General features: G+C 42.4%; 1 protein-coding gene across 1 annotated transcript; it reads right to left on the bottom strand.

Annotated features, from left to right (window-relative positions):
- Positions 1–3,124: 3,124 nt before the first annotated feature.
- Positions 3,125–83,677, bottom strand: BACE2 (beta-secretase 2). The gene is made up of 9 exons (XM_019476326.2): positions 82,671–83,677; positions 46,444–46,532; positions 30,039–30,255; positions 27,382–27,510; positions 25,957–26,091; positions 21,291–21,392; positions 17,555–17,704; positions 15,550–15,718; positions 3,125–10,001 (listed from the first exon to the last, which is right to left on the bottom strand). Exons 1-9 carry the CDS (start codon positions 82,932–82,934, stop codon positions 9,748–9,750), a joined length of 1,509 nt encoding a protein of 502 aa, XP_019331871.1. The 5' UTR covers positions 82,935–83,677; the 3' UTR covers positions 3,125–9,747.
- Positions 83,678–106,491: the final 22,814 nt, after the last annotated feature.

Genomic DNA, 106,491 nt, shown 5'->3' with positions numbered 1-106,491 from the left:
ATCTGGGCAGCATGTCTAAGGAAGAAGAAAATGATCATCAGACAGTAATAAAACATATGTCATGAATGAGAAGAAAGTACAGCAGCAGGAAAATGTACATGGGAGTGAAAGTGGCAGAATAAGCATGATTTAATATGAAAGAGAGGGAGAACAAAAGTGATGATGAGAGCAGGAAGATGACCTGAAAGAACAAGAGTTAGCAACAGCTAAAATGCTCTTTCCTGTTTTATTTTGCTATATTAGATGCACAGTTGTTTGCTTAGAAACAATTTGTTGCATGACAGCAAACATGAGAGGATGCGCCCAGACGATCTTTTAAACCATGGTTCAAGCATATTAAAAACATATTAGCTTTCAAGGAGAGCTAGAATGACTGAATCCAAAACAGTGTAATGTTGACAGCTAAGTGAAAACTTCTTTTTTCCTGTCTATTTAGGTGACAAAGACACTGAATTCACACTTGGGAGAAACTAAACTCTGTAACAAATTTCCTGTGTCACCTCAGGTCAGCCACAATCTCTATGGATAACATTTCAAGCACCTAAGCCTGAGATGGCAAATGGGATTTAAGCTGCTAAACGACCTGTGTGCTATTGAAAATTTTACTCTGTCCTGCATTCATTAAATTAGACAATACTTCTTTATTTCCAATTACTGTTGTACATATAAACTTAATAATCATAGAAACTGGATGTTCAGCACTTTTGAAGTATGATGTGATTTATCTACAAGATGAATTTTCAGATTTCAGCACTCATTTTTTAAAATCTTGATTATGAATGTGTATGAAGTGCTTTGGTGATCATCAACACAAATATCCCATAAATAAAATAAAATTAGTTCTGGCAGGCCATCTGCAGTTATGATACAGCACAGCTGTGCTTACACAGTTCTCAGCACCAGCCTTGTTATGGACTATCAAAAGCACTAGGGCATATATTTTCTTTTTAAATTCAAACAAAAGGGTTTAAATTTAAACAAGGTCTTTTCTCTAGGAACCCTTTAAATTCTTCATGAAACCTGGAAGCAAAATGTTTGCATCTTTAGATGCGTGAAGTCAGCCTTTCATTGATAAGCAAAAAGATTAAAAATACAGGAGTACAGGAATCAAATTAATTGATTTTCCAAATTAATATTAGGAAAGGGAACAGTTTGCAATGAAGTAATCACATTCAGCCTATGAATGCTAAAATGACCTTGCTTTAAAAGTGGCAGAAGTCTGAGTGCTAAACTAAACCAATCCAACTATGGATATGTTTGTATTAGACTGTTTATAGAGTTTTAGGGTTAGCACACCTATGGAAAACAGATGAGCATTTCATGGTCCATACAAAATACAATGCATGGATGTCTAGAAGACAAACAAGAACAGGAAAGAATTCAAAATGTTTCTATTGCTCACTATCAAAAAGTTGGAAAAATGGATGCATTAGACTTCATCAAACAGGAAAAAGCAATAATCAACTGAAATGGATATTCTTATGCATGCAGAAGTGCTGACTAAGTACACAACGTTGTTCAATTTTCATTTAATATCACTTGCTTAATCCACGATCTTTAGCAATACATTTCTGGAAACTGACTTCAAAAATAGAATACTGATTCTTCAAGATAAACCAGACTATCCTTATGGTAAGCATGCACACGCACGCAAACACACAGAGATTAGATAATAATATAATATATTAATATGTAATAGAATATATAATGTAGGTAAAAAGAAAAAAACCTACTTCACCTAACTGTTAATAGAGCTCACTAAAAATAAAATACAAAGAAGAAACAAGAATATAAAGGTGTCTCACAGTGGAAAGTTTATGCAAGAGTGCCACCTCTTGGGAGACAACAAGCAGGACATGTTAAAGATTTCTTGATCTCTTAGGTTAAAAAGGGAAATATCAAAACAAGATGCATCAAAAAACAAGAATATAAGCCAAGTTTGTGTTTCCTTTCATGTTTAGCTAGATCATGATACATTTTTAAAAATAACCAAATGTTTGTATTGTAACCATGGATTCCATCCTTCCAAATGAAAAGTTTTGCCTGTTTGGTTGAAGTTTGCCCTGACGTTTTCTCTGCTAGCAACTTATTTTGTTTGAGAGCTGAATCAAAAAGGGGTCAATTTTATTGAATGAGTGAAAAATACTTTTCACTAAAAGGATTCATAATTACATTTTGGTAGAGTTATGATTTCAGGAAAAGGGAATGTTGAGGGTGCTCTCATTCCATGGGCAGATCATGCTGTGGCATCATCTGCCAGTGACATTTTTGAGTCCCTGAAGCAGGTCTGACACCGTTACTTCTCCACCCTCCTATCATTCCCTGAACCAGCCCACCACTACCACTGTCCTCAGCTGACCAGAGGCAGGTGAGCCCTGGAGCTGCTCCTGCCCTACTCCAGCTGGGGGCTGTGGCAAGTGGCTGCTTGGGGTGCTGGGCTCAGTCAGGGATAGCAGCAGGTAGAGCCCCCAGTTGCAGTGCCTGCTTCCTGTCTAGACCTTTGGGTGGTCCCCACTGGCCAGAAGCAGGTGCTGGGAGGGGGAATGTCCACTAATGCCATGGTCCCCAGTGCAGCCTAATACCTAATGCCGTCATTCCCTGCAGTTGGAACTCCAGGCTCATGGGAGAACCCTGAAGAAGGAAACAGGGATTAGGGACTTGCTCTTTGCCACTGAATCCAGCATCCTGTGCAGCTGATCCTAATGGCCTCCTGCTGGAGCAGCATGAACAGCCCGGAGTTTCCCCCACCCCCATCAGCCAGGGAGTAGCGGCCAGTCTCCCTCTTACCTGCTCTGTTTTGGTCCTCCTGCATATCCCCTACCAGCCTGGAGATCCAGTTATGCTTTAGGCACCGCAGGGCACCCAGGCACCTGCAGCTCTGGGAAACTGGGGCTGACAGCAGGTAAGCCACACTACTGAAGAAGGGTGCAACCATACTACTGCAGCCCCCTGGATCTGCCCCTGTTGATACATCTACAAATTTTAAACTTCAAACCAGTTAGAGATTCGTTCTCCACTCACTTCTGAGTTTAAAGCCTCATTGTATTAAGAAGCAGTCAGGTGAACAACAGAGCAATAGTACTTACAAAATGAAACTCCATAGGACTGAACAAGACACACTAAACAGGCTAGAGGAATTATTTATTTTGAAGCAGAAACTTTAATTTTTACAAAGTGCACATTTGAAAACAGTGGGACATTAAGTACAAAAATACCAACCTTTAGAAAATCCAGTAATGATGCTTAGCAGTAATTTGGACAAATATTCTACAGCAGCTGAAGACTAGTTTTTAAAAAGCAACTAACCCCCTCCCTACCTATCTCAATATTTTGACCCCATTTTCCTTTAATTTGGATCGGTGACCCATTAAAATAAAATCAGGCTTGCATGTGGAGAAATTTCTCCAGTGAATTGAATTGTTTCCTTAAGTGAAGTTTCCATCAGGTGTATCATGTGGCACTGAATAGAATATTAACAGATTTTGAGAAGTCCACGCATTACAGGTTTTTAGACAGCAAGGGAATTTAAAACACGATTTGCTCATTTAGGTTTTCTTCTCTAGAGAAATCCTGTTTCAGAACTCAAATTTTAGGGTTATAAAATGCACATTTTACTGGCTAGTAACACTCTTCAGAGGATGCATTAAAATAATACATACCTTGCTGACAAGAAATTGAAATAAAGTCAAACACAAGCGTGACAATTTGACTAACTCACTTCCCATAATTTTTTGGCAAGGGGCAAAGGATTATACCATCCATCATTGCAGGATCAGTCATTTTAAGCTTCCCTAAAAGAATTACTTAATCCCCTGCTGACTGCATAGACATCAACCTACCTTTCATAGGTTCTATAAATTAAACCAAGAAGTGATATTCAGGGCCTCCTCTAGGTATCAAAATAGACCAACTGGCACACCCTGCCTGCCTTGGCTTTTTTAGGACTGATTCAACTCAAAAGACTCCCATGGATTTTAGTAATTATCCTTAATGAAAGATGACTTAGGCACTCTGCCAAGCTGCATTGACTCCCCTCTTTCCTTCCATCCTTCCTGCCCACTCCTGTGGAATCCAAGTGGGTCAAGTCATTCAATCTGGAAAGCTAGGGACTTCAGAGTTGGAAAGAAGGGACCATGAGTGGTGGGATGCCCAGTTTTGTCGGTGTGGCAGCAGTATGGCCAAATACATAAGGTCTTTTACACTAGAATGCCAGAAGCAATCAGATGCTTGAAGGCTGGTTCTACCATTACTGACCAACTCTCCTGGCAGCTTCCTGAAGTCTGGGCTCTTTTTAGAATTATCTCCTATTCTCCTCCCTCTCCTGTACATTTCCTAGATGGCATGAAAAGTATATATGTAGATATTTTGACATTAACCTTAAACAGTTTAAGTTACCCTGATTGATTAGGCATAAATTGATGGTTTTGTCAGTTTCTTATGGTTTTATTCCAAAGGTAAGGAGTCAGTTGTGTCAGTGTTCTCTATTTTTCCCCCCTAACAGGTAAGTTGAAGTCAGTTTTTGTAAGAAAGCAATCACTGCCTCATACCAGATTGAACATTTACTTGAAGGTTATATTCCTTTAGAAATCAAGATTTTTTTTTATATTTTGACCTTTGGTTGGCTGAAAAATTCCTACCCATAGCAGGGTTTTGCTTAGGTCAGAATAGAAAGAGTTTCTTTGAAACTATTTACAACCCAAGATCCAGCCAAGCTAAACTGACTGCAAGTATTTAGTGAAAAGAAAAAAAAATATTAACACAAAATATTTTTGTGGAACTAACGGAGACAATTGTTTTAAAAAATGTTAAATAACTTAAGTTTTGTATACCTGCAAACAAAGCACTGGTAATGTAACAATATATATGATTCGGGAAAAAATATTCAGTGGTTAACTGTAAAATCCATTTAGAAATTATTTGGCCAGTTATTCATACCATAATGGATACAAAATTCTTGCTAAGCTTAATTGATACCTTAGGGTAGTCTTGTTTTAAAAAATATACCAACAAATGAATTCTCATGCAAAGCGAGAGACTGGAATAAGGTATTATGTATCCACAGGTGAGTTTTGTTGCCCCTCAGTCTTGATTTGGATCTTTGTTAGGGAAGATTACAGTTCAATTTTCATGTTAATTTGCATAACTAATTAGTTCCAAATAAGCCTCAACTTTCTTCTCAGTTGGTGCAATTTGTGAAAGTGGCTTCTGTAATACAAACAACTCTCATCCAGAAACTTGACTAAAACCATCGTTAATTTTAGAGGGTTTAAATGAAGGGTCATTAAAGAAGAATAAGACTTTGGAACTTTAAAAACCTGGCCTAAGTTTGAACTAGGTACCTAAAAATAAGAGATTCCAAATGGCTTAACTGCATTTTCAGTGTTTCCTACCCAGTGCAATTCTTAGTTCTGGTCAAGGGTGTGGAGGCAAGTCATTTCCAATTTCCAATGTTTTCATCAATCAGGGAGTCAAGCCTAGCATAACCTGGATCTACAGGAACATTAGTCAACAATAAATGCATTTTTTTGGTAATTTGTATCATTTTAAAAAAGGACACTTTCACAAGTTATATTCTTGGAAGAGTTTATAAAATACAGCAATAGGTAACATCTTACTTGAAAATTTTTTATTTATTTGCACTCAGTGCCACAAATTACCTTGCTAGGTTTCTTCATGCTGAAGGCAGAACTGAAAAACTAATCTTAGAATCTTTAGAAATGTCAAGAATCACTTTAATGATTTCTCTCACTTCTCTAAAATAAAAAATGTCCGTCTCCCTGGATTACTAGGGAAAAATAGATCCCATTCAACAAAGCTACTATTACCCTATTTGGATGATTGCTTCCTGACACTTCCATACATAAAAGTAACTGTCAACAACCAAATTAGATAAATCTTTTAATCATCAGTCCCAAGGAAGACTTCATTTGACATGAGAAACAGCCCTTGTTGTTCTTCCCAGTGACTGGCTTTCAGTTAATAAAGATTAAGCTATTGTTAAAAGGTTAGCATTTCCTCAATTAAAAAAGAGTCAGAAGTAAGAACATCTCTATGTAGTTTGTGATTTACTATTAACTGCTAGTACAAAACCAAAGCCAAAAATATTATATTCCTTTGACACAATATTCATTGAGTATTTTCAATATAAATGTGATAGGTGCGATATAGGCTGCTTTATGTTAAAGCTGAACTAAACTTTATTTACAGCATGTGAAACAAATGCTTACAAAGTCATTTAATCTATTTTTCTCAAAGCCTGAGTTGTACAAGGTATTTGAGGTAACATTTCTGAAACTGAACTCTGACAGCAGATGGACCAGTGGGACAGAACTGTTGTATCCCTTGCTTTAGCTCAAATTCAAGCATAATTTGAATTCAGTCACACATAGCATTCATTATGAATCAGCTATTATTAAAGAAGCTCCATGCAACTAAAGATAATTTCCCCACACTTGTCTGGTAAATAGCATGGTATACAAAGGCACTGCTCCCAAAATTAAGAGCATATGAGCACTGGGATGTATTGTCTAGTAACCCATCACTTGGGATATATTATATTACAAGTAACAAATTATCTTGGAAGTCAAAGCCTACCATCTTTATCCTGAACTTCGTATGTGAAGGCATGATTTAATTAAAGAATATCCCTGAAGTTAGTTAACACAAGTAGAGAATCCCTTAGAGCACTTCATTTTTAAAAATCAGAAAAAAAAATTATCTACTAAGCCACAGTTGGTAAAATTGCAGTCTACCATTGAGCTTCATCTTTCATAGAAAAATGCTCAAGTGCATTATTTTTCTTAATGTGCTGCAGGCTAAAAATGAACCCTCAAGGGTTAGCATTGCTCTCCTTGTTGCCAGAGCAACAAAGCAATACTCACCTGAATATCTGCCACTGCAAGTATCAATTTACAATCTGATATGAAGTTTGTGCTGCTAGCAGATGTCACTAACAACATTTTTACTATAAGCCAAATTTTAGTGGCAAAATTTCAAGGGATGCCATGAAAATCTCACACTGCAGGACTATTTCATTTCTGTTACCAGATTATTGCTCATATAATTCACGCATTTCTATTAAAATGTCTTGACCAATGACATTCAAAAATGAAAGGGTGAACTCAAGGACTTTTATATGAAACAGAGCATTAAAAAGCTTCACTGAACTACTCTGGAGAGATCTAGCTTGTCATTACAAAGCATACCTGGAACACTATCCAATAATCTGACTGCTAAATTCCTTCCTTAATAAGAAAAAAGCTAAAGTAAAAGTATTTTAATAGTACACAATTTTTGCTCCTCAAAAGTAATAAAGATGGTGCTTTCTCCCCTGTGCTGTTGATCCAGGCTGTGCAACAATGGGTAAAAAAATTATTCAGACTTCAAGGAAAATGTGACAAGATTATTCAATATATTTCCTAAAGAAAAAGGAACATGATTTTGATATTACTGGCTATGAGCTGAGGCAAACCCAAGGAGTACTATATGGAGCTGGATTACAGAATTAACAGCACCGTTCTTTCCAAAATAAAATCTATTGCTTTGATTCAAACTCAGTGGAACCTTCTTTTACATTTTAGCACATTGCTCATCCATTTCAGTGGTATGAGCTGTCACTTAAATTGTGGACCTGATTTTCAAGGACAAACAAACGCTCTTAATGCTGGCTGATATTAATGGCAGCTGGTACCTGGCATCTCTAAGAATCAGATCTCATTGGCTCTTTGTACAAAGAAAAAGTTTTAAAAAGTTCAACTGAAATTAGATTATAGGACAGAAATACCATGATATATATGAAGGAAACTTAATCACTTGGTTCACCTGAGGAAACACAAGAGTTACAGCTTTCTTAGCATGATTTTAGTTATATGAATCTTAGGACTGACAAAGGAAAAAAAGAATCTTTTTTAGTCTACAAGAATTAAAAAGGAAAGTTACATTGTTTTCTAAATGATAAAAAACTGCATCTATTAGTAGAAGCCTAATTATAAGAAGTTTTTATAATTCAAGCTGCACAGATTCTTGCATTCCTTAAATTCAATTTTTGATAAAGGTCAGTGAAAAATAAAAAGCAGAAAACAACTCAGAAATCCCTTCCTCCTCAAATTTCTAACTCCCAGTATCAAGAAAATCACTTCCAGATGTCAGAACAAACTCCAACCCTTTTACTTAAATCCAACAAAAATGTAAAAAGAAAAAAAAAAGAAACAAGAGGCCCTTTTAAACTTTGTAATTTTTAAAAAAGTAAATAAAATTGAATTTCTGAGCCTACTTCCTGCACCACCTTTCTTAGCTATAAGAAAAGCCTTTTTAGGCTTTAAAGAAAGTACCAACATTTCTTATCTCTGTTAAATTTAAGTTTTATACCTGTTCAACTGAGATATGTATCTGGTCTATTATGCCTCCCCCCCCACCCAAAAAAATCCAAATCCACACACAAACATTTATTTAGGGCTACTAAACCAATATACTTTCAGTTTGTTATACAGGTTTCCCACTACTGTGTTAATGTTTTTTCACCAAGATGGACATATCACAAAAACTAAAAACTAAAAAATCCTCAATTGCTATTCAAGTTAAACAGCCAGTCAGCGTCACCAAAACTTCCAGAGTTTATTCAAAAGAGAAACACTTTTTATATTTATTGAACTTTCAGACTGCTGGGCTCAGCAAACATGGTTTCGTTTTCTCTTTAGAGATTTGCTTTACATTTTATTGTTTTTCCTTGCAATCACTAGAGATGCCAAGAGAGATGTAAAAAGCAACATCTGCCCTTAACAATTATCTGCTCTGTGCCATTCACGTATAGTGAACCCTCTTCTACTCTAAACAGCAATGTGCCCGAATTGAGAGGGAGATAACATGGGTGGAAAACTAAGAGGATTTTTTTAAAAGTGATTATGTGAAAAGTTATTTTATAAACCTCTCAGAAGGATTAAGCAAAATGCTATTTTGGAAACAAGGGATTGCATTTTGTGGTACAGGATTTTCATCTGTTCTAAAACAGCTAAAAAGTAGCTCTTAGTGCCACCCACTTAACGATAGTAAGTGCCCTTTTAATTTTATCGAGGTAGTCTTGTTTTACACTAAGGCAGAACAACAGTTTGGCGTCCCTGTTTTTCCCCCCCTCAAACTATTCTGGAAGGGCAGCTAATGAACAAAGACATACTCAAATGACACCAGTAACCTCACTGTGAAAAAAGTCAGTTTCCTAGTCACGTAAATTGCTTTTGTTAGCTGCACAACACTGACCTTTCCACCTTCCCTATGCTGTAAGCACGGTTTTAAAATGAACTGATGTAAACCAGACATTATTTCTTTAATGTGACTAACGAGAAAACTCATTAAAACTTGTCCTCCCCCCCCCGACATTCAAGTCTTGATTAACATTAGAAATATTTGATGGTTCCTTTTCTTTTGGGAATGAGGAATGAGCTATTTTGTCTGGATAATGGAAGAACACCATGTCAACATTTAAAAAGGGTATGACTGGGAGCTGAAAGGCTCAGTTGTGGTATGATAGAACCAATCCAGCAACACAGCACTTGAAAGGTGGGTTTAGCGTTTTGGTTTGGAATCGGGTGTTAGAAATTAAAGCTTAAAAAATTATGACGCAGTATATATAGAAAACTGTGATTTGTGACCAACAAAAAGGAACAAGGTATTCATTTCCTCTCCTAGGCTGGACACTTCATTCTTTGTTGTGCTGACAGAGTCTAAGGCTTCCCAACCCATGATCAAAGGTCCTCATTTCCAGCGATGATGCACCAAGGATGATTCATCATTGACTACATCGTTGTTAGTGTAGCGATGCTTACACCGAGACGGGAGCAGCAGCAAGATGATCAGAACAAGGAGGGTGATGCCACATATGCTCATGAGAACATAGGAGGCAATCCACAACAGTGGTTCATGGAAGGTTCCTGTGGAAATACAGTTGCTTGCTATATCTGCTGTTGAGAAAGGACCTTCTATCTCAGATACCGGAGAGCCACCTATTTCTGAGAAATTACAAGAAAAGAAATGTTAGAGATACCATCAACACTTAAGAAAATCTTTCCTCATTATCCTTAAGTGGTCTCTACCTCCACCATATCTGAGCATATCAGTCTGCAGTATGTTCAGCTGCACAACAGTCTGGGGAGGAAATGAAGCACTTGCAGCCCTGTTTTACAAACAGAAAACTAAGGCACAGAAAGATGAAGAACCAGACCCATAAAGAGACAGACTAGGGTGACGCGCAGAATGGCCACCTTTAACTTTATTTACCTGCCTCCGGAGGTGGAATTCATGAACTCGTATTAGGGGTTTAGGTTGTAGCCGTGTTGGTCTAAGGACATAGGCAGACAAGGTTCCTTGGATGAATTTGATATCTTTTATTAGACCAACCCAAATGGTTGGAGAATAGTTATTAAGCAAGCTTTCGGGTTCAAAAACCCTTCGTCAGGCTAAGGAAGCTTCAGCAGTTGGTGCGTGCTCTTCTTGGATGGAATGAAAAGTAAAGAAGCCAGGGGCTGGGCTGGGCTGGGCTGGGGAGTCAGTTGCCAGGCAGACTGTAATGTATCAAAAATCCAATGTCTATGTTTAGTCCCTGATCTCTAGTATCCAGCAGGTTGATGAAATGGAGCTCATAGGCTCGTCTCTGGGAAGTGTTGTGTAAGTTTCCCTTGAGGATCAGGACTGAGAGATTGGAGAGAGAGTGGCCCTCCTGTGAGAAATGTGCTCCCACCGGTAATTGAGTGTTTCTGTCTTTGATGGATTTCCGGTGTGCATTCATTCTGGTGCGCAGTTGTTGTCTGGTCTCTCCTACAGATCTTCCATCAGGGCATTTGGTGCAGTGGATGAGGTATATTACATTTCTGGAGGTGCAGCTGTAAGATCCTGGGATGCTGATGGCTCTGTTGTGGGGGTGTAGTAATAGTGGGGGTGGTAGAACTCGTATTAGGCTCCTGATTTCCCTACACAGTGATTGGGGACAGCTGGATACTTAAGAATGGGATTCATAACAGCCATCATCCTGAGGAGGGAGATAACCAAGCCAACTAGCAGAAAATGCTGAAGAGACATGGCATTCTAGCTAAATGGACGAGCTAGGGGATAGTGACACGAGACATGAGGATAGTGTGGAAGAGAAAGTTAGCTATGAAGGACCAGAATTACAAAGAAGAGTTTTAATCCAGTGTGGTAGGGAGTCCTTCTCCACCCCCAGTGATTTGAAAAACAGGAATAATGGGGTTTGCATTACAAACAAGGAAGCCTGCCTCGACTGCTTCCTTCTGACACCCACACATTATGTAATCTGTGATGTATTGCCATTTCATTACATACAAACTCATTTGTTTAAAAAAATATGTGCCTGTCAAACATTCTCATCCATAGAAAGCAGCAGAGAATTTCTCCGATTTGTGGCTAGGGCTATTCATTTCAGAGGCAGAATAGGCAGGTTCAACACAGCAAATTATACAATACATTTCATATCTGTAGCACTGTAGCTTAGGAAGGCTGAATATTTTCTAGTTTGCTTAGGGCAACTGAGAGCATGGATTTAGTACTGTCCCTGCATTTTAAAGACTCATCCTTAAGTAGTCCACCTCTGTAGTCAAATACAGCCCCCCATGGCATCTATACATAGGGTTTTTATGCAGGGCTTCTGCTTTTGATCACCATTTCTCTTTAAAATTTTACACACCCTTGCCAAATCAAAAAGACGGTGCCTGAGACAAAAGTATTCTTATATTTAGATAATTCAAGGTAGAAAACTGCAGGCATGATTAAGGAGAGGACCTATACAAAAGGGTGTTTCTGTCGGTTTCTCTATAGAAGTACAAAGACTGCCTGATAGTGCTGTGTACATGTGTGTACAAGAGATACAGGGTCTGAGGGTTATTTGTTCTTTTTGAAGTTTCCTCCCATTGCCTGCTTTGCGCCCTGGAAATGAAATTTTATCTGCTTTTAACTTACTAAGCACAGTTACAAGACAAGCAGATGCATGTTCAAGCAGTTTAGTATGCACTAAATTCCCTTGTGGCATTGCAAAGTTGGTCCCTTTCAGGCTAGGGTTATCTAGCTTTCATAAGTCACTTGCCACTATTGTCCAGAAATGCAATATTTTGAAGCATACAAAAAACGGGGCACCTTTTTTTCCTCCTTGCTGACAGCCATTTGACTTGTGTATAAACTACTCTAATATTAAGGAAGCAACTAAAAAAAGGTTGGCTGACATTTTAGATCACATTTTCAGACTATTCAACAGTAATGCAGTCCCCAGTGTACCTGTTCCCTGAAGAGAAGTTAACAACTGAATAAAAAATGGAAGATTAAGAGTTTGTATAAACGCTTAATGTGACTGTAGATTGTTCCACTGGACTTGTGTATGCGTGTGTGCATGCGCGCGTGTGCTAATTTTGCTGGAATTTCTAGTCATCAGCATTTAGAATAAAATCCAAGTCCTAATCCTTAATTCATGGAGTTTCACCGTGGACTTCAGTAGGGAAAGAATTTCATCTCTGGGGAAATGCCATTTTTATATTGCATGTGTATAAAACTTAAGTATGTGTTGAATTTATGTTTGGTTTCTAAAACTATATATTCTTATCTCCCAGATGTATTTTTAAATTTAGTGTTGCCTGACAAATACATAAAATAAACAGTTTAACAGATATAGCCACTTACGGAGAATATCTCTTTAAAATATATATAATTTATGAAGTGATCAATCAATTTGGTTCCACTTATTTGGATTTAAAAATAGAAAGTTTTGGGGGAAAAAAAATCTTACCATTAACACCCCATAAATCATATACAAAGCTTAATCTTATATTCTTATCATTCAATACAAAAAATGTTTTTTTTTAAGGCAGGATTTAACAACATGCAGAAATACTGTATAATGAGAGGTGCACTGTTAATATTGCATTATGTGAACATCTATTCCTGATCTAAAACTGTACAGGAGCAGCTGCAGTTATGGATTTAGTCACCATCCTCAGCACCACCCCCAAAAAGGCTTGTCATCAGTATTCCAGACAACATGATTTTTAAAAAATTGAATTAGATATTTAGAATCTGGAACACCTTGCTTGCCTTTCTCATCACCTTCAAACTTTCCAATTTCATACAGTGTGCTTCAGTACGCTCCTTTATGTCATATTGATTTGATTTGAAATTAGCAATATGTGAAACAAGCCTTAAACAGTCCTTTGAACTTTTGAAGGACTTATCTGAATTAACAAGAAGTATGGATTTGTTCACTTGCAATAATCAGCTTCCTGAAGCCCTTCAGACTCTTCTCAAACCTTAGTTTTTTCCCAACAAGGCAAGACATGAACTAGTAATATAAGTAAGCCATTTTTTATTTAATACTGAGCCAAACCTCAAAATCTGTGGTCTAATTTAGTCAATGGTTTTCATTCAGTTTTTATCTTTTTAACCAAAACCAGATTGATAAAGTACCTAATTAAAGTCTAATAATAAAGCTAGGGAATTCATATTTGGGATAAACATTGCATCAAATTATCAACCCTGCGTCACCATACAAAGTAGACATACATGTACATTTGTTCTATATTTCCCCAATTGTAAAGGCTTATGCCATCAGTAGTCCCAATTAAATTTAATGTCTCTGAACAGACTAAAAAGCCTCAACTAAAGTACATTTGTACAGTTGCTATGGAAGTCCTGGTTGGTTTCTGTGTAAAAGGCAGTTATGACACTTAATCCCTCCAAGCAACTGACTAATTTCCATGCAGAGTCATATTTTTTTCCCCTGATGAAATGGGGTCTCAGATGGAAACCATAAACTGTGCAGAAATGAAATCAGAGAGACTGATGTACACATTTGTTCACATTAGTATATGCACATGTGTACATACAGATTGTCATACCAGCACAATATCTTACCTCCGATAGTGCTTTAGATTATATCACATGATTTCAGAAGTCAAAAAATAATAATAGATATGAACAGTTGCATAAAACTAAACAATGGGACTGGGAAGAGGTGTGGGAGGTGGGAAGGGGAAGTTTTTTACTGAAACCAGTTAATGATCAGCTTGTATCCTCTTAAAAAGATTTTATTTTTATTTGATAAATACAGTTCTCCCTCTCTCTCTCTTTCTCACTGTGGAGGAAGGGTTTTAGAACTGAACAATGTAGCCAAGTACCATGTATTTATGTACAAAGATATGGGGTACAGCAGAGTGCAAGATTTTAGCTCCTGGATTCTGATGCAAACCATGAAATACTTCAGAAGAGCTCAAAGGCTACTCTAAACTATGCCAGCTGGCCTGGGTCCCCTTGAGACCATCAGTCCAGCAGGGAAGGGCCAAGGTATCACTCTACCTATGCACCCACCCAGAGTTGCAGCTCAAGAGATGTAGGCGTAGAAGTCAGTTATATCAACTCTATGCCTGTTGAGGACTAAAGGGATAAGAACAGGTTATAGAACTTGGTCTGCAGTAACGTTATTGTTATTTTCCATCTCCTAAATGCAGCCAAAATGCGTCAGTCTCTTTCCCATGCAGAGCTCTTAATTGAGCTGCCCACACAGGTGCCTAGATTTTTGCTACTAGGCTTAAATTGTTTACATCAATGGCTTCAGAAATGTGTAATGAATTTAGACAAATCCTTAAAAGGTCCAGAATCTAGGGCGTGTAAAGCCAGCACTGATCTTCTATTGCTCAGTTACACCGTTCCATAAAGACTGAGTGCCTCACTATCCCTTCCTAATTTTGGCTAATCTATATATCTGTGTACCTAGGAACCATTGCCACTGCACATGGATCACAGATATTCAAGGTGTTACAGCCTAGGTAGAGATTGGGGTTTGGGACCAGTTCCCTTCACATTCTTTGCCCCTTCCATTTTGATTCTATATTCTTATGGCACCTTTTTAATGGCTAATATGTAAAAAAATAGAAAGATATCTATTAGCCACATTTAATTTGTGGATCATTTAGAAACAGGTTATTAAGCCAGTTCCATGGAATCAGCCCTTTGGTGAGGGACAACCAGCAATAGCTCTGTGGGCCTGTCGCAACCCATGGATTAGAGATTGTTCATCTGAAGAAGTGATTCACAAAACATCCCTCATAGATTTTGTTCGTTGTTTTGCATCTGCTTCTAAGAGTGGGGAAAAGTGCAATTCTCATTATACAGTACCTCCTTATTAAATACCTTTCAGAAAAAGTTGGCTTTCCTACACTTCCCCTGAAGCCTTTATTTCTCATTCCTTAGCAGCAACATTTCCATAGAACTATCAATGGCCAGTAAAAGTTGTATTTACAGCAGCTTGGTCATCTTAAAACTACCTTTAACTTTTTCAAAAATATTGCTGAAAGGTCAGAAAGGCAGATTTTTTTTTAAATACAGAAACTGCGTTGGTTTTTCCTCCCCATAAAAATATCTTTATTGCATAATGCAGAAAGTTTGCTTTAGAATCTATTTATCTGCAAATTGTGGAGCTTGCAATGTTTCTTGCTGACAGATTAACCGATGCAGCTCCTATCTTGAAACACGACAGATATTTCTCACAAGGAGTCCCTCTCTTACCTGCACATGGACTCACAGCAAAGCCTACTCTCTTTTGAACTCTATCAAAGATGACATAGAAACCCTCCATAACTGTGGCACCAATAACCAGAGCGTTCGTGGAGGACGAGATGCCAAATCGGTAACATTCCAGGTTCTGTCCAATCCCAAGGATGGGTTGAATATAAAGCTGTTCATTAAACAAACAAGACACACAAACAAGAGACATAAAATAAGTAGCAGGAATGTACAGTATTTAGAAGATAACTACAGTTCAAAAACATGGATGCTGACAAATAGGGTGCTTTAACTCAAAGTATTTCCCAAGATTTCAATTTTAAGTCACTCAAATTTAATTAAAAACAAAGAATAAACTGGAGTAAGCAAATTGTTGTATGATATGTAAGAGGGCAGAGGTTCAGTGAAGTCAATAGCTGGTACTTAGGAAGTCTAAATTTAAAATTTGGGCTTTTGATTAGTTGCCACTTTAAGGTTATCTTCATGAAGAAAAAATAGGGGGTTTTCTTTATTTTATTTTGTATTCTATGAAGACAGTCAGGAACATGCATTCAACTTACAGAAACATTTAAATGATTAGGGTGCAATGGATCCAGAGAGCATTTCTGTCAGTTTCAGTCTTCTGAGTAAATAAACTTAAGTCAAATTTCACACACTTTTTACCAAGGGGATGGAAGACTGATAAGAGTTTCTCTCACATCCCCTACATTGATCCTTTGGCTTACTGTAAGCCTTGGCTATATTTCAAGTTAAGTATACATCTGAGCTTTGTTCCCCTCCCCCTGTGCTAAGTAGAGATGCTACTTAGGTCAGTTGATGTTCACTCTGCTTTTTCAGCATCAACTGCAATACAATCAGGAACCACACTTATGATGAAAACAGAAGTGAGTAGCACATTATTTTTTAAAAGCCAGACAGTACATAATCTATATAGGTTTATAATATTAATAAATATAAATTGACCAAGTTATGGAATTTGGCACAGAGATCATACAGGCCCTTTGCCAAAAGCATAATTTTCAGGAAAAGTGCGTCTCATCATGGTGCCATGAGAAACAAATCAATTTGTTTTCCAAAGTAAGTAGGTCAGGGGTCAGCAATGTTTTTGGGCAGAGTGACAAAAACACCCACAACCTTGAATTGCTAAGTTGTTGGCATGCCTGGGGCAGATGGCAGGAGAGCTGTAAGGGGCCTGATCCTTGTTGTGGCAGCATAGCCCTAGCCCCTTCCCTGAAGAGGGGCAGAGGGTGGGAAGGTGAAGCAAAATGACTTCACATGCAATGCTCTGGCACGTGTGCTGGGGGCTACCTACCCCTCAAGTAGATTAAAAACATCAGAACCATACTATATTGGTGCCTCACGTAATTTGAGCTGCTTTATGAAGCAGGCAAGTCCCCTATGGTTCAGTGGTAGACTCCTTGTCTGCCACACAAGAGACCCAGGTTCAGTTCCCAGATGCTTATCCAAATCAGTGATGGAGGCACCAAACATCTGGACCCAGTCTGGCCTTTGGATTCTGTCTCAGTGGCCTAAAGGGGGGTTGGAAGTTCTGGGCAGCCTCCACTCCTCCAAAAACTCCTGCCTAGGCATATGCATAGAAGGTCTGTGTGACCTCTCAAGCATACACCATGATCAACAGTTGCCATGATGATGAAGTGGGCAAAAATATTTTTGAGAATTGTTCAAATAGCCAGGAAAAAAACGCATTGTTAATCAACAAAGTAAGGAGACCATTTTCAAAAAATTAAATGTGCTATTTCCCCTTTACATTTTTTAACTTCATCAACAAATTGTTTGTCAGACAGAGTCCAGTTTTTCACTAATATTGTTAAAAACATTTTTCCCAAAGTATGAACCCCAATTATAATTAGTTACAATGAATTATTAGATTCAGGCCTCACTACATTCATCAAAATAGTTTAAATAAGAAGAGGAAAGCTTTACAACAGTGATAAAAACTAGGGTGTCAAACTTCTGATTTTATCCAAATAATAAAACAAGTTCATGCCTGTGGTAGGATAGTGATCCGAAATGATCTGCTTGAGTTTTCGTCTCTCAGGTAGATGGAGATTTTAGGAAATAAGGACCAGGGCTTTTCAGTTTTGTCCCAACATGCAAGCTGGGAGCCTGTCCAGAATCCAGAAGAGAATTCTTGGATCTGTGGTGAGAGAGATGGGGGGGAAAAAAGGGATATATACAAACTACATTCTCTTTTAGATGCTTATAATGATCTAGAACTTTAATCCTTAGTATTCCATGAGTGCTTTCTCCCCCTTAAATTATGAATGCTGTAAGCATCCTAATCTAATAATAAGTCATTCTGAAACATGGGACTGATTAATGAAAAGACCGTTTACTCAAAAATCTTACTACTGCATAACATAAGGCCTAATATATCTAGTGGCAGTCCTCTGGAGGGACTGTGGGACATGTCTATTTCTATTAGATGTACAGATAAAAAATAAGCTTAGCCATACTAGTGGAAAGAGAATAAACTATTTAACCAGCTGCAGTGAATACAGAGGCCGGAAGGTCAAACTTATAAGCTCTCTTGAGTGATTACTACAAAAAACAGGAAAAGTACTAACTGGCCTTTGCTACTTTCTCCACCCCCTCTACAAACTTTCATATACAGCTGGGACTGAACAGAGTTTTTTGGTTTTTTTTCTTTTAAATGACAGTATCTTTTAAACATGAGGTCATTGGTAAATTGTTCCCTTCCCTGTACACAAACTGTTGCCTTGATGCCACTTTTAAGGCATGAAGTAAGGGCCTGATCTCAACTCTCTTGCTGTCATACCAATTCTTAGCAACATAACTCGAAAAACTTTTAAAATCAAAGTTGATTAATAGTTTCCCAACATATCCAAGGCACCAACAAAACAAACTAAACCTCCTTGTAGAGTTTTTCCACCTAAAAACAAACATCCTGTCTAACATTCATGCTCCTTGAAGCACAATGTTGATCAGATGCCAGGCAAGACAAAAAAAACCAAAACATTTCCTTAATCAAAAGGTAGTACTATGTGCGTGTTCCTGTTTCCTTAGGAAGCAGCACACAGACCCCACAATACTTTGCTGCAAGAGACATTGAAACCATTCTGTTTGGGTTAACAAAAATACTATCCCCAGTTATTTCTTGTGCAGTTTATTTTTGCATATTCATTGTATAAGCATTTCAAACTAAAACCATGTACTTTGAAATTAGGTAAAGGAAGTTTCAAAGGTGACATGCTTGCAAAGATGACATGAATATGTTAATAAAAACCCTAGAGTTTGGTAGTTAGCATACAGGGGTCCACTCTTTTAGGACTTCAACCTTTCCTAATGCAGTCAGTTATAGGACCATGGTTACATTAATAGTTTAGCACTTTGCTAGACCTTTGTAAGGTAGAAAAATGCTGATTTCTTGAGTTTTTTGGGGTGAAGGTGGGGGAAGGGTTGTTTTGTTTTTTGAAGGCATGGGGACAGAACGTTACAGGTTAAGGATACAAAATACAGGTTAGGGATAGAAGACTGGGGTTCCTCAAAACTAGGTTAGTACCCTAACCAAGGTAGCAGCTTTTGCATTCTCATGGCAAGACGAGCTGCTCAGATGATAATAAATGCTTTTTCATCAGGTGCCTAGATTTCAGCTATCCTGCATTGCTACATGTGGGAAAAAAGTAGATGCCCTTGATTCTGAGGGAAGCCTTCTGCCGGCTCATCTGCCTTCTGTGCTGCTACAGAGCCATGCCCCTGGGAGTTGGGACTTTCAGGGTTTCTAGGCTGCTGTGAAGAGTGGAAACTTTCAGGCAGGAAGTAGGAGTTACAGACAGCTTGGGTGCTGGGACCACTGAGTTCTGAAAAGTTTTAAAGGAACATGGGGCTTTATATGAAGCACCATAGGGATGGCTACTGGGAACTCAGGGCAAAGTGGAAGCAGTGATTTCTGGTTGCTATTGTGATGGTGAATGCTGGTAGAAGCTGGGTTTTTTTTTCCCACTGCCCCTCTTTCCTCCCTTCTCAAAGTTGATGCCTGGAGTGACTGCCCCTTTTGCCCCATCCCCCAAATTACATCAGTGGTCAAATGCTTTGAAGTCAAAACTTACAGTCTCCTGTTCCATGGGAAATTTCAGAAGAGCAAGTTCCAATGCTTAACAAAAATATTAGTGTAGTTTCAGAATTTCCCCAAGGAATGGGAATTCCCTAGTGGTAAAAAATCCCTCAAATGATGCCAGTGTCCCTCCCACATGACATACAGGAACAAGTTATTTTAGACAGATGTCTGAGGACAAGGACATTATACAAATCAGCATTTGGAGAAATGCTCTCAGATGCTGACCTGCTCATTTCCACATACAACTCTGAAACAGCTGAAATGCCCATGGGATATGCTCTGCTATGCCCACTGCTGTGCAACAGGGCTGCATATTGCATGGTGCTGAGCACTTTGATCCTGGGCCAGCAAAGCATTTAAGTGCATGCACATGTGAGAGGATGGGGCCCCCAGTCTGTCTTACTGGAAAAATACCAAGATAGAAAATATTCTCTCTCTCTCTACCTTCCCTGGAGTAGAAAACAAATGCTGGTCTGAATAAAATGCAGACAGAGTATATGAAGCCTGCAAAAGTGCTCTCTTTTGAATGCATGCTTTGATTTCCCAGAATGATTGCTTAGTACATTACATTTACCTGTCTTGCTTTTATATGCTAAACAAATGTATCTTGGGATGCAGACACATGGCTTTATGCTACATAAACAGACCAAGCATATAACTGCAATAAATTATTTTAGTGGTATTTAAGAGTTCCTCTCCCTACTTATTCACAAAATGTTAATCTAAGCAAGTTGATAGTTTCAACATGCTGTATTTCTGGAAGGCATTGTTTCAAAGTACTACAATGGCACAATGGTGCTATTATTGCATTATATAAATAATTCACTAAATACCATCTCTGATACTAACTCTTACTAAGGAGTACCTTACTACACAAATGGTCCATCTGCTTAGAGCTGTGCACATAATTCAAGTTTTTGGTTTGGTGGCTGCAACAAAATACTGTTTTTCAGTAAACCCCAAACCATTCCACCCCCCATCCCCCAACTAAATGATTGCTGATTCAGCAAACTGAAGCAATTAGTTTCATTCTGGGGCATTTTAATAAGAAACAACAAAGCAATATGGGTAAAATGCAGAAGGCAATAGTGCCCTTTCCCCTTAAAACCTTTAATTCAGTCTTCAGGACATTTACTTGAGCTGTAGGAGATGTTGGCTCAAATCACCAATGTGCCCAATTTTGGGTAGAGATTTGTATGATGGCATAATGAGACCTGTAAGGAGTTAACCAGATATTGAATGAAGTCTGTGCAACTCTGATAAGAGGCAGAGTTGTAAATGTTTGCAGAATCAGGCCTGTATACTTTATGGATGCTTTTTTTTTTTTTTTTTTGAAGGAGCAAACTAAATGTTCAAGCTCAGTGCTCTGAATTTGAAAAGGAGGGATTATGTTAATGTTTCTGAAATGCACGAGAGCAAACATTCTACCTCTATATTAGTTTGAAATCTTCTTCTTCTTGATTTGGGAACGTACCTTTAGTGGCATTGGCAGGAAGCTGATATGTTTCCAACACCTGTTTGTGACCCGCAATTTGAGAGCCCAAACGCTCTTAGGCTAACCAGCACCTTAAAAGATTTCTCCGTACATTTTTTCCAAGAATCAAACAATGGAACAAGACCAGTTTTTATAATAACATCAGCTTACCGAAGATGTACGAATAATAGCTTCCACAACAGCAGTGAAGACTTTCTGGGGTAGGCGGAGGAGGGTGGTGCCGCTGTCTACTATCGCCTTATCTGCATTATACTAAGAAAAAGATAAGCAACACAGTTAACACACTGCATGCAAATTAAGGCATGTAGTCAGTAATTTTCTAATAATTACTAGGTTGCTCCTTTTCAGTATCGGTCTTCATAAGCATCTGCTACACGTAATCTGGCAGAACTCTACGGCAGACCAAGTTAAAAGAAGGAAAAAGGACGAAAGCACAAGACATTAAAATAAGGCTTCTGCCACGGTGGTAATGGCTCACCACAACTTGAGTGCAGAACAGTGGCCTACTATATCAGGACCTATAGGATAATGTACCTCATTTAAGAAACAGTGGGAAGCAATCCTCACTCCTGCTTGCAATACAGTACTAAGTCAGTATCAAGGGTGCAAAAAATAATGTACCTTCCTATCTGTCTTGGGGGTTTAAAATTCTCCAGAAGAGTCAAAAGTGTAAAAGCAACTAAAAACAAACTGGTAAGTACAAGTCTTGCTACACTATAATCCAGGGGTGAACAATTATTTTGACTGGAGGGCTGCTTAATCAATTTTGGTGAGCTGTTGAGGGCCCCAAGGGTGGTTCTGCCCCTTGGCAAGAGCCCGGCCCCTCTCGTTGCCATCTAGGGACTGGAAGTCCCACCCCTAAACTCTGACCTTTGCTATCAGAAGTCCTCCACTTGGCCCCAGAAGTACTCCTTCTGGGAAGGGGGTTTGCCATCTTGGAACCGGAAAACCTCCCAAATTATACACTAAAAGTCAAACATTTGTAATAACGTATTTTAATTTTATTAAAAAAATATATTTTGTCCTGATTTGCTTGTGTTTGCACTGTATATATAGAAGTGATTCCATAACAGCTCAAAATGAAGTCTTACGTTTGTATATGGGGGTGTGTGGAGGGGCATGGGGGGGTACGAGTAGGTGGGTAGCTGTGGGTGGGTGAGTGGGTATAGGGTTTGTGGGGAGCTGTGGATGTGTGTGTACGTAGGGTGTGGGGGTATATGTGGATGTGGGTGGCTGTGGGGTGTGCGGATGCATGTGTGTGCCTGTAGGGTGGGATAAATGCTTGTGTGTGCACGCAGCCACACTGTGGCACTCAGGCAGCGAGGACCACAGCTGGCAGTGTGCAGAACTGTGTGCAGCTGGTAAGTTCATTGTGGTGGAAGGGGAGAGGGAAGAGAAGGGATGTGGGGCGGGGGGGGGGGGGGGGGGGGAGATCAATGGCCCCTGTGGTAAAGGAGGGGACAGGGGCAGGTGTGGTCCAGCCAGGGTGAAGTGGGGCGTGGGACGGAGTCATGACTCGTCGGGCAGTGGGGGGGGCAGATCTTGCTGTTGCTTGCACCCCAGGAGGGCATTGGGGGGGGTGGGTGTGCCCCTGGATCTGCACAGGGTGGGGTGGGGCAGGGCAGGGCAGGGCAGGGCAGGGCAGGCTGCAGCTGCGCCAGGCTTTTCTCAGTGGGGGCTGGGCTTGGGGCAGGGGCTACAGAAGGGGATGCAGCTGCCCGAAATTTCACCATAGTCCTGCTCCCAGTGCTGCTGCATGCCTAGTGCAGCCCCAGCTCTTCCCGGTGAATGGACGGACATGGAGCATGGAGCACTGAGCTGGGGCTGTGCCACTCACGTGGTGGCACTGGAAGCAGGGCTACAGCGAAGTGTGGGGTGGCTGCAGCCCCCTCCATAGCCCCTGCCCCTAGCCCAGCCCCTGCTGAGAAAAGCCCAGCGTAGCCCTGGCTTCAGCCCGCAGCTGCAGCCTGCCCCACCCTATGCGGTTCCAGAGGCACACCCACCCCCTCCCGGGGTGCAAGCGGCAGGATTCGCGCCCCCCACACTCGACAAGCCATGGCTCCATCTTGTGCCCCGCCTCACTCCGGCTTTGATCTGCCCCCATCATGGCCCTTCCCTTCCCACTCCCCGTCTACCACAACAGACTTACCAGCTGCACGCAGCTGTAACAGAAATTGGATTGGTACAGAGCAATATGCCTTCTGAAAAATTGGCTAGCAGTATCAGCTCCCAAATCTCTATCGGTGCACCCCTAGTAAGTGGTGCTACCCCCATAGGCACACAGGTGTGAGTGTGGGGGTATGGGTGGGTTCAGTGTTTGTGAGGTGTCTGATTGTGTGGGGGAGGGTGTGGTTGTGGAGTTTGTGGGGGAGGGTTTGTGGGTATGGTGGGGTGCGTGCATAATCCTGAATTGGTCAGCATCTGCTCCCACCCTGCAACAGGGTACGTTTCTCTTTACTATAAAAAAAATCTTCAAACAGTAGATGAACAAACTTTAAAAGACATGTCTTTTCACAATACGTTTTGATGACCACAGCCACTCATAAAACAATCACCTATCACTGCCATGTTTTAAATTACCTTTTCTATAATGTCAGCCAACAAGAGTAGAATGAACTTGACAGTTATGTGTTTAAGGCACAATAAAAATAAAGGAAACTATAGAAGCTTGTTAGGGAAGGAAGCGAGGGACCAAGCTGCACCAGACCAGTGGCAGCAACACAACTGGAAAGCTTTAGCTTTAAATTATTATCAGTTGCAAGGAATGCAGTAGCATAACTGGAGGGTGTGGGGAGACTGAGGCAGAAGCTCAGGTGCTGCTGTATGTGCATATGTGCCTGCATGTCCAGAAAAATAGCTGCCACTGAAGCTGGGGGCTGGCCAAACCACCACAGCCAGCAGTGCTGCAGCTGCTACTGCCCTGTGCACTGTTGCTGCCCAGGGTGCAAATCTGCTCCATTTCACCTCTGATGGAACATAAGCTTGTTAGAACAAGAGTGACTGAGGGTTAAGCTAAGTTTCTTTTGGTAGGCCTGGATCTTGCAAGTTGCTGAGCACCACTAAAAGAAAGGCAGAGAGCCTATCACCCACCCAATCCATTCACCATGCTCAGCTTATGCCATCTCTGGCCTGAGCCAGGGGGCACTGCAGGAATGTATGGCATGTTTGCTCTATACACACTCAATTCTGAAACAGATGTATCAGGGCATGCTGTCTCAGTTGTGCTTAATGATGTGTGCCCAATGCCATGCTTCAGGCATTTTGGGGTGCAATACACAGGGAGCAGGCCGGCTATCCTGTTCTTCACTATGGTACTCCCTAGGATTAAGGTGACCATATGGGACAATGCAAAATCCAGGACACTTACCTCTTAAGTTAGCAGTGCTACTGCACAAAGAGGTGGTGGGGGCAGGGTGGCAAAGTACAGCTCTGGTATTACTAGTCAGGCAGCCAAAGGAATCAATAGCCCATTAATGACCCACTGTTCTTCACAAGTGTTAACAATTGTTTTCCCTTTTAATGGTCATGCCACTAGTCAAGCTAACCTATTTTAGGGCAACTTTGCTGTCTGCTAGGGTTTCCTATTCCATAGCTCATGCTGCTTCGCTTCCCTGCTCCACGCCCCTGCTCATTTTAATTTTCACCAGCTGGCTGGGACCAGCCTCTGAAATCCGAGACTGTCTCAGCCAAACTGGGATGTATAGTTACCCTACCTAGGATGTCCCACAGATGCTGCAGACGGTAAAAAAAAATACTTCTGCAGAGCGGAGGAAAAATGATCAGAGGTTAAGGCCACAGCACACATTACACATCAGCAAACACAGCAGCCATTTAAAAAAAAAAAAGAACTATTTTAAATTGCTCTTTCTTGCCAGTACTGGGTGGTGGGCTCTCTCAAGAAATATGTTTGGAAATAACACAGCATACATGTTATCCACTGACAAAAACGCATGTGAATGTGAAAACTGAGACACCATGACCATGCAGAACCTTAATCGCTCAATGCTTTGTACTCCGTGTACAGTATACTTTTAGTGTTTCATAATTACCCTTCTATTCTTATTTTTACTGATTAATACTTAACAGTTTCCCCATGCGCAACAGCTGTACAGACAGCTCAGTGTTTCTCTTTTTCCCAACCCACAGCTAGCAGGTTCAAGAACATAACTGCACTATGATCTAGACAATTTCCCAGTATTTAAAGAAAGGAGAGAATTATTTCCAGAGAGGAAAGAAATAATCTTTTGTGAATAACTTTTCCAAAACAAAAGCTCCCGTTCTAACAACCAAGTGAGCACTAATCACATAATTCATCCCCTGAAAATAATAATTATGTATCTGCAAATTAAAAAAAGATAATCTAGCTAGCTAACCATATAATTACCTTTCCCTTCCCCTGTAGGTCTTAGGCTCATCTTTAACTAGCAGTCTCTATCACAGTAGGAAAGATGTCTTCTGCAGGGTGATTAACACACCAGGGCCATTATACAATGGACAGGGAGAAAAAAAAACAAGCCAGTAGTGACAAAAATTACAGAAGTGATAAGCTTTGCTGATAAAACTAGAATGGTTATTTTTTTTATTTGGAGAAAAGCATGCAGCAAAACTCTAACACAACTAGCCATTTTCAGAGTAGTATTTTAAACTATTTCCTTTTTAGCACGGTTTTCAATGTATTGTTTAATTTGTTTTCAAACTCAGTTAAACAAGTTTCTTGTAAAGAGGACTAGCATACATCTAAACTCCAGCATTTTGATTGACTAATGCAATGTCTCCTCCTCCCCTGTAGACACACAATTATTTTAACTGCAAATACCTCTCTGCAGTCCAGGTCAAGGTTCTGGCCTTCAACCTCCAGTTTGAGAATTTCAACCTGGTAATACCATTCTTCCTTAATAGGCGTGTACCAAATATCACCCTTGTACAGACTTGGTTCAATTCCACCCATCACCTAGAAAAAGGGAGGGAGAGAGAGAAAAAGGGAGAGTTACAAACTTTAAATCTCTTAAAACATAGGTTTGTTTTTTTCCCTAAAAATACAGAAAGCAAAACATTTACAAACAGTTTATACAGGTAATGCATTTTTAATTTAGCTCCATCTGTACAGATTCTGCTGATAACAGAAATGTTGCATTAATCTACAAAGGCCATATTTTGTTAATATTTAAAAGATCGAGATGCCAAAGCACGCTTGCTTCAGTAATAGTAACATTCCTGTTTCAGGTTTGATTCAAGGATGTCCTAAGCACCCATGCCACCTGTGACTTTAAATCAATTTTGTTATTGGCATTCCCTTCCCCAATTAAAATTAGAATGGTCTGGTAGAACCAACACTGAACCCAAGCAATGCACATAAATGGGAAAGAGAAGCAAGCCTTCATATTAAAGATTCACTTAGCAAGTTCACCCAAGATTAATATAGCCTAAAAACAATTCCATTTTGGGTGCATAAGAAATATGATAACATCAGTGCTGTCAATTTTAGCTCCCGGTAGCATTTATATTCATTGCAACTATATTAGACCTTCCCACCTCTAAATTTATTTTTGTTGTATCCATTCTCAATTAGAATTTTTTTCCTTAGGAAATTAAGATTTAAAAAGGTAAGATGAATGAATCTGGAATACTTAGACCAGAATAATTCCAGTGTAAACAAAACTTTAGGTCCAGTTCTTGGTCCTGCTGAAACTGGAGGCAAGACTCCTTCAGATTACAATGGGATCAGAATTTGGTATTTATCATAGGTTAAATAAGTGGCTATTGCCTTCTCCTTAGCCAATATTAACCATGGAAAAATTCTGAAAGCAGCAAAGTTGGCAGAATCTGGAACTTACATCCAGTATTATCTGATCACAAATGTTCCTATTAATTTGACCCAGATCTGCATTGAATGGAACCTTATGTCATGAACACCAGAGAGGCAGCATAATCAAACTGTAACACATTATGTAAAAAGCAGCACCACCACATACTTGATTGTGTGTTTTTTTTAAATAAAAATAAAAAAAATCTTTAAAATAAAGAATATTGTTAAAAAAATTGCTTAAGTATATTTCAGTACAAATGAAAAATGGCTGGAAAGAATAAAGAGGCACTTTAAAAATATTTAAAATTAGTTAGATGGGCAGAATTAAAATAGACTTCACATGTTTAATAGTTAATTTTGGAAAGACTAGGGCAGTAATGGAAAGGGAGTGAGAGATTAAGGAGTATTTTCCCTTTCAGACTGACAGATACCCACAAGACTACCTCCGTTGGTACCACTTCCAGAAACAGGCAATCCAGCTCCACACATCTGCAGGGAGAAAATGTTGGGGATCTCTGCCACCCTCACAAGGGAATCAAAGAACGTCTCCACAGACTTTGAAGGCTAGAGTATGTTGGGGAAAGAAAAAAAAAAAGTGAGGAGGTATTCACATACAAGGATCAGTTTTACAGAAACAAGGATGGCTAAAATGAATTTGCTAGCTAGTGGGTGCGTCTACATGAAACACTACTGTGCAGTTGTTACTGTGCAGTAACACTGGTGGATTACCACATAGATCCAGAAAAAAAAAAAAGATCCACCCCTCTCACCCCAAACAATAAAGCCTGCAAGCTTCACTGCTACAAGCCTGGTTTCTGTGGAAGTTTTAGGCATGGATTTCTTTGTGGGATACTGAAAGATTCAAGATGGCATTTTCCCTGCCATCTGTCCAATACTAAATGGCAGCATTTTAGACCTGAACGATCAGGCATTTTGGATTATAAATGTAATTTATATGTAACAATTTTGTAGTGCATATCTCACCCTTCTTTTTGTGCCGGGATGGGATATCAAAATGCACTTAAATCTGATTCATTATTGGCAAACAACCGGTTTGCCAATAGAGGCTAGATGCATTTGCCCCCACACTAGCCTTTGTTCTGGTTGTAAAAGCATCACAATTTTGTGATATAGGCTGAACAGGCTTTTTATCGAGATGTTTCAACTTTGCATTTCATGACATGTCGATATTTGCTTGGCACACAGAATAAAAGGGCTTTACCTTGGGAGGTGCTCAGCGTCCGGAGAATCTTACAGAAGTGAGACATTGATAAGGAGAGGCAATGAATTGCCTTGAACATGCTATTTGCCTAATCCAAAATTTGAAAAATAGCTCTTTCCCTCCTTCTCCTAAACTGACAGTACATGACAGCAGACAGGCTGAAGCTGACACAGCCTTTGTACAATTTGGATTAAAGCATTCTAGTTCTAGACAAAGAATAAAATTGTTCATTGTAGGTTGATAAGTTTGAGTCCTTGGATTTGTCAGGGAATCATTATGACAGGAGAATTAAGGTAAATGTGAGAGTTCTAACTGAATTTTCACACCAGGATTATTGTTGTATATTCACTTTACCTGTAAATTTCTTGGCTCTGTAACAGTAGGGATGAGGACAGGTTATAAACATTTGACAGTGACAGCATTTTTGTAAAGGATGTTACCTAGTATGAGCTCTCAGTTTCAACTTCACTTGATGAACACAAGCCTCATCTACACGCGCTATTAATCTAATATAGGCTTAATGCACAGTAAAATACTGTGCCGTAAGCCTTCCTTGGAAGTCCGCCTATATGTGTACCCTGTTGGGAGCAAATGTGCTCCCAACGGGAACAGCCCAGTACAGGGCTGCTCCTGCCCTGCTCTGTCCTTTGTAGCAGACAGGGGGAGCTCCAGGCTCCCCTGGGGTGCTAGCTCAGGGGCCAGCAGGGGGTACAGGGGCCAGTCCCAATGTGATTGGGGCCAGGAGAGCTCTGCCGGCTGCAGTGGCAGCTGTCTCCTGTCCCTGTGCACGCTGGGATGGGGCCTGATGTACACAGGGCTGGGAGACAGCTGCTGCTGCAGTTGGCAGAGATCTCTTGGCACCATGCATGTGGGGATACATAGCTGCAAGTGAGCTCCATGACCAGCAGGGCTTCCCTGCCCAACAAGGGGCTCACTGGGAGCCACCCCATGAATATGACAGGTCCCGGCTAGTCCCCTGCTGGGTGGGGACTGGCTCACCGGCAGGTGCCCCACAAGCAGGACAGGTGCTAGCAAGCCCCCCAGCTAAGCTAGGAAGCAGAGAGTTCTCTAGTCCCAGTGCTGCTCAGCTTCTGGCTCCTGTGGGGAGCCAGAAGTCCGGCAGTGCTGGGATGGGGGCAGGGCTGAGGGGGAGCAGGCAGAGAGCAACCCCATCCTAACACTGATTGGCTTCCAGCTCCTTGGGGGGAGCCAGCTGCTGAGCAGCACCAGGACCAGGGACAGAGAGTTCCCCTGTCCCTTGTGGCCGACCAGGAGCAAATTTGTTCCTAGTCAGCATTTACGTGAGTGGTACTCCACAGTAACTACTGTGCAGTTAACCTAGTACCTGTATTTTTTACAGACACTGGCTAACTGCGCAGTAGACTAATCTACTGTGCAGTAAATGGCACACACATGTAGATGGCAACATTTTACTGTGCAGTAGATTAGTCTACTGCGCAGTAAAGCATCTTGTGTAGACACGCCCACAGGGCTTTACTTAATAAGCGTATCAACTACTAGCAAGTCTCATGATCTTACATGTATTAGGAGGCTTGAACACAGCCAGGTGCTGCTGCAGGATCATTCAAAACCAACTTCCTCCATTACTCACAAGCTCTGGAGGAAGCTAGTTCATTCTAGAGGAGCTATAATTGGATCATCCACCATCAGAAAAATTTAAATTTTCACATGGAGCTTTGAAGGGAGCAACCAACTTAGCCCTGTTGAGCTCTGTTGGACCTATTTGAAAAGCCTATTAGGGAGGTATACAGAATTGATAAAGGTTGACAGGCTGTGACTGAAGCCATTAGAAAGCATTTGCCTTTTTCATCTAATATTTAGATTTGTTCCAAGTCATAAGAAGACTTACCTTAGCTAAGACATCATAGGCAAGTCCAAGAATTCCATGCCATTTCACTCCTGGTAGAAAGAAATTTTCTGATTCAAGAATGGTAGCAATGTTGATAAGATAAGAGCCATTGATTCCCTTTGGAATAGTAACAAAATCTTTGCCAAGCACTCCTGTCCAGCTTCCTTGAGTATACTTAACAGTGACATCGATGCCTTGAGATGTGTATGTACTTGACCTATAAAAGGAAAGATTGTATTAATGCCCGGCTCATTAAAATGTGGCTTTTGCCAAGGAAGTCACATGTACTTTAAAATAAGAGGGACAGGACAGACAGACAGACAGACAGACAGACAGTGCATGCACATCTGAGACAGCACATAAGGAAGAAAACCCCTGTGACCCCATAGCTTGGTTCTGAAAACTATTCAATAACTAAACTCACCAGGGCATGAGACTTTTTAAAATCTGTGATTATATGATCATTCAGCATAGCAGGAGCCCAGTTCTGATCAGCTTGCTATTACAATAAAAATAAAAACTTTCACTGTAAATTGAGTGTATTAAGCTATTAAAAAGTAACCAAAAAAGCTCTGTAGTGAGATGTAAAAACTGAAGTGCCTAGCTACCTGAGGAGGTCTAGACACACTTCATTAACATGATTAAAATTCCATTTTGGGTTAACTGGAATGTTGTTCCTAGTTGCATAGAAATGAAACACACATTACATGCATTACAAACAATCAGAACTGCATAATAAAAGGAAGCAGGCAGATTTAACAGCAAGGTATCAGTAATGGGTGGAGGGAAGAGAAAGAAGAAAAACATTTTGTAGATTGGGGACAATAGTACAGGAATGAAGAGCTGTGATAAGCCAAGGGGGTAAAGAGAAAAAGCAGAGTAAAACAATTTATGAAAGAAGAGGCAAACCCATGCCTGGCTTTGTTGACAAGGACATGGGGGCAGGGGTGGTGAGGTGGGAAAATATTTTTAATTGAATTTCAGTGAGAGTTTGGAGATTAATAGGTATGCCAAAGCAAGATTTGTATGGTCTGACTTTCTTCAGAAAGACTGGGTGCAGCTTTCTGAACATTAAGGGCTTAGCAACCAATAGTTCTCAACCATTTTTAGAATCAAGGCACCCCTCCAAAAATATCAGCTCCTGGCTTTCACTTATTTTTCTGTAGTCAGGAAACAATAGAACAATTCTTCTATTGCAAAGAACTCAGAAAGACTGCAACAGGTCAGAATGTTTCTGACAGTAGATTCCTATTTGAAATCTCTAGTTTTATTTTGTGAATCATATGTAGTTGTTTGCATACCTAACAGTTGGTCAGCAGCTGGTGGCACCCTGAAAAAGATCTCATGGCACCCCAGGGTGCCATGGCACTCTGGTTAAGAATCAAAGGCTTTAAAGGCTACACCATTAGCCTATGGACAGAAATTACACATAAACTGGTATAAGTGATTGGAAACCAGCTCAGATCTGTAACACAATGGAAGTTCAGTGTGCACAAACTACTTTCAAAATGGCTGAAACCAGTATTGGGCTTCAGTTTATTGAACTTCTGTCTCAGTTCTCCAGATTCAAGTTAACTCACAGTCCTCCAATATCCTAGGATGCTTTGCACCTCCTCTGCAATTCCTCCAATCTCAGGGAGATGTACTCTAGTACCCACTAGCTTCTGGCTTGAGCCACTGTGGGCACGTAGCTGTATTTCAAGAATCAAAAGCGAGTGTCTGTTCACTTGTTTATTGGTTCAATCTATGCAGCTTAGACTTCAACCAGTGAAGATTGAATTGGTTCAGCCTCGGGCTTTCTGACTGTCTGCACTTAGTCTTAAAGTCTATGGGAGTTCTGCCATTGACTTCAGTGAGAGCAAAATCAGAGCCAAGGATGTTGAGTAGATGAACAAGGACAGAAAAAAGGTGTCAGAAGATCACATTTGCAGTATCTGTCTCGCTTTCAGCCAACGCATGCCAACATCTATTCTTTAAAAGCTAAACATTTAAATCATATTTAGAAGATGGGTCAGGGGAAAGGAGGGAGAAGAAAAAGGATTAGAAAAAACACGAGGGGTATTTTTTGTTCTTGTTTTTTACTTTGAAGGTCCTTTTTTAATACTGGTCACAACCATCACTTAAGCTCTAAAACAATTATTTTTTTTCAGTAGATGAGGTCAATGAAACTTGACTTTTTTTTAACCAGTCATCTTTGGTCCTATTATTTGGCATTTTAATTTTTAAGTGACAAATGACAGAGCTAAGTTTATTTCAAAACATCTTTAAAAAGGCTGCTAATTCTATAGTAAAAATCAACAAAGAAAATTTAAAATCTGTGATTTTAAGATTATTTCACAGTACTGACTTTTACACATACGATGTATACGTGTAGTTTAAATACAATGATGTACGCACATTAAAGCCAAGTCTGAGTTCTGTTGAACTCCTGCCTTTAGGCCTGCAGGCATATTTAAATTTAGGTATGGTATAGCACAGACCACTTATATACACACAGTGGATAAATGCAGAATCTGCTTAGCCATATAACAATGCCAAGCTCAATCTATTGCCTACTGCTCCTATTTAAGCAACTCTTACTTCTAGGCTTTGATCTAAAATCCTGTAAGTTAAAAATCCCAAACCAGGCAGACCTTCCCTGGAGTTGATAAAAATGCAATGCTTTCTGAGATTTGCAGGGATGTTGGTGAAGAATAAGGCCAAGCCCTGACCACAGTTTCCTCCCTCAAGATGAGTGATACTGCAAGGTCAAAGTGAAGTTGGACAGTTTACCTCACATTCCTTTAAAAAGCTGTCCAACATGCAAGGACAGATACTTCTAGCTTCATAACCCAATACCATTTTTTTGAAAAAATTGGAGGGGGGAGGGGAACAAAAATGATTAATCTGATGACACTGTAAAAGCAACATGGCTGTTAATATTTTCAACATGTAGAGTCCAGACCCCATCACCCTTTCTTCCAAAAGGTAAGAGAAGACTGGTCACCTCCCATGCCTCCTTTCTTGTTACATTACTTTTTTGTTTACAGGACTCTCTGTTGCCCAAAACAGCAAGTCAAAGAACCAAACATATCAGCTCAGAAGCAGTAAATGTGCTATATGGAAAACAGCATAAATCTCCCAGATAGCATAGATGGCTCCCAGTTCTTCTCTGCATAACCATAGCAGCACCCACAATGGGAACAAAGAGAAAGGAAATGCAAGATAGTGTGTCACAGCGTGGAGGGAGAAAACATATGAATCTGTGTCAGAAAGACAAGAAAAGAAACAAAAGGAGAACAAAACTTCATCATCACTTCCCAAATTCTGGAGGTGTGACTGGGTTCCACTTCAAGTAGGCAGTGAGATGGATCTTGCATATACATGAATTTAAATGTGAATTACAAGCTTGAAATGATCGCACAGGATTGGGGAGAAGAGCCTCCCAATATAAAGGTTTAGGGAGAAAGAAAAACCCTGAGAACCAATCTAAGACCTGCAGCTCTACAAGGCACAGAAGCAAGCTATTTTTAATTAAAAGATCATGATTTTAAAGCCATTCTCACTTCTTGTCTGGGGAGAGGAGTAAATTGAAATTACAGATATGATTTCATAAGCATGTGGTCTTTATTTTATATGTTATTTTACAAATGAAGCACTGGACTCGGATTCAGGAGGTCATAGGTCCATTCCTGGCTGATGTCAGTCTGCAGTGAGGAACCTGAAGTGAGTCACTTAGAATCACAGAAAATGAGTGTTGGAAGGGGCCTCAGGAGGTCATCAAGTCCAATCCCCTGCTCAAAACAGGACCATCCCCAACTAGATCGTTTCAACAAGGGCTTTGTCAAGCTGGGCCCTAAAAACCTCTAAGGATGGAGAGTCCCTCACCTCTCTAGGTAAACCATTCCAGTGCTTCACCACCCTCTTAGTGAGAAAGTTTTTCCTAATTTCTAATCTAAACCCCGCTTGCTGCAACTTGAGACAATTGCCCCTTGTTCTGTCATCTGCCACCACTGAGAACAATCTAGCTCCATCCTCTTTGGAACCCCCTTCAGGTAGTTTATGGTTGTTATCAAATCCCCTCAGTCTTCTGTACCTCATTTTCCCTATATGTCAAGTGGAGATAAATATCCAGGCTTCCTTTGTAAAGTGTTGGAAAGGTGAAGAGTGCTGTTTAAAAGTAAGGTATTGTTCTTCACCCAAAAAGTGCTAATCTGTGTCACTTCCAAAATATGAAAACTCTTAATACAAGACCCTGGTGGCAGCGACATTATGCTACAGAACACATATCAATTTCTGATGCTTGTTCTAGGCTGCGTGACCTGAATCAAAGTAGTTTCCATTTGACTTCTCCAAGAGAGCAAAAAGCTCTTTAAAAGCCAAATCAGCTAACACATGGCTCTAATGCATGGCATGAGTGTTTAAACAAGAATCCCAAACAGATCACAGAGCAATATGGAAAAAGGTTCCATCTCCCCGAGAGATAGGAAGCAGCACATGAGAACTACAGGGGTAAGGAAAGGACCCTACAAGTACAGACTATGGAAGGCTGCATGGCCATTATTAGTTTACCCCTCCTCCAAGGAGGAAAATGAGGCAAGTGACCCAATTATTTCACAAAAACATAAGAAGTCACCTATTGGGTTGCTGTAGCCCAGTAACCTGTCTCCAACAGTGACAGAAGCGGATGCTTAGAGGGAGAACATTCCTAGAATGATCTATCCCCTAACCCAGGCATGGGGAACCTCCGGGCTGCCACTTGGCTGTGGACTCCATTTCCCAGCTGCCCCTGCCCACATGGCTTGTGCCAATCTCTATGAAGACCTCAGCTGTGCCAGCAGCACAGTGCAGGGGGCTGCTCCAGAGCTGCCAGGAACGTGGGATGAGGACAGCTTGCTCCGGAGCCATGATCTGTAGCCTGCATGCTCCAGGCAGGGGCACGCATACAGGAGATCGTGGCTCTGCCCCAGCTCCAGACAGGCTGTCACTGCTGCAAGGAGCTGGGGCAGAGTCACAATCCCCTGCATGCATGCTCCTGCCTGGAGCATGCAGGCTACGTAACAGGGCTCTGCCCTGGCTCTGGAGCAAGCTGCCCCACTGCAAGATCCCAGTGGTTCCTGGGCAGCCCCCTGCGCTCCTCTGCCATGTGCACTGCCAATGTGGCTGAGGCTGGGGTCTCCATGGAGAATGGCACAAGCCATGCAGGTAGGGGTGGCTGGGAAATGGAGTCCCCAGCCAACTGGATCTGGCCCGCGGGCGGGACGTTCCCCATCCCTGCCCTACCCACTACCCTCTCCAGCATTCACCATTATTGTTTTAGACATGCCAGAGGAGTTCCTGCCTGCAGGGAGGGGTAGGCATAGATGGGTGTGGGCTGTGCACCATTAGGCTGGGCTGGGCTGGCCGGCTCCGTGCCTCCAGGTGGGGCTCTGAGCACTCCAGCTTGAAGCCCCATGTGGAGGCACAGAGCCCATCTGGCCCAATGGTGCGTCGCTCCTGGTTAGCACACCATCGAGTCAGGCTGGGCAGGCTGTGTACCTCCACATGGGGCTTCTAGCACTCTAGTGAGGAACTACACGTGGAAACATGAAGTCACATGCCATCGGGCTGGGCTGGCCCCATGCCTTGCTTCCAAGTGCAGTCCCTGGGACTCAGCTGGAGCCACGCACCACCGGGGCTCTGCCTGCTGCAGCCATGAGTGCCCTGAGGTTCAACACCTGCTACTGCTCAGCTGCCAGTTGTGGGGGCTGTGCACCAAGGGAGAAAAAACATGCGGTGGGGGGCCCATGCACACCCACAAGCTTTCCACCCACCCACAAACCCTACACACTCCCATATTCACACCCACTACAAACACCATACCCTCCCACACCTATCCACAAACCCCACATACTCCCATACCCACAACCCCCTACCCCTCTTCACAACCCCCTCACATCCACACTCCCCACACCTTTACAACCCCCCACTCCTCCCATAAATCCCACCCCAAACCTACAAAATACCTGCATATATTTCTAAAGAAGTTTCAAACAGAGTTGTATTTAGTGTTATTTGTAAAAAAAAAATAAATAAAAAATTAAACTAATTAATTTTGCATAATTTTGAATTTCTTTGCACATAATTCCCCAGGGTGTACCTAGTTCTAGGATCTGGGTCTTGGTGAACAACAGTTCCCTGTTCACCTGGTCCATAAACTTCATAATTTGTTAGACCTCGAGCATATCCTCGCCTCAGCCTTCTCCCTTCCAAACCTGAAGATACCTAGCTTTTTTGGTCTCTTCTGGTATTTTTCATTTGACAGATGCAAAAGAGCAAAAACCTCTTTAAAAGCCAATCCAACTAACACAATGTTCTAATGCATGTCCTGTGTGTTTAAATAAGAGTCCTAAACAGATCACAATTAGAGAAATGTGGAAATCTCTCCCTGAGAGACTGGAGAACTGCTCCATACTCCTAATCAATTTTGGTTGCCCTTCTCTGTACCTTTTCTAATTCTACTACATCCTTTTTGAGATGTGGAGACCAGAACTACACACAATATTCAATGAGTGGGTGTGCATCATGGATCTGTATAATGGCACAATGGTGTTTTCTAGTTCCTTCCTAGTGCCCAACGTTTAATTGCCTTTTTTGGTCACTGCTGTACATTAAGCTGATGTTTTTGGAGAACTCTGTTTAATGATTCCAAGGTCTCTTTCCTGAGTTGCAACAGGTAGCTCAGAATCCAGCATTATGTATGTGCAGCTGCGCTTATTTTTCCCAGGTGCATTATCTTAAACTTGTTGACACTGAAGTTCATCTGCCATATATTTTGCCCACTCAGCCTGGCAATATCTTTCTGCAGCTCCTCCCTATCAGCTTGGGACTTGACTACCTGGAATAATTCAGTATCATCTGCAAATCTGGAGATTTCACTGTGCACCCCCATTTCCAGGCCACTGGGCCCAGCACAGATGCCTACGGGATTCCATTTTTGATGGAATCCACCCTTAGCCCTCCACCTTTAGTGACCATTCAGCCCTACCCTTTGATTCCTATCTTTCAACCAGCTCTCAGTCCATGAAAGCACCTTCCCTTCAGTCCTGTGCAAACATGGTCTTTTTTAAAGTCTTTGGTGAGGGACCTTGTTGAAAGCTTTACGTCAACTGGATCCCCCTTGTCCGTGTGCTTCTTAACACCCTCAAAAAACTCTAGCAGGTTGGTGAGATAGGGTTTCCCTTTACAAAAACCATGTTGACTCTTCCTCAGAAGATCATATTTGTTCATGTGGCTCTTGATTTAATTCTTTATTATAGGATTCTACCAATTTCAGGGGTGGAAATGAGACTCACTGGGTGTTTCTACATGTTCATTAATGCGCTATAATTATGGTGCAATAAGTTTAGTATCTATAATGACAGGTACTAGCAATAGGCCATAAATCAGCACCACAGCACATTAGGACAGATGCACTTTTTTGTGACACTACTGCACATTAGATCTACTGTGCATTAGCATTAGCAGTAGAATTGGTCTTCCTCACATTAAACGCTACTGAGCAGTAGAATTAGTTTTCTGCACATTAAGTGTCTGGTGTAGACATGCCCACTGATCTGTAGTTTCCACTTGAAGATGAGTTTTATGTTGGCAACCTATGAGTCCTCTGGCACAGGGGCTATTTGTAACAACAGGTTACATGCTAGTCCCACAATTCTGCAATTTCACCTTTGCATTCCTTAAGAATTCTCAGGTGAATGCCATCTAGTCGTAGTGACTTCTTAGTATTTAATTTATTGATTTGTTCTAAAACTTCTTCTGTTGTCATTTCAACATGGTTCAACTCTTCAGACTTATCTACTAGGAAGGACTGATCTGGCATGGGAATCTCCCTTTTTTTTTTTTTTTTTTTTTTTTTTTACAGTAAACACTGATGCAAACAATTTGTTTAGCTTCTCTGCTGTTTTCTTATCATCCCAGAGCTCAACTTTTACTTCCTGGTCTTCTAATGGTCACACCAGTTCTCTACCTGGCTTCCCACTTCTGATGTGTTTTTAAAAGTTTTTATTATTAATTTTAGCATCTTTTGCTTGACACTTTTTCAAATCCTGTTTTGGCCAGTCCTCTTTTGCTTTTATACTTGGAATGCCAGAGTTTGTCAGTTTTCCTGTTTTCCTCATCTGTGTATGCCTTCCATTTTTTGAAAGATGTCTTTTTGCTTCTAATGGCCTCTTTAACTATGCTATTAAACCATTCAAGGGTTTTATTGGTCCACTTGGTACTCTCTTTGATTTATGATATAAACATTTCTTGAGTGTCTAATACAGTATTTTTAAAGATCTTCCAAGCTACCAGCAAGTTATTTACATTTTTGACTGCTCCTTTAAACTTCTTTCCAATTAAATTTCCTCATTTTTGTGTAATTTCTCTTCCTAAAGTTTGATATCAGTGCAGTGAACTTTTTTTTAGCTTACTCCCTCCTGCTAGATTGTCAAATGTGATTATGTTATGGTCACTATTACCGAGTGGCTCACCAGCAGATCTCTTTTGAACCAGGTCCTGTGTGTTACTTAAGATTAGGTGTAGAATTGCTTCTCCTTCTGTGGGTTCCAAGATAAGCTGTTCTAGAAAGAAGTCATTTATCACATCCAGAAATTTTATTAACACATCTTGCCCTGGCGAAGTGTTTATCTGGTCTATGTGAGGACAGTACTATAGTATATTCTTTTTAATCGAGTACAAAATTTCTAGCCACCTGATTTCTATGTTAGTTTCCTTTCTCGTAAGTTCTTTATACTGTTACTGTCCATACTATCCTTAACATACAGTGCCACTCCTTTCAGCAACATAAAATAGTCTGACAAAATGCAAACAAGTACATAAATACGAAGTACTCTATATGCCTGTTTAGGCTCCAAGCTTGCAACATGTAGCAAGTAGATGGACAGGCTGTCTCCCATGCTCTATGGGATTTGGACCTTAGCCGGTAAGCTTGCACAACGTCTGGAAAGCACCTAGCACAATTGGTGCTATTGTTCTGTTTATGAAACGAATACAGATAAAGAACACAAGCAAGAACAACCTGTTTTACTGAACAAAAATAATTTCTGTTTGGCTTCAACCAAAACTGAAAGTAAATTGTGATTTCATTGAAGTCAGAATTGTCTACTACCCTGCAGATCTAAAATATAGACCTTAATATATAATTTGTCATTCTTCCTTTGAGAGCATGGGATGGGATAAACAGTTCCACTGCTGGAGTGCTATAGGGATGCCTGTCCAGTACTTAACTTGGCCATGATCCATCTGTGAATCCCCTCCATAATCTCCACTCTCCCCTACTATTCCCCCGCCATAAAATAATGCAGGATCCTGTTAAGGCCTTATATTTTCCATTGCACCAGATCAATGTCTAAAGAAGCTCAATAACAAGAGATAAGAATGATAGAGCGAGAAACAGACTCAACAAAAATTTGTTTCTACATCTCCCGAACACAAAGATCTCAAGATTCCAAGGCGACTGCGTAGCTGCCAGCTCCTCCATCAGTGCAAACAAAAGGGATCCAAAACAAAACAGCAAGATTCATTGCAAGTCTATGCTAGGGTATAAGTTAACATTTAACTAAATTAACTAAGGTAAAAGTCTAATTTAGGAGTGTTCTTGGGAAAAAAATTACAATTAGTCAAAATACAATATTTAACCTGTGAACTGCACGCATGAGTAAACCAATACAGAAACAGTGGAAAGGCAGAGTGTTTACTTCTGCCTGCTATTATGTATTTTTAGTACTATGTCAAGCGATATTACTGCCCCATAGTTTTAGACATCCTTTAATGGAGAGTTCAAATTTGCCTGCCATGTTCAAGGGATGATCAAACACATATCACAGTGGAAACTAGTTTTATGACAATAGGCTTGGCTAATAAAATCAAGCTGTTAGAGACTGCTTAAAGGAGAAATCCAGATGGATTTTCCATGTTACCAAACATTTTTTTTTTTTTTTAAATAATCCTTGGTTTTTAAAATAAGGTTAGGTTAAGAGTATCTCCTCCAGGAATTCACCTGCCAGGGACCTTGTATGGAGGACAGCAAGTGTTTGCAGTCACTTCCTTGGGTGCTATAGACAGCATATTAGGAAAGAAAGGATACTTTCAGGCCCTTTGCCTTTCCACTGGCTAGAGCAGGCTTGTCCAACATGCAGCCCACCAAGGCATTTTCTGAGGCCCGAGGTGCTGCGACAGGAAATGAAAGTAAACACGGTTTACTTTCATTCCCACACCTTGTCCCTCCCCCAGCCCCTCAGCAGCTTCCTAATAGCTGCTGAAGGGCTGGGGAAGGGACAAGGTTCCCACATGCACCGTCAGCTTGACGTTGCCAACGCAGTATGTGTAGGAAGAGGAGTAGCCATGTGCCACTCGGGACAGGATGAGCCCAGCCAGAGCAGCAGGGGCTCAGCTGCACTTTCCCCCTGCCTGCGCCGGTCAGTCCTGAGTGGCACATGGCTCTGCTACCGCCTCTGCTGGCTGGTGCCAACCTGGGCGGGTCTGTCCCATCCGGAGTAGCATGCAGCTAAAGCCAGATTCCCACGTGCTGCTGGGGACGAGGGGAGGCCGGCCAGGTCAGCACCAGCCAGCAGAAACAGCGGCAGAGCCATGTGCCGCTCGGGACTGACCGGTGCAGGCAGGGGGAAAATGCAGCTGAGCCCCTACCGCTCCGGCTGGGCTTGTCCTGTCCCGAGTGGCACATGGCCCTGCCGCCGCTTCTGCTGGCCAGTGCAGACCCAGCTGGGCTCCTCCCATGCCCAGCACCACATGGGAAGCCGGCTTCAGCTGCATGCTACTCTGGATGGGACAGACCCGCCTGGGTCAGCACTGGCCAGGAAAAGCGGCATGCAGCTGAAGCCAGCTTCCTGCGTGCTGCTGGGGATGGGAGGAGCCCGGCTGGGTCTGCACCAGCCGACAGAAGCGGCAGCGGAGCCATGTGCCTCTCAGGATGGGATGAGCCAGGTCAGAGCGACGGGCTCAGCTACATTTTCCCCCTGCCAGCACTGGTCAGTCCCAAGCAGTGCACGGCTTCACTGCCGTTTCTGCTGGCCAGTGCCGACCTGGCCTGCCTCCTCCCGTCCCCAGCAGCATGTGGGAAGCCAGCTTCAGCTGCATGCTGCTTTTTCTGGATGGTGCTGACCCGGCTAGGCCTATTCCATCTGGGCAGCATGTGGCTGAAGCTGGCTTCCCATGTGCTGCTGGGGATGCCCGGCTGGGTCGGCACTGGTCAGCAGAAGCGGCAGTGGAGCTTCCTGCCTTTTGGGACTAGCTGGCGCAGGTAGGGGGAAAGTGCAGCAGCATGTGGGGAAGCCGCCACTTGATAGGGACAGGACGGGCTGGCCAGGCCACACCAGGGGGGGAAGTGGTGGCTGAGCCCTTTGCAGCTGTGCTGTATGCTCCTTTAAGACTGAACAATATGCTCAAGAATAGAGCACAAATGATCTGGGCTCCAACGTAAATTTGGAGCAGGTAAACATCTTTGTAAAAATACTGTCTGGTGTTTGGATTGTGTTTGCTTCTGTTTCTCTTTGTGCGGGATTGGGGGTTCAACTTGTTACTACTTGTTAAAGATTTGTTACTAACAAGTTATTAATTCAATAAAAGTAAATCTTCTTGAAGATTATTCTTAAAAATACCCATATTTTGTTGCTTTAATTTTCACTCTGGCTGATATCTTTTCCATGTTTGATCTATTGACTTGCATTATGCTTCTTTCATTCATTGAGAAGTGAGTAGAAGCGAAAGTGTTCATTTTAGTCAAGTGTTTGGTATTATTTCATTGTTGCTTTTATATTGTTTTTTATTTTGGATTTTAAACCACATTTCCAGACCCGTTTCATTGTCACTTCTTGCAACTTCACTGGTGTCAAAGGTCACGTGACATCACTTCCTGATGTGATACCACTTCCTGTGTGGACTTTGAATATGACTCACCAGCCCACTGGGTGATAAAAAGTTCATTATCTGGCCCCACATTCAAAAAGGTTGCACACCCCTGGGCTAGAGCAAGGGGAAAAGTTAGGCCAGCTCATTGGGTCTGACCTCCCCGCTTAATATTTAAGCTTGCTGAGGCCTCTTCCAAGTCTTGTTGCTCTGAATATCTGTCTTCCCTCCCTTCAGTTGTAACAATGTGCTTCGTTTTTTCTAATGCTGAGAGTCAGATGTGCGTGATGAATTCAACTCTTGTATGATTGCTAATTGCAAAAGGTAACCAAAATGTAAGAATACAGGAAGCTCCAAAGAATGCTTGTATTTGAAAGGAAGGAGGTAGATAGTATTCACACTCAACCTTCAGATGACATTACACTGTCTTTGTGTCCTCCCTTAGGCGCACAGACTTGCTTGGAGGCATGTTACACAGCCTCCACCATACCCTTCCTCTTTAACATGGAGAAGAAAGAAGAGGTCAGGGTTAGACTGAGGAAGGTCTTTCCTAAGTGGTTTAGTTATATAAATAATACTAATCATTTTAACCCATGATTGAAGTAATTATACGTTGGGCAAGAAAGTTTTTTCCTTTCTTTGGGGGTGAGGTGGGTGGGGGTGGAAAAAGGCAGCCATGTTTCCATTAATAAAAGTGGCCTGCTGTTTAAATCCATCTCACTTGTCTATCACTCATTCACCTGCCTAAGCAACGATGATATAATCTGAAATGCACTGTTAAAAATCCTTGTACTTCAAGTAAATTATTTATGGAAAAGTAGCCCATTATGTTCACTAATAAATAAATAAATGTGTGTGTGTGTGTGTGCACATACATATATACATACACACATGGAGAACATGTGTGCACGTGTACACACACACACACACACACACACACAGAGCTACTTTTCCATAAAGACAGACAGACTTTAAATGGTATGAGAAATGAAGTTCCCAGGTTCCCACCCTTCTGCCCCTCCCCCCTTTAAAGGCATAATTAGTTCACTTGCAAAATACTCAAGTGGTTTCTACCCCATTAAACAGAGGAAATTCCTACTACCCCACTTCAAGATTGCTGAAGCAGAACTTGATGAACAACAAATACAGTAAGCTAATACCAGCTGAATTTTTCAAAACTGAGACTACCAAATTACCTCAATCCCTGCCCTGCCATCACGTGATACACAATTCTCAACCAGGGTTCTGCCAGATCATGAGATGGGAAGAGATAAGCAAGGTGTCAGGAAATAAGCAGATAAGCGCAGGCTCTGGGTAGTCTCTGCCCGGATGATACCCCAATCCTTATTGCCAGGCCCCTCTGCAAAAACATAAACACTATAAACTATTAATTAGTTTTTTAAATTGGGTGCCACACAATTCAAAAATTGAGGGAGGGGTGCCTCTAGTTCAAAAAGGTTGAAAACCACTGTTTTAGGTGGTATGGAGAATGTCAGCAGTTTAATACTCAAAGTGCTCAAATATCAGATTGCAAAGTTTTGCTTGTTTTATAGCTAAATAGACTCATAGACAGGCATCAGATCTCTATGAAGGCAAAAAGAAAAAAACAAATTGCAAAGAACAGTTTCTCAAAGAATTGTTTTTCTAGAACACTCACAGAGGTCAGGCTTATAAAACCAATAATTCCGCGCTGTTTTCCTCAAGACTCCATAGCAAGACAATTTTCTTGTCCACATAAAAACAAACTGAAGTCAAGACCTCTCACACACTGCTTAGCATTTTGATCATTTGAGTTAAATAAAAAGAAAAAATAGCACCCCAGGGCATTCAGAACCGAGATACTAACACTGAACTAAGATCCTAACAGTACTCCACTTTAACAGTTGCATAAAAATGTAACAAAATAAAATAAGTACTAATGCGTTCTGGAGATGTGGGGAGCATTTTATAACTTTGCTGCTGAAATGTGCATTAATGTTGTTTAATAGAGGTAAAATAACCTGGAAGAAAAATGCTGGTGTTGAAGCACATCAAATATTTGTTTCATTTTGAAAAAAAAAACAACAAAATGGTAGCCTCATTCAAGTCCACAAAAGTTTTGTCATTGATTCCAGTGGAGCCAGGAGTCTATCAAGAGTATGTTTATTTGAAGTCTGAAGTATAAGGGTCCTACATATGAATGTCCAACATGGTTATAATATAAACATTTATGCTGCATTATGAAGTTCTTGTATATTTGTACTGATACATTTTTGTTTCTCTCTACAGCCTTTTCAGTGACACTTCCCTTTTGTTGCTACTACCTGCCAAAAGTTAAGGAGAGCATACACAAAACACAGATACATGACTGCAAACTTCTGGTGCTGCGTGGCATTTCCTAGGGATCATTTCTGTTCATTAACTGGACCTGACATAATGGAGCCATGTTCCTACAAATACTAGAAGTTGCTAGGAAATGGGAGCAAAGCTGGGAAGTGTTGGCTGATGGCCACAATGTCTCCATAATTAGTCCCCAGACAACATCCTCTGAAAAAGAGTCCTTTCACTACATTAGTCCATATGTAGAGGAAGTCCCCACTTCTCAGTTCTTTCTTTCAGACCAGGAAAGGCACTGAATGAAGCTCCTCTTCTCTTGTTAGGCCACCTGGGGATGGGTACAGGGACACCCCATACTATCCAAAAAGAGTGGTTTACTGGGAGAATCTTCTCCCAAGCCTCCATGTTAGGGAATCACAAGGACTGAGGAACTCCCTTCTAGCACTAGGACTGAGGAACTCCCTTCTAGCACTACATGGCACTTCCCAAACTCCATGCACGGGGTCTCTAGGAGGAACGTTCCTGCCTCTTTCTCTGTTTCTAACCTTTGAGCTTTAGAATGATCAGCCATGCATCCTCTCAGTACCCACCAAACCCAGTGGTCCAGAAAGTCTCCACAAGTCCAAGCTGTGAAGCTCACAACCCTTTCCTAAGAAGTTGTTATCCTGTTCTTATACTGCAACTCTTATTACATTTTTGGTGTACTTTCCATGTTCTGCTAGTCAATATAATGGACATAGCACAACATGTCCATTCTCCTCCCAGTATGAAGCTTACAAAAGCCCAACCAGTCTATCAAGGCTGACAGGAAGGCTGGGACTGCCTCCCTCTCCCTCCCCTTGGCACTGCGCTGAATGCTCAGATGAATGGTATCTTCCACTATTTAGTTTTGCTCCACAGCAGATTTCAGTAGGAAACTTTGTCCCCCTGATTTCACTGCTCACCCTACTCAAAGCCCAAAACCTCTGCACGAGATGTCACAAAGGAGCAAATCCAGTCACAAGGTTTGTTGTTCCTTTAGTAGATTTTTTGGGCTCCCCCAAATGCCTTATTTTTGGGGTTTCTGAGGAATCTCTTGTCCAACTGGTTTTACACCTACCAGAAAGTTTCCTTACTTTACCCAAAATCTAACCTACCAAAATTTGAGGATTTTGTAGTTGGTGTGTGCACATATGTACAGGGGTGGGGGATTTATAATGGAAACTCAATTGCTGAGCAATTACTGTCACTACATAACACATCCTAATACTACTCAGATTAAGCATTATTTCATAGAAAATGCAGCATATACAATTGGCATGTAGGACTCTATACTTTTAAGTATTCCAGGAATAGCTTTCAAAGGCAAATGCTGGATTCTTCAGATGGGTTTTATTTCTGGAATAAGCCAAGCAAAATCTCCATTAAGGCTGCTGAATATAGAGTAGTCTTACAAACTATCACATCTGGCGTAGAAGTGCAGCTTTCCCCTCAATGTACAGTGCATTTTACGGGGAAAAAATAGCCCAAATAAAGCAAAAATTACACATCTGACATGTATGAAGAGGTATCAGGGATGGCAAGCATCTTCCTTTCTCTCAATCAAAGCAGTTTGGGCAATGTTCTTGCAGTTCAGTTAAAGATGGGTACAGCTACACCTTCTTTCAGTATTTCAGGTAAGCTACTGCATCGAGGGAAAAACAAAATACTAATAGCAAAATGTGACAATGACCGAGCTTATTTCTCAAAAAAGCTTATGGTGGTGCTATATTTGGTGACTAGATGTTCCAGCAAGTCATGCCATATTGAACATTTTTTGACAAAATGCAAAGTAAAAAAAAAATCAAATTTTTCCAGCAGTTTTTATGCATCATTTCACTTCAACTTTCAGAATTTTTTTCAGGTTTTGCTCTGATAAGAATTCACTGAAACCTGTAGATCTTTGCAAAAATATTTTATAATCAGCTGAATCAGGAAAAAGAAAGATTTTGTCCAAAAAATTTTCATTGGATCCTAATTAGCCCTTTATTCTAATCAGCCCATTAAGGGAAGTAAAATACTGCTCAGCCTGGAGAATGGTTGGTAAAACTCTGACCCTCAAGAAGGAATGGCACATACCACAACCAACTACCAGTTGTCACAGGATCCTGTCCACTTGCTTTGCATTGTGGTTTTTGTACAGTGGCACTCAACCCTGCTCAAAGTGTGAGGAAAAGACACTTACTTCTCGGTATTGAAGTACGATGTAACATCAGGATTTGGAGCACCCGCAACTGCAAAATTACTGCTTCCAGTGTCAACCAGAATGTTCAACTGCAGAAAACAGAAAAGAAAGGTGAGGGGTTGCTTTCTTACTTGATAAATCCTTGAATCAAACACACAAGTGCCATCTTCAGTTTATAAACAGGTGAACATTGGTTTGGTGAATACATACAACTACAGTATTTGCACAAAATACTGCTGTTCGCAAAGACATGAGACACGCTGTTATGGCCTTTCAGGTTGGCTCATTAATGAGAATTCATTAAAGAATTTCACTGCAAAGTAAAGGTAGGAAGAAGAGACCTGAAATACTGATATTCATGTAGAGAACACATTCAGTACTTTCCTTAAATTGCTTATATTAGCCAGGTCCATTATAAACAGTTGACTTTCTTCTAGGTAGCTTTCTGTGTGTAGCTTGCTGTGTGTAGAGATACCCTTTGGTATTGTACCAATTGCTCTACAATAGCAGGTAGAAGCTCTAGTCACTGTACAAAGATGAAGGGCAGGTAAGCTTCAGGATTTCATAAGATCTGTTGTTTTTTCTGCAGCTTCTCCACTCTATGAAACACTTCTGAATTTGACTTTTCATGTTACTCCTTGGTTCCTACTAAACTAAATTCTATGGAAAAAAAAGTCAATTGGACTTTTTGAATGCTTGAAGTTCAAGTTAAACACGTGTGATTCTTTCAAGGATGAGGGTTTATGGAATTAAATAAATCAATACATGAATAATATACAAATACATGAATACTGAGGCCTGAACATTTCCATTACGAATTCAGTCAATATAAACTGGAAAAATGTCCAACCACTTAGTGTGTTTAACACAGCAGATGTGGTAGTTGCAGGATTTTTATCCTGGGGGACCAATGGGAGCCTCAGCAGAAACATGAGCTTCCTCATGACTTGGAAGGTATAATAATATATCACTGATCATCCCAGGCCGTAGAAAAACATGACTGTGCTCCTTATATCTGAATGGGATGACAAGACTATTTTTTAAAAACAAAGCGATGGGATGGGGAAGACAAACTGGAAGTAGCTACTAGACTAACAGTGAAAATGCTAGGAAATGTTTGGGAAAAACCTGAGAAAATCTGAGAAACCTGAGAAAATCTGGAAAACCTGAAATGTTTGCCAGATTAGAAAAGGCAGAGGAGAAGAAATAGAAATAAAAGATGGAAGATAGAAGAACATTAGGACAAAGGAAAAAAACAAAGCTTGACTTTTGGTGAAGATATTCTGGCCCTACACACAGTAAACAGTTTAACAGAATCAAAAACACTCAACCCTCTCTCCCATCCCTTCCCCTCAAAAAAAAAAAAAAAAGAAAAGAAAAATTGCAAAGGTGACTCCCACAGATCTTCATAAAAAAGCCAAACTTGCATTAAGAATTTCTCTCAAGCATTTTTATTGGGAAGTAAAAAAACACCTGTTTAAAAATAAATAATTTTAGTCATAGCCTTCAGTTAACTGCAGAACACACTGTATGGTACTAAGCAGCTTGACAGATAGAGCACTGACAAGCAGTCTCTGGGATGGTCCTCTGAATTGCCTGCCAATAGTCAGAAGGTCTAATTCTAAGTATATTAACCCCATCAGGTTTGTTTGTTTTTTTCAAAGGGTCCTGTTTTTTTAGTGTTTAGTAAGGGTGCACTAATAAAGGTTTTCTTGGCTGATACCGACAGATGATTATTAGCCAACCATATGAGCCAATGCTGGTCTGATAACCGATTTACTGACATAAATAAATCTTCTTTTTGGGTGCATACCAGCAGCCCCAAGTCACATGTATCAGCAACCTGGCACTTAAAAATAGTGGCAGGGGGCACTTTAACTAATGCTTGTTGAGCTTTATTTAATTCAAGTACCACCACTACCATTTTTAAGCACAGGGATGCTTTTAAAGTAGAGCCGAGCTGAGTGGGGTGAAGGTGGATGGAGGCTGCCTGCTGTGGGCTCTGGGATCTCCACCCTGCTGCCTTTGCCTTGGAAGCCCCATATCACATCTCCTGCCTGCTTAGCAGAGGAAGGCACAACTCGCAACTTCCACTACTACTACATGGGCAGGGAGTGCGGGGCCAGCAGGAGGCTCCCGAGGGAAAGGCAGCAGAGTGGAGAGCCGTCCCACCCATACCCCCTGGATGAGCTGCCCGTGGCTCCATCCCACTCTCTGCCCCATGTCCATGTACCACCTTGGCTGGGCAGCTCCCCCAGCCCCAGCCCCACTCCCTCCCTCACTGTGGGGGCCTTGATCTGCCCCCTGCCCCTTCCCTTCCATAGACTTACCTGCAGGGAGCTGCTCTCCATGCTGCCTGGCTGTATTTCTGGCTACATGCATGCATGTGGCTGCACACATGCACATGGTACCCCTTGTGTCTCACTCCAGGCAGCAGGACCCCTTGCAGGTTAGAATGCTGTCTTTCTGCAAGGGGAAACCTGCCATTTCCCAAGGGAACCCAGGCATCAGAGGGTCCCGGCCCCATGGGGGAAGAGGGAACCCAAGTGTCCAAAGCCCTGGCCAGAAGGCATAATTATTGGTAAATATTATTGGTTACAACAGAAAAAAAAGAAGCCGATAACTGAGAACGTCATTTCTCCTTTTATCGGTGCCAATCTGATAGGCAACTGACACCTCTAGCCGTTAGAGTTCACTTTCAAAGCTTACTCTACAACCATGAAGGCCAGAAACATATTTTTTTCAAAAATAGCTGAAATACATTTACTTCATTGCAGGAACTGGGTGGGGCTTTAGGTAAAACTACAGCGCAACTCTCCATGAAATCATGAGTTGACAACTTTGTATCCTTCACAGAATCAGAGTTGGAAAGCACTGCAAGGGTCTAACACCCTACTCAAAAATGCAGGATGTGTAATTTCTGTACGATTCCAGATGAATGACAATCTGGCCTCTTCTTGGAAGCTTCTAATGAAAATGTCACAAATTCCCTAGGAAGTTTGTTCCTTACTGTTCTTATAGTAACAAAGACTTGCTTTTGATACTTTATTTAAATCTGCCTCGTTGCAGACAGATTTAAATCTGTTGCTTCATGTCCCATTCTCCAGGACGAGGTTGTCCTCCCTCTTCTATGTAGCAGCCTTTCAAACAGTTGGAAATGTTCCTTTAATCTTTGTCCAACTTAAACATAACTAGTTCTCTTAACCTTTCCTTGTACAACTTGTGTTCCTACACCCTTTTAGCATTTTTGTTGCTTGCTTCTGAATCCTCTCTAGTTTTTCCACATCATCCTTTGATTGCAGGGCCCAAACTGCAAGTGGTACCCTAGCTGAGGTCTAAGCATTGCTGAGTAAAATAGTACCATCACCTCCTGTGTCTTGCATGCTACATTCCTGTTAACACAGCCAAAAATTGTGCTTTTGTCTGACAACTGTATGGCACTGTTGGCTCACATGGAGTTTGACCCACCAAAGCCTCCAGATGCATCTCAGGAATGCTACTGCCAAGCCAAACATTGCCGTTTCTGCTTTTGTGCATGTAATTATCCTCCCCTATGTAACATGTCACATTTGCCCTTTTCAAATCCATCCAAAGTTTGTCAAGAACTCCGATATGCTCTTTACTTACAGTGATCTGCTGCCTTTTGCCTCTTTTGTATTAGTTTCTTTAGCTATTTGGTCAGTTTAATTGTTAGATGGCAAAGCAAAGCAGTTATTGAGCGACTCTGCCTTCTTTGTGGCTTCCGCTAATAGATCTGTAGGATCATTCACAGTTCCCTTGGTCTTATTCCATCTGACATTTAAATTGAATCATCTTCAACATCCGTTTCCAGTGGTGTATCATTTTTGCCTTTCCTTTCCCGATTTTGTCCTTGAACATCTTTGCAGCTCCTTGGTATGCATCTTTAGTGACTTGCCCATCTTACTTCTGACCATATTTCTCTTGCTTTGAGGTAAGCAAGAAGTTCTTGTATAGACAAATCACTCCTGAAGTTCTTCCTACCACACTGAAATAGCTTCTTGTTGAACCTTCAATTTTATGTTCCTAAGAAACTGTCAGGCTTCCTGAACCCCACTATGCTTCAATCGGTCTACCCATGGGACCTTCCACGCTATGTCTGATTTGATTGAAATCTGCCCTTTTGATGTTCAATATTCCTCCTTTGCTAATTTTGTGCCTTTTTATTTTTTTTTAATCACAAACTTTATTATACTATAATCACTTCCTTCCAAGAGTCTTATCCCCTTCACATCTGCAAGCAATTTTTCTTCCTTTGTCAGGAGAAGAAAGAAAGATCAACCTGTTGGTTGCTTCCTCAACTTTCTGGAAAAGTAAAGTTGTGTTCTACACATTAAGAGCTTACTGGATATTCTGTGCTTTGCTGTATTATTCTTTAAGGAGATAATCAGAAAGTCCATTCCCTATGTGGAATTAATTTCAACAATAGCATGAAAAGTTACAATGAAGTATCTACATTTTTCTTCTCTGCGGAAACAATAAGTATGTTTATAAAAAGGCTATAGCACTTTGGAAGCAACAAATGTTGCCTCACTGGGGTGCCCTATGGCTTTAATTAATTAGCATTTCTAAAGCAGTTGGCGATTTTTGACTGAGTGATGGGCACTATATAAATAGTACAAACTGTATGTAGGTGTTGCCTTGACATTAGTAAAATACATGACACTGCACACGGAGGAGGACTTTGTGGTATTTGTGATTTATTTAAAAGCACGCATGAAAGATATTTTAAAACACCAGAAAGGCTAGCATCACAGAATTCACGAATCCCTGAAAAAGGGCAAATTTACTGCCCACTACTGAGAAAGACAGCATTTACAATGTCTGGTACTCAAAAGAAAAAAAAACTTCCATAAAACTACAAAGAACAGTAAAGCACATGAGTGCAGCCCACTCTGGTATAACCAGTATTCACATGACAAATAGCTATTCAAGCTGACATTCCATATCTATATGCTTATGTATATCTAGACACAGACAGCCAAGACAGACACAGATCTGTTATAATCCTCACAACAGTACTAATAACTAGTGAATTATCTGGGGATGGGTTTAAATTACCAACACTCTTTTTTAAGGTTTGAATTCCTATTATTCCCCTTACATCTCAACATTTAAAAAGTCCTTTCACATCAATATAATAGAGGCCTCCTTGTTGGCCAACTCAGACATGCAGAGTAGGTCTACCAGGAAAAGTATTACACAATTATAGGCTAAATACAGCCAGTCAAAAAGCTGAAGGCTGAACTGATTCAGTCTTTGCAGGTTAGTTTAAGCTGCATAGATTGAATCGATAAGCAAATGAACAGACATTCACTTTTGATTCTGGAAATGCAGCCACATGCCCGTACTGGCCCAGGCCAGAACCCAGCAGGCGCTAAAACACACCTCCCTGCTGGGCTGCAGCAAAAAGCTTGGACCAAAGCTAGCTGCCCACACTGTGAAGTGGGGGAGGGGAGAATTTGTAGGGGAGATGCAAAGCTCCCAGGGATTCTGGGGGACTGTGAGTTACTTGAACGTGGAAGGGATCTGGGACAAAAGTTCAATAACTGATTTAGGTTAAATCAGTTTAAGTCTGATACTACACCCATCCAGGTTTATCTTAAACTGGTTTTGGTTATTTTGAAAGCAGTTTATATGCACTGAACTTTTGTTGTGTTACAGATTTGAACCAATTTCTGACCACTTACACCATTTTATGTGTAATTTCTGTCCCTAGCCATAGTGATCACTTCCTGTTGTTTGGGCCCCACTATCCAATGACCATGAAGCTTTGTCAGGAAGTGTCAGAGCAAGTTAAAGTTTTTGAGAAAGCCAAGATCAGAGCAACACAGTACAGCGGTACAAAGAAAAATTACAGGTTACCAAGACTGCCTAAGGAATACTGACTGATCAGGTGGAAAACATTTTTTAATAAATAAAAGGTTTGTGTCCTTTTAGTTTTTGATGTATAAAGGAAAGCCTGAAGGGATTTTTTATTGTTTTTTTCCAAGTTCAATTTCAGGCTTTTAGATATTAAGCAGCATCCAAAAAGGTACAAGCCTAGTTTTGACTCTGAAGGTCACCTTTAAATAGAGCTGTAGAACATACAATGCATGTTTATAGAGACACTTAGGCCTGCTTCCTATGCATATAACAATGGCAATTTTGACTAAATTAAGAATATCTAAACCAATGGCTGGCAATTTTGCCAGGCAAAATTTGAATGTGAATAGTTTTATTATTTCTTCCCTACACCAAGACTAGATGCTGTTTTTGGTATAAAATGAAATTAAGTTGTATTAGAAAGAGAAAATTAAAATCCTAAATTTACCTAAAGCTGCAAAAGTGGACCATGTTATATTTTTTTGTGAAGAGATGGAAAAAATCCCTATATACCATGCATTTTTATAGTGTGTATATCGATCTATTCTAAAGTGACCAAGACACTAAAAAAAAAATGCAATGATTTAATTTTGATGGGAAATCAAATTCACTGTCAATACTTTGTTTCAGTGGTTTGTTAATACTTTGTTTCAATAGCCCCTCCAATCTTCCAGTACTTGGGTGGGACCCAACATCAAGTAACATTTTCTGTATACTATCCTGCTTCAATAGTTTAATACAAGACTTAAAAGGGGATCTTTAACAGTCAATTTAAAGGCAATGTTTAACAGTCTATTTAAACAGCTAAATAAACCAATAAAAAGATTCCTGCTAATATTGATCTGTCATCTTTTCCTTTTGAAAAAACATTATTCATCTGTGGTTTTCAGCCTTGTCCCACTCATTTGCGAAAACAAGTGCTGTCACTACTATGTCACTATTGATAGGGGTTATCTACACTTCGTAGCTGCTAAACATAAAGCTATCAACTACCCCATCTGGAAGCCACATTCTCCCAGTTACTCAATTTCAAGCTTCCTATTTTTAGGAGTGATTGAGAAGACACTCATCCCCATTTTCATTGTGTGCTGACATAAATGGCATCCTACAGGATGCCTGTTATTTGCCTGGGTCCTTGCCTTCCTTTACAGCCCCCAAGATCACCATAAATTTATTAAACAATCTCTTCTTTCAATTTAGACTGAAGTTAGCTGGCCAGTTTCCACTCTCCACCCGCTGGAGTTCTCAGTAACTTCTAGTATGAATAAAAGGTTAACGTGCCCTCTCCACTTCTTGTTGAAAACAGCCTTGGTTTAACAAAACATATTTTTGGTCAAGTCCCAGGGACAGAAACCTCTCTCTCTGCTGCTCCTGTTTCTGACACTAGGTTAATGTAAATCACAGGCAAAGCAGTGTTCCCCTCTGAAGGCCAGCAAGCTCTTAATTTACGATCTAAGTGAAGATAAAGTATTTGTAGTTTTCATCACGTTCCCTATGACATCACATTCCCTTCAAATACAACTGCTAGCTCATGAGGAGAAAACTACAAAAGGCTTTATCTTCACTAAGATTTTAATTCTAATCAAAGGTATGCTTTTAACTCAAGTGGAGAGAGAGACAGATAGACAGAGACACAGACCTCCTTCAGGGAATAGGACAGCTACAGTCTCATGCTGTTTAAAACCTTGTTCTTCCTTGCTTTCATGATCCCCCTCTCCTATTTTACATGCTTCAGGTAAAGGTTTGTATTCCTGCTGTATTTAATGGAGGGTGTTGCCAGCCTTGGCCATTTTCAACTCAATTGCCCAAAGCAAGAAGCACTTCAGTAAATCAGAGCAGTTTGATGTATATGCATTCATTTAATGGATAAGCATCTATCTGAGCAAATCCTTTGCTTGTGCCAAGACTTGGATGAGATGACCTTCCATGTTCGTCACTGTATGAACCACTAAAAATCTACCACACAACATGTAACATTTGATCTTACTTTACCTTCTTTCTTAAATTTTGTTCTACCCATCTGTAATAAATGCTATTAAAAGTAATTTGCTGAATAGCATATTTGAGAAGCAAAAACTGCTAGGTTTCTAGTTAGAGATTAGCAGCTAGAAATCGTTTGGATAACACTTCTCACTCTCTTTTTTTCTTTAAAGCTGTTTAATAGATAGGAAAATTAGTAGCCAAGTTAAATACTGCCTTGTTTAATGCAATGACTTCTAATGACATTATCAACCCATCTGGTAAGAATTGCTTGCAATCATCATACAAAATGGGAAATGCACTCTAGAAACTATATGCTGTTTGACCAGCCGTTACGTGCTATTACTGGCCTAGATTGTTCATCAGGTTCTTTCAGCTTTTCATTTATGGAAGTGAATGAATATTGGCTTTTTAAAGAAACAGAAAAACAGAGTACAGTAATTCTGTTATCTGAAATCAGATAATATTTACAGTCAGATTTCTTAAGGAAAAAAGTTTAAGACTTACTGTAGAATTTATGTCTTTAATTTAAAGAGTTAAAGGAAGGTTTGAGAGTATGCTTGGTGTGGAGGATCAGAGATGCATGAAAACCAAGAACGTGACCACAGGAAAACACGCTGCATGTAGAATGGAAGATATCTGTAAATAGCAGCAAAGTCTACTGCAATTTATTTATAGGCAAACAAGACCTAAATAAGGGTTAGTGTAACATCCAGCTAAAAATGTAACAAACCCAGCATTGGGGGGAAAAAAAACAACAACAAAAAAACAGTTTTTCTTCATTTCAGGGTGTTCCTCAGTGGGATCTGCAAAGTCATATGATTCTGCTGTACCCAGGAAAGGAATCCATGGAACACATCTCATCTGTTTCATTTCTGGATAAGTCACCCCACCCAGCACTACAAAACTCCCTCTGCAGTCCTGACTTAGGTCTTATCTACATTACAAAGTTTTGCCAGCATAGCACATCTGCTATGGGCATGAAAAGACCATGCCTTCTTGATGACAGAGCTACATCAAAAAATCCATGGCACAGATGCAGCTATACCAACCGAAGAATTAAGCCAACAAGTGTGCTTGTGTTGTTCAGTGAAATGGCATAGATGGGTTAGCAGAAAAAAACCTGTCTACTGGCATATGCTGGATCTCTGCTAAGGAAGTCTGTCAGCATTGCTGTGCCAGCACAGCTTCAGCATTGGAAGCTTTGTAACAGAGACAAGCCTTAAGACTAAGGACAGACATTCAAAAAGCCTGAGCCTGAAATGATTCAATCTTTGCAGGTTAGTTTAACTCAGAAAGCTTGAACTGATTTGGAGGTGGATAGACATTTCCTTTTCATTCCAGAAATGCAGGCACCTGCCTGAGTGGCTCAGGCTAGAAGCCAGGGGGGGTGCTAGAGCAGCCTTCCCTTCCCTTCCCTTCCCCAGGGCTGAGCTGAGGGGACCTGGCCAGGCCCCAGCAAGGAACTGTGACTAGGGAGGGTTCCCCTTCCCCTCCTCTACCCCAATGATAACAGAGAATTTATCAGCTCTGGTATTATCAGCATTTAATATCCTGTTAGAAAACAAAGCCTTGCCCATTACAAGCTCGTCTTAAACAGCCTTTTCCAAAGGAAGGAATGCAGGGACATTACCAACTGAGCTGTTGATTACCTCCAAAAAGCCCTAATCAGACACTGTCCTATCTGCTTTACACAGTATTAGCTAGTATACCATGTACTAGCGGTCCATGCTGTGGGACAGAGAAGGAAGGGATCTCTGCTTAAGCAGCATGGTGAGAGTGTGGGGAGGGGGACACAGGGAAGCCAGCAGGCCCTGCTGTGCCTGCAGTTCTCTGCCAGAGATGCAGCTAGGGAGCAGAAGGGAAGGTTCACCCTTGCTGGGGAGCGCAGAGCCCCATCCAGCCCAGATAGCATGCCAGGATGCTGCGGGTGTCTGGTTTATCTTAAACCAGCAAGGTTTGCATAAACCAGTTTGATCCAAATCAGTTAAGTCGGATACTACATTCAACCAGGTTTATCTCAAACTGGTTTCAGCCATTTTCAGTTGGTTTATACGCACTGAACATCTGTTCTGTTACAGGTTTAAACCAGTTTCTGATCACTTAAACTGCTTTATATGTAAAGTCTGTCCCTAGCCTAAATGTTCTCTCCACATAAACAACTAGACTAACATAGAAAACTGTTTTATGGTAGCTGGCAGAGAGGACAGGAGGAAGGCCAGGACAGAATTTCATGGAGGTTACTAGCAAGAAGGTGGGGTAGGTTGGCACCTAAAAGACTAAGATGGCAGCCTACTTCATCAGATGCTATGAAAGGACTTTGCGGAGAGCAGGAGTACTGAATAGAAAGGAATAAGATAATGTAAATACAAAGGAGTAGCCAGCTTGTCCCCACAGCCATAGAAACTCCTAGAAATTAATAATTTCCTGATGTGGTTTGTTAAAAGGGTGGTGCAACACATTCCACAAGTGTGTCAATGTTTGGTTAGGATGTAGAGCTGTGCGTCTGTCTACATTGTTATATGAGATAGCAGGTAAGCAAACCAATATGTCCAGGAGAAAGACTGCAATATGCTAAGTGAGGGCTGACAACTCCAGCATAATTCAAGTGATTCTATGGGAATAATTGCACAGTAGAATATTTTGGGTAATGGTTTAATGTAAGAGACACCTCATGGCAGCACTTTCATTTTTACTAAGACCCTACTGTTTATTGGTAGCAAGATTCTGAAGCATGCAGGACATCATCAACATTTAAATTAAGATTCAATTGCAATGAACTAGCAGTAAACCCACAAGCTGCCATCTTGTATCTCCAAGTGTCCTTTCCAGTGCCACAACGGCTAGGGTCTGTACCCCAGACAACAGTGGCTGGCCTGGCAGCAGGAGCTATTCTTGTGTCCCCTGTAAGTGGGTGCCCAGGGCTAGTGCCCTGGTGGCCAACTGCTCATTACACTACTGATTCTTTGGTTTATTGTGTATATTCCATTGACTTTAATAGTGATTTCACCTCATACATTTTACCCTGCCCATTCCCCTTCCCCATGCCCCAAAAGTACAAGCCTTCACACCTGTACAAGTCCTGAGGGAAGTCAGTGAAGCTCTGCCCAGCACTTGAGTATCATTATGGACCTCATAGCAGGACTAAGAGCTATGTTCATTTGCCTCCAAAGTGATAATCACTTGCCTTTGTTTAAGAAGAGTGTTCATAGCATGAACTGTGCTTTGCTATAGTTGATTTTCACTTAAGAAAAAAATCCACCAAAATGATTATTGTTTTGAGGCATATACTTGGTAAACCAAATGGTAAACAGAAATATGAGCAACCGACTGGGGAACTAAAGAAAGCTTAAAAAAAAACTTATATAGGAAATGCTGCATTACATACCATCATTTTGACAATAAGGAAAAACTATTACAATTTTAAAGACAAAAAGAACACAGCCAATCAATTCTGGTAACAAAGCAAAATATCCTTTCTTCATTGTTGTGCTTTCCTTTTGACCAATTCCTTCGGTTGTCTGAACATTAACATTCTTTCCACACATGCCATCTCATGTGGTATCCAATTTTTCTAGCTAAAATTTATTCTTGGTGTCCACATACATCCCATATCCCATCCATCTTATTCATGCTGTATGAACATGCTTCATTGCTGAAGATGAGTTATTCCTTGTTTATTTTAGAGGTATATAGAAAAAAAATAACCTAGCAACTTCATCTCAATTCCTTCTCATAGCACATTCTTCTTCAGTACTATGTAGTTTTAAAAGCTGGTGCTAGATCTCTCTCCTGAGTCATGGCACTCTAGCTATTCTTTCTAAGCCCAAGAATAATTTAATTTAGAAACATTTGTTTTTAAAGTGACCTTAGAGAGAACCAAAACACTCATTTTTGCAGGAACCAGTCTTTGTGATTCAAGAATCCTCTCTCTAGCTGAGCAGAGGCTCTGATTCTACAAACCCTTGTGTCTGAAGCTAAAGAAACAGCCGCTGTGGAGTACCTCTGGCTTCACAAGTTAAACTATTACAGGTGCAGTATCTCTGTCACATTCCACTCTGTGAACATCTTCCCTGGCTTGCTCAAGAGCGTAGGCTGCTAGCATCTATTTGAAACTGAACTGTAGATTTTGAAGATGTAAAGTAATTATTTTTAAAGGAAAGGCCCCCAGCAAGACTCAAAATGCTGCTATTAGTGTAAGTGGCACTATTTTAAAATTGTGTTGATCTGATCAGAAGTTATTCCTACTTCTCTGTACACAGCCATATACACATTGGAAAAGTTGCTCCGAGCTGCTGTGTGTACAATGACACTAGTCTAGTTGTCTTCATCATAACCAGCCATGCATGCCTGCATTTTGTGGCCTAATAACTTGTCCTCGTTAGCAGTGATTAAGGATTTGAATTTTAAATATTAGAAGCCCTTTTTAAAAAATCCTGCATAGGTTTAAATAACTTGAGATCTATAACATACCTGCAAACATAAAGATACTTTTCCAAAGAAGGATGAACTGCCACATGTACATACAAATGATAACATTTATTTTAATCAAACAAAAAAAATGGACTTTTAAATTCCATGCTTACCCCTTTAAGGCTTACAATATTTGGCACGTGATTAAAAGCCTAGTTTTGAAGGGCTTTACATAAGATTTTATTTAATTAAATAAGTTCCTTTTCCTCACGGCAGCGGCAAAAAGTTTGAAAGCTAGAAACAAACAAAACACCAAAACCAAAACTCTGGCTGCAAAACCTCATAAGATTTTCCAGCCAATTTCAGGATTCTAAATACTTGTTGTTAGCAATACCACAATTACTGGAACTGATCCTCCGTTGATCATTCACCAGGATAGTGAAAAAGCCTGAGGCTGAACTGATTCAGTCTTTGCAGGTTAGTCTAAACTGCAGAGATTAAACTGAGAAATAACTGGACACACATTTACTTTTGATTCAGGAAATGCCTGAAGTGCCTCAGGCCAGAAGCCAGGGGGCACTAGAGCATGGCTCTCTGGTGTGTAGTCAGCATGGGTTGTGTGTTTGCTTCCTCTTCCTGCTGCCCCTGAGGTCTCTAGGATTTGCAGTCCAGAATCAGAGCAGCAGGACTCTGCAAGGTTGCTCTTCACTTCCTTTTATTGCTTCCAGGTGCCTCTGGGATTTGTAGTCCACAGTTGCAACCAGCAGTAAGTTTGAGCAGGGGAAGGGGTATTTAATTCCTATCCCTGGCCCCAGACCCCAGCAGGGGTTTGCCTGGGGGGTGAGGGGGGTAGTCCTTGCCTCCTCCCCCTCCCCTCCAAGCCTTTTCTGCTGGAGCAGGTAGCATAGCCCAGACCAGGGCTGGAAAGCATGCTGGGAGACTGATTTAATTTGAACCAGTAAGGGGTCTGGTTTCATAAACCAGTTTGAGCCAAATCAGTTAAGCCTGATACTACATTCAACCAGGTCTGTCTTAAAGCAGTTTCAGCCATTTTGAAACTGGTTTATACGCACTGAGCTTCTGTTGTGTTACAGGTTTAAATCAGTTTCTGATTACTTAAACCAGTTTGTGTGTAACTTCTGTCCCTAGAGTATAAATATTGCTGAAATCAGTGGGAGCTTCATGTGAGCAAGGAATGCAGTAAGAGTCCTACTTTACTCTGAAATATAATTATTTGGCACACCACATAGTGCCATGCAAATACTGGATTATTTTGGTGAGGTAGGTATTAGAAGAAAGATGTTAGGTCAAACAAAACATGTTATTCAACCCCAAATTATTCCTTTCTGGGGGGGTTTCAATTTTAACATTTAATTTTAGTAATCTGTCTTTTGAAAAGCAACACACTTTGTCTCATTTTGATTTCTTATTCTGTACTTTTAGACAAATTCCAAGTTTGCTGAGTTGTTTTAGTCAGCTTGAATTTACATTTTTTGGAAAAAAAATTAAACTGTAAAAATTTCAGTCAGCTCTAATGTTTAAATTTGCATGTATATTCTGTTAGCACCAAGCGACTTACACAGAATACTCACAAAAATTTTTGAATTTGCTTCCTACCCCCCATCTTCCCATTACTGTCCTATTTTAAAAAAATAAGTAGAGAAGAAAAGTATCTGGTTGTGTGCCATTCAGAAATGAAAAAAGTGGTTTAATATATCAAAATGAGATAAGTATGCATAAAAGTGCATTATAGTCTGTTATTTTGTTAAAAATTACATGTAGTTCAGAATTTCAATCTTCTGACATTTCTGCACTCCAAAATTAGCTTCTAATTTATTTTGTCAAGTCACCTTCTTTTCAGTTCCATTGTTCATTAGAATCACCAAGGAGCTTCTCTCCAAAATAACTCACATTTTCAGTTTGTGCCTATTCTCTACCTAGCTTCAGAAGTCACCCCGTGTAACGGAAGTTCACCTTGAAATGGGAAATCAATTCCTAATCTTTGAAATCAATAAGAACCAACTCATTTTTTTTATACTGAAAGAGAAAAAGATGTTCCTAACTTAACTCCAACATGCTCAAGATAAGTCAGTCTAAAAACCTCTCCATGGTATGCCTTTCCAAGCACTGAGTTATTTCCCCACATTTGCACCAGTATTTGGAAATAGAGTGAATAAAGGACAGCATTTCAAACTTCAAAGTGCAAATCAGTAATTTCAAGCAAAGAAGACCTTTCAAATTGCTTTCCAGGGATGAAGAAGAAAGAGTTCTCCCAGCTTGAAAGAATTGATGTTGCACTTGGCCTCCCTTCTGTCAAAAACACTAGGGCCCAACCATTTTTCATGCAGTGGGCAGAACCAAAAGCCATCTCTCAGGAAAGCATCAACCTCATTCCAGAATTCCCAAATGTGCCCTACTTAAGAGCCATGCAAGCAGCTTCCCCTTGGTCTAAACTCTGTTTTCCAAACGAGAATTGCACTGCTCTGGGCCAATTCTATATTATTTACTAGTCTCAAATATAAAAGCTGCTCTCTTGAACTTCTAAGCAAGCTTGAAAGCAGCTGTGCAACGAGAGAGAGCGAGAGAGACGCCACTGGATGAGTTCAAACGAGTTCAAGGAATTGAAATGAGAAACACATTTTGAAAAAAAAATAGAGCATTCAGCAACAATCTGAATGCTCAAAAAGAAAAAAACCCAAGGTAAATAAAAATTAGACTTTCCCCCTTCTGTCTCTCAAGGACTTGGTTTTGGAGGCAAAGACTTTCAAAAATCAGTTCAAAACCACAGCATGGAGAAATGAAAAATGAAAGGCAAGTGGGAACATTCCTAGCCTATCAGACTAAATTATTCTTCTCAGAATAGCCTGTTCTCTGGCTGCAGAGGAAAAGCAGGCCAGTTCATTAGAAAATTGTTCTATCTGTACTTACTGGCTTTGTTTTTAGCAAGGTGTTTAAATAGAGCACGACTTAAAATAGGATGCTGAGCACTTGCATAGCACTTTTTATGTGCCTTGCTGAAGTGTTTTAGAGGCATGGATAGACTGGGTAACTACTTTACAGAGGGAAGAAAAACATGTCAGAGGAGTAAAGTAATGACACCCAAATCATTTAAGGCAGTGGACAAAAGGGCACTACAACCTACCCTTCTAAACTTTCTTTGAGGGGTTGGGAAACTGTGCTACATTTAGCAAATGTGAGGCAGTGGTATTAACAAACATGTATATACTGAGATCTTGGCTTTTTGTTGGGGCCAGTAATTTCCTCTAGCCCCAAAATGCTACCTAGTTTATAGCCCAATAGACTAATAACATGTCAAGGTTGAATGAAGCCCAAAAGACTTAAGTTGGACTTTGTATGACACATACTTGAGCTCTGAAATCAGGTGTTCCAAAGGGCAGGTAAACACATTACCTCTGATCCTTGGAGAACTGATCATATGAGAGAGCTCAAATCAAAAATCTTTCCGATTTTTGTGACTCCTTTTGTGAGATGTGATTACAGAACTGTACTGTTATGCTTTTCCTTTTGCATTATGAGTTGCTTTTTGGTATGTTACGTATCTTAAAAACATGAAATTATGTAGTGTTCTTCAAGTGTCATAAGACAATGTGATGATGAAACTCTATGGGGTTTTCTAATCAAGAATGCAGCCTAAGCAGTCATTAGGAATGTGCGTCCCAGTCCTCCTAACATATTTATAGTACTAGAAAGTTACAGTGTGAGAAATTTTACCACCAGAACCTTCAGAAACAGGAGCCTATAAGTGGTTTAGCAAGTCAAGTTGGAAGCCCACCTGAGCCTCAAAATCCATTGGCATGCTTTAACATTGCTAATCCAGTTTCTGTAGCCAACACCACAAGATGGGATGATGCGACTAGCATCATATCTGGGCCATCTGACTTTCCAGCATGAATGATCAGGTACCCATTCATAGCTGGATCAGTTGGGGGCAGCCTTCAGGCGTGATCCAAACTGAATTCAACCTCTGTAGCTGTAGCAAGATGTTTTAACCACCATGCCACTGCACCTCATGAATTAGCAGGCACATGGGGAAAAACAAAAAAACAAACACCACACAGCAGGAAACTCAGCACAGAATAAGGCAATGTTTTATGTACTAGTTATTTCTAACAGTTTTATAAATAATATTAAAAGGGGCAGCTTTGATAAAATATGCAAAAGATGTGAATTTTATAAGTTCACACTCCACTCTTCCCCCTATCACTTGTCAGTACACATACAGGTTGTGGATCCAGTAGCTTTGGAAAATTAACTGGCTTCTCTTCTGGCTCATGCATCAACACCGCCAACCAAGTTCCACCATAAACTTTTACCACTAGGAAAAGTATGTAGTCTCACAGCGGGAGAGCGTTATTTTCAGATACCAAGTTGAGTTTGTAGGGTTAGAATTTAGAAAGGTGACCTTTTGATTTTCAAACTGAAGAACTTCACTGTAAGAGTCCTTGTAACAATACACAGGGACATTTTCTGCAGTTTTCCCTCTCCCCTGCAGAGTGTAATTCCACTGTAGCCTGTGCACAGAACTAGCCTACAAGATGAAAACCACCATGTGATGACAGTACCCTTGGTCTTCATCAGTTTATTTACTGATTTGGTCATTTTTGCTTCCTGCAACTCCTGAGAAGCAGCACATCATTGTGTAATATTTGCAAAGTTCTAGACTGTGAGCTCTGCAGTGATTCACTAACCAGACACAAGAACAATAATCTAAAATAGCTTGCTTTATAAACCCAAGCAAGAAGGTTTAGTAGGGTTCACAAAGAACCATCTGAAAGTTAAGAAGCAAAACTATAACAAAAAATTCTTACATAAAAATATATATTATTCTAATTCTTTCCTTCTAAGACAACCCTGATGGCACATATAGCATACACCATATACTCAGATTACTGAGTCAGTTAAAACTACCCAAATATCTACACACAAGGAGCATTGGGGAAAGTGGGGGAGGGAGGCTTAAATTAAAGAACCCAGAGCATCTTGTGTATCAGTATCCCCACACTGAAAAATGGCAGTGGGGGCACTTTAACTAAAGCTCATCAAATCAGCCTTAGTTAAAGCACCCCCGCCATCATTTTTCAGCACGGGGACACCAATATAGGAGACGCTGAAGTTGCTGGAGTGCAGTAATTACCATGCTCCAGCAGGCTCAATTAATTGAGCCTGCTTGGACACTCTGTAATTACAGAGTATCGGAGCAGCCTTGCTGCATGTGTAAAGGCACCAGAGGGTTCTGAAAGTTTGGTTAACACATCAGCAGTGTCTAAGACAGCTGGGATAGGCATGCCAGACACTGCTTACACCCACTAGTCCACAAGAAAAAGCCTGTTCTATCCACAGACAGGAAGAGCAACAATCACGAGGACAATGATTCTCAACCAATGTGCTGTTGCACCTTGGGTTACCTTGAGGTCCTTTCAAGGGTGTTACGGGGTATCATGTACTGTTAGGTGTGCAAACATGATTTACAAGATAAACTCAAAAACTGAAAATAAGAATTCATAGTATTAAAAAATATTCTTTGCAACAGAACAGCTGCTTTTATTTTTCTGTACAGGCAGTCCTCGAATTACGATGCTTCAAGTTACAATGAACGTCACTTACAACGTTTATAAATTAACACCCTGTTTTGATGTTCCAATGTGGGTTTCAACTTTACGATGGTCGATACAGTTGCGTCCAGCTGGTAAATCTGTTGTGGTGGAAGGAGAGGGGGAAGGGAAGGGACGTGGGGGGCAGAACAAGGCCCCCCTTGTGAAGGAGGGGCAGGGGATGTGGCAAGCACAGCCCAGCTGGGGCCAGGCCGACACAGGACTGAGCTGCAGCTCATTGGCGGGGCACGGAAAGGAAAGGAGGGGGGCCCTGCTGCTGCTTGTCTGGAGGTTCCTGCCGCTGCACCCGCCACTTGCCCGGAAGGGCATGGGGGGGAGGTGCCCCCAGATCTGCGCAGGGCGGGGTTGGCTGGGGCTGCACGAGGCTGCACTCCAGGCAAGTGGCAGGGACTATGGTGAATTTCGGGTGGCTGCAGCCCCCACATAGCCCCCACCCCGCCACCCGTTCTGTTGTAATCTGGGTGCACACACTTCCCCTGTGCCCTGACGCTGCTCACCCAGCCAGTGAGGGTGGGCGTAGGATGAAGCTGCGGTTCATCCGGGGGGCATGGGGAGGGCAGGGCAGCTCCTGTCAGTGCACCACTTTTCTGAAGGCAGCTCAGTAGCTCTGTCCAGTGCCTGCCCCGTCTCAGCTGGATGAGCAGCAGGAGGACGTAGCCCCTGCTCCCACTGCCATGCCTACCCAGAGCATAGCCCAGTGCAGCCCCATCCCTGTCCGCCCCGCCCTACATAGATATGGGGGCACATGCCCCTCCTCCCCATGCCCTCCCGAACGAGCTGCTAGATGAGCTGTGTTCAACAGTGGGAGCCACCATCCCCTCCATGCCCACACCCGCCCAGATTGCACATACTTAGCAATCAGCTTTTCTGTTGTTCTTTTCAGAAACTTAAAAAAAAATTCATATTGCGCTTCTTTGAGACATATTTACAGCTGACAGAGATAGCATGGAGCATGCCACAGCAAATATATTCCTGTCTCATGGTTTATGCATCATGGCATTCCATGCACCAGGAGGCATAATTATCGGTAAACACTAATTGGCTACAATGATGAAAAAAACCCAATAGCCGATAACATAATTTCTCCTTTTATTACTGCTGATCTGATAGCCACCCAATATATCAGTGCACCCCTGGTGGTAAGGGATGATATCAAGAAGCACCCACTACACAATTAGACTAGCATCCTTGTACACACAGTAGCTCAGAGCAACTTTTCCAATGTGTATACAGCTGTGTACAGAGAAGTAGGTATAACTTCTAATCACATCAACATAATTTTAAAATAGTGCCACTTACACTAATAGAAATTCTGAGTCTTGCACTAGTACTTTTAGATGTAGACACACCTATATAGTAGTTTCTACACCTAAAAGCAGTCTTCCAGAGACTTAGAAGATATGGAAGCTTTGGAGGATATCATCTTCAACAGAAGCAGATGTAAGGATGCACTAATCTTTAGTAAACTGTCAGGAAAAGGTAAACTGAAGAATGTACTGAGCATGAAAAGCAGACATTGCCCTTAGCTGGAAGATACAAAGTTCTCCAACATCCACATCTACAGTCCCAAAACAGATTTGTGAAGTTTTTTCTTCCATTTGTTAACTGTATCAGCACTCCAAAAGCAAAAGCTAGCTGTCAACATCATAGAAGTGTTTGTTATTCATGGAAGGGCTTTTTAAGCATAAACTTATGAAAGGATCAATTTGCTATAGACAGGCTGCAGTATTTTGACTGCATCAGATAATATATTGCTATGATCCTGAAAAGTTCAGATGCATTAAAAAGATCTTCCCCCTCCCCAAAATTAGTAGCACAAGGAGGACAGTGCCCCACAATGCCCATTACAGATCCTTTAAACTTAAAGAATTTCAGCTTCCTCTTCCCTCTCCCCACACAGCATTTTTAGAATCCTCCTTGTGGGATTCACAGGCTCCTCAGCACTGTGAGAACACATGCTGAAATGGAAATTGCTTATTCAAAAAAAAAAAAAAAAAAAAGCCAGCAAGGGCAAAGCATTTTCAGCATCTTACTTCACTGTCACATGTGGTAGGCACAGCCTTCCCCTCTCCCCACTTTGCTGCAAAACACAGGCCCTACCAACTGAATTTAGCTGTACAGTAGAATATCCTGCATGACTTTCCACATCTGTTTAGCCAGTCTCGCACTTCTCTGACCTGGATGACATGCTCCATTTACTTATTTATACTGCTACAAGTGTTAATAGTCACAGAGTTTATACCAATAGTTAGTGTAAAACAATTTTGAAAAGCACCTTTCCAAATGTCCCAACTTTATGAGCTTCTTATGAATTCCTCAAGGACTGCACCATCAAACCCTTGCTATACCTGAAGATATATCAAGGACATCTTCATTATTTGGACTGAAAATCTGCAATCTCCGATTGAGTTCCATCAGAAATTCAACAATCATCATGCCTCCATCCGATTATCTCTTGAATACTCCAGCACCAACATCTCCTTTTCGACATGATGATCAGTATCCAGAATGGTAAAATACAGACCATGTATACAAGAAACCGAAAGACCAACATACAGATCTGCACAGAACCAGCAATCACCTTGAACACACCAAGAAAGCTGTGATATACAGCCAAAAGCTCAGATACCACTGAATTTGCACCAAAGAGAACACCCGGGATTGCCACCACATTAGTCTTAAAAATACTTTCACACCCCTTCAATCAACAAGGACACTCCTCCAGAGAGACAGACTGCATGTTTGGAAGAGACATGTGAAGAATTGCTGTAGTACAGAAGAAAACCCCCCACAAATCGTACACTGCTGGTTGTGACATATCACCCCTCCCTTGAACCCACACAGAAAATCCTCAAACAATTGCAACCCATACTAGAAGGAGACCCTATTCTTAAAGAGATCTTCCCAGAACCACCCATCCTAGCCTTCAAACAAGCACTGAGCCTCGCTAACCTCATCACCAGAAGCAAACTTCCTATGGCCCAAAAGACACCAAATAGATTCAGACCATGAAACGCAAAACCTGCCAACACATCTCTGTCACTCCACAATACTACACCCCACAAGAAAGCCATCAGTATTCCTGGATCTTACAGCTGCACCTCCAGAAACGTAACATCTCATCCTATGCATGAAATGCCCTGATGGAAAATATGAAGGAGAGGCCAAACAACTGCACACCAGAATGAACGCACACTGGAAATCTATCGAAGACAAGAATACCCAATTACCGATGGGGCCACATCTCTCACAAGAAAACCACTCTCTCCCCCATCTCTCAGTTCTAATCCTCAAAGGGAATTTACAAAACACTTCCCAGAGACGAGCCTATGAACTCCACTTCATCAACCTCCTAGATACAAAAAGTCATGGACTAAATATAGACGTTGGATTTATGACACACTATAACCTGCCTGACATCTGACTCCCCAGGTACCTCTCCACTTTTTACCTGCTACATTCATCCCCCTACTCTCCCCCTCACCTCAGCCTGTCTCTCACCCACTTCATATCTTCATTGATTGCCTTTCGTGAACGCATATCAGCCTCTGGTTTCTTTACTATTCATTCCATCCAGGAAGAGCACACACCAAGCGCAGATGCTTCCTCAGCCTGACAAAGGGTTTTTAAACCTGAAAGCTTGCTAAGAAAAATGTTTCCATCTATTTAAGTTGGCCTAATAAAAGATATCAAATTCACCCGAAGAACCTTGTTTGGAAAGCACTGCATTTATTTGTTCAATAATGACAACACTGAAGAGAAACCCAATCATAAGGTGAAAGTCTTAAGTGTGATTTTTTTAAAAACAAACAAACAAACAAAGAACCTTGAAGCATGTAACTCTTGCACAGCTCCATGGAAACACCACTGCTCTGTGCCCAAAATTACAGTCAAAGATAACCTCAAAATTAACTTTAGTTGGCCTTACTCTGTATCAATAGCAGCAGCTTTTTTGCTTATACCATCTATCATTTGAAAGTATGCAACAATATAATAATGTACTTTGGGTTGTCAACCTTCACTAAACAACAAGAAAAGATGTCCACATTTTCCCTGGTTAAAACTGACCAGTGTTCTCAGATATGAAAATGTGGAGGCAGAATAATAAAGGGATCGGAGTTGGGAAAACAGGGATGGAGGGAGGGAAGAACTTAAAACCAGCCTTGATATAGGAATGACTGTAAGTTTAAATATTGCCTGAGGTTCTGAAGTGTTGATCTGCAGACTACTCATAGGCAGATCCACAAACAAATATCAAAAGGAATTATCTGGGAGATACCTGTCAAAGTGATCCGATTGCTTTTTCCCTTTCAAATGGCAGATCTTGGCCTTTAATGAGAGAAGGCTTATATTCAGTGCCTCAAGTTTAAAGGTTGCTTTCAGTTCCTCAATTGAGTCCTTTTTTTTTTTTTAATATTTGATCATGAAAAAAAGTGATGTTCTTGGGTAGTTTAGGCACCAAGTATGGGTTCATCTATGTATTATTAGGCAGTGGAGGAAGGATTCTAAGCACGCTTTTCCATTTTAAATAAAATCAGTGTTGACTGCACAGTTTGATAATGGCATTTATTTATTTATTAAACCATGCAGTCCAACTTAGCAGTACTTTGTACTGGCAAAGGAAAGTCTGCCTATAAAACATAACATAACCAGCTAATTTTGCTGTTCACAAGCTGAGTGAAGAGAAGATAAAAGGTGAAGAGGATTTTTTTTTAATTTTAATTTACTTTCATAATCCAAGTTATGAGTAAACAGAACAAGGAGAAACTAGTCAAAGTATAATTATCATTTTGACAGCATCCCTTAAAGAAAAGTATTTTAATTATGACACATTAATTGCATTTGATGCACTATAATTTTTGTTAAGGATAAAGACATTTTTCAATCAACTCATTTTTTTTCTTTTTGTCAGAGTCCCTTGCTACTCCCACTATTTATGCATTTATTTCTTCATAACATAAACACTACTTGTGCACTGGAACCTTTGTTTTCTAGTTAGACTGGAAAACAAGTGAGGATTTCAGGAGGAATATTAGTAACTGGGAAGAAAAGCTCATTTCCCCTTCCCATCCCCCATTTTTTTCCTGAAAAATGAAGAGCCAATAAAGATGTAATACAGGGGTAGGCATTTGTTTTGGTGGGAGGGCCACTTAACGAGTTGTGGTGAGCTCTTGAGGGCCACACACACAAAATATTTCAGAAAATATCATTTTAACAAATTATAGGTAAAAAAAAAAAGAAAAAGAAAAAAATCTACTGTATTTTATTTCAAAAAATATATTCTCTCCTGATTTACATTTCTTTGAGTAGTGTGTATATAAAGGCAACTGCATAATGGCTCAAAATACAGTCTTACTCTTATATATTGTGTGGGGTGGTGGGGGGCGGGATGTGTGGGTAAGGGTGTGTGTAGAATGCGTGTGGCAGGGGTGTGCACATATGTGTGTGGTGGGGCTGCCTGCACTCTAGGTCCTGGGAGCCAGCCAGGAGTGGGAGGGTTGGCAGGGACACATGCAGCAGAGCTCAACTGGGAGGTGCAGGAATGGTCCACCCTCTACCACCAATGTGGCCCACAGATGTTCTTGTGGGACTCCACATGGGTCTGAGTCCCTCCCGCTCCCAAAGGAGGCAGCCCTCCTGCCTGCCCCAGGCCCCTGCCAGAGCCCCAGGCCCCTGCCAGAGTACACAGCTTCCTGGCTGGGCTGCTCCCTACACCACAGGGGCAGCTACAGGCCACATGCAAGCTTCTGGCAGGACAGATATGGCCTGTGGGACCTTTTGCCTGGTGTAAGAGAAGGCAGGGGAATTGGAAAAAAGAAGAGAAAACAAGACTGACTTGGAGAGAAAAATGGAAACATACAATACTAGCTGCATTAACAACATAGGACGGAAAGTTAACCAGCTGGGCTACTCTGGTTCTGTGGAGGGCCTTTTCTACAGCCTGCTGCTGGTTACAAACTAGAGAGAGAGGGTGTCTTTACACTGCAGTCCCTTCTGGGTAGTTTAGACATACCTAAGTTAGCCTTTAACTAGCTAGGTCAGGGAGTGCAAGTTGCTTAGCTGCTCAAAAACAGCAGTATAGATTGCCAAAACCAGCCAGTGGAGCAGGGTAAAATTTGCCTACACTGAGCTCAAGACTGCCACACAGTTACGCTACCAGCACCCAAGCTGTCCAATTTAAAACTAGCTTGCATGTCTACACTACACTGCAGTCACTTCTGGGACAAATGCTTCCAATGATTGCAGTGTAGACCTACACAGAGATAGACAGCAGAAGTCTGTTGTGACTTAAAGACTGGGAAGCTTGTAAGTAGCAGAATCTAAAATATTCTTCTCTCTCTGTGTTGCTAGACAACTCTGCTTTATAAACAATACTTTGTTCTTTAGGTTCCTTCAGCAGTATTACTCAAGTGTGCACAATGAATTAATAAACAGAAGAAAACTTCGAACATAAAATACGTCATACCATTTAACAGCTGTTTGGTTTACTCATACAATCATTGCGTCATAAGCTCATGTTTACATAACAACAAGCAGGTTGGAGGAGCACTAAAAGGACAGAAAATACTGCCTTCTCCTCCTACCGTGGATGAGATGCTTACAAGAAGACTTATGGAGTGGCTGACTACTATCCTGTGTACTTTCAAGACCAGAACCATGCAGAAATAAAGCTGTTTGAGCAATCAACCTTCCCTGCACATTCAGTCCAATTAGGAATAAAGTTACATTTTTGGCAATCAAGCAAAGGGAGAAAAAGGACATTTTACCCTTTAACAGCAGCTGTAATATTCCCGTTTCAAGTTTCCCGTTATAGAAGTGCCTTAGCCTGACTATAATCAGCTAATACACTTAAGCATGACATGCCTTGTATACAATAGGTGCAAAATATTATTTTAAATTATACAAATTAAAATGTATAAGCCAACATGTCTAGACAAACCCATATAATAAACAGCTTTGTGAAAAGCATCTACTTCCCATGTGCTGTAGCAACATGCAGCAGTTTCTAATCTATTGTGTCAGGTCCAGAGATAGTCTAACAGATTCACATAGGACCATGGATTCTGTGGGGTGTGATGCTGTTTGCAGAGTGAGATGGGAGGGAGCAGCTTTGAAAGGTTCTTCTTGCAATCTCCATCCAATGGTTTGCTTTAGGCACCCATATTTCCCCTCCTCCACTTCTGCCTCTCTATTGATTCATTCCTTAGAAACATGCAATTGTGCCCATGTACTTGCCCGCTGTTTTAGCCTTGTTATATTTGGCTTTCACCCACTTATCCCAATCCCATACCTTAACAAATCCTTTCACTGAAAGCCTACAACCATGTTTTCCCATTGCACCCTGGAACTGAATGCAGAACTGCTGAGGTCAAAGGCTCTCTGGGTTACAGGACTATTGCACAAAGTGGTAGTTTGCTCCAGGGATGTGTTAATGATGACCCAGTGTAAAACATTTTTGGTGAGGGAGGGGCACATACTAAAGGGGGGGGGCATGGAGAGGTCCACTAGCTGCACCCCCTACAACACCACTCCTCCCCATTTACATGTTTTTATCTATATAGATCTCCCCAAAAAGTACTGCAAACTTTTTGAAAGTTACACAACGTGATTTTAACATGGATTGGAAAGTCTATGAGGTAAAGGCTACTATGTTGTAATTCAATCCCATAACAGTTACAGAGCAGAAGGGCTCCAAGTTCTCCCTAAAATGTGGAGTGACAATAGTTATCCTAGAGTTTCACATCCTTTTGTTTTTCTTGGGTCCCACCAAAAGTTAGCTGGACTTTTAAACTGATGGAACGCTGTGTGATAACATTCACACTTTGCATTTCTGAACCATGCTGCACACCTAATACAATAAAAAAAAATTTTTTTAAAAAGGCCACAAAAAGGGAATCATTTTGAAAAATTTCTAGGGACTTAAAATAAATTTGGGGGTCAAGTTAAATTGTTGTCCGATTTTCAAATTTCTCTGTGCAACTAGGATGACTAGAAGCATACTTTAAGTTACATACACACACTTAAAAAAATCTATCTATATCTATCTTTCTATATCATGGAGCTCTTCTGTACTATAACCATTATGGCATTGAGTTGCACCGTTGCAGTCCTTACTTCCTTATAAGACAGTCAGTGCTTTATTTCATAGACTTTATCAATCCATTGTACACACATGTATGTATATGCTTTCATTTATAGGTTAATGGAAGTTTGGAATCTTATAGTATACTAGCCAACTGCCCATCAAAAGTGAGGGGGGACGGGCCGGGGGGGCAGGAGAGGGCTGGGATGGAGTGCTGCCACCTAATGCCCCATCCTGCCACTGTTCTGTCTCTTACAGGGACCGGGGGTGGGGGAGCCAAGGCCAGTGCTGCTGGCCTCGGCTCCCCAACCTCCTGTCTGGTCCTCAGCACCGCCTGCAAGCAGTGGGGTGGGGAAGCCAAGGCCAGAGCTGCTAGCCTCAGCTCCCCAACCCTCTGTCCAGTCCTTGGCACAAATCATGGCAGCGCTCCCCCATACTTGAAGCACTCTGATTGGCTGTTTCCATCAGCCAATCAGAGTTCAAATAAAGCATGACAGACAGACAGACTTAGGCTTTTATAATATTAAAATAACTCAAAGAACTGGGACTTGCAAAACTTGCTGAAACTGCAACAGTTGGCAACATTTATGAAAAACTATTCCTCAACTCTCTTATGAGGTAAGCAAGAAGGATCATCACTTTGGACAGAATGGCAATATTGTCTAGGGGTGCACCAATAGAGATTTTTGAGGCCCATACTGACAGCTGGTTTTTAAGGGGGCATATCAGCCAATACCAATCTGATTTCTAATACCAGCCCGGCAGCTTGAAGAGCAGGGTCCAGCTGCCAAGTCTGTTGTGATGGAAGGGGAGGGGAAACGAGAAGGGGCATTGGTGGGGGAGGGGGGAAAGAGGGCAGATCGAGGCTCCTGTGGTGAGGGAGGGAGTTGAGCAGGGGCTGTGGTACGCACCAGGGCAGGGCAGGGACGCAGGCACAGGACAGAGCTACAAGAAGCTTGTTCGGGGGGTGCGGCTCCCGTCATGTGCCCTCCAGATCTGTGCAGGGCAGGGTGGCTGCCACTGTGGGGCAGGCTGAGCTCTTCCTGGTGGGGGACTGGGCTGGGCTGCACTCCTGCAGGTGGCAGCAGTTCTGGGAGGGTGCTATGGGGGCTGCAGCCACCCCAAAATTCACCATAGTCCCCCTAACTCTCCCTCCCAGCACCATGACTGCCCATCCCCGTGGGTTACAAGAAATAATGGCCACAAGCTAGCAGAGAGCAGATTTAGACTGGACATTAGAAAGAACTTCTTCACAGTTCGAGTGGCCAAGGTCTGGAACGGGCTCCCAAGGGAGGTGGTGCTCTCCCGTACCCTGGGGGTCTTCAAGAGGAGGTTAGATTGGCATCTAGCTGGGGTCATCTAGACCCAGCACTCTTTCCTGCCCATGCAGGGGGTCAGACTCAATGATCCCGGGAAGGCTTTGGCTTTCATGACCATAGCCCGCTCTTTGGCGAGAGAGGCAGCGAGCTGCTGGGAAGAGATGGACTCCACCTCTTTCCCCTAGGGAGGAGGCTCTTCTCAGCCAGACTGGCTGACCTGCTCCACCGGGCTTTAAACTAAGCCCCCTGGGGGACAGGGGCACTACCACCACTGCTGGCCCGCTGAGCAATCCTTGCAAAGCCAGCAGGTCAAGGCACTTAAGGGAGCCCACCCCTGCCCAGCCCTGGCAAAATCTGTGGGCAAGGAAGGAGCCCCCCAGGGGGCACTTGCTTGCCTGTACACAAATGCCAGGAGCTTGGGGAATAAGCAGGAGGAACTCATCCTCCTGCTCAATGTAAATAATTATGATGTCATAGGGATAACAGAGACCTGGTGGGACTCCACCCATGACTGGACCACGGGTATAGATGGCTATACCCTGTACAGGAGGGATCGTGTAGAGAAAAGGGGCGGGGGTGTAGCTCTCTATGTTAAGGAAAACTACACGTCCCTGCAAGCCGATATTGGTGACCAGGGTGGACGGCTGGAGACCCTCTGGGTTAAAATCCGTGGGGAACACAGCACAGGGGACACAATGGTGGGAGTCTACTACAGACCTCCCACCCAAAGTCCTGAGCTTGACCAGGAGTTTGCCCGGGAACTGGCTGAGGCCACATGCTCCAGGACCATGGTTGTCATGGGTGACTTCAATTACCCGGACATCTCGTGGGAGGATCGCTCAGCAAAATCTGAGCGGTCGCAAAGCTTCTTCTTGTGCGTGGATGACCTCTACCTGACTCAAGAAGTCTATGGGCCAATGAGAGGCAAAGCGCTGCTCGACCTGGTGCTGGCTACTGGGGATGACCAAGTTGGCGACCTAGTGATCGATGGGAAGCTGGGTGACAGCGACCACGAGCTGATCACCTTCACCATCTGCCAAAAAGCTGGCAAGTCAGTCAGCAACACGCAAGTCCTTGACTTCAGGAAAGCTGACTTTGACAAGCTCAGAAGGCTTGTCAGTGAGGCCCTAAGGGACCATGGCCACGGGGAGAGGGGAGTTCAAGAAGAGTGGTTGCTCCTCCAGGAAGCAATCCTCAATGCACAAACTAAGTCTATTCCATCTCGGAGGAAAGGCAGCAAGAGGGCACAGCAGCCCCCCTGGCTCTCCAGGGACCTAGCAGACCTCCTGAGGCTAAAAAGAAAGGCCTACAAAGGATGGGAGTCACCTCCAAGGAGGATTATCCTGCACTGTTCCGGTGCTGTAGGGAGCAGACCAGGAAAGCCAAGGCTGCAAATGAACTCCTACTAGCTTTGAGCATCAAGGACAATAAAAAGTCCTTTTCCAGATATGTGGGGAGCCAGAGGAAAAGCAGGGGCAACGTTGGACCCCTGCTGAACCAGATGGGGCAACTGACAACTGACGCCCAGGAAAAAGCCAACCTATTAAATAGGTACTTCGCGTCAGTCTTTCATCAGTCCCATGGGACGCCCATGCCCGTTACGGGACAGGGAAGTCCGGATGAGGGTGATCCCCTGCCCTCCACTGATGCTGACTTCGTGAAGGAACATCTTGAGAAGCTGGATACCTTCAAGTCAGCCGGCCCTGACAATCTTCACCCCAGGGTACTCAAGGAGCTGGTGAGCATCATAGCCCAGCCTCTAGCGCGGATCTTTGAAAACTCTTGGCGCTCTGGTGTAGTGCCTGAAGACTGGAAGAAGGCCAATGTGGTGCCTATCTTCAAGAAAGGGAGGAAAGTGGATCTGGCTAACTATAGGCCCATTAGCCTGACTTCTATCCCAGGGAAGATCTTAGAAAAGTTTATCAAAGAGGCCATCCTTAATGGACTGGCCGACGCCAACATCTTAAGGGATAGCCAGCACGGGTTTGTTGCGGGTAGGTCTTGCTTGACCAATCTCATTTCCTTCTACGACCAGGTCACCTATCACATGGACAAGGGAGAAGAGATTGGTGTCATATATCTTGACTTCAAAAAAGCCTTTGACCTGGTTTCCCATAATCACCTCTTAGAGAAACTGGCCGATTGTCGCCTTGGGTCCTCCACGATCCACTGGCTGGAAAACTGGCTCCGGGGTCGGACCCAGAGGGTAGTAGTTGATGGAAGTCACTCATCGTGGTGTCCTGTGACCAGTGGGGTCCCCCAAGGCTCTGTCCTTGGACCCATACTGTTCAACATCTTCATTAATGATGTGGACACTGGAGTCAGAAGCGGACTGGCCAAGTTCGCCGATGACACCAAACTTTGGGGAAAAGCATCCACGCCAGAAGACAGGCGGGTGATCCAGGCTGACCTGGACAGGCTCAGCAAGTGGGCGGACGAGAATCTGATGGTGTTCAACGCCGATAAATGCAAGGATCTCCACCTTGGGAAAAAAAACCTGCAGCATCCTTATAGGCTCGGCAGTGCTACATTGGCCAACACTATGCAAGAAAGAGACTTGGGGGTCAACATTGACCACAAGATGAACATGAGCCTGCAGTGCGATGCTGCGGCTAGTAAAGCGACCAAAACGCTGGCTTGCATCCATAGATGCTTCTCAAGCAAATCCCAGGACGTCCTTCTCCCCTTGTACTCGGCCTTAGTGAGGCCGCAGCTGGAGTACTGCGTCCAGTTTTGGGCTCCACAATTCAAAAAGGATGTGGAGAAGCTTGAGAGAGTCCAGAGAAGAGCCACGCGCATGATCAGAGGTCAGGGAAGCAGACCCTACGATGACAGGCTGAGAGCCCTGGGGCTCTTTAGCCTGGAAAAGCGCAGGCTCAGGGGTGATCTGACGGCCACCTATAAGTTTATCAGGGGTGACCACCAGTATCTGGGGGAACGTTTGTTTACCAGAGTGCCTCAAGGGATGACGACTAGGTCGAATGGTCATAAACTACTACAAGACCGTTTCAGGCTGGACATAAGGAAGAACTTCTTTACTGTCAGAGCCCCCAAGGTCTGGAACAGCCTGCCACCGGAGGTGGTTCAAGCGCCCACATTGAACACTTTCAAGAGCAAACTGGATGCTCATCTTGGTGGGATCCTATGAACCCGGCTGACTTCCTGCCCTTTGGGCAGGGGGCTGGACTCGATGATCTTCCGAGGTCCCTTCCGACCCTAAAATCTATGAATCTATGAATCCTGAGCAGACCGACCCAGCCCCCCACTGGGAAGAGCTCTGCACAGCCCTGGCCCCAGCCCACCCTGCCCTGCACAGATCTGGGGGGCACACGCCCCCCCTCCCCGGGCGCGCACAGTGGCAGGAACCGCCTCCCTCCCTGCACCCCCTGGGTGAGCCGTGGCTCTGTCCCACTCCCACGTCACACCAGCTAGGCAGTGCCTGCCCCATCCCTTGCAGCCCCAGCCCCACTCCCTTCCTCACCGTGGGGGCCTCGATCTGCATCCCACATGCCCCTTCCTTCCCCCCTCCCTGTCTACCACAACAGAGTTACCAACCGCATACAGCTGTCCAAGCTGCTGGGCTGTGCCCCTTGCTGCCTACATCCTGCGCTGCGGCTGCGCACCTGCACGGAGCATTATCACCCAAATTATCGGTCATATCAGGCCGATTTCCATCTGATACAGTCAATTTTCTTTATGTTGGTGCAGATCCAATATCAAATTGGACCAATGTATTGGCGCACCTCTAATATTCTCAAGTTATACTCAGGCTGATGGAAGTTGTGGGAATTTACCACCTTTGAAACATACAGCCGTAAGTGCCCAACACATTTTAGCTGTTCAATACAGATGCCTCTGAGTACGTGTGGGTGCACATGCAAGATAGAAGGAAATTTGAATTTATTTTGTAATGAAGGTTACTCTCAAAACTCATTTTAGCCATACTAACCAAAATAAAACTTAATGAACAAACAAAAAAACCCCCCAACTTTTCAAATGCAGGGGTTTTCAAGTCAGATTTTAATGACCCTGTGAACAGCACAAACTGCTTTTAGGAAAAAAGAATAAGACATTGTGCTTAGAATTAACAACAAAAGCGGATGCTGGATCATAAAAAGATTCAGGTTCTACTATAATTGCAGTTGTAACGGATCAACTTTAGTTGCATCATACTATTATCCTTCCCTTTTTATTACAGAAAAAATCTGCATGGTCTCAAAAGGTGTGCTATGGAAGCACAAAGGAGGAGAGGCTAATGGGAGTGGGAAGACATTGACAATAGTACTATGTTGCAATAAGTAAAGGAAATTAGGGAAAATGCAGAATACTTTAAAAGCGGTTTCTCCGTTTTGCTGGTCAAAACTGTGGAGAAGAAAAACAAATTCAAACAAAGTTACATGGAAGACAGTAAGCAAAGGGCTTACAGCTTCATTTCAAGACAAATATTTCAACTGTTTAGCTTAAGTAGTAAGAAGAGTACATGCAATTCATAATGGGCTCTTACAGCTGACATTTTAATCTTTAGATTGGAAACTAGGCACCTCTACAGATAGGTGTAAAGTACATAATCCATCAGGAGTTGAACATGTACTTAATCTGTGAAATAAGAAATTTATCTATGACACTCCCCACTATATCTCCTCACTTTTTTGTCTTCAAGTCATTCTCAAAGAACAGATGTGTGCTTAAACTCTTGATTAATACTGGGAAAGCACAAATCAGCAACTAGCTTGCGGTTCTGACAAGTCTAGGAAAACATGCTATAAACTAGTCAGAGAAACTTTGATGGAATCATTTCCACTGAAAGCAAAATGTTTCACAAACTTGGGCTGATTGCACTGGATTTTTTTTTTTGGTTAGGAAAAAAAAAGAACAGGGAGAAAAAATATTCTGATACTACTGAAACATCCGTCTTTGGACATGGTCAGAACAAATGTTTTGAAATGAGAACACAAATTTCAATATTTCAGAATGGTCATCTACTAGAAACACCAGCACAAAGAAAGAAATGAAATAGAAACAGTGTCATTGTGAAGATTAAACACCTTGAATGCCCTGAAATACAGATTTGGGGAAGAGAGGAGGATTCAGAGTTTCCTTTTGGGAAACTGATTTCTTAGTCAACTGGGTTGTGAAGACAAATTTGTAATTTCAATTCTTCTCAGAAATTGAATCTTTTGCCAATGCAAAGCTCTCCTATATACCCAAGAATGGAGGACAGATTAGAAACCACAACTCTATTTAGCAGTTTATACTGTTCACTAGAAGTGCACTTGTACCAGGTATCTTCATGATGCTGAAGATTTGCTTTATGCTTCAGGTTCAGTCAGGGAAGGGAGCATTTAATGCAGCTCATTTCAAAGCAGAAGATGCATTTTAACTATACAATACCAAGTCACTAAAAGGCTCTGCTCTGCAAACATTTGCTCAAAACACGTGTTAAAGCAGCAGTTCCCAACCTGTGGTAGGGGTACCACCAGTGGTACACAGACAACCTGTCAGTGGTACCCACTAACAATTTATTATAATTACTTTATATGACAAAAATTTGCTGGTGGTACTTAAGGTTGTATCATTTTAAATTGGTGGCGTGCAATCTGTCAGAGTTTGGGAACTTCTGTGTTAAAGTATACACACACATCAGTCAAAAGATATCACCTCTACCACAAGAGTTATAGACTAACTAGATATCTAGTTGGTCTAATAAAAGATATCGCCTCTACAGTTGGGACTGTTTTTGCCTTTAGACTAACATGGCTAGAACTTATACCCCCTACACACATCAATGTAATTTACAAAGATCTAATGTAGTTACCTCAGGAAACAGGAACAGCAATAAAAATAAATTATGTGAACTAAAATGGCATTGGTGTTGTACGTCTGCTCTTATCCCAGGGTAGCCATTTGATCAATACACACAGCCAACTACTTGCACAACCACCACGTGGCAGTGGGGTATTATACTAGCAGTATTGCAGTAGTTACCCCAGGATAGCCATTTGTCTGCTTTGGATCCCAGTAACTTACCTACGCTTAGAAAGCAAAGTGCTTCCCAATCTGTGGTATGCGTACCATCAGTGGTACACAGACAGCCTGCCAGTGGTACACGTTAACAGATTTATTATAATTACTTTTTATGACAAAAAATGTGCTGGTGGTATTTAAGGTTGAACTGAAAAATATGCTGGTGTATCCAAGGTTGTACCATTTTAAATTAGTGGTGCACAATGTGTCAGAGTTTGGGAACTGCCGAATTACATCAATGTCTGCATTGTTGCCTGTCAGGCCCAGAAGCACATTTGTGACTGCACTTGCAACTTCAGTGGGGCTGTTCATCACAAGAACAGTTATGCTTCTGCTTTGTGGTTTTGGACTATAACATTCAACTTAGGGAGAACTTAATACTAGCTTACAATAGTTCTGCCTTGAAATCAGGGTCAAGGGTGAACTTGTAAACAACTCCTAAGAGGGCAAGTTTATTTTTCATTTATATTATTTATAACATAACTTAATAGCTACAAGTAATATCCATCGTAGCCGAGAATCTCTAGCACAGTGTAGCAATAAGTAATATCTATCTCAGGAAAATTAAGAATGACGATCTAACAAGAATTCTTCAACTTGTTTCTCTTTTACTTACTGTTTTAGGCTCCTGGAAAGTGTACAGTTAAATAAGATCATTAGTGTTCTTTTTATTCACTTTTTCTACCTACAGTTATTGTTTCAAGCACACAGGGTCACACTGCTAGTCCAATCAAAAAGTTGGTATTCTGAATTGAGCAGCAGCCAATTCTGCATATTCCCCAGTCCCTCCATAGCAATAAAACTAGACAACTATAAAATGTACAATATGGCAAAAAAAAGAGCTTCCTGACCGCAGTGACAATCAGATAGGGCAAGTCTCCATCCTGAAACTATCCAAGCCTTTCTAAATACTTGTGTTATTCTATTAACTACAGGACTTCAATTAGCATGGCAATTTAGCCAGTCCCCCTGTTACATCCAAGTAGAAAAATCCATTTATTTCACATAACTAGGAAGCATATTAGCCAAAAAACCTTTTTTTTTTTTTTTTTTTTATAAACATTTTGAGCATTGACACCTTTTCCGAGCGAAGAGGAGCTGGAATGGAAGAATCTGGATTTTCACACACACAGGGTGCCTTCAGTCAGTTAGATCTCATTAATGGCACAGAGCACGAGGGAGCTAAACTGGAGGGAAGGAGAAGTAGAAAAGTTGTGATGAAATGGAGAAAAAAAACCCAGAGTTCTGATGCAAAACCCCAAGGGCTTTTAGGAAATTAATCCTTCTCAGCTGACTAGTCATCCCCACCAACAATCCACCAATGCTTCACGTGGGATCTCATGACACGGATGAAAAAGCAACTAAGTTTTAAAACTTTACAATGAATTTTTTTTTGGGTGGGGGGACAGAGGAGAGGGAGGAGAGGAAAGGTAAACAGAAGAGCAGAAGAATTAATTCTATAGGGAACGTGTTTCTCAGAAAACAATTTTTGTTAATAAGTAGAAATATGTAGGCTATGTTTTAAGGCATTTGTTTCTTTTTAAAAAAAAGAAAACAGTTGCTTCAAATGTATTTAGGTAAGAGGCGATAGGCGTTCCTGGTAGTGAACGTACCCAATTGCGGTGGAAAGCAGACCTAAAAAAGAGACTGACTGACATAACATCTCATTGCAAATTAAAATTATATTAAACAGTCTGAATGAGAGACCAGCTCTGCAGAATTTCCTTCAAATTATTGCGTCCGAGGACAGGAGTTTTTCCATGTAAAGTGTGGATGAATGTAAATGCTGCCTTTCAAGAAAACTGAAAGCTATGTAACAGTACTTAGCAGGAGCACTGTATTGCTTGTCATTTCCCTTTGTTTTTCTCTACCTGACAAGTCCGTCTGGGACTTAAAAGGGGGAGTGGAGGAGGAAGTAGTCTAGGCAAGCCTGTCTTTCAGAACTAGCTGTCATTAATCCCACATATAACATACACATCATATTTACCAGCATGTTTGTAGCCTTTAAAAGCTTTAAAACACTACCCCAGACACTAAAATAAAGACAGGGACCTCTCCTTCTCTCCAGAATCAATAGAAAAGGCTCTCCCCACTGCTGCAGCACTGCATTAGAAGTGTCATTACTCTTTCGGGCTCCTCAAGTGTGCACAGCACACGTACAGATATCTAAGACTGCTCCTGATAAATAGTGCTTTCTGCCAAGCTCCCGCATAATCCCTTTTGAAATCTGAATCGCCTGTGAATGCTGGCACAAGCCACTTTATTAAGGATTTGGTGCAGCATGCCAAGAGGGACGGTTTTCATAGGAGGTGCATTCCTTCTCCCCCGGAATTGCGACGGCGGAGGCAGAAGAGAACTGGAGGAGAAAGTTGCATTGGCAAAGGAGGGGAATCTGGGAAGTTCTTCAGGAGAAGCCAAAGCCAGCAGGGAAAGAGCAGCTGAGCTGCTCAAGCTGAACCAGCCCCTAACCCTTTTCTTCAAGGAAAGGAAAGGAAAAGAAAAGGGAAAGGATTGAGGAACATTTCCCGCCCCCACCCCAAAGGTCTTTTCTTTTTCCCCTGTGTGGAGGTTTGGGGGTGGCTGCACATAAACCTTTTTGAGCTAAGGGGCTACAATGCACTCTGCTTGCGGGGCACTGCAAAGTACGTGTGCATGTCTGTGCAAGAGTGAAGGTGGCTGTGCGTGCGCAAGTGTGAATGCCTGTGTGTCTGTCTGGGTGTGCGAGAATATGAGCGTCTGTGCGCGTGTGACAGTGAATGTGTGTGTGCCTGAGTGTCTGTAGGTGCGAGTGTGAATGCGAGCGAGTGTGACTGTGTGTGCGAGACAGTGTCAATATGTGAGTGTGCGAAGTGTTCATGCGAGAGGGTGCGGGCGCGTGCGAGCAGGTCTCACCTGCTGGGGCGGGGAGCCGAGCAGCATCTCGAGGTAGTAGCCCCGGCCGGCGTCTCCCTGCAGGTTGTCCACCATTGCCCAGAAGTTGAAGGCGGCGGCGGGCTCGGCGGCCAGGGCCAGGCCGGCGGGCGGGGGCGGGGGGCCGCTCGGCGGGGACACCCGCAGCGGCAGGGAGAAGCGCGCCCGGCCCGGCCCAGCCCAGCCCGCCAGCACCAGCACCAGCACCAGCAGCGGCAGGCGCGGAGCCGGCGGGCAAGAGCCCATGCCGGCGGCAGCGCGGGGACGAGGGAGGCACCGAGCAACTCAGCGGCGGCGGCGGCGGCAGGCGGCGGGGGAGGGCCGGCGGGAGGGGCAGGGAGCGGCTTGCCTCCGCCCCGGCTGCATCGCGGCGCTGCACGGCCCCGGCTCCGGCAAGTTTCTCGGACAGGGGCAGGGGCCGGGCGCTGCCGCCCACGGATGTGACGGGCCGGGCCAGCGGGGAAAAGTTTCCCAAAGCCTTAAAGGGGCCAGGGCAGAGACCGTCGCTCGGGGCTTTCCGGCTGTGCAGGAGCTGCCGTTTGCCCCTGGTCTCTCTCACACACTTTGAAGGAACTACCCTTTCTTCTTCTTGTCCCCAACACTCTTCCCTCCATGGGAAGAACCCCTTTTCTCTGGTCAACACCACACACACACACTCTGAAGGAAAGAACTACCCCTCTCCTCCTCTCTCTCGTCACACACACACACACACACACACACACACTTTGAAGGAACCACCCCTTTCTTTTCTCCTGTCCCCAACACACATATAGCACACACTTTGAAGGAAGTATCCTTTTCCTTTTGTCTTACATACGCACAATCACTTCCTACCTTTTACAGGATCTATCCTTTTGCTCTTGTCCCCAACCCCCCCAGCTTTCCATTTCCTCTTGCGCACACATTTTGAAGGAACTACCCCCTTCTCTCTTGTCACACACAATCATGCACATTGTGCAGGAACAACCCCCTTCCTCTTGTTGCATACATACACACTTTCAAGGAACTACCCCTTTTTTCCTTCTTGTCCCCAACAACTGTCTCCCCCCCAGCTACCCTTTTCCTCCCATCTCCAGCACACACTTAAAAGGAAAGGGGTACTTCCTTCAGTCTCACACAATCACTCACTCTTACAGGAGCTACCCTTTTCCTCTTGTCCCCAACACATACACACTTTGAAGGAACCACCCCTTCCTTTCTTCTTGTCCTCAACACCCCACTATCCCTTTCCTCATGTCCCCAACACGTATGGACATAAATAAAATCTGCACTCCAATCCATTGCAAATCACTTCTACCCTAGACTTTCAGCTCCTTCCCTCCCTCTCTCTCTTTCATTAATGCCTGACTCCTCCTCCTCCCTCTTCACTTGGAAAGGCTAGACAGCTGTTGCCCACAGGCAGCCAGGGAAGAAGTAAGTTGGGAGCAAGCCACCATCTCCTCAGCTGGAAGAAAGGTCCTGCTTTCCCTGGCTGCCCACAGCCCCCAAAGAACTTAGGGCTTCATCGTGTCACAGTGCCCACACAAAGTGGGAAGGGGTTGGTAAGGTAGGCTCAGGCCTGGAGATGTCCCCAGCTGAGACTGTGGAGAGAGCAGAATGGAAGGAGAAGCTTAAAACAGCACCGGAAGCAAGTGTGTTTGCCATAAATTGACAATTGCCTCCATCTCACAGGAGGCTGCCAGCTTCATTACACCTATTACTTCAGTACAAACAGCTGATGTGCTGGGATTAATGTATAAACTGTGATCAAGGGAACAGTGTCTGCCTTTTATACACAATACAATAGTTGTTAGGGGTGATCATAGTGGAAGAGAACCCTCTAGGACATTAATTTGCAACAGCACCTGTCTATAACATCAGTGTTCCCCACCAGGGTGCTGCAATCCCCCCTGGGCTGCCTTGAAATCCTTTCAAGGGTGCTGCAGGGTGTCATGCAATGTTAGCATTATCAGGTGTGCAAACACATTTCACAAGATAAACCCGGAGATTTCAAATAGTAGCTGTTGCCATTTTGGAACCTGATGTGGTCTTTTCCAGGTTCTTTGCAACAGAAGAATTAAAAAAGGCTAAGAGCTAACATTTTTGGAGAGGGCAGCTTGAGTCTAAGGAGGAGGGGTGCCTTGGGTCTAAAAAGGTTGAGAACCATTGTTCTGTAGTAATAGTCTGTACTGCCCAGGGTGTTCGGCATGAATTGTAGTTCCAGGAAATGTAGTCTCACGTTGGAAACCACATGGGGCATTAAACCTTCATAATGCAAGTGATTATTAAGAAATCACGCAAGTGCAGCTTTCCAAAGATGGGAACCCTTAGCAGACTCATGTTCTACCATCAACAATATTGGTCTTCGCACCTCTTGAATAACAATAAAGTGCCAGATAATTAAAAGAAGCTGAAAGTCTGAAACCCTCAACAAAAATAAAAGGATGCCAGGCAAGTCCAATCAGCACCATCTCCTTTTTTCCCTTCAGAGGATGCGTCTGACTGCGCAGCTGTTAAGCAAGTATTAAATGACTGTGCAGTAACCGCTGTTACTAAGCAATTGCAGTGGCGCATGGATCATTTCTGACCCAACTGTGCAGTAGCATTGGTGTCATGGTTTGTGGCCACTGAAGCTACGTCGCTACCTACACCGATATAGCCCAATGATAAGTAAAGTGGGAAATGTCTGTCCCTAATTCAGAGTCTAAAGGATCACTAAACAATTTGCTGCCCTGAGCAACCACTTGTCTGTCTTCCTGTGTAAACCATCACCAAGTTAAAAGGATTTAGGAAGGGGAGCTTGCAGCTTGCTAGAGAGGAACCTCCCTTACTTTCAAATACACTTTTGAAAGGATCTGGAAGGGTTTTACAGGCATCAATCAATCAATCCTGGCAAATAGCATTATTTCCATTTTACAGCTGAAACTAGTGAGGTCTAGTAGCAACTTGTGGGTGAAGAGGGAGGTGGAAGGGCAATGGGCTTTCCCTGAACATTGCCTGGCAGCTCCATCTTTAAGAAAAAGACATCTGGTGGAACCCAAACCTTCTCTGAATGCTAGAAGGAAGAAGAGCTTTTTCTCTTTCAAGCTATTCCCAGGGGCATCTAACTTTCACATGAGAATTGCTCCCTATGCCTCAGGTTTTGAACCCTCCCCACTATTTCCACCCCTCCTGAATAGTTTCAGTGCAGTTGCTGCAGCTCAGAGCTTTCCCAAGTAACCAAGCTAAAGAGGTTCTCCTTATTTTCAGTGGTGTCTGCAGGGTTGACTAGAGAAACTGATCGAGTTTTGTTAATTCCACTCAGCTGGTGCATTTGGCAGGCTTCTTGTCTTTTTCACTGATGTCTGTGGAGCGCTTAACAGTCAGGGGTAACTGATTAGAGTTTTGTTAATTCTAATCTGCTGCTACCTGGGAAGATTATGAGCAGGGACAGGGGCAATCTTTTTTTTTTCCTGCTTGCAGACTCAGGTGGACAGAGCTGATTAAGTTCATATTCAGGAGGTTCGTTTTCACATTATTAAGGGTCAGAACAGCCAGTTTCAAACTTTATGGACCAAAGAATCACTGCCAACCACTAAAAAGTCTCACAGACAGCTTCGCAAATTAACTGTCAAATTGAAAGGGGAAGATAGTATGATCTACAGACCAGCTGCAAACCACTTACCATGGAACACAGATCACAGTTTGGGAACCAATGGTTCAGAAACTATCTGTTTCAATAAAAGCTTGAATTTTGCAGGAATTATGTAAGACTCCTGGCTGAGGGAAATATTCTACTTGTCTACTTGCTAGGTGAGCAGATTTTTCAAGTTCAGCTATCCCTGGTCTCTAGCCCCCTACAAACCTAGATAGTAAAATCATAAAATACCACTTGTATCTTAGGTTAAGAGCAGCAAAATAACCCTGAGACTGGCAATCTTTATAGTGTCACAGCAATGGTGGTAAGTTGTTCAGTTAACAGGAATCAAAGAATTAGGACCTCTATAAAAGAGCTGAGAACGTGGGGTAATGGTCCCACCTCTCCAGGAAAAGGAAATTAAAAAACTAATCAGGAATGTAATTTTGTGCCCCCTCACAGCAATAAGGTTATATATAATGAGCAATTCTCAACCTTATTTTAGACTGAAGGTATTCCTCAGAAAATGCCGATTCTTAGTTTTCACTTATTTTGACTATGGAAAAAATAGCAATTCTTCTATTGAAAAGAACTCAAGAGACAACAAGTTGGAATGTTTTTGATACTGGCTTCCTATTTAAAATCTTTAGGTGTATTTTGTGAATTAGTGCATTGTGTGCCTACCACCCCTCATGGCACTCTTGAAAGGATCTCAAGGCATTGCACCCCCAGGGTAGCATGGCATCCTAGCTGAGAATCACTGATGTATGTAGATCAGTCAGCAGCTACATTTTATTTTACGATACTCTAAGTGCCTTTGTTGCCAAGATACGGTATCATCTCCAGATAAGATAATTGCAATTAGAGAAAGTCTATACTTTCCAAAGTATGCAATATATGCTGTGGTCTTTTCCAAATATTCAAATGAAAACTAGTCTTTTTGTAACATTAAATCAGTTGTTAAAAGTTTTTATGTACCTGGTCTCCTTTTGCACTACAAATGCTATGAGTCAAGCATCTTCTGCACGCAGGTTTGTATTTTCTCTGTTTATAGTAAATTATGTGTGCATATATTTCAGATGCACTCACACATCATCACCACAGCAGGATCTGTGTCTGACCATACAATGGTGTACTGTATTATCTCTGCCTCTCTACATCTTTCCTTTATTCACGCAGGTGGTTTATAATGATGGCTTTGACTCTACAGCAGTGGTCATCAACCAGTGGATCTCGATTCACTGGTAGATCTCAGAGCCTCTTGGAGTCAATCCAAGGCTAGGGTGGGGGGCTGAGTGCCTATGTGCATGCACACGCATGTCCTAGTCCAGCAGGTCAGTTCATGGGGGAGAGGAGAGGAGAGGAGGGGAGGGAAGGGATGGGGGCTAGATCAAGGCCCCTGTGGTGAGGGACAGTGCCACAGAGGCAAGAGCAGGGGTAAGCTGAGTGGGGCCCTAGCTGGGTGGGACTTACCTGGTGGGGAGGCACACCCTCAAATAATTTTTTCTCCCTTTGCCAAGATCTGCCCCCACCCCCCTTCCCTCCCTACAGACTTACCTGATGGGTGGGTGGTGGCGGCGCATGTTACATCTTGGGTCGCTTTTAAATGCCAAAGGCAATCTCCTACTTAGGCTAGAGACCACTGCTTTAGCTGATGTACGCTATCCCTGCCAGCTCCTCATTTCCATCCCTTTAAGCCCATGCCTTGGTCACAGATCCAGCACACCAACAGGAGCTGTACTTGTGGTACAATTAGTGCAGTAGGATGCAGTTAGGAGGTACTGGAGACAATAAATAACATTTCAGCAGCAGTTTCTGATCTTCCAAAGACCTGGTGGTTTTAGAGCATAGCTCGTTCATGCAAGATACTAACACCTATTGCATGCTACATATAGACCAACACTGTTGGTGCAGGAGCACTGTGTTGTGGTATCTGACCTGTAGTGACTAGCAGTAGGTGTGTCTACATGAGATGCTTTACTGCATATTAGACTAATCTAATACACAGTAAAGCGTCACCATCTACATGTGCACAGCAATTACTGGACAGTAGATCAGTCTACTGTGTCATTTTCTAGTACCTGTAATTACAGGTCCTAGACATTAGTGCATTAAACTAATGTGTCAAAGCGCACATGTAGACGAGTGGGAGTAAATTTCTCTCAGTCAGCCTAGGCAGCAGGGGGTCACAAGGGGTGGAGAGAGCTGTCCTGGCTTGGTGCGATGCCACGTGAAGATCGGGACCTGTCTCAGTCTCTATGCGGCTGAGAGGGAGCTGTCTTATCTTCCCCTTAAAGAATATTACTCTGTTGGAGATCCCCGTCTGGAAGAGGAACCAATTTGACAAGACTAGGGGTGGAATTCCTCCTATCCATGGTGGTAAAACTTGCAAACTGTAGGGACAACCACTGGAAATTTGCCATGCTTAAGAATCTCACTGAATAAGAAAAAAATCATCAATCACCACCTTCCAGGAGTGGGGGGAGATTCAGGTGGACATTAACAAGATGCCTAATTAGGAAACAGACAGCAAAATTTGCCTCTCCCCTGCCACTATCTGTCCCATCTGGCCTGCAGACTGAAAATGAAAAGCACCAGGAATCTGGTTACTGCTGTTCCAAATGAACTTCTTTTTTAAGTCAGCCACTGGGAGTTATTACCCAGGCAGTGAGAGACGGTGTTGTCATGCTAGTAACTGTGTAACTGCTACACCAGTCAAATATTATAAAGAGAAGAGTGTTTGCTAAAATACGTGCTTATGGTTTAGATATAATTCCAGTCTTGATTCTTTCCTTGTACTAATCAATTCAAATGTAGTATAATCCAGTACAAATAGTTATATGCTTACACTTTTTTACTGCTTGAATCCTATCTCAGACAAAGTGCCTGTCCAGGGAATGGTGAGATGGTGTTGGGGGGCTATGAAAACCTCAACTTTGCTATCCAACTGCTGGCTACACCCTCACTACCACATCAGTGAACCTGCCTTGAAGGAAAAAAGATGTGCTTTAATTTATAGCCCCTGATGGGCAAACAAGCCCAAAGCACATATAAGCATAGGCATGAGGTTTATGTCTCAGGTTGGTCAAAGGGTGGCACGGGTTGGACTGGAAATCTGCTGGGTAATCCTCCACTGTACATACAGTATAACTAACTTGTCCCATCACACCTCTTCTCTCTCTACCCCACTTTACCCACATGTAAGTGTTTTCGTGCTCAGAACTGGACAAAATGGAGCGATTGTGTTTGCTGAATGCTTTGCAGAGCTGTGGTTGGCAGGGGTCATACCTACTTATTTTGGGCTTGTTGGATGTACGAGAGAAAATGAAATAACTTTGGGACGTTGGCAAACAGAATGGCATGAACAAAATGCATGATATTGTCTACTTTGTTTGCAAGCTGCCCTCGGTGAACAAGCTTAATCAGAGGAACTCATTGAAACCCCCGTCCTCCCCCCCACCCCAACACACACTATTTTCACATTATTTCTTCAGTATTAAAAGTTTAATGATATTTCAATTTGGTCACTCTCATAAACATACAGGCATTTTGTGACATAGATTTATTATGGTGTCTGGCCAAGATTTAGAAAGCAGCTGGAGGCAGTTTCTTTTTTGCAATCAGCAGCCTAAATTAATTTATTCTAGAAACCTAGTCTGGCACCTGACACTTACACTAAATCCCTGCAACCTCTTCTCATATGTGCTCTTTAGTTTCCCTTTCTTTTGTGTCATGGTGCTAGCAAGTAGTTCATGTAGAAGGCTATGTAGCTTGGGCAAGTTTACCGCAATCCGTGATAATAATTTACATTCCTGAAGCCAGTGAATGCCTCTCATAGAGGATAATACTTTGCTGGGGTTCTAGTTTAGGTAAGCGGGTAGTGCTGAAGCAGTTTATATAGAAACCAAAAACTTCATGTGACCCCTAGACTTCAATCCAGTGTGGCTGAGTGACACTTGGTTGAAGGAGGGGAGGGGAGTTTTGGACTGACAGCCCAGGCACATGTACTTGTAGATTAATTGGGTGGCTTGGGGAGGAGTCAGTAGAAAAAAGTATCTGCAGGCTGATTTGAACTCAAAGTGGCCTAGTAGTATAGCTAGGGTAAGCACAGCAGTTCTGGGAGCTGATTTAGAGGGGAGATGCTAGTAGCATCCAGCAGTGCTCTGCACTCTCTTCCATTGGGCCTTTTCCCCTTCCATCCTGCTCTTTGGTGCTCCACAGCATTTCTACCTGGGGTGCCCATATTGCTAGTTACCCCCTGCACCCAGTTCTGAAAGTGATGCTTTTTCTATGTAATATTTGCTGTTTTTAATCCAAGACAGTAGCAGAAATATGAGTGGAGTCCTAGTCGCATTGAAATCAATGAGAAAATTATCACTGAGACCAGAAGTATAGACATCAAATTAGGCTATTTTGCTTCTAATGTAGAAATAGTCCAGTAATTGAGTTCAAATGTTTCCTGACTTCTTAGAATGAATAGATTTACTGTAGAGATATATCCAAATAGATATCTGAAAGAATAAGGGCTTATCATCATTATTCCACAGTCATCCATATCCTCCTGGCAAGTAAACTGGTGGGAAAATAAGGTGCATCTGATAGAGGTAGGTAGCTATCAAACTTATAAAATACAGCTTTGTTAGTATCCTCCTGCTCCTCTGGAGGGACTAGGGAGAAATGAAATAGAATTGTTTCACAGAACGAACTCCTGTAGCAACTGTAATATTAGTTCACAATGTTCCAGAGTATATTTAGCTTTTTGAGTGTTATCTCTCACAAGAAATCCCAAACATTACCAAAAACTCGCAAGTAATTTAAAATCTGATAATGAACTATTTACAGCTGCGGGTGTAGGACCTTCTGCTAAGACAGGGCAAAAAGACTTTAGGTGTTTCAAGGTGAGCCAGGTGCACTTAACTACTAAAAATTATCTGTTATGTTAAAACAAAGTGGTCATGAGGGATGGGTTTAACCACGAGCCACAGCAAAATATCATATGTCTTATTTCAAAATGACCCAGAAAGATATGTGAATCTAGGAGAAATTTGGTTACATTTTTAGCTATACTATTACATGCATCCACATTTCAATTTTTCTGTCTGTCGTAGTTCATTTCTTTCCATCTGGATAGGGTCTCATAGGTCTTCTTGTAATTTATGTTTCTTACTGTTTGTTCCAACTACCTAGCCATGGGAATATTTATGCTTGCTTTTTGTCATTCTTTGCTTTCAGGAAACAATGCACCAGGGAGGCTGTTCCAATGAGGTAGATTCCCATGGGCAGAAAGCCAAATAAGGCACAAATTTAAAAGAAAAAAAATTAAGAAATTTCAGGTCATGCTGCCTTTCTTTATAATTATGCAGCCCCCACAATGGAATGGACTTATCCTTTATAATGGCAGAATTGGCTCCTTTTATTTCAACCAATTTTTTTCTTCAGTCCAGATAGTTTTTATGCTATTTGTTTTGTTAAGGCATAATATAGTGTCTTATAAGTGGAACTGGTAGGGTTGCCTATAGTTTCAATCACCCAGCACTTCCCATTCTAAAACCCTTCTTTCAGTGACTTCTAATTTTGCTAAAATTTAAGTATTTAGTCTGACATTTTCCATGGTGGGTGTCTGTCTCGGGCTGAATTTTTTGGGGGAAAATTTTAAATAAAACAATTTAGCCAATTCTGAGAGCAGGCCTAGGGAAAAAAAATGCATAGTTCTGTGACTTACGAAAATATTAGCAGTCTTTCCTTTGTGAAGCTCTAGCTTTCCCATGCATTGGAGCAAAGACTTGAAATTTGGGAGGGAGGTTGCCCTATTGTAAGGGATACTCTTCTGATGTCTTCTGATGCTTTTGTGAAAATTAACCTGAATGTAGTTGTTATTAGCCTCTGAAATATCAGTTTGGACTTAATCAGTACTGAATTAGCTTTGGCATTTAATTTCCTTGAAGATTCTAGCTGCACTGAGCATGCTTTCACAGTTTCTGTATTTTGATGTGGATGAGTGTAAATGTGTATGCCACAAACACACATGCACATACTTTATACATATTTCAAAGCAGAGGACTTTTGAATGTGAAGACTGAAATCTATTTAACAAATAAAATAGCACTGGAAGAGACCTTGAAGTTATTTAGTCCAGCCTCCTGCTTGAGGCAGGGTCATTCCTGTCTAAACCGGCCCGGGCAATATTTGTCTAATCTGCGTTAAGCCTTTTCCAATGATTGAGATCTCGCAATCTAACTAGGTAATCTGTTCTACCACTTAAACACCCTCGCAGTTAGAATGTTCTTCCTAATATCCAACCAAGATTTCCCTTGTTGGAATTTAACTTTGTTACTTTTAACTATGAGAGTGCTTAAGCATTGAAACAGATTTTTAAGTTCATGTCAGGCGAACATTATTCTGGGAATGTTTAGACAGGGATGATCCTGCCTTGAGCAGGGGTGGACTAGAAGAAATGACTTCTTGCAGTACTTTCCAGGCCTTTTTTTCCAATCATTCTAGCAACCTATAAAGCTTGTTCTGTTCACAGTAGACACAGAGAACAACTGATTTCCATTGTCTTCATAAGGATCCTTTTATTATTTGAAGAGTATTATCAAATCTTCCGTCTTATCTTCTCTGGACTAAATAAACTGAATTCTTCCTTCTTGGCTGTGTCATGACCCAAAGGGTATGATTTTGTGTGTGCTTCGGCACTGCAGAATTATTTCCCGCCACAAGGAGCTTTCTTTGCACGGTGCAATTCTCAGTTGCATAGAGAAAACCCCGGTGCAAAGGAGTTCCTGTCATTCGCATGTAAATTTGTTTCCCACTATTGGCTGTTTCTAAATTATTCCCGTGTGGCGGCTAGCGATTGGCTTGCTAGCCGTATAAGAGGCTTGAGCAGTTTCAGCCCAAGTTGGAGGACTCCACAACCATCTCGTAGAGGAGGAGAACTTCACATCCATCTCGTGAAGAACTCTAAGTGCGCTGTGGAGCTTAACAAACCCAGCGTGTGCCTTAAGAAGGATATAGGGACCTGATCAACCTCTAGCCTCTCCCCATCGCCGCCTGATCCCTCGACGTACCCTTCCCTGCGCGCTCGGTCCACGGAGCCTAGTAAACTTCGTGTGTGTGTGTATCCAGAGCTCTTTCCGGGTTTAAGAGGTTCGAGTTTTCTACGGGTCTTGTTCGTGCAAGTTTTTTCTTTTCGTTTGTAACTGCAACTTAAGCGAAGTTTCTCCTGCCTGCACCGCGACCATCTACGGTGTAAGCAAAATAATCTTTAATCAACCGCTACGCGTCCGTGCCTAATTCTAGTCCGCCGTGCCGAATTCCCCGACCCACGTGCCAGGGCTGCTGGCCACAGCCCGCTGCGCGCTCCCGAAAGCCTCGGACTGCTCCCAGCCTGCACAGGCTGTCCAACTATTGACCTGTGAGGGAGTAAGTTGTGGCCCCCAGACTCCTGCCCAACCGCTATTCCCCTCTCCCACCCCACAACCTCGTTGCAACTGCAACAGCAGCTGGAGCCTCTGGGCTCCTTCTCCAGCTTTTGCTGCCTGCTTCTGCCATTGAGAACAGTGCAGCTCAGCACAGTGCAGCTTGGGGACCTGAGGGTGAATCTGGGGACATGCAGATCTGCTGTGCAACAGTGGAGGGGGGAGGGGCAGAGGGAGAGGATAGGGAGTATGGATGCTTGGTGTGGTGGTAAAGGCAGAGGTAGGCCTGTGCAGGTGTCTAGTGTGGAGGGGAGGGCGGGATTGGGTCTGTGAGGTGCAGCAGGGTGAAGGGGGTATTCACACAGTCTGGCCAAGGTGGTGCATGGGCATGCAGCCCTGGGCTGCTTAGAAGTAGGATAGCCCTGCTCTAAGTCATTAATGAAGATATTGGAGGACTCAGACACTAATAACAGACTGGGATTTTTTTCCCCCACTGAACATGACATTGAACAGTGTTAGACCTAGGACAGGTCCCTGGGGAACACCCCTTGGTATTTCCTCCCAGTTTGACGTTTAGCCATTGATGACTACCCTTTGAGCATGTTTGCCCAATCAGTTATATACTTACTTTATAGTAGTTTCATCTAGACCATGTTTCCTGTGCTTGCTTATGGGAACGTTGTAGGAGGCGCCATTTAAAACCTTACTAAAGTTGGAGTGTGTCACATTTGTTTTCACCTTCCCTCCCAGTTCATGAGGTCTGCTACTCTGTCACAGAAGGAAATTAGTTGGCTAGATAAATTCAGTTTAGGTATTATTTACCAGTCACTATGCTACCCTCTAGGGCTGCATTCAGATGTGCAGGCACTGCAGAGGTGTACATTGCAGTGGCAAAAATAGTAGTGGCACAAATTGTGATGCTACTTTTTGCCACAGTGTGTGTCCCTGTATGGGGGTGTAGGTTGTAGCCGTGTTGGTCTAAGGAGATAGGCAGACAAGGTTCTTTGGGTGAATCTGATATCTCTTATTAGACCAACTTAAATAGTTGGAAAACAATTATTAAGCAAGCTTTCGGGTTCAAAAAACCTTCTCTAGAATACTCCAGCACCAACATCTCCTTTTTAGACACGATGATCAGTATCCGGAATGATAAAATACAGACCACGTTATACAAGAAACCCACAGACCAACATACATATCTGCACAGAACCAGCAATCACCCTGAACACACCAAAAAAGCTGTGATATACAGCCAAGCCCTCAGATACCACCACATTTGCACTGAAGAGAACACCCGGGATCGCCACCTCACCAATCTCCAAAAGGCTTTCACCCAACAAGGACACTCCTCCAGAGAGAGAGATCGCATGTTTGAAAGAGCCACCCGGATACCATGTGAAGGACTGCTGCAATACAGAAGAAACCCCCCCACAAATCTCACACCGCTGGTTATGACCTATCACCCCTCCCTTGAACCTATACGGAAAATCCTCAAACAATTGCAACCCATACTAGAAAGAGACCCTATTCTTAAAAAGATCTTCCCAGAGCCACCCATCCTAGCCTTCAAACAAGTATCGAACCTCGCCAACCTCATCACCAGAAGCAAACTTTCTCAAGCCCAGAACACACCAAAAGGATCCAGACCGTGCCATGACAAGAAATGCAAAACCTGCCAACACATCTCCACCACCCCCACTATCACTACACCCCACAACAGAGCCATCAGCATCCCAGGATCTTACAGCTGCACCTCCAGAAATGTAATATACCTCATCCACTGCACCAAATGCCCTGATGGAAAATACGTAGGAGAGACCAAACAACAACTGAGCACCAGAATGAACGCACACCAGAAATCTATCAAAGACAGAAATACCCAATTACCAGTGGGGGCACATTTCTCAGAAGAAAACCATTCTCTCTCCAATCTCTCAGTCCTGATCCTCAAAGGAAACTTACAAAACACTTCCCAGAGACGAGCCTATGATCTCCATTTCACCAACCTCCTGGATACTAAAAATCATGGTCTAAATATAGACATTGGATTTATGACACATTATAACCTGCCTGACATCTGACTCCCCAGGTATCTCTCCACTTTCATCCCCCTTCTCTCTCTTTCCCCTCCTCCCCAGCCTGTCTCTCACCCATTGACTCCTCAGTCTACATTTTCACTGACTACCTGTCTTGTATGCATACCAGCCCAGACTCTGGCTGCTTTACTTTTCATTCCATCCAGGAAGAGCACACACCAACTGCTGAAACTTCCTTAGCCCGATGAAGGATTTTTGAACCTGAAAGCTTGCTTAATAATTGTTTTCAAACTATTTAAGTTGGTTTAATAAAAGATATCAGATTCACCCGAAGAACTTTGTCTGCCTATGTCCTTGTATGTGTGCTTTGTTGAGGGACAAATTGTCCTGCTTCCAGCAAACTGCTCATGCCCAGCTCCTTCCTGCTCCTGGCATGCTGGAGAAGCCAGGGCACAATTGAAGGAGGACCAAGCTTCCTTGTTTTCCAGTATTCACTCCTGTTGTGTGTGCCCCACTGTTTTTTTTTGTTTGTTTGTTTTTTCAAGTCGTGTTTTGTTTTTTTGTTTTTGCTACCAGAATTTCCTGGTAGCAAATTTTGGCTCCATGCTGCAAATTTACAGTGCAGAACACATTTTAATATTTCCTATGTGCTGCTTGTGGCACCACAAAGACATTTGTGAAACTACAAACTACATGCCCCTGGTTGTCTGAACATGGCCTAGTTGTTTACAGAATGATGGTTTGATATGTTCTGGTGTTTTTCCAGCTGTAGAAATTAGGCTGACTATTCTGCAAATCCTTTGGTCTTATTTTAATTTTATTTATTTATTTATTTTTAAAGATGGGCACTGAATTTCTTCTTTTCTAGTTTTCTGGGACTTCATCTGACTTCCATATGAAAGATAATAGTCTGTAGCTCTGCAATTACTTCATCCAGTTCCTTGGGTACTCTAGGATGACTCTCATCAGGTCCTGCTGATTTGAAAATATCTAGCTTATCTAAGTAATCTCTGATTTATTTGTTCCCTGCTCTAGGCTGAGTACTTACCACCTTGTTCCTTGATGCTAACTGTGCTAGTCATGTGTCAATTGACCTTTTGGTGAAGACTGAAATAAAAAGAAAGTACTGACCACTTCAGCCTTCTCTGCATCCTCCTCCTCATTTAGTAAGGGACCTATAATTTCCTTCATCTGCCTTTTACATGTAATGTGTTTTCACTTTCTGTAAGATTTCTTCTTAAGTTTTTAGGCACTAAAGAGTTCATGGCTTAGCCAGGATGGTCTCTTGTTATGTTTTCTGTCCTCTTTCACATTGGGATAGCATGCTGTTGTGCCTTTATTAGCCCCTCTAAGAAAAAAATCACTGTTGAGAACAACCTTTTTCCTTAGACTTGCTTCTCATGGGATCCTGTCTACCTGTTCTTGAGTTTGATAAGTCTGTTTTTTTAAGTTCTACAATTCTTTTTTTCTTTCACACTTTAGGACCACAAACTATATTTTCATGATTGGTGTCACCCAAGTTGCCTTCCCCCTCAACTAATTCTCTATTAGGAAAAAGCAAATTGAAAAGAGCTTCCCCCTCTAGTTTTTTTTCCTCATTACCATCACTAGAAAATATCTCTAATTCAATTTAAACCTTTGTTGGACTTTCTCTGATTTTTTTTTTGGTGTTTTCTTCCCAGAGGATATCACAATATATTGAAGTTCTCCAAAATCACCAGATCCCATGATTTGGATGTTTCAGTTACATAGTTATAAAAGCTCACCTACTTCCTTCTTCTGGCTTGGTGCTCCATAGTAGGCACTCACCATGATATTTTCCCTGCTATTCTTTCTTTTTCCCTTAACCCAGAGACTTTCAGCAGGTCTACTTTCCACTTTGTTCTGGACCTCAAAACAAAGGTACACTTCTTTAATACCCAAGTAATTACCTCCTTCCTTTCCACCTGATTATCCTTTCTGAGCAAGCTATTCCCATCAGTACCAATATGCCAGTCATGTGAACTGTCCCACAAAGTTCCTGTTACCTCAATTATATCAATAAGGCCCATGGGCCTTATTTTGCTCACCCTGGCTTAGATCCTCCTCAGTCTGGTAAGATGCGTTACTGGTAATATGTGGGACTATAGAAAACTGTGGCCATCAGCAGCCTGGAGATGGGGAACCCAGATGTGGGTGTGGGGTGTGAAGGACAGACTCTAAGACTTCCAATGCAGAAGTAGTATAGTGCTATATGGGTGACATTAACTTATACCACTGAGAGGTATGGTGCTGCCTGGTATGCTGATCCAGTGGCATGGACATACCCTAAAGGTTGAAATGATCCAGTAAAACATTTTTTCCTTCTACTTCCCTGTTTTAGACTATACGATTAGAATTCTATATGTACTTTAAATTTTTCCATCGGATTATGGTTATCACATGAAAATCTCCCATAAAGGACTCCTCTCTATTTATCTCGATAGAACCTAGACATTTGGGATCCTTATAGGCATATTCCTCATGTGCCTCATTCCCCTCCCTCTTCCTGTACAATGTCTCTGTGGGATATAGTGACTGCATTTAATTTCTCCTAAAGAGCCATACAAGAAAACACCTTTGCTGTGCGCTGGTCTCCATGGCAAAGGTTTGGCTGCTGTTGCATTTGAATGTGAATTTCAGGGCAGAGTAATAGTAATCCTATTAGCTTGTCTTGGAAACAAAAAGTAAGAAACAAATCAGTGTGATGTGGTAGGTAATACCCTTTTTACTGGACTCGTTGAAAAAGGAATACATTTTTAAAGGAACTTTTCAAGGATCACTGCCATATCACTTTATGAGGCTCTGGATAAAAATATAATATTGCATATTTTGATCATGTAAAGGAAATAGGCAACTTCTAATCACCTTGCTCACCGACAGGCTTGTCTTTTATCTAGGGGAGTAATTCCTTGTTTTTTTAGCAACTGTTCATCCTTCTGAGTCATGGTGTATGCATGAGAGGTCACCCAAACCTTTGAATACGCCTAGGCAGGAGTTTTGGGAGGAGTGGAGGCTGCCCAGACCTTCCATCCCCCTATTAGGCCACTGAGACAGCATCCAAAGCCCAGGCCGAGTCCAGACATTTGGTGCCTCCATGGCTGTAAGGGGAGTAATTAGAATCATAGAAAAGTAGGAGTAGAAGGGGCTAACAAAACCTGGTGGGATTCATCCCACGACTGGGCAGTACATATTGAGGGCTATAGATTGTACAGAAAGGACAGGGTGGGGAAGAAAGGGGGAGGGGTTGCACTCTATGTCAGTGAGCAATATACATCAACCCTCATCAAGACAGAATCCAAGGATGAGGAAGTAGAAGGATTGTGGGTTAGGCTACATGGGGGGCAAGGAGAAAGGGATTTGGTGGTAGGGGTCTGCTACAGACCCCCACATCAAGGGGAAGAAAGAGATTCGGGGCTCCTGAGGCAACTCTCGGAGACCATAAAAGCTAAAGAGGCGGTAGTCATGGGGGACCTACAGACATCTGCTGGGAGTCACAGACAGCAAAGTCCCACCGCTCACGAAGGTTTCTAACCTGTGTACAGGACCTCCACCTGACACAGGAGGTACATGGTCCCACTAGGGGGAATGCCATACTGGATCTGGTATTGGCAACAGGGGATGACATGGTAGGGGACCTCCAGATCGGTAGCCATCTGGGGGACAGTGATCACCTAATAATAGAATTCACCATAAGACGTCGAGTGGGTAAGGTAACTAGTAGGGTGAAAGTGCTAGACTTTAGGAAAGCTGATCTCAATGAACTCAGGTGATTAGTCAAGGACGCACAGCAGAGTAGGAGTTTTGAAGAGATGGAAGCCCAAGAAGGGTGGATTGTGCCTTAAGGAAACGATCCTTTGGGCACAAAGCAAGATGATCCCCGAGCGAGGCAAAAGAGGGAAAGGGGCCAGGAGGCTTCCCTGGCTGACCACAGAAATCCAGGGCAGCCTAAGGGCCAAAAGGGGAGCACATAAAAAGTGGAAACAGGGAGAGATCACCAAAGACGAATATACCTCCTCTGCTCGTGCTTGTAGGGAGGCAGTTAGACGGGCCAAAGCTACCATGGAGCTGAGGATGGCAACCCAAGTAAAAGAAAACAAGAAATTGTTTTTTAGATATATAGGGAGTAAAAGGAAGACCCAGGGAGGAATAGGACCCCTGCTAAATGGGCAGAAACAATTGGTGATGGACAGGGGGGCAAGGCTGAACTCCTCAACGAGTTCTTTGCCTCAGTGTTCCTAAGTGAGGGGCACGACAAGTCTCTCACTGAGGTTGTAGAGAGGCAGCAGCAAGGTGCCAGACTTCCATTGCGTAGATCCTGAGACGGTGCAGAGTCACTTGGAAGAACTGGATGCCTTTAAGTCGGCAGGCCCGGATGAGCTCCATCCGAGGGTGCTGAAGGCACTGGCCGACATCATTGCAGAGCCACTGGCGGGAATATTCGAACGCTCGTGGCGCACGGGCCAAGTCCCGGAGGACTGGAAAAGGGCCAACACGGTCCCCATTTTCAAAAAGGGGAGGAAGGAGGACCCGGGCAACTATAGGCCAGTCAGTCTCACCTCCATCCTTGGCAAAGTCTTTGAAAAAATTATCAAGGCTCACATTTGTGAGAGCCCACCAGGACAAATTATGCTGTGGGGAAACCAGCACGGGTTCGTGGCAGGCAGATCGTGCCTGACCAATCTAGTCTCTTTTTATGACCAGGTTACGAAACGCCTGGACACAGGAGGAGGGGTGGATGTCGTATACTTAGACTTCAGGAAGGCCTTCGATACGGTATCCCACCCCATACTGGTGAACAAGTTAAGAGGCTGTGACTGGGATGACTACACAGTCCGGTGGGTGGCGAATTGGGTGGAGGGTCGCACCCAGAGAGTCGTGGTAGATGGGTCGGTTTCGACCTGGAAGAGTGTGGGCAGTGGGGTACCGCAGGGCTCGGTCCTGGGACCGATTACTTTTTACTGTCTTCATCAGTGACTTGGACGAGGGAGTGAAATGTACTCTGTCCAAGTTTGCAGAGGGCACAAAGCTATGGGGAGATGTGGACATGCTGGAGGGCAGGGAACAGCTGCAAGCAGACCTGGACAGGTTGGACAAGTGGGCAGAAAACAACAGAATGCAGTTCAACAAGGAGAAATGCAAAGTGCTGCACCGAGGGAGGAAAAATGTCCAGCACACCTACAGCCTAGGGAATGACCTGCTGGGTGGCACAGAGGTGGAAAGGGATCTTGGAGTCCTAGTGGACTCCAAGATGAACATGAGTTGGCAGTGTGACGAAGCCATCAAAAAAGCCAATGGCACTTTATCGTGCATCAGCAGATGCATGACGAATAGATCCAAGGAGGTGATACTTCCCCTCTATCGGGCACTGGTCAGACCGCAGTTGGAGTACTGTGTGCAATTCTGGGCGCCACACTTCAAGAAGGATGCGGATAACCTGGAGAGGGTCCAGAGAAGGACCACTCATATGGTTAAGGGCCTGCAGACCAAGCCCTACGAAGAGAGACTAGAGAAACTGGACCTTTTCAGCCTCCGCAAGAGAAGGTTGAGAGGCGACCTTGTGGCTGTCTATAAGTTCATCACAGGGGCACAGAAGGGAATTGGTGAGTATTTATTCACCAAGGCACCCCTGGGGGTTACAAGAAACAATGGCCACAAGCTAGCAGAGAGCAGATTTAGATTGGACATTAGGAAGAACTTCTTCACAGTTCGAGTGGCCAAGGTCTGGAACGGGCTCCCAAGGGAGGTGGTGCTCTCCCCTACCCTGGGGGTCTTCAAGAGGAGGTTAGATGAGTATCTAGCTGGGGTCATCTAGACCCAGCACTCTTTCCTGCTTATGCAGGGGGTCGGACTCGATTATCTATTGAGGTCCCTTCCGACCCTAACATCTATGAATCTATAAGGGACCTCAGGCGGTCATCTAGTCCAGTCCCCTGCTCAAAGCAAGACCATCCCCAACTAGATCATCCCAGCCAAGGCTTTGTCTAGCTGGGTTTTAAAAACCTCCAAGGATGGAGAGTCCATAACCTCTCTGAGTAACCTGTTCCAGTGCTTTACTACCCTCCCAGTGAGAAAGTTCTTCCTAAATAAAGTTCTTATTATCATCCTCTTAGTATGAGAGAGTTGTTCCTAAATTTCCCTCATTGCAACCTGAGACCATTGCTCCTTGTTCTGTTGTCTGCCAACACTGAGAACAGTCCAGCTCCATCCTTTCTGTAACCACCCTTCAGGTAGTTAAAGGCTTCTATCAGATACTGCCTTGGTCTTCTCTTCTGCAGACTAAATAAGTCCAGTTCCCTCAGCTTCTCCTCAGAAGTCATGTGCTCTAGCTGCTGAACCATTTTCATTACCCTCTGCTGGATTTGCTCCAACTTGCCCACATCCTTTCTGTAGTGGGGGCCCAAAAACTAGATATAGCCTCACTAGTGCTGAGAGGGGAATAGTCACTTTCCTTGATCTGCCGGTAACATTCCTACTAATGTAGGCCATTATGCTGTTAGCTTCTTTGCAACAAGAGGTTTCTTTCAATCCTAGCCCTACCCTACAGTGTGTCAACTACAGGCAGTCCTCGGACTTACAACACAATTGGTTCCTGAATACTGGGTCTTAAGTCAAAACGTTGTAACTCAGAACCAATTTTTCTCATGAGAAACAATTTTATAAATGGAGGATTGGTTCCTGACCCAAGGCCTGATACTCTATTTTCACCAAAAATACTCAAGAATTTTGTACTCAGTCAATTATAGATGAGTAATATAGCTACATTCATGTATTTATATTGTAAATAGCAATCATATTGATTTGGAAGAACTTATTTGAGGTGACTTTGGTGGACTTTTTGAAGGGCTCTTGGCTGGAGTCTTCTCAGGAGTCTTGGCTGCAGGTTTTTCTGGAGTCCTGTCTGCTTTCTTAAAGAAAGTGTCCAAGGAAGTTTGGACAGATGTTCTCCAGGGAGGTGGGTGACACAGTGAACTTGTTTGCTGGTGTGGCATTGCCTTGGATCAAGCGTTATAAAGTCAAAACTGATGTCAGAAAGTTAAAACAGGGCGCCAATTTATAAATGCTGTAAATGTGAAATGTAACTTGAAACATTGTAAGTCGAGGACTGCCTGTACTCCCCCCAAGCTTGGTGTCATCTGAAAACTTGCCAAGGGTGCACTCCATCCCATCCTCCAGGTTATTGATAAAGATATTGAACAAAGCACATCATCTGTCACTAGGTTGCCTCCCTCATTTAGTACAGGACACACACTTTTCCTGACCTTGGTCTTGTTGGTGGCATACTTGTAGAAACCCTTCTTGTTACCCTCGGCGTCCCTTGCTAGCTCCAACTCCAATTGTACTTTGGCCTTCATGCTTTCACCCTTGCATGCCCAAGCAATGTTTTTATACTCCTTCCTAGTTATTTGTCCAAGTTTCCACTTGTAAGCTTCCTTTTTGTGTTTTAGCTCACTGAAGAGTTCCCTGCTAAACCAAGCTAATCTCCTGCTATACTTGCTAGTCTTTCTGCACATTGGAATGGTTCATACCTGCACCCTCAGTTGGTTTCTATAAAGTATAGCCATCTCTTCTCAACTTCTCTTTCCTCTCACACTAGTCTCCCAGGAGATCCTGCCCATCAGTTCCCTGAGTGAATCAAAGTTCACTTTTCTGGAGTCTAGGGTCCATACTCTGCTGCTTTCCTTCCTTCTTTTCCTGAGGATCCTGAACTCAGTCTTCTCATGGTTGCTGCTGCCCAAATTGCCATCTATGACTACATTCACCATCAATTCTTTCCAGTTTGTGAGCAGCAGGTCAAGAAAAGAATGGCCTGTACATCAAGAACATGGAGGAACTCCAGGAAGTTGTCTCCAATAGTCTCCAAAGACTTCCTGTGCACTGCTATATTGCTCTCCCAGTGGATGTCAGGGTGATTTAAAGTCCCCCATGAGAACCAGGGCCTGTGATTGGAAAACTTCTGCTAGATGTTTAAAGAAAGCCTTATCCACCACTTCCTCCTGGTCTGGAGGTCTATAGCAGACCCCCACCACGACATCACCCTTGTTGCTCTTCCCTCTGAACCTAACCCAGAGACTCTCAACAGGCCTATCTGTAGCTTCATACTGGAGCTCTGAGCAATCATATGGCTCTTTTACATGAAGTGTAACCCCTTCTCCTCTTCTTCCCTGCCTGTCCTTCCTGAGCAGTTTGTACCCATCCATGACAGTGCTCCAGTCATGCAAGCTATCCCACCAAGTCTCTGTTATTCCAGTTATATTATAGTTCTGTCACTGTGTAAGGATTTCCAATTCTTCCTGCTTGTTTCCTAGGCTTTGTGCATTTATGTACAGACACCTGAGTGGCCAATTGCCCTACTCTGTCAGGAAGAATAAGAAGGTCTCCCTTGTTGCTCCCTCCTGCTCGCTCTTTCTCCAGTTAACCCATTTCCCCATTCACCCCAGGATTTTGGTCTTTACCCCCCAGCAAACCTAGTTTAAAGCCCTCCTCATTAGGTTAGTGAGCCTGTCTGGAAGAAGCTCTTCCCTCTCTTCATCAGGTGGATCCCGTCTCTTTCTAGCAATCCTTCTTGGATCAACATCCCATGGCCAAAGAAGCCAAAGCCCTGCTGGTGACATCATCTGCAAAGCCATGCATTGATCTACAGGAGATATCTGCTCCTGCCTGGGCCCTTCCCCTTTACAGGAAGGATCAAGGCGAATGCCACCTGATCCCCCCGTCCCCTTCACCCTTGCATTCAGTGCCCTGTAGTTACTTTTTCTCTCTCCGTTGGCAGTATCACATGGATGAGGTAGTAGTCAGAGGGCCAGATGAGTTGTGGTAATCCTTCCATGACATCTCGGATCAAGGCTCTAGGCAAGCAGTGGACCTCCTGAGCCAACAGGTCAGGCTGGCAGATGGCTACCTCTGTCTCCTGCAGAAGGGAGTCTCAGACACTACCACCCATCACTGCTTCTTGGAGTCAATGGTTTCAATCCTTCCAACCTTGGGAAGAAGCAGAGATGTTAAATGCTTTGCTGAATCAGGGCCATAATGTAATATGCCATTTTGGGTATACTGTACTATATATAATCACATTCTAACATGAGTAATTCAGAACAGCCACTTGGATTTGTAGGAAAGATGGCAAGAGTGAATCAAGCTACGTGACCCCTACTAATACTTCTGCTGCATCTACTTCTAATGCCTGGGAAGTTGCTGTGTACTATATGGATAGTCTCTTGGGAATGGGCATTAGGGCACACTTGGGCTCTGTAAGGGCTTGGCAGAAGATAATCAAAGTTGTCCCTCTCTTTTCTATGCCTGAAAAAAAAAGTAGAACTATTCCTGAGAAAAAAAATCATGTACTATTCAAACAAGGAATCCTCTAAAAAATGGGTTAAATACTTAGGATGACCATATGGGACAATATGAAATCTGGGATACTGTTTCCTTCCCTCCCTCCTGCATGCTGCAGGGAGTCAATGGCCTGTTAATGACCCATTGTTCTTTACTTCACAGGTGTTAACAATCGCCTGTGAAGTAACAATTAGTGTTAATGGGTAATTTTGCTGTCTTCTAGGGCTTCCTAATTTCACAGCTCCTGCCACTGCCTCTGTGCCCCAGGCCTGGGATGCTTGTTTTAATTTTCACCACCTAGCTGGGACTGGCCTCCAAAATCTAGGACATTTGGTCACCCCTACAAAAATACCTCATCTTCACTAAGGGATACTGCAAGGAGGACTCAGACACTAACAGAATGGGATTTTTTTTTATCCCACTGAACACAACCTATAACATGTTTACGGACAAAAACAACTACTCTCTCCCTGCCACAAAAGGCCCCCCCCCCCCCCCCACACACACACACACAAACTGCTGTAAAACAAGGTATGCATGGCTGCTTTGGAGGGAGGGAAGAATGTTTTTGTTTTCATACTTTGGAGAAACCATTCAAGAGCAGTTCATCCATGTGAAAATATGACCCCTGTAGTGCTGCCAAGGGCAGTGAGAGCAGAGATGATGTGTTGAAGAAACACTGCTCATGCAAGTTAAAAATGCTTGCAAGAGAGCTTTAAACTTATACTACCATTTTTTCTCCACCAATGAAAATATACATGGAGCAGAGAGAACTGGTATTGTTCTGTGCTGCTTGTGGTGTGAGTCCATAACTACTTCAATGGAACATTTTCTCTTTTCTTAGAGAGATGCTTACATTTGACCCAAGCAAATCTACATTTTTTTCTTAAACTGCCCTTTCCTAGAATAAAATATATTTATGCAGTTTTGCTAAAGATATTCCATCACTGCATCTAACTCTTTCCAACAGATACTAGCACTGCCACCCTTAGATATACTAGATGTAGAACAAATTAGTACGTTGTAACATAATTATGGTTGTGATAATGTTGTCTATATTTTCTGTTGTTTATGACTTTGCCAGACTTTAACTGGTTGGGATGAACTTATCTGCAGTTGGAATCTGTCTTGGGTTGAATTTTTTTGACAAGCTTCAGTTGAAATGCTCCTGATGTATCAGAGCATGTTATTAGGAGAAAAGATTATTTTGCCCTTATTGAAAGCAATTTTTAAGATAAAATGCATTTAATAGTCATTAGATAAAATGTAGAGACCAGTTTCTGTTCTATTTGGAATGAGGGGCTTGGGTAGAAACCAAAGTCCCTTCTCATCCAGGAAAGCCATGCTCTCACTAAGCCACATATCCTTTGGTTTGCTCTTTTCCTCTCGGCCCCATGCAT

This window comes from Alligator mississippiensis, chromosome 1 (assembly GCF_030867095.1).
Source record: "Alligator mississippiensis isolate rAllMis1 chromosome 1, rAllMis1, whole genome shotgun sequence".
Classification (NCBI taxonomy): Eukaryota; Metazoa; Chordata; order Crocodylia; family Alligatoridae; genus Alligator; species Alligator mississippiensis.
Note: the sequence above shows the minus strand (reverse complement) of the source record. Positions and strands in the feature narration are given on the sequence as shown.

Coding starts and splice junctions, on each gene's coding strand:
- BACE2 (XM_019476326.2), bottom strand. CDS start 82,934: ATGGGCTCTTGCCCGCCGGCTCCGCGCCTGCCGCTGCTGGTGCTGGTG. Junction 46,533..82,670: donor TCGGCTCCCCGCCCCAGCAG/GTGAGACCTGCT, acceptor TGTTTTCTGCAG/TTGAACATTCTGGTTGACAC. Junction 15,719..17,554: donor GGATCACTATCCTACCACAG/GCATGAACTTGT, acceptor TTTAATGAACAG/CTTTATATTCAACCCATCCT.